We start from the raw sequence: 130,749 nt of genomic DNA, 5'->3' as shown, positions 1-130,749 counted from the left end.
TTTTTCTGCAAAAAGCTTTATTGTTTCCATTTAAAAAAAAGATTTTTATTTATTTATTTGAGAGAGGGAGAGCGGAAGTGCAGAAGTGGGGGTGCGGTGGGAGAAGGGCAGAAGGAGAGGAGAGGGAGCAGCAGACTCCCCGTTGAGTAGGGAACCCGATGCAGGGCTCGGTCTCAGGACCGGAGATGAAGGCAGATTAACGGACTGAACCACGCAGGTGCCCCTTTGTGACTGTAATCTTAAGCACATCCGCTATCAGAACTGCCCGGCAAAACCCACTCCTGGATTCCCAACTTCTGGAAACTGAGTTAGAAAATAAATGTTTGTTTAAGCTACTAAGTTTCCTTTTCAGACTGATTTGAAAGGTAAAAGGAGGGGGGCCTGGGTGGCTCAGTCAGTTAAGTCTTGGACTCCTTGATTTTGGCTCAGGTCATGATCTTAGGGTGGTGGGATGGAGCCCCGCATCAGAGTCGGCCTTCAGTGGGGGGAGTCTGTTTCTCTCCTTCTCTCTCTCCCTCTGCCCCTCCCCCCTCTTTTGTGCGCCCTCACTCTCTCTCTAAAATAAATAAATCTTAAAAAAAAAAAGGTAAAAGGAAACAAAGTAAAACTCATAGAAAGGGTAGAACTGAAGAAGCAAGAATAAAAGAAAGGAAACATAAATAGAAAGTAAAGTAAAGCAGGAATAACAATTAAGGGTGCCTGGGTGGCTCAATTGGTCAAGCATCTGCCTTCCGCTCAGGTCATGATCCCAGGGTCCTAGGATCGAGTCCCACATCAGGCTTCCTGCTCATCGGGGAGTCTGCTTCTCTCTCTCCCTCTGCTCCTCTCCCACCCCCTTCCATGCTCTCTCTCTTGCTCACTCTCTCAAATAAGTAAATAAATCTTTAAAAAAAAGAATAACAATTAAAATAATTCTAAAGAGTCAAAGTCCTGCTATCAGAAGGCAAAAAAGCATAAATTCTTTTAAAGTTAGATAATGTTATTAATACAGATACTTAGAAGCCAGGAGGCCTAGAAAGCCAAACCACAGGGAATGGGCAAAAATAAACAACTGATAAAAAGGAAAGCAACAATATTAATATCTGATGCAACAAAAGTTAGGGCAAAAAAGCACTTAAGGCAGGTGATTACTAAATATGATAAAAGGTAGTGAAGAGCGAAAATATAATAATACAGAATTTATATGGACCAACATGGCAGCTAAATACATCATGTCGATTAATAACCTTGTAACGAGAAAATGATAAAAACACAATTATAATGGAAGATTTTAATTCTTTAATATTGATGACAGATTAAGCATGCAATATATAAAGTTGTAAAGGATCTAAACATCATAATTCATAATGAAGAACATTATTGCAGACTTTCTTATTCTACACATATTCTACATATGTAGAAATTGAACATATCAGTTTAGAGACAAAAATCTCAATAAAAACAATAACGGAAAACATCTCATGGGCTATATTTTTTTTTATCAGCAATTAAACATTAACTACATAAATGTTTTCTTACAAAGAGTCCCCAATCATCTGTAAAATAAAGTTTCCACAAATAAGAATTTGGACAAAAAGCAAGAGAAAATGTAAAGAGAGGGCTTTGCAGGCTATAAATGTATATGGCAAATGTTAGCAATTATGATTAGTTATTTACTTTAAAAATAATACTGAAAATATCAGCCTATCTAAATCTTTGTGGTAAAGTCAAAGCAGGATTTGGAGGAAAATGTAAAATTTGAAATATATCATTATTATCTGTAAAGACTTTTTAAATTTATTTGACAAAGAGAGAGATCACGAGTAGGCAGAGAAACAGGCAGAGAGAGAGGAGGAAGCAGGCTCCCCTCCGAGCAGAGAGCCCGATGCAGGGCTCGATCCCAAGACCCTGAGATCAGGACCTGAGCTGAAGGCAGAGGCTTAACCCACGGGGCCACCCAGGCATCCCTGAAATATATTATTTTTTAAGAGAACAAAAATATTATATATAAAAGCAACAACAAAATCCCCAAAAGTAAATAGAAGAATGGGACCAATCAAGACCAGAACAAAATTAATTAGAAATAAAAACAATTTGATTTTGTAAACATTATAAAATAGACAAGTCTCTAGCAAATCTAATCAAGAACAAAAATAGACACAAATTATTAGAAACAAAGAGGTAAATAATATGTGGAAAAGCTAAAATTTCCCAATCCTAAAGTAAAAACCTTTCTTTTAGGGCACCTGGGTGGCTCAGTTGTTAAGGGTCTGCCTTCGGCTTGGGTCATGATCCCAGGGTCCTGGGATAGAGCCCCACATGGGGCTCCAGGTTCTGCAGGAGGTCTGCTTCTCCCTCTCCCCCTCCCCCGCTTGTGTTCACTCTCTGGCTGTGTCTCTCTCTCTCTGTCAAATAAAGAAATAAAATCTTTTAAAGAAAGAAAAAACCCTTTCTTTTACTACAGTTCTCTCTCTACATTTGAAAGAGCCTCTCAAATCCAATGATATTTTGGAAATAATGTATGTTTTCTTTCTTTTTTTTTTTTAAGATCTCTATTTATTTATTTGACAGACAGAGATCACAAGTAGGCAGAGAGGCAGGCAGAGAGGAGGAAGCAGACTCCCCGCCCAGCAGAGAGCTGACTCGGGGCTTGATCCCAGGACCCTGGGACCATGACCTGAGCTGAAGGCAGAGGCTTTAACCCACTGAGCCACCCAGGTGCCCCTAATGTATGTTTTCTGATGGTAAAAAGTAAAACGAGACTTACATTTCTGTTACTGTAGCAGACTAGACACAAGAGGACTGTACCACCTGCTAAAATCAACTAAAATTAGTGGACTTAAAAAAAATTGAAGTATAGTTGACACACAATGTTACATTAGCTTCTGGTATACAACATAGTGATTTAACAAGCCCATATATTATGCTATGCTAAGCACAAGTATAGCCACCATCTGTAAAATTACTGGATATTTAAAAAAAGTCTCAAATGTCCACAGAAGCTGTCAAGAAACTAAAGATTATTTAATGATGTTATATATATTCTAAGGCATTTTGGTTGAAAGAGATACCACTATTTTATTCACTACTAAAAAAGGGAAAAAATGTTGTCAAACTATAACATAATGCTTGCTTATAATTTAGAACTTTTATTTTGTACTTATTAAAGGAAATATTTTAGACTTAGTCATCTATTTTTAGTATCACTTCTCTTCGATATATGTAAATAATAAAATAAAACTGAAAAAATCATTTAAGGTATGCTTAAAACTTCCTCATATTTAACCTTTGTTGTTGTTGTTGTTATTATTATTATTATTATTATTATTATTATTTTAAAGATTTTATTTATTTGACACAGAGAGAGAGAACAGAAGCAGGGCAAATAGGAGTGGGAGAAGCAGGCTCACCGCTGAGCAGGGAGCCTGATACAGGACTCTATCCCAGAACCCCAGGATCATGACCTGAGCCGAAGGCAGACACTTAACAACTGGGACACCCAGGCACCCCTTTTATTATTTTTTTTAATCCTCACATTTGACCTTAGTCTTCCATACAATGTGCTGTGCCATCAAAAACCTTGGTGATTTATTATTTCATAAAATAATCCTTAAATAAATGAAAAATAATTGGCACTGGGCTCTTAGGCTTGACTTTGCAATTATGTAGTACCAACCAATTTTTGACCCATATTTCAGGAATCTGCATATGTCTGATTCAGTATAAGAACAGCTCCTTTCCATAGACACTTGACTCCTAGGGGTTAAAAGAATGCTCCATTATCAGCCTCAAGATTTTCTTCCAAGCCACTGATGTTCATTCTCCAAGTTTTGATGCTTCAATTTTGATACACATATGCACATAAAAATATACATCTATGTTGTGTCTGACCTTGGTTTACAGTCAATCCAGGGTGCTATCAGTTTAAGATCTTTACTGATTTCAGAGATGTTAAAATGTGAGGGGGGGAATATGAATTTTGGTTAACAAAATAAGATAAATTAAAATAGGTATAGAGATATGGAAGAAATCTACAAAAACTGGAAAGCTTAAGGTTCAATTCTGACATTTACGAAGCATGTGAGTTAAAAACAAAAGCCCAGGGCCACCAAAATTGGGAATCTAAAAGGAGATTCTCCTCCCACCTTGAGTGGGAGTGAGTCCCCAAAGGGTTAAACTGTCAGTGTGAAGCGAATCAGAATTCAGCTATTTTGTCACCACAACTATCACCACCAGGGGTCTACAACAAAAACTGCTCATCTCAAAACTTGGTGCTGAGGCAGGAAGAGGAGGAGATTATCTCCCCCAAGAATCTGTAACCACAAACTACTCCAATACAGGTTTACAGACCAAACACACTCAACCTAGATACTTGAAAAAGTCTTAAGGCAAGAATTAGGTTTAAAGTAGTCTTAGTACAATGATGCCCTCAGGTGCCCAAAAGAAGCAAAAGCAAATCCCCTTGAAGGAACTCATCTTCATCCTAGGCCTTAAATATTTCCCAAAGGAAAAAAAAAATTTAAATCAGTTCACAGTAAAACAACAACATCATGAAACAAAAACAAATCACAAAACACCAGGAAACAAAGCACCATGAGCAAGAGCCAGCAGAAATGATGGCAAAATCAGAACTGCAAAGACATCAGATGTTGGAATTACCAGGCACCAAGTAGGGGGAGAAAGTATATTTAATACATTTCTAAAAATAAGAGAGGGTTGAAAACATGATGAAAAGCCAACATATCTGAAAAGAAACCAAAAAGAACTAAAAAAAAGTAACAATTAAAATTTAAAATTTTCTGAATGGGTTTAATAGCTCTTTAGACATAGCCAAAAATAGCAGACTAGAAGACAGATCTGAAAAAAACTGTACAGAACAAAGGAAAACTGATGATAAATATGAAGAAGATAATGAAGGACATAGTACAAGGATCTAACAAATGACTATTCAAAATTCCTCAAGGAGGGAATTAATAAAATGGGGTGCAGAAAACAACTGAAGAAATAGTGGCTAACAATGTTTTAGAACTAAAAAAAGAATTCAATTAACAGATGCAAGAAATCCAATGAATTCCAAGTAAAATAAGTAAAAAAGAAAGTTACACCCAGAACTACAACAAGGAAACTGCAGAATAAAAGTAAAAAGCAAAATCAAATAAACAAAACTATGTTTGAGGCAGCCGTTAAAAAACATCAGCTTCCTGGGGTGCCTGGGTGGCTCAGTGGGTTAAGGCCTCTGCCTTTGGCTCAGGTCATGATCCCAGGGTCCTGGGATCGAGCCCCACATCGGACTCTCTGCTCGGCAGGGAGCCTGCTTCTCCTCTCTCTGCCTGCCTCTCTGCCTGCTTGTGATCTTTGTCTGTCAAATAAATAAATAAAATCTTAAAAAAAAAAAAATCAGCTTCCTGCGTCACAATGAGAATGACAGATGACTTATCAACAGTAACAATGGAAGCTAGAAGTTAATGAAGTATTATTTCTGACGTGTTTAATGCACTGAAAAAAGCAACTGTTACTGAAATTCTATGCCCTGTGGAAATATCTTTAAAAACAAAGGCTAAATAAAGACACTTTTCAGACAGAGTTTGCCACCACAGGTCTTCATTAAAGGAAATTCTAGAGTGCATCCGTTAGGCAGAAAGCAATCGCAGATGGTATAAGATGAAAGAAAGAAAATAATGGAAGAACAAAATGGCAAATACATAGGTTAATCCAAACAAACACTGCCACATGAAAATATAACAATACTGTAGGAAATTAAGAAAAACAAGATAGGGCCTTTAAGGAGGTAGGGTGGGATCATAAGGATGAGGCTCTAATCCAACAGAACTGAATCCTTATAAAAAAAGGATGAGACACCAGACATTTCTCTTTCCTTGTACACAGAAAAAAAGAGCATGTGAGGCCCTAAGAAGGCAGCCTCCTACAAGCCAGGAAGAGACTAGTACCAGAAATAGAAGCTGCTAGCACCTTGATCTGGGATGTCTAGCCTCTGGAACTGCAGGCCAGACAAATACTCTTACTTTCTCAGACATCCTTGTATCTAGGGGTGAACAATAACATGTGGTTATGGTTAACAATATATAAAGAAATCATTTGGTATGAACTCTGAAACTGCTTTTTTATAAAGGGCAGACCCTTAGGGGCACCTGGTTGGCTCAGTCTGTTGAATATCTGACTCTTGGTTCTTGCTCGGGTCATGATCTCAGGGTTGTGAGATTGAGCCCCACATCAGGCTCTGCACTCAGCATGGAATCTGCCTGAGATTCTCTCCCTCTGCCCCTACCTACTCCCACTTGTGCTCACTCGTGCTCTCTCTCAAATAAATATTGAAATCTTTAAAAAAAAAAATAGAATGTGCAGACCCAGAAAGCATGCTCCTTTAGGCTCCCTCCATTTTCCTAGTGAGGCAGCATTTCTTTTCTTTTGATCACAGTCATAAGGATAATGCCCTATGCGACAAAGAAAGCAGCAGGGAAGGATGAAAGTAGCCTGGGTACCTGATGGCATCATCAGATTACCATACAATACTGGTTAAGTGCTCTACATACAATGTCTAAAAACTAGATTGCTTATTTTAGATTCCTTTTACTTTTTTTTTTTTTTAAAGATTTTATTTATTTATCTGACAGAGATCACAAATAGGCAAAGAGGCAGGCAGAGAGAGAGAGAGGAGGAAGCAGGCTCCCCGCAGAGCAGAGAGCCCGATGTGGGGCTCGATCCCCAGCATGCTGGGATCATGACCTGAGCCGAAGGCAGAGGCCTTAACCCACTGAGCCACCCAGGCGCCCCAAGATTCCTTTTACTTTTTTTTTTTTTTTGATTCCTTTTACTTTTTTAAAAAATATTTTATTTATTTATTTGACAGAGAGAGACACACACAGTGAGAGAGGGAACACAAGCAGGGGGAGTGAGAGAGGGAGAAGCAGGCCTCCTGCCAAGCATGGAGGCTGATGTGGGGCTCGATCCCAGGATCCTGGGACCATGCCCTGAGCTGAAAGCAGACGCTTAACGACTGAGCTACCCAGGTGCCCCCTTATTCCAGATTTCTTATTGTGAGCTAAATAAATTTATATTTAAGCTACTGCTACTTGGCTTTTGTGTTATTTGTAAGTTTCCAGATAATATAATTCTCAAATGATAAACCCAAGGAGAAAAGATGGAATAAGTTATGAAGCATGTGACGTCACAGCACAACTGAATCATTGGCTTTACTCTGTTTCCTTCTCCTTCAAACAGAGGGCGTGGAAGGTAAGTTAAGTTTTTTTTGTTTTTGTTTTTGTTTTAAAGATTTTATTTATTTATTTGACAGACAGAGATCACAAGTAGGCAGAGAGAGAGGAGGAAGCGGGCTCCCCACGAAGCAGAGAGCCCGATGCGGGGCTTGATCCCAGGACCCTTAGATCATGACCTAAGCCGAAGGCAGAGGCTTTAACCCACTGAGCCACCCCGGCACCCCGGTAAGTTAAGTTTTTAAAAACATTGTTTATATGTTAAATATTGATGAAAATAAAAGGAATATAATATAAGCAAAATTCACATGAATTCTTAAAATATTTAAAGGGGTATCCAGCTGGCTCAGTTGATCTAGCATGTGACTCTTGATCTTGGGATTGTGTGTTCGAGCCCCATATTGGGCATGGAGACTACTTTAAAAAAAAAAAAAAAATTAACACTTAAAAAACCCCATGAAGATAAAGCTTAAGTTTCATGCCTTCTCACTCATATAGACCTTTGCAAGGCCCTAGGAGGGACCCTAGCAATCTTTACATGATCAAATATATTTTTAATTTGCAAAATCAAGGTATTTTAACCGTAATAGATGAAGACTATTGTCTCTTTCCACTTAGATTTCTCCTTTATCACATTTCCCCTTGAATTAGGGAATGTGACAGTGGCCACAGGTATTTTTTAATTCTGGCTAAGAAACTGAGCTGGGGATATATTTAATTCTAGTTAGGGGGAATATTTTATGCAGTTCAGTTACTCTATGCACAAATTATGGCCCTAACCCCCCCAAGACCCCTGCAGTGAGGGACCGGCATCCAGGAACACTTTTTTTTTTTTTTTTAAGTAGGCTCCAAACCCAGCATGGACCCCAACACCAGGCTTCAACTCATGACCTGATAAGGACCTGAGCTGAGATCAAGAGTTGGACACTTAATCAACTGATCACCAAGGCGCCCCAATCCAGGAACACTTCAAACATTTATTAAGCCAATGTACCTGGTATAGGCACAGGAAGGTACAAGTTAAAGGTCATGTAAAATTGTAAATAGAGAATTCCAGTTTCATAAAGATCTAATTAAAACCAAAGATATTCCTGTCAGAAACATATTGGTAATGTAACATACACATTTTAAATGTATCATGCATTTTCCCCCCTCTTTTCTGAAGGGAATGGCTTGTGGTATAAAGTTTAATACACTATTTCCACTGCAACTTGAGGATATATATATATTTTTAAAGATTTTATTTATTTGAGAGTGAGAGAATGAGAGAGAGAGAGAGAGCATGAGATAGGGGAGAGTCAGAGGGAGAAGCAGATTCCCCGCTGAGCTGGGAGCCTGACATGGGACTCCAGGATCATGACCTGAGCCAAAGGTAGTCACTCAAACAACTGAGCCACCCAGGCACCCCTTGAGAAGATATTTTTGAATGTTTTAATAAAGTGAGAAATGTTAGCCTCCTAATTTGGATTTGTATGAAAATGAATTTTGTCATATTTATATTTATTAAAGAACCGAAGGAAAATTCAGATTAGGAAACCAAAGCAATAGAGAAGAGCTATGAAATCAGCAAAATTATATTTTTTTAATTAAAAAGTGAATTATAGGGGCACCTGAATGGCTCAGCCGGTTAAGCATCTGCCTTTGGCTCAGGTCATGATCCCAGGGTCCTGGGATGGAGCCCCATGTCGGGCTCCCCACTGAGCAGAGAACCTGATTTTCCCTCTCTCTCTGTCCCCTCCCCAACAGTTTGTGCTCTCCCTGTCTCCCTCTCAAATAAACAAATCCTTTTTAAAAAGATTTTATTTATTTATTTGTCAGAGAGAGAGAGTGTACACAAGCAGGGGCAGTGGCAGGCAGAGGGAGAAGCAGGTTCCCAGCTGAGCAAGGAGCTTGATGTACTGCTCTATCCCAGGAACCTAACCTGAGCTGAAAGCAGATGCTTAATGACTGAGCCACCCAGGCGCCCCAAAACTTTTCTAAACAATCAAAATTAAGTTGTAAACAATCATGAAAGAGGTTTATGATTTATCTCTCTCTTTATTTAATAGAAAATATTACAGGGGTGACTGGGTGGCTCAGTCAGTTAAGCGTCTGTCTTTGGCTCAGGTCATAATCTCAGGGTCCTGGGACTGAGTCTCACATCAGGCTCCCTGCTAGGGAGTCTGCTTCTCCCTCTTCCTCCTCCACTTCACACACTCTCTCTAATTAATAAATAATATCTTAAAAAAAAAAAAAGAGAAACTATTACAAAATCTTGTTATATTAAGAAGCAATCAAAAAGTTACAGAAAGGGGTGCCTGGATGGCTCAGTGGGTTAAAGCCTCTGCCTTCAGCTCAGGTCATGATCCCAGGGTCCTCAAACAGAGAAACAAGATGCTTGGTTAAATTTAAATTTCAGATATATTTATACTGAAAAAAAATTGTTTATCTGAAATCAAAATAAATATGCTGCCCTTTATTTGGCAACCCCAATCTCTTCCACTAAAAATGACCCCAAGTGCTGTACGCACACAAATATATTCATATACAGACATACACCCATCTACACACATAACCTTTTTAACAACAACGAAGAGATGACAGGATAAAAAGGAATTAGGTGTGGTGGCTTTGTACTGTATCAATGAAGAGTATAATTTATTAAAGTAGTCAGAGATAAGATAATGTTACATATTTATATTATGAGAGGCAATGAATTTTCTCATACAGACACACAGACATACAGGAAGCTTCAGTTCTACAACTGCAGCTATGGGTAAAGTAAACACAGAACACAAAATATCAGCAATCCTGTTCTCAAAGAGGTATCTTCCAATGTACACTAAACATCTTCTTCATTGATTTGAACTCATTAATAGGAACACATTCAAAAAGACAAAAAGAGTAACAAATCATATTTTGTCATCTATTGGCTAACAAGAGTATAAACCGTCATCAAGCTGATATTGGTAACTAAAAGTTCAGGCCAAAAAGTCAGATCCCCACTGGTTGCTATCACCAACTGAGAATAATTTATCAACTATGTGTAAATCAGAACTAGAACCAACTTTGGCCAAGAACCAGAAACAAAAGTAAAAATACAGGGCCAGGAATAAAAACAGAGATCAAAAAATAAAGTTTTATTTCCTCTTGGGATTCACTCCAAGGGCATCTGTGGGCACACACATAGACACACACACACATATACACATGAAAAAGGAAAAAGGGAAAGAAAGGGGGAAAAAGGTATGTATGGGCTTAAATATTCCACAAGGTATACTTCTAGCAGTCTTCAGTTGGCTCTGGTAGAAGTGTTCACTTGGTCATCTCAGTGGAATCATACCATAGTAAAATATTCAAAAAGTTGAAAATACGGCTTTCATACAAATGTTAGAATAAAGCCATGTCGGGACACCTGGGTGGCCCTGTCCATTAAGCTTCTGACTCTTGATTTTGGCTCGGGGGTGATCTCAGGGTTGTAAGACCGAATCCCATGTTTGGCTCTACCCTCAGCATGGAGTCTGCTTGTCCCTCTGCCTATGCTTCTCTCCTGCTCCCTCTCTCTCTAACAAATAAAATCTTTGGGAGAAAAAAAGAATAAAGCCATGTCAGAAACATATTAACTTGTTAATGATGGAACCAAAGATACAAAGGTAATAAAGCTGGGTCCAAAAGTATTGGAGGAACTCTGCATTTATAGGTATATATATATATATATTTTTTTTTTTAAAGATTTTTATTTATTTATTTGACAGAGAGAGATCACAAGTAGACAGTGAGGCAGGCAGAGAGAGAGAGAGGGAAGCAGGCTCCCCGCTGAGCAGAGAGCCCGATGTGGGACTCGATCCCAGGACCCTGAGATCATGACCTGAGCCGAAGGCAGCGGCTTAACCCACTGAGCCACCCAGGCGCCCCTATATATATATTTTTTTTAAAAAGAATGCTAGATTAGATACAAAACTGGTAAATGAGTTTCAGGACAATAAAACTATAACCTTTTTCTACTGAACAGAAATCTACAAGTTAACGTGTAACTTCACAGAGTTTGGACTCTACAGATGATAAATTAGATACAGGAACAGTAATCCTAAAGAAGTTCTAAACCTTGGATGGGCCTGTTAAAACACTGCTCCAGGAAGACACTAAAAAGACAAGCTGTACTTTCTTTTGCTTATTTCCAAGTCTTAGAAGTTTTTTTCTTTTCTTTTCTTTAGATGCATATGCTTGGCTGAGGAAAACTGCCAACTTGAGGACTCTCTATGCATCTTTCTCCTAAAGGATACTTTACCCTGAGAAATCCAGTTGCCTTGGCCTGCCAGTAACCCAATTTCCCCTTTTTCTATTTTTTAAAAAAACTTTCATTTATTTGCCAGGAAGAGAGAGAGAGAGATCAAGTGCCCAAGCAGGGGGAGCAGTAGGCAGAAGGAGAAGCAGGCTCGCTGCTGAGCAGAGAGCCTGATGTGGGCCTCAATCCCAGGATCCTGGGATCATGACCTGAGCCGAAGGCAGATGCTTAACTGACTGAGTCACCAGGTGTCCCCAACTTCCTCTCTTTAATACAGGGAGACGTCTAGATCACACCTGGGTTCCGCCTTCCTACACTCTGGCAACCATATTCAGGCAGTAAGCAAGGCCAACTGTAGGGCTGTATTTGTGTTTCCTGTGAACCAAGCATTGCTATACTTAGTTGTCTGATGTCCAATGTCTTGAAAACCATTGTTTTATATATTTAGTCTTGTTTTTCAGTTACAGGTAGGAGGGAAAATCCATTTCCTATTACTCTATCTTGGCTGGTTATTTCTTTTTCTTGCCTCACTGTACTGGAAGAACATTCAGTATAATGTTGAACTTAGGTGAGAACAGAGTTGAGAATACGGCCTTCTTCCTGATGGTACAGGGCAAGTGCTGTCCTTCAACATTAAACATGTTTGGTGTAGGCTTTTCATAAACGACGTTTGCTAATTCATTGAGAGTTATTCAGGAATGGACATTACAATTTTGTCATTTGTGTGTATGTGTGCAAATACTGAGAAGATAATGCTTTTTCTTTTATAGTCTGTTAATGTGGAGAATTATACTAATTGGCTTCCTAGAGTAAGGGAGTGTTTCAATCTCTGGTTTTCTGCAGGACTTTGTAAGGAATTGGAATTTTTCCTTTCTTAAATATATGGTAGAAAGCACTAGAAATGCCATCTGAGCCTGGTATTTTCTTTGTGGGTTATCTAATTACAACTCCAAACTCTTTAACAGTTATAGAGATAATGAAGTTACCTATTTTTTCCTCTTTTTATCAATAAAACAAATTGAGATATAATTGATATAGGAGTACGACATGATTTGATATTTGTATATACTGGGAAATAATTACTGTAACAAGTAACCCATACTATATCTTCTTGAGTGAGTTTGGCAGGTTTCTCTATAAAGGTATTTGTCCATTTCATCTAAATTATTAAATTTATTCATAATAGTATCTTTTTAATATATATATATGTAGTTGTATCACCTGTCATTTCTGGTATTAATTTTTTTTTAAGATTTTATTTATTCATTTGACAGACAGAGATCACAAGTAGGCAGAGAGGCAGCCAGAGAGAGAGGAAGGGATCAATGCGGGGCTTGATCCCAGGACCCTGGGATCATGACCTGAGCCGAAGGCAGGGGCTTTAACCCACTGAGCCACCCAGGTACCCCTCTGGTATTAATTTTGCCAACTCTCTTTTTTTCCTATCAGTCCAGCTAGAGGTTTGGCAATTTCATTCATGTCCATGCTTCTCTATATTTCCTTTTTTTCTGTTTAAGTTTCATTTATTCTTTATTTTCTAGTTAAAGGTAGAAGTTCAGGTCATTGGCCTGAGAGCTTTCTTTTTTTCAAATACAGGCATTTACACTACAAATTGTTTCTTTTAGCTGTATCCTCCAAATTCAGATATATTGTTTTCACTTTTCATTTTAAAAATAAGTCCTAATTTCCCTTTTGGTTTCTTTGTTGATGAGCTATGTAGAAATGTGTTATTTAGTTCCCATTATTTGGAGATTTCCCAGAAACTGTTCTGTTAACAATTCCTTTTTTTTTTTTTTTTTTAAGATTTTGTTTATTTATTTGACAGAGATCCCAAGTAGGCAGAGAGGCAGGCAGAGAGAGAGAGGGGGAAGTAGGCTTCCTGGTGAGCAGAGAGCCTGATGTGGGGCTCAATCCCAGGACCCTGAGATCATGACCTGAGCTGAAGACAGAGGCTTATCCCACTGAGCCACCTAGGCACCCCTGTTAACAATTCCTAATTTAATTTGTTGTCAAAGAACATACTTTGTATGATTTTGAATCCTTTTAAATGTATTGATACTTGCCCTGTTGACCAAAATATGACCTATCTTGATAAAGGTCCCTTGTGCACTTGAAAAAATATTTTCTGCTGCTGTCAAGTACTATATAAATATCAATTACATTAAATTGGTTGATAGTGTAGCTCAAAATTTTTATTGCCTTTTAAAATAAGCTGAGATGTAATTGAAATATAACATATTAGTTTCAGGTGTATTAGTTTTCTACATTTTATCAATTATTGAGAGGTACTGATATTTCAACTACAATTGTGAAAATTACCAGTTTCTCCTCAGTTTTGTCAGTTTTTGCTTTATATATTTTGAACCTCTGTTAAACATATAAGAGTGTTATGACCTCTTTCTTTCTTAAGATTTTTATTTACTTGAGAGAGAGTGAGAGAGAGAGCGAGCATGAGAAGTCGGAGGGTCAGAGGGAGAAGCAGACTCCCTACTGAGCAGGGAGCCCAATGCAGGACTTGATCCCAGGACTCCAGGATCATGACCTGAGCCAAAGGCAGTCGCTTAACCAACTGAGGTCCCCAGGTGCCCTGTTATGACCTCTTATAGAATTTACCCTCTGGGGGTGCCTGGGTGGCTCAGTTGGTTAAGCATCTGACTCTAGATTTTAGGTCATGGCTTCAGGGTTGTGAGATCAAGTCCCATGTTTTAAATATTAAAATTTAAAAAAAAATGACCCTGTGATCTTCATGGAATGATCATCTTTTCCCTGGTAATGGCTTTGTTCTAAAATCAACCTTATTTATACAGCCTCTCCAGCCTTCTTTATAATAGAGGTAACAGGGCTTCTTTTTTCATCCTTTTACACTTAACCCATGTGGCTTTTATTAAAGTCGTTTTCTTGTAAGCAGCAGGTAGCTGGATCTTGCTTTTTTATCCACTCTGACATTAACTGGGCTGTTTGTACAATTTTCATGAAGTGTTAATTATTGATATGATTGGCTTTGAATGTACCATCTTGCTATGTCTTCAGTTCGTCTCAGCTCCTCTGTTACCTTCTTCCTCTTCTTTTAGACTCAGAATGTTTCATGATTCTATTATACCTTCTCTGTTGTCTTAGCAGTTTTTAAATTTTTGTAACTGCTTTAGGCCTTTCATATACACCAATCTTTAAATTACTACATTCTATATTCAACTAATATATAGAGAGTGAGAATCTTACACTAGTAAGACTCCCTTTACCTCCCTTCCTGGCCTTTGTCCTATTGTTGTTTTTAATTCTACATATATTAAAAACCTATTGCTTAATTTTATTAGTTTTTCCTTTAAGCAGTAACTATCTAATAAAGAAAACTTCTACTCTTCATTCCTTTGTATCGCTCCAGAATAATTCCATTTGCTGTCTTTCTCTTTATCCCTGAAGGGCCTTCTTTAACACTTCTTATAGCACGAGTCTACTGGTGAGGAATACTTTGAACTTTTCCATGTCTGAAATAGTCTTTGTTTCACCATTGTTTTTGAACGATATTTTTGCTGCATACAGAATTCGAGCTTTTTTTTTTTCCCTTTGGCACTTTATTTATTTTTTAAAGACTATTTACATGAGAGACAGAGAGTCAGTGAGCACAAGTGTGGTGAGAAGCAGAGGGATAGGGAGAAGCTGAATCACCACTGAGTGTGCAGCCGGATGTGGGGCTTGATCCCAGGATCTGAGCTCAAGTCAGATGCTTAACAGAACAAGCCACCCAGGTGCCTCTCTTTCACCCCTTTAAAGATGTATTCCGTAGTCCTCATATTTCCATAGTATCTGATGAGAAATATGCTGTCATCCTTATAGTTGTTTCTTTATATGTAATATATCTTTCTTTTCTTTTCTTTTTAAATAATATATCTTTTCATTGACTACTTTCAGTATTTTCTCTTAATCTCTTGCTTGAGGAAATTGAATAAATGTGCTTTGGTTTAGTGCCCTTCATGTTTTTTGTGTTTGGCACACATTGAGATTCTTGGATCTGTGGGCTTATAGTTATTATCAAATTTGGGAATTTTCAGTCATTTTTTCTTGACTTGAGTAGACTTCAAGTTTATACCTCAGGCTGATCCTTGACACAGAGACAGCCCATAACAATAAAAACCAAACCAACCAAAAAACTCCCAAACCACTCAAATAATTTCTAAAGACAGCAAACCCTGGGGAAGGAGAGAACTTGATTTCTCAAGATAACATTATTAGATTTAAATGTCATTTTCAAAAACAACAAAAAATCATGAGGCACACAAAGAAACAAGAAAGTATCACCCATTCAAAGGAAAAAACTAAGTCAATAGAAACAGTCCTAGAAAAAGACCTAACAACAGATCTACTAGCCAGATGTTAGAACAGTGTTCTTAATGCTCAAAGAACCAAAGGGAGATTTAACAAAGTCAAGAAAATGACGAAGTATGAACAAAGCAACAGGAAACCTAAAAAGAAGAAAAAAAAAAAAAAAGAATTTATGGAGCTAAAAGGTATACTTGAAAGGAAAAATTTGCCAGAGGGATTCAAAGGCAGATTTGAGTCAGCAGAAAACAAAACCAAACAAACAAACAAAAAAACTAGCTAATTTGAGGACAGGACAATGGAAATTACTGAGGAACAGCAAGAAAAAAGAATGAATAAAAGCAGAGCCTGACGGACCCATGGGACATACCAAGGGGACCAACATATAAACTGTGGGAGGAGATGAGAGAAAGGGGCAGAGATAATATCTGAAGAAATGATGGTTAGGACACCTGGGTGTGGCTCAGTCATTTAAGTATCTGCCTTCAGCTCGGGTCATGATCCTGGGGTCCTAGGGATCAAGCACCGAGTTGGCCTCCCTGCTCAGGGACCCTGCTTCTCCGTCTCTCTGGCTTGTGCTCACTTGTCCCCCTGCTTGTGCTCACTCTGTCTCTCTGGCAAATAAATATATACATTCTTTAAGAAAAATAAATAAATAAATAAAATTCTTTAAGGAAAAAAATAATGGCTGAAAGCTCATGAATTTGATGAAAGAAATGAAAATAAACATCTAAGAAACTCAACGATCTCCAATAAAGTTGAACTTATAGAGATCAACCCTGAGATGCATTATAATCAAATGTTTGAAAGCCAAACATAAAAAGAGAATCTTGAAAGGAACAAGAAGAAATTGACTTGTCATATAGAAATAAGAAAGGAGCAGATTTCTAAGGAACTTTGGAAGTCAGAAGGTAGTGGGCTGACATATTCAGTGTTCAAAGAAGAAAAAACTATCAGTGAAAATTCCTGTGTCTAACAAAACTATCCTTCAAGAGTGTGGGAGAAATTCAGACACTCCAATATAAAGAAAAGCTGAAAAAAAAAAAAAAAAGAAAAGAAGCTGAGAGAGTTCTTATACTAGGTTTGCTCTGAAAGATATGCTCAAGGTTCATATGAAAGGATACTAGGCAGTAACTGAAATCCATATGAAGAAATAAAGATCTCGACAAAAATTAATGCATGGAAAACTATGAAAGCTAGGATTGGGGTGCCTGGGTGGCTCAGTTGGTTAAATGTCAGACACTTTTTTTTTTAAGATTTTATTTATTTATTTGACAGAGAGAGACACAGCAAGAGAGGGAACACGAGCAGGGGGAGTGGGAGAAGGAGAAGCAGGCTTCCCACTGAGCAAGGGAGCCTGATATGGGGCTCAATCCCAGGACTCTGGGACCAGGACCTGAGCAGAAGGCAGATGTTTAATGACTGAGCCACCTAGATGCCCCCTTTTTTTTTCTTTAAAGATTTTACTTATTTGTTTGAGAGAGAGAGAGAGAGAGCATGAATGTGGGGAGTAGGGGTATTGGGAGATGGGGAAGTAGACTCCCCACTGAGCAGGGAGCCCCACATAGGACTTGATTCCAGGACCCCAAGATCATGATCTGAGTCAAAGGCAGATGCTTAAAAGACAGAGTCACCCAGGTACCCCTAAATGTTTGACTCTTGGTTTTGGCTCAGGTCATGATCTCAGGGTAGTGAGATTAAACCCCACTTTGGTCTCTGTGATCAGCAGGGAGTCTTCCCCCTACTCCTCCCCACCATGCACACTCTCTCTCAGGTAAATAAATCTTTTTAAAATTTTTATTTATCTGACAGAGAGCGAGAAACAGTGAGAGAGGGAACACAAGTAGGGGGAGTGGGAGAGGGAGAAGCAGGTGCCCCACTGAGCAGGGAGTCTGACATGGGGCTTGATCTGAGGACCCCTGGGATCATGACCTGAGCCAAAGGCAGAAGCTTACTGCCTGAGCCACCCTAGATGCCCCATAAATAAAGAAATCTTAAAAAACAAAAACAAAACCAAAAAACTAGTATTATCCTGACAAGTTTGTAACTCCACTTTTTGTTTTCTACATGATCTGAGACTAATATATTTTAAAAATTATTAGTCTAAACACTACTATTATTGTAACTTTGGCTTATAAATCCACATGTTGTTTTCTACATTAAAGAGACTAATACATTTAAAATATTAGGGGGCGCCTGGGTGGCTCAGTGGGTTAAGCCTCTGCCTTTGGCTCAGGTCATGATCTCAGGGTCCTGGGATTGAGCCCTGCATCAGGCTCCCCGCTCAGTGAGATATCTATGTCTCCCTCTCCCCCTGGCTCATGCTCTCCCCCCTCTGCCTCAAGTAAAGAAATAAAGTATCTTAAAAAAAAAAAAAAAAAGAGGGAAATTTACAGGTATAAAGGCTTACAATAAAAAAAAAAAAATCTCCAATCAGCAACTTAACTGTATAATTAAGGAACAAGAAAAGAAGAAACTAAACCCAGAGTTAGCAGAAGGAAGAAAATAATAAAGATTAGAGAAGAGATGAATGAAAAGAGAACAGAAAAACAGAGAAAAAAAATCAATAAAAACTGAAAGCTGTTTCCTTGAAAAAATATCAACAAAATTGATAAACCTTTAGTTAGATGGACTAAGAAAAAAAGAAAAGACTCAAATTACTAAAAAGAGAAATGGAGACATTACTACTGATTTAACAGAAATGAAAAGAATTATAATAGAGTACTATGAATCACTATATGACAACAAATTAGATAACCCAGATGAAATGGACACACTCTTAGAAACACAAAACCTACTAAGACTAAATCATAAAGAAATAGAAAATCTGAACAGAACTATAACTGGTAAAGAGATTGAATCAATAATCAAAACTCCCCCAACAAAGAAAACTCCTGGAACTGATGGTTTCATTGGTAAATTCTATAAGATATTTAGAAAACTAATACCAATCCTTCTCCCTCCAGCAAACATTCCCCTCCAGCAAAAATTAAACATTCCCCCTCCAGCAAAAATTAAAATATACATATAATATATTATAGAATATATATAAATAATATCTCTTATATCATTCTATGAGACCAGCATTATCCTGATACCAAAGCCTGACAAAGACACTAGAAAAAGACTACAGACCAATATCCCATATGAACACCAATGCAAAAATCCTAAACAAATACCAGCAAACCAAATTCAGCAGCATATTAAAAGCATTACTCACGACCACCAAGTGGGATTTAGTCCTGGAAAGCAAGGATGGTTCAATATACAAAAACTAATCAAGGTAATACATCACATTAACAAAATGAAGTGAAAAAACCCCATCCACATGATCATTTCAATTCATACTGAATAAGCATTTGACAAAATACAACACCCTTTCCTTATAACACTCAATCAGGAATAGAAGAAAACAACCTCAATGCAATAAAAGCCATATTTAAAAAAAAAAACCCACAGTGAACATCATATTCAACAGTGAAAGACTGAAAATTTTTTGTCTAATGTCAGGTACAAGGCAATGACATCCACCTTCTTCCCTTTTATTCTACATAGTATTAGGCTGTTCTTTTTGGGGGGTGAGGAGGGGCAGAGAGAGAAAGAATCTTAAGAAGGCTCTACACCCAGCATGGAGCTGATGGGGGGCTTGATTTAATAACCTTGAAATCCTACCTATGCCAAAATCAAGAATCAGACACTTAAAGATTTTTTTTTTTTAATTTATTTATTTAACAGAGAGAGAGAGATCACAAGTAGGCAGAGAGGCAGAGAGAAAGGGGAGGAGGGAAGCAGACTCCCTACTGAGCAGTGAGCCCAATGTGGGGTTTGATCCCAGGACCCTGAGATCATGGCCTGAGCTGAAGGCAGAGGCTTAACCCACTAAGCCACACAAGTGCCCCAAGAGTCAGACACTTAAACAACTGAGCCACTCAGACTCCCAGTGGGCAGTTCTAATTAGAGAAATTAGGCAAGAAAGGTATAAAAGGTATCCAAATTGAAAGAAGTAAAATTATCTCACTTTAGAGATGTATCTTTACAGATATATCATGTAGAAACCCCTAAAGAATCTACAAAAATTTTTTTACAAATACTTTAATTCAGCGAAGTAGCAGGATACACAGTAAACACACAAAAATCAGCTGTATTTCCATATACTAATAATAATGTGGGGAAGAAAATTTTAAGAAAAACTGCATTTACAACAGAATAAAAAAGTATAAAATACTAAAAAAAAAAGTATAAAATACTTAGAAATCAATCTAGCCAAGGAGGTGAAACACTTATGTACAATGAAAACTACAGGGGCGCCTGGGTGGCTCAGTGGGTTAAGCCTCTGCCTTCAGCTCAGGTCATGATCTCAGGGTTCTGGGATCGAGCCCTGCGTCGGGCTCTCTGCTGGGCAGGGAGCCTGCTTCCCCCCTCTCTCTGCCTGCCTCTCTGCCTACTTGTGATCTCTGTCTGTCAAATAAATAAATAAAATCTCTAAAAAAAAAAAAAAAAGAAAAGAAAAGAAAAAGAAAACTACAAATCATTGATTAAAGAAATTAAAGAAGGGCACCTGGATGGCTCAGTGGGTTAAGCCTCTGCCTTTGGCCTAGGTCATGATCTCAGGGTCCGGGATTGAGTCCTGCATTGGGCTCTCTGCTCAGCGGGGAGCCTGCTTCCCGCTCCCCCCTGCCTGCCTCTCTGCCTACTTGTGAACTCTCTCTCTGTCAAATAAATAAAATCTTTAAAAAAAAAAGAAATTAAAGAAGACATTAAATGAATGGAAACATATCCCATGTTCATTGACTGGAAGACAATATTGTTATGGTGTCAATACTATGCAAAGTGATCAGGGTACCTGGGTGGCTCAGTTGGTTAAGCGTCTGCCTCTGGCTCAGGTCATGATTCCAGGGTCATGGGATGGAGCTCCACATCAGGATCCTTGCTCAGCAGGGAGCCTGTTTCTCCCTCTCCCTCTGCCACTCCCCCTGCTTGTGCTCTCTCTCTCTCATTGTCAAATAAAAAACATCTTAAAAAAAAAAAAAACTATGCAAAGTCATCTACAGATTCAATGTAATTCCTGCAATAACCTGATTTTTTTTACAGAAATAGAAAAAAACCTATCCTAAAGTTCATATGGAATCTTAAAGGACTCTGAATGGCCAAAGAGTACTGAAAAGAAAAACAAAACTTGAAGACTCAATTTAATTCCTGAGCCAAAGGCAGACACTTAACCTGTGAGCCACCCAGGTGACCCTAAAACTATAAAATTCTTATTTATTTACTTATTTATTTATATATTTTATTTATTTGTCAGAGAGAGAGAGAGAGAGAGGATGCACAAGCAGGGGGAGTAGCAAGCAGAGCAGAGGGAGAAGCAGGCTCCCCGCTGAGGAAGGAGCCCGATTCGGGACTTGATCCCAGGACCCTGGGATCATGACCTGAGCTAAAGGCAGCTGCTTAACTGACTGAGCCACCCAGGTGTCCCTCTTTTATTTATTTTTAAAGATTTTGTTTATTTATTTGACACAGAGAAAGAGCGCAAGTAGGGGGAATAGCAGGCAGAAGGAGAGGGAGAAGCAGGCTCTCCACTGAATAGGGAGCCTGATGCTAGGGTCAATCTCAGGACCCTGGGACCATGCCTGGGCTGAAGGCAGACGCTTAACCCACTGAGCCACCCAGGTGCCCCAAACTATAAAACTCCTAAAAGAAAACATGGGACAAAAGCTGCGTACCATTGCATTTGGCAAAATTATCTTGGGTATGACACCAAAGGCATAGGCAAGAAAAGAAACTAATAGATAAACCTGACTTGATGAAAATTTTAAAATTTTAGGCATCGAAAGACACTATTTCACAGAATGGGAGAAAATATTTGCAAATTATGTATCTGGTAAGGGAATAATATCCAGAATATACATAGAACTCCTAGAAGTCAACAATAAAAACCAAACAACTTGATTAAAAAATGGGCAAAGGACCTGAACAGACATTTCTCTGAAGATACACAAATGACCAACAAGCACATGAAATGATGCTGGGAAACGCAAATCAAAACTACAAGGAGATACTACCTCACACCAATTAGGATGGCTACTACCAAAAAACCAAACTAATAGATATTGGTGAGGACATGGAAAAAGTGAAACCTTTGTACACTGTTTATAAGAATGTAAAATGGTACAGCTGCTGTGGAAAACAGTATGGTGGTTCCTCAAAAAATTAAAAATAGAGGGACACTTGGCTGGCTCAGTTGGAAGAGCATGTGACTTTTGATCTACACTTGATTTTAGCCAAAAGGCCGAAAAGCGATGTGTGACTCTTGATCTTAGCGTCAGGAGTTTGAGCACTGCATTGGGTATGGAGAGTACAAAAAAAAAAAAAACAAAAAACAAAACAAAAAAAACCTTAAAAAATCAAAAATAGAATTACATATGACCCAGCAATTCCACCTCTGGGTATATATTCAAAAGAACTGAATCTAGGGTCTTGAAGACATATTTGTACAATCATGTTCAGAATATTATTCAAAATCAGCTAAAACACCCAAGTGTCTCTTCTGAATAAGCAAAATGTGGTATATACATACAATATATTCAGCCACAAAAAGGAATTAAATTTTAACACAGGAGAACATGGACCAACCTTGAAGATGTTCTGCTAAGTGAAATAAGCCAGTCAGAAGACAACTGTTGTAGGATACCACTTATATGAGGTACTTAAACTAGCCAAAATCATACAGACAAAAAGCAGAACTGCCAGAGGTGGGGGTGGGGGTGGGAAGAGGATTGTGGGTGTTATTGCTTAATGGATATAGTTTTACTTTAATATGATGAAGAGTTATATATGATTAGGATGATTGTACATCGTGAATGCATTTAACATCATCAAACCATTCACTTAGAAATGGTTAATATGGGGGCACCTGGGTGGCTCAGTTGGTTGGGTGTGCGACTCTTGATTTTGGCTCAGGTCTTGATCTCGGGGTCGTTAAATGCAGTTCCATGCAGGGCTCCATGCTGGGCACAGAGCCTGCTTAATATTCTCTCTCTGGGGCACCAGGGTGGCTCCGCTGGTTAAGTGTTTGCCTTTGGTTCAGTTCATGATACCAGGGTTCTGAGATTGAGCCCTGCATAGGGCTCCCAGCTTAGCGGGAGCCTGCTTCCTCTCTTGCCACACCCCTGCTTGTGCTCTCACGCACTCTCTCTCAAATACATAAAAATCTTAAAAAAAAAAACAAACCTCTCCCTCTTCCTCTGACCCTGATTCCCCACCCTTGAGCTTGCGCATGCGCTTTCACTCTCTCTCAATTAGCTGGTCTCTCAACAAGTCTATAATCAATTTGACTCAACTTTTCCTTAGGTGAAGTTGTAAGTTCTTCCCCTAAGAATAGTATGTTCCAAATATATTCCTCTCTTACTTACTTTACTTACTTACTTTACTCTCTTACAAATATATTCCTACTCTTTCTTTTACAATATACAATGAGAACTATAAAAATGCTAATAGTTTTAATCCATAGAAGCCCACCCAGAAATATATTTTTATGAGAGACAGAAGAGATAAAGAAAGGTGTTCACTGTGGCATAACTTAAAACAGTAAAAAAGTTGAAACTATATAAGGAAATATTTCATAAATTACATTTATTAAATCAATGGAATATTATGTACAAAGCCTAAAGGACAGCAAGAAATGGCTACTATGGGAAGCAAGATTATGGGTGATATTTTAAAACCTCCAAATGTCATAATAAATGGTTTTTAAAATAGAATCTGGAAAAAAGGAACACCCTAGAATTGAATCAAGGTATAAAGACCACAGCAGAAAAGTTTTTCTTCTTTAGCTGTCTGAAGGAAATTAACAATAAGAGGAGAAAAGGAAATGCCCTTATTGACCTTCCCTCCAGCCTTTCCTGCTAATTCCCTGACATTGAACCCTAGCCAACAATTTAAAAGGCAGTCTATTACAGAAATGGAATCAGCACTCGGGTTTCCTCTAAGAGGACATAGGAAGGTTATGTATGGAATGATATTAAGTAAAAGTCAGGAAAGGCTCTATTCAGTAAAATAACTCACACCTCTTTCAAAAAGAATAACCCGAGAAATTATTTTTATTTTTTTATTTTTTTTTTTAAAGATTTTATTTATTTATTTGACAGAGAGAGATCACAAGTAGACAGAGAGGCAGGCAGAGAGAGAGAGAGAGAGGGAAGCAGGCTCCCTGCTGGGCAGAGAGCCCGATGCGGGACTCGATCCCAGGACCCTGAGATCATGACCTGAGCCGAAGGCAGCGGCTTAACCCACTGAGCTACCCAGGCGCCCCCGAGAAATTATTTTTAACCCCATAGTTTACATTAAATTTTAAAAAATTCCTGAGAGAGATTAAGATGGAACTTCCTAACAGTCATACAACGTGAGCCCTGGTAAGTGACATTTGACAATGTACTACAGGGGGGACGCCTGAGTGGCTCAGTTGGTTAAGCGTCTACCTTGGGCTCAGGTCCTGAGACAGAGTCCCTTGATGGGCTCCCTGCTCAGTGGAGAATCAGCTTCTTCCTCTCCCTCTGCCCTCCCTCTGCTCCTGCTCTCTCTCACAAAAATAAATAAAATCTTTAAAAACAAAAACAACAATGTTCTCAGTATTTATAACACATCTAAAAGTATGAAAAAAGTGCAAAGAGGGAGGAATTGGAGGTATAGGGTTTTTACATCATATGTGAAACAATAAAAGACTATTGATGATAAACTATAGTAAGTTAAAGATGTATATTGCAATCCCTAGGAAATAATGTAAAAAAATGTTTTAAGATTTATTTTATAGAGGGGGGGTGCCTGGGTAGCTCAAGTCATTAAGCATCTGCCTTCGGCTCAGGTCATGATCTCATGGTCCTGGGATGCAGCCCCACATCAGGCTCCCTGCTCAGCGGGAAGCCTGCTTCTCCCTCTCCCACTTCTCCTGCTTCTGTTCCTGCTCTTCCCGTCTCTCTGTGAAATAAATAAATAAATAAATAATTTTTTTTTTAAAAAAAAAGGAGATTTATTTTTTATAGCAAGAGAGAAAAAGAGAGTGCGCGCACATGCGTGCTCAAGTGGGAGGGGCAGAGGAAAAGGGTGAGAGAATCCCAAGCAGACTCTGTGCTGAGTGTGAAGCCAGATGGGGGGTTCAATCTCACAACCCTGAGATCACAATCTGAGCTGAAACAAGGAGATGGACACTTACACTGCACCACCCAGGTACCCCTATGTAAAATTTTTTAACGGGGTATGGCCAATATGCCAATAGTAGAAATAAAATGGAATCATAAAAATAATCCAAAAGATAGAAACATAGACAAAAAGAAAAGAGATAGGACAAACAAAAAACAAACAAGATAGATTTAAGAATTGTGAAGTATCTGAAATGTCACCCTACTTGCAAGCTAACAAGTTAGACTGACACAATGTCATGGATTTTGGTAGGACACAAAAGACACTGGAATCACAGAGGGCAGGTGAGCACTCACGGCAACAGCAGTATCCAGAATGCCAGCATTTTGCACCAATTCCCCAAACTGCAATTCCCAAAGAGCAATGCAGCTAGGGCCATATGATACTGACACATGTAGTGCGCTGTGTTACTGCAGAAAAACCTGGTATCTGGGGAAATAATTTTTTTTAATGTGGGCAATAAGCACGCCTGTTCCTTACTCTGGAGGGAGATATGATCTATCTTCCAAGGCAGTTTGCTAAATACACATCCGTGTCAAGATAGAAACAAAGGATAGTCGGTACCCTGCTTGCATCACATATAGAAATGCAAGACACTTAGGAAGAACTGTCTCTCATCTGATGGCAGATTTCAACCAACCATATGAATAATTATTATAAAGGTAAATGATTTAAACACCCAAATTAAAGAGCAGAGACTGTCAGATTGGACCTCAACTGTATGATATCTATAATAAACCTGCTTTGCTCAGTAATGGAGGGAATGACTAGACAGATAATTAATAATGACACCGAAGACGTGAACAATACTATTAACCAATATGGCCTAATATTTATAGAACATTTTCATTTTCCCCAACAGCAGTACACATACATTTTTTTTTTTTTTTTTTTTTTTTAGTGAGCTCTATGCCTAATATGGGGCTTGAACTCACAACCCTGAGATCAAGAGTGGCACACCCTACTGACTGTGCCAGCCAAGCACCCCAGCAATACACATTCTTTTTAAGTGTATGTGGAATAGTTACCAAGATAGATCATGTTGTGGGTTACCAAAGAAACCTAACTTTAGGGTAATTGAAATAAGATACAGTAAATTATCTAAACACAACAGAATTATACCAGAAAGCAGTAACAGGAGGACAGGTGAACAATCCTTAAATATTTGGAAATTAACACACTTCTAAATAATTCATATATGAAAGAGAAATTAAAAAGAAACTGAAAATAGTTTGAGCTAAATGAAAATACATTATTGAAATTTGTGAGACATGGTAAGATGCTTACATTAACAAATAAATGTTTTGTACCAATAATCTAAGCTTCTACCCTAAAAAACTATGAAGAGATCAAACTAAACTCAAAGCAAGCAGACAGAAGAAAATAATAAAGCAGAAATTGATGAAATTGAAAATAGTAAAACGAGAGATTAATGAAATAAAAGGCTGCTTCTTTGAGAAGTTCAATAAATATATTTCTAATCAGACTGATCAAGGAAAAAATAGAGAAGATGCGAATTACTAATATTAAGAATGAGAGAGAAGGCATCTCTGTGGATCCTATAGGCATTAGAAGAAAAAGGAAATATGTACAACTTTATGTCAACAAATTTGATAGCTTAGATGAAATGGAAAAATTCCTTAAAAAAAACCCCAGAACTCCCAAAGGTCAGTAAGTGTAGTTAACCTGAATAGTCCTTGATCTGTTTCAGTAATTGAATTAGGAGTTAGGAATAAAAACATTCTGCCACACAAACAAGCTATAGAGAGGTAGTTGGACGTAAGGGATGGAGAGCTAACTGTTTTGAATACAGAGAAGTATTCTTAGGAGGGAATCCTAGGAGGTTAAGTCTGGTCTAAAAAAAACACTGAAATGCTGAAGTCATCAACTTCTATCATACAATGTCTTTTTCACATTGTGCTCCAGTCACCCCCCTGCATTTTTTTAAAGGTAGACTCCATGCCCAGCATGGTGCCCAATGTGGGGTCCAAACTCATGACCCTGAGACTAAGATCTGGGATGACATCAAGAGTCAGATGCTCGACTGAGACACCCTGGCACTACTGCATTTTTTAAGTAAACTACTCCCAACATGGGGCTCAAAATCATGACCTGAGATCAAGAGTTGCATGTTCACTGACTGAGGCAGCCAAGTGCCCCACACCCTCTGCATTTTTTTATAACACTTATTCATTAGTATTTATATATGCCTATATTATTTTCTCTGTTGTATTTACTTGTAACACAGTGCCCTAACCAAGTCTGTAGATTCCTTAAGGTGGGTCATATGAAAAAGATTTCCAAACTGGCGGGGGAAAGTATAGGAACCTTCCAGATCAGATGGCTTCACAGTTGAAACATACTAAACATTTAAGGAGGGAACTACATCAATCCTATAAAACTCTTCTAGAAAATAAAAGATGTTGGAAGACTTCTCAACTCTTAGGAAACTACTACACTGATATTAAAACCAGACAAAAACACTGCAAGAAAACTACAGACCAACATCCCTAATGAATACATTAAACAAGTGAATTTAGCAATATAAAAAACAGATAATAAACTATGACTAAAGTGTTTATTTCAGAAATGCAATGTCAGTTTAGTAGAAGCAGTTAATGCAATTTATCTTATCAGACTTGAACAGGAAAATTGTATGATCATCTCAATAGAGAAAAAGGGGTAACAAAATTCAACATACACTCAAGATAAAAACTCAAAGCAAATTAGACTTGAAGGGAACTTAGTCCAGTAAAGATATATGTACAAAAACGTTATATCTATATCATACTTAATAGTATGTTTTCTCCCTAAGATCCCCCAATATCAGGAACAACAGACTGTCTCCCACCACTCATACTAGAGTGTTCTTAGCCACTAAAATAAGGCAAGAGGGGCGCCTGGGTGGCTCAGTGGGTTAAGCCGCTGCCTTCGGCTCAGGTCATGATCCCAGGGTCCTGGGATCGAGCCCTGCATCGGGCTCTCTGCTCGGCAGGGAGCCTGCTTCCTCCTCTCTCTCTGCCTGCCTCTCTGCCTGCTTGTGATCTCTGTCAAATAAATAAATTAAAAAAAAATTAAAAAAAAAATAAAATAAAATAAGGCAAGAAAAAGAAATAAAAGGCTTAGTCTGGAAAGGAAGAAATAAAACTATTTTCATTTGCATTTTAAAAATTTCTTGCTTCCTCACTTTTTTCAGACAAAATGACCAGCTATATAAAAGATTCCATGCAATCCACAAAACACACTACAAGAATAATTAAGTTTATTAGCAAGGTCACATGACAGAGGGTCAATTTATAAAACTCTGCTGTATTTCTATATACTAAATATAAACAACTGGAAATCAAATTAGAAAAAAAACAGTATCATTTACAATAGCATCAAAAAAAACATGACACACTCAGGGATAAATCTAACAAAATGTGTTAGAAATTATATGCTAAGAAAAACCGAAAACACTGATGAGAGAAGTAAAAGGAAAACTAATAACTGATGAACAGATATCCCATGTTCATCAATTGAAGACAAAGATGTCAGTTCTTCATACAATAAACAAGAGTCAAGCAAGCTCAACCAAAACCCCATCGTCTTTTTGGCAGAAGTTGACAAGCTGATCCTAAAATCTGTATGAAAATAAATAAATACAGGGGCACCTGGGTGGCTCAGTGGGTTGGGCCTCTGCCTTCGGCTCAGGTCAAGATCTCAGGGTCCTGGGATCAAGCCCCGTGTCAGGCTCTCTGCTCAGCGGGGAGCCTGCTTCCCCCTCACCCCCGTCTCTGCCTGCTGCTCTGCCTACTTGTGATCTCTGTCAAATAAATAAATAAATAAAATCTTAAAATAAATAAATAAATAAATAAATAGATAAATAAAAATCTTAGGAAAAAAAAATACAATCTATATGAAAAAACAAAGGCCCTAAAATATATAAACTAGTTTGAAAAGGAAGAATACAGCTTATTTCAAAGCTTACTATAAAGCTACAGTAACGGAGACAATGTGGTACTAGTGAAATGATAGACCTAATGAACAATGGAATAAAGTAGGATCCCAGAAAAAGCAACCCACACAGATGGTCAAGTGCTCAAACTATCTGGGAATACTGGTCATCCCTCAGCAAAAACAAAACCCCCCCTCAAAATCTGTATCTTACATCATACATAAAATTAACTCTGGATGTAATTATCTATGAATTCTAGAGGCATCAGAAAAAAAGCTTTGTGATCTTTGGTTTGACAAAGAATTCTTAAGACGCAAAAAGCATGAGTCATCAAAGAAAAATGTGATAAATGAGAACTTTTGAGGGGCGTCTGGGTGGTGCAGTCGGTTGGGCATCCAACTCTCGATTTTGGTTCAGGTCATGTTCTCAGGGTTGTAGGAGCTAGCCTCCAGGGATTGGGGCTCAGTACAGAGTCAGTTTGTCCCTCTCCCCTTCTGCACCTCTGCCACTCAAGTGTGCTCACTCTCTCTCTAATTTAAATAAATAAAATTTTTGAAAAATTTAAAAAAAACTTGAAAAAATGAAATTTTTGTTTAAAAACACTGTAGAGATTACATCCCCATGACTTACTTATTTTTAACTGGAAGTTTGTACCTCCTAATCCCCTTCTCCTACTTCAGCATCTTTTGGACTGGAAAATTTAAGCTCTTTACTGGCAGGAACTTAAATTTTTGCTCAACATCTGGCCCCACATAGCATGTCACAGGAATACAAGATTCGGGCGCCTGGGTGGCTCAGTGGGTTAAAGCCTCTGCCTTCGGCTCAGGTCATGATCCCAGGGTCCTGGGATCAAGCCCCGAGTTGGGCTCTCTGCTCAGCGGGGAGCCTGCTTCCCTTCCTCTCTCTGCCTGCCTGTGATCTGTCAAATAAATAAAATCTTAAAAAAAAAAACAAACCAAAAAAACAAGAATATAAGATTTTTGCAAAGCAAAAAAACCCAAAACCCAAAACCCAAAAAAAAAAAAAAAAAAAAAAAACCAATGTAGAGAAGTGAAAAAACCAATGTAGAGAAGGCATAGAGTGGTAGAAAATATTCACAAAACCCCTAATAAGGATTTTTTAAAAATGCAGAATACGAGCTCTCCCAAAAAAAGAAAAAGAAAAATGACAACTCAATTTTTAAAAATAGATTTTATTTATTTGAGAGGAAGAGGGAGAGCACAGAGAGGGCAAGGCAAACTCTTTGCTGAGCAGACAGCCTGATGTAAGGCTCGATCCTAGGACCCTGAGATCATGACCTGAGCCAAAGGCAGATACTCAATCAACTGAGCCACCCAGGTGCCCCGACAATCCCAATTTTTAAAATGGGCCTGCACATGAGCTTTATATTAGTGCATAAGTGACAAAAACTGGAAATAACCCAAAAGTCCATTAACTAGTTCACAGATAAACTGTGGTATATCCATACAATAGAATACTACTCAGTAATAAAAAAGAACAAAATACTGATACATGGAACATGAATCTCACTTTTTTTTTTTTCCTTTAAGAGAGAGCAAGACAAACAGCAGGGGGAAGGGAGAAAGAGAATCTTAGGTAGACTCAGCGTCCGACACAGGGCTCCATCTCACCACCATCATTCGAAAGCTAGACGCTTAGCCAACTGAGCCACCCAGGTGCCCCCAAAGCATCATATTACATGAAAAAAGTCAGGCACAAGTACGTACATATTGTAAGATTCCATTTACAGGACATTCTGAAAAAGGCTTAACTATAAGGTCAGAAATCAGATCAGCACTTGCCAGGAGGTAGGGTTAGTGAAGTGGATTGACTATGAAAGAGCCTGTGATGGAAATGTGGATTGAGTTTATGTTAGTGGCTATATGACTGTATATATTTGTCGGATGTCATCTAAGTATACAGGTGTAAAGTGTGAATTTTAATATCTGTAAATTATACCTCAATAAGCTTGACTAGAAAAGCGCAAAAGAGATTCCCCAAATTTGTAATGTTTTGCTTAATGTCAAACAAGTTTACTTCTTCTCCACATATTCCTTTTATTAAAAAAGGATTTTATTTATTTGAGAGAGAGTACGAGTGAGACAGCATGAGAGAGACATCATGAGCAGCAGGGAGCCTGATGCCAGACTCAATCCCAGGACTCCAGGATCATCATGTGAGCCGAATGCAGATGATTAACTAACTGGGCCACCCAGGCATCCCTCCACACATATTCCTAAACAGATCTTTTAAACTATAAATTATCCTCATTTGGAACTAGACAAATAATACTTCTTGTGCATTCCTGAGGCCTGAAACAGCACTTTTTATGTATTATCTCATTAAATCACTCCAACAACACTATGAAACTGAGGTTGAGAGGTTTGGTTAATTCTAAAGTTGGGATTTAAACCCAGGTATGTGGACTCTCAAGATCATCTTTCCTTCTATACTTCACTGCCTCCCCAAATCTCCAAAGACAAGGACTAAATTTTACATTCTTCACTGTTTAGCATATAACATTCAATAAACGCAGATACTTTTGGAAGGTAAGAAACAGAGTATCTTATCAGGCAGGATCTAAAGGCTGCTTTTTTGGGCAAAATACTCCCTCCCCCTCTCTATTCACACCATCTACCTTCTCTCTGGTTAAGCAACATAGTCCACCAGGAAGAGGCATTCATTTATTTTCCCCAAGTCTCCTTTGCAATTTCCTAGCCCAGCAAAACATCGCTAACTCAGGGTGGCCCTGGGGATGTGGCTAATCTGTTAACGCTCAAGAGACAGCAGTTTCTATGGACATGGAATGATGATCCAAGATCATCTTTCTCAGGAATTATTTTCATAACTAGGGAGGTAAAGATTACTGCTTTATAGAATAAAACCAGTCACATCACTTCATTTGTATTCCCCTATGTAGTCCAAGATCATCACTTCAGTTGCCAATTTTCTCAACCATGGCATTTAATAATTCTTCACTGGAACAACTGATCCCCTTCCAAAAACAGGTGGCCCTGTTCTGACATTCTACTCATTTATAATGGTTTTTTGTTTGTTTGTTTTAATGAACAGAAAACCAACCAGGAAATTTATTCTCTCACATAACAAGTCTGGTACTAGGCAAGTTCCAGGTGATTAATCCAGTGGCTCAAAAATCATCAAAGACCAATTTTTTTTCCATTTTCCTACTCTGACATCCTTAGGATGCTGGCAGTTATGACTTCATAGTAGTCTCATAGTAAGCTGGTGAGTCTCATTCAGACTGCTGCTTGATGGTTGGCTGGCATGAGGAAAACAATTTTCTCATATGTTACTATGGAGGGCACTTTAGAAGTACATATAGAATTACTTTTTTCCTATAGAATTATTTTTAATGTGCGTATCTTTTGATCCTGCACTTACACTTCTAAGAATTCAACTCATAGAAATATACGAGTGGACAAAAACAGGTATGAAGATGTTCTTACAAAATTCTTAATAACAGCAAAAATCTGGCAACAGCCTAAAATATCCACTAATACAGGTGATTTCTTAAATTGAGAGGCCCATCAATGTAATACATCACAGCTGTTTAACACAGAAATATGTCCAAGTTTTGTTGTAAGAGTCAAGCTTCAGGGAGTATACATACAAAAATAAGTAAAACTTACCTATGACACCAAAAGCACAGGCAACAAAAGTAAAAATAGATAAGCTAGGTTACATCAAAATTAAAAATGGATGTCCATCAAAACAATCAACAGAGCAAAAAAACAACCTACAGAATGGGAGAAGATATTTATGAATTGTTTATCTGATAAGGGGTTAATATCCAGACTATGTAAAGAACTCTTTCAGCTCAACAACCAAAAAGTAACCTGTTTAAAAATGGGCAAAGGACTTACAAAAGACATTTCTTCAAAGAAGATAAATGACCAATAAACACCGAGAGGCTAGCACCACCAGTCATTATGGAAATGCAAATTAAAACCACAATGAGGGATCACCTCACAACCACTGAGATAGCTATCAAAAGTAGAAAGTAAGTTTTGCCAAAGACATAGAGAAACTGGAAGCCTTGCGCACTACTGATGAGAATGTAAAATGGTGTAGCTGCTGTGCAAACTCAATGATGGTTCTTCAAAAAGACTTCGGGTATAGGCTCTCAAAAAAAAAAAAAAAAAAAAAGGTTAATAGTAACGCTAAGACCGTTCCTCAAGAAAAACCGTTTTGGGTCTGGTGCCTGGTGGCTCCAGTTAAGCGTCTGAGTTCTTTCTGCTCAGGTCGTGGTCTCAGGGGTGTGAGACTGAGCGCCATGTCTGGCTCCGCACTGGGCCTAGAACCTGCTTCAGATTCTCTTTCTCCCTCTACACATTCCCGACCTCTTCAAAACAAAACAAAACAAAACAAAACAAAACAAAAACCATTTGGGGATATACTCAAAAGAACCGCCAACAGGCTCTTCAAGTGTAGCATTACTCAGGACAGCCAAAAGGTGAAAGTAACCCAAATATTTACTAACAGTTCAATGCTAAAACAAAATGTGGTGTATAAACATATAATAAAATATTATTCGGCCTTAAAAAGAGAGGAAGGAAATTATAACACAGTCTACTACATGGATGGACCTCAAGAACATTATGCGAAGTGAAAACAGCCCATCACAAAGACAAATACTACCGACTCCATTTCTAGGAGGTATCTGGATCAGTCCAATTCACAGGAACAGAAAACAGAATATGTTTGCAAGGGGTTGGGGAGGGGCAGGGATGGAAGTTGTTGAATGGGTAGTTTCAATTTTGCAAGATAAAAAAGTGCAAGAGATACTAGTACAACAACGCGAATGTTTACACAACAATGTGAATGTACTTAACATTACTGAGCTGTACGATTTTACCAAAAACTGAAATTTTAAAAATTTTAAATAAAAATATCAAATTGATAAACAAACCAAATTATATGTACCTGTAAAGAGCTTAGAAATAACCACCTAACTCCTAATAGTAGTTATGTATGGAGAATACTAATGGGAAAGGGAAAGACTTTTTTTTTACTTCGTACCTTTCTGTCCTACTAGCATTTTAATTATAGATATGCTCTAAGCGGGGGCGCCTGGGTGGCTCAGTCAGTTAAGGCGTCTGACTCAAGATTTTGGCTCAGGTCAGGATCTCCCGGGTTGGCTCCACACTCAGTGGGGAGTCTGTTTGAGATTCTCTCTCCCTCCCCTCTCTTCCCATTTTTATTCTTTCTCTCAAATAAATCTTAAAAAAAAAAAAAAGGGAAAGAAAGCATACACCAAGCTAGGATTTTTTAAGTCAATTTTTAAAAAATTTAGTGGATAAAATTTAAATTAAACTCTAGGTACAATAGACTTAAGTCCTAATGCCACTTTAAAAAAAAGTTACCACCCATATCTCCTCACAAAAGCACACCATGAGTAGGTTATGATTAGTTCCAAAAGAGTAATTACGGAGAAACTCTTGGTGTCATGCAGTTAACAGGAGATGCTGCCATTAGGCTTACCCCAGGAACTGCCCATGACACACACTAGCCAATAATGCCTAAATCCAAATTAGACAAAGATCCACTCTCTAATCCTGGAACTGACAAACCTGATACAATGACAATAGCTAGTGCCTGCAAATACAAAAATCCCAGGGTTTTCAAACTATTTTTACCCTTCTTCTCCCCTACCTACTACTAATAAAACACAAGGCCTGCAACAGTACTTAACTTTTTCAGAGCCTTATTCTCCTTCCACCCCCACTTCAAGAATGTTACAAGAGTTAGTGGGTGGTTAGCAAGACCCCCTCAGAAACCAAGAGCCATTCCAGAAAAATAATTGCTCACATACCAAGGGCTGCCAACAAGAGCAGCTTCCCAGCAGCATGTTTTAATAACCTTAATGAAGCAGAGAGCAACGCCTCCTATAATACAAATTCTGGTTGGAAAAAAGATCTACAGATTGTGGAAAAGTACAACTTAAAAAGCAAACACCACAGGCTCCAGTAAGGCAGGAAAGCAAGCAGAGATTTCTAAATACAGAGCTCAATTGTAAGAGTTCAGTGGTACCTTATTTCTATCATCGTTTGCTCTGTCAAAAATAGAACCTTCCATGTCTTGATCCATTCAGAATAAGCCACAGCAGGCACAGCTTTGCTTACACAGGGCAACCAGGTCAGAAAGGCCACACAGGGAAATGGAAAAGCAGCCAGCAGGTTTTCTTAGGGATTATACTGCTCCAGCTTTTATCCTTCTTCCCAGCTATTTTGGTGCCAAGAAAACTGCAGGGAGGTCTTTGCTCTGAAAAATCTTTTACTAGAAAGACTAAAGCAGTCCCAGGGCTGCAACTCCCTCTGCTGCCCAAGGTTTTCTTTGCATGCTGTCGCAGGTTCAATGCATTTCAAACTCAACTATGTTAAAAGAGCTAAAGTAGCCCTTTATTTCAAAATGTGCCCAAAACAGCACAGGTTCAAATAGTAGAGGAACCGCTAGAATGCCAACTTCTGAGCTGCATGAATTTCTACACTTACCTACAAACCTGCTCTAGCTCTTGAAGGGTTTCTTTTACTTAGTTTAAATGGAAGTTCTCCATCTCCTTCACAGGCTCTTGGAAAAGCAGGAACTAGACTTCTTGTTCCCTCTTCACCCACCCTTAAGAATGCCCATCACTGGGACGCCTGGGTGGCTCAGTTGGTTAAGCCGCTGCCTTCGGCTCAGGTCATGATCCCAGCGTCCTGGGATTGAGTCCCGCATCAGGCTCCTTGCTCGGCAGGGAGCCTGCTTCTCCCTCTGCCTCTGCTGCCACTCTGCCTGCCTGTGCTCTCTCTGACAAATAAATAAATAAAATCTTTATTAAAAAAAAAAAAAAAAAAGAATGCCCATCACCAAAATCTAAGGCAGGCCTTATTCACCTTCCAAGTTCTAATTTAAATAGCACTTAGCACACGGAACTGAAGCTATTTGTTTGGCAGTCTGTTTCACTGCATTAGATTTGGTACCTGTGTAACAGCAGAAGCTCCATAATCACTTATCAGAATTCAAACTAGAAATCCCCTGAGATCTTTAAGTTTTTTTAAGTAATCCCTACACCCAACATGGGGCTCAAACTCATGACCCCACGATCAAGAGCCACACGTTCTACTGACTGAGCCAGGCAGGCACCCAAACTTGAACCATCCTAAGGTACTGGGGGAGTAAAAGATTTGTCCACGTAATTCAATTTGGACATAAGCAATTACCAGGGGGGAGGCACCAACATCTTTAGAGAGAAGAGTAAGAGGCAGGTGTTGCTCCAACTAACACACCATCATTCTGCCTCACAACTCAGCAGCACGGCTTGTGGTCTTTTTCAGGTTACTGATCTTGCCAGGTCTCTGTCCTGGTAACTGTTAACAGACTCATTTTACATGTACTTTTAGGGCACTTTATTCTTTTCTTATACCCAAACACTTCTCACATTGTGATCTTAGTGGTACAAGAAGTCACAGAGACCTCACAGAGTGACCATGAGAGTGCTACGCAGATACGGAAGCCATTCCAGCATGCCCAGCCTACTGTGGTCAGGAGCTCTTGTGTCCCAGCAGCCGGAATGAGGACTGTGATGTGATGAAGATACACATTAGCGCAGTAACCTCCTCTTCCCTACCACCCAGTGTCAGGAGCTTACCTGTCAGGTAGAACTCCCACTCTCTGCCTTAAGAATCTATACATCCAAGTTCTGGAAAAAAACAAATGCCCGGGGCAACGGCCACCCTCCAGAAAACTTAGCTCCCACTGAGTGAAAAGTCTCTATCACTGGACAGAAGAAAACAATGTAAATTTTTAAATAAAAACAATACCACAGCATTTATTGTCCTCTGGTAATAACATAAAGATAATCAAAACAATACGACAATGTTTTAGAAATACACCCCAACAAAGAACATCTCAAAAAACCCAAAACTACATGGCCTTCTCAAACATTTCTCACTTCATTGATCATTTCTAGTTGGAGACACTTTGGAGCAGGGTAATATTATCTCCTTTTAGCATGATCCGACCTGCAACACAAAATTAAAAAAAAAAAAAGAAAAAAAAAAAAGCTATTACTAGTGACTCAGCAAGCATGTAACCACCATCATTTAGCCTCAGAATTTTGGATCGTATTTAAACAATTTTGAAAATGCTTTCTCTCTTGAGCAGGTATGTGAAAAATGTCAAATATCCATATATTGAAAGGCTGTGCATATTAGAGCCTATGAACTTCTCTAGCAATAACCTAATGAAGGTAGAGAAATATTTTATGAAAAGTAGCACCATTTTTAGAGTTCTTAGTATATTCCTGCAATTAATAAACCTGCTTGAGCTTTACCCACCATTTCTTAATCTTACTTGACCAAAGAATAGTTTTTTCCTAAGAATGTCTATAAAAATTTTCAGGGAACATTGGTGTCGAGTAAAATCAGTCTGAAAAATGCTCATCAATCCCCAAGATTAAATGGTTTCACTTTCCAAAACTTCTGTAACAGGTAATACTAATATATTCTGTAGGATAAATACTACCATGGGAATTCAACTCTCCAATTAATTTATAAAGAATAGAATGTCAATAAGGCTAGTTTGCCCTTCGTGGCAAGACAAGTTTAATTGTGAAAATCCAGGCTGTCACAAAAATAGCCCAAGGAGAAAGAAGCATAGCAAAACACCATGCCACTTCTCAAGATTCTACTTTCCTCATATCTACTTTAGGATCAAGAGAACCCTCAGGGTTTGGGAAAAAGAGGCACCTGAAACCTACCACAGATATAAGGACTAGTAAGCTGTGAACTGGGGCATTAAACAATTAAAAACAAAGTATCCAAATAAACTCCAAATGAATAGGATTTTTAAAAGAAAGGACTCAGTTTGTCTTAAAGTCATGAATCCTAAAGATCTTTTGTTAACTGGGTTAAGAAATTGCTTTCATTATTTAAATATTTCTGAGTTTCTACTACATGGCAGGCACTGAATCAAGCAGTAGTCTTATTAGGGATCAAAAAAGATAGGACTTATAGAACATCTGGCCCAGTGACAGAGACATTAATAAAATAACCCGACTAATGAGTGTTCTACTACACATTCAGAGAGCACAACACATCTTGCCTCCCCCATCCCTACCCCAGTGAAACAAAACCAAACTCTTGATATTTGACATTTGACATCTAAAGACAGAGGCAACAGCACAGACAAAGATTTACAGTGGGGCAAATGTGCACATTCAGAGAAATGAAAGAACACAAGCTGGATGAAACTCAGAAAAATGAAGCGGAGTGATACAAAACGAGCAGGGGGCAAAAGGCCAGATCATGAAGAACCTTGCAGAACACATTAAAGATTTTCTTATCCTCCTAGCAACAGGAAGTCACTGAAGGATTTCAAGTAAAAGGACGACCAGGTCAGACTGGTGCTTTTAAAAGATAACTGCGGCTTGAAGAGCGAACTGGAGGGGGATGAGGTAGTTATAAAAAAATCAATCAGTGAAGTGAATGGCGGCTGGTACCATTCAGAAAGACAGGGAACACTAAAATAGCTCCAAGAGTGTGTTAAGGGGAGGGAAGTGAGTTTGAAATCTGACACGCTAACTTTGAGGAGTCTTTGAAACATTCAGGCAGAAATGTTGAATAGGCTCAGAGAGGTCTAGGGCTACAGAGGTAAATCTGAGGTCAATATATAGATGGTAATTGAAAATATAGTCTTGGGTAAGTAACACGGAATGACAAGAGGACCTACAACTAAGTCTTGAGCAACTCAAAACATTTAATGGCTGGGTCCCAGAGAACAAATATACACAAGTCTGAAAAGGAATAAACAGAAATGAAAAGTGAAAATTTGAGTACAGTACCACAGAAGCAAAGGAACAAAGTGTTTTAAGGTAGGAGTGGCCAACAGCGCCAAATGCTGTTCAGAGTTTGAGGAAGACTAATATTGACCGTTAGTAGATTTAACATCATTTGTCTTCGGTGACCTTGGTGAGAGCTAAGTGCAAAAACAAAAGCAGAAATGGGAGTGGGGTTAGCAGTAAGTGGCAGAGAATTTCAAGAGTGAACTACTCTCCCACACAGTAAATTTTCAAATGTAAACTTAATTTAAACATGGACTGAGTTGCAACTCATTCAATTCTGCAACTGAATAAAACTTTCCACAGTTCCCAAAGGCCATCTATACTCTTACCCAGTTGTTTTCTTGATTTTGTTTTAGAATGAATCTCTTCGGCATCATCTAATACGAGGTTCATGTACTCATCGAAACCCTAGAAAAATAAGCCAACTAAATGTCATTTTTCAAATAAAATCCTACCCAAACCACTCCAGATGAATACACCAACCTAGATACAGAAATGCCAACTAACTTCAGAAACTCATCTTCCAGGGGCGCCTGGGTGGCTCAGTGGGTTAAAGCCTCTACCTTCGGCTCAGGTCATGATCTTAGGGTCCTGGGATCGAGCCCTGCATCGGGCTCTCTGCTCAGCGGGGAGCCTGACTCCCCCTCCACCGCCTGCCTCTCTGCCTACTTGTGATTTCTGTCTGTCAAATAAATAAATAAAATCTTGGGGAAAAAAAAAAGAAACCCATCTTTCACCAATCTTTTAGCTAAAATACCATCTCCCTCCTAAAGCCTTTTTAAATAACAAGAAAGCCAAATGTACTCCAAATTACCTCTGGAGCCTTTTGGATTTAAGATCTGATTAGCTATGCCTAAGACCCACTGTCCCTATCTTTCATAACTTATCTAATACAGGGTATGTGTGTATACATGCGGATTAACTTCCACTGCCACCAGTCTTCCCATGCTCCTTACAAAACACTCTTGCTATTACCCATAACATGTTTTTTTCCCCATAAACAGGGGAGATTACTGATAGAACCTACAATATCTAAAGGTATCAAAGTATCCTAAAACTTTTCAGACATATTTTATTTTTCTTTAAAACATTATTTAGGGGCACCCAGGTGGCTCAGTCAGTTAAGTGTCTGCCTTTGGCTCAGGTCATGATCTCGGTGTCCTGGGATCAAGTCCTATATTAGGCTCCCTGCTCAGAGGAGAGTCTACCTCTTCCTTTCCCTCTGCGCCTCCTCCCACTTGCGCACTCGTGTTCTGTGGCTCTCTCAAAGTAGTATACAAAATCTTAAAAAAACAAAAACAAAAAAACCCAAAAAACAAAAAACATTATTTAGGGATGGGATTGTGGGAGGTGCAGTTGGTTGGCATCTGATTCTTGGTTTCAGCTCTGGTCATGATCTCATGGTCCGGGGATCAGGCCCAGAGCCTGGCTCTACACTCAGCAGGAAGTCTGCTTGAGATTCTCTGTACCTCTCTCTCTGCCCCTCCCCACCTCTCTCTCTAAAATAAATCACCCCCCACATTATTTAGGATATTCTGTTATCCTGAAACTCTTATTTAACTAACCCCACCCAGCTCTATTCAGGTATCACTTAATATAGAACTAATATACCATTAGTTTTCACCCGACTCTAATTTTCTTTTGTTCCCTCCTTAAAATACTAACATTGTTATTTAAATAATTTTAAAAAATTAATTTTCCCTCTTTTATGAATAACCCAACAGCCATCAAATAGAACAATGAGACAAGAATAGTGGCCCTGAAGAACTCTGCTTGGGTTGCATCTTTGACGTTTTGTACCCTGCTCTGGCTGGGCATTTTTTGTGAAATCATTTTCTGTGAACAAACTGCCCTGAGAGAAAACATCCTGGGTACTCACAATGATACAGCCCTCTATCCGCATGTTCACTTGCTCATAAAGCCACACCTGAATTCGAGATCTCTGAAAAAATGAAAATAGGTACGTTAAAAAAACAAGTACATAAAACCCAATCACTCCGGTCGAACAATAGAGAAATAGGACTCCTAAAGAAAACCTTAAAAAGTAAAAGTCAAGAATTTTAACTACTTGGTTCATATCCAAGAACTGATAACCAAGACTAGTTACTTGCCAAGAAACATTCTCAATAAATGCTATAGTAGGACTAAGTTAATAATTTTCCTGTCATCTTGGGACTCAGTCATACTTCTTACTGCTTCTCATCTCAATGCATTTAGAGTGCATATTGACAGTGTAGCACAACGCGGTAATTTCCAACAATCAAGGGCTTTCTTCTCTGCTTTAGCAAAATCCAGTTTCAAAACCGCTTTCTCTAGGTTCCTAGCTTCCCTCACATTTAACAACCTGGGGAAGGGCCCTCAGATCTGGTGTGATTAAACATAATGGCCTGGGGCAACTGGCTGGCTTGGTTGGTGAAGCCCGTGACTCTTGATCTTGGGGTTGTGGGTTGGAGCCCCATGTTGGGTGTAGAGATTACTTAAAAAAATACAAGAGCTTGAAATTAATCTGTTTCCAACTACGTTATCACATACTAAAATTTATCAAGAGTAACAGAAATTACATCTTGATATCCTCCAAGCCTATCCCTCCTCTCTTCCTTTTTTGGCATCTTTTCTATATTTAAGTATATACCATACCCCCCCCCCCAACCTTTCTATGTGGTTTAAAGTCCACAGGAATCTTCCAATATTCCATCCCAGGGGAAAGAAAGGGGAGAGGTTCCAGTGTTCTAGCCATAATGACTACCAACAACAGTACCCAAACACCAGTCATGTTTGCCAGTAACTACTTTTTGAAATTAGCGATTTTGGTCTTGCAAAGTAACGATGACACAATTCTTTCAACGCTTGGGCTGGCATTTCATTACATTAGAGCTTTCCCTGAGCCCCTTCCCCTCAAGCACCCCTCCAACCTCAAGTTTCACTTGATACTGATTTTTTAGAGTAATCTCTACACTCAACGTGGGGCTTGAACTCACGACTCCAAGATCACGAGTCGCGTGCTCTACCGACTGAGCCAGCCACGCTCCCCAGTTTCACCGATTTTTAACTCGAGAACACACTGAGCAAACAGGATGACACACACAGCCAAATAAATTCACCTTTTAAAGAGGTAATTACAAAACAACAAAGAACATATAACTTACGTACATTCTGCAAGTATCTGAAGATGAGGTTCTGCACCAGTGGTTAAGGAAAAAAACACACCCACAGAGCAGACGGTGCTCCCCGATACTGGTCGAGCCTACCCTCATCTCGCCTTTGTTTTCTGAACACGAGATCTGGTGCGCATGAAATGAACAGCGTCCAGCCGGGCACTGGTCACGGGTTCCCGAAAGGCTCTGAAGGAATTCCCGCCCACTCTCTTACTCCCCAGCCATTTCTTGGCGCCCGCATCTTCCTCGTTTCCGAGACCGCTGACTCCCACTTCACTCAGTTCCTAATTAAAGCTGCCTTCCTTTCGCTCGTCCGCGCCACTCCTGCACTTCCCACCACAGGAGTCGGCCCAAGCCCACCTCCCACCCGGTATTCAACTACCCGCGCTTTCTCCCGGTCACGGTCGCCCCGGGGGCTCATGGGATGTGGGCCGCACTCCGCTCCCCCAGGCCCGCTCTCGGTCTGCTCCTTCGCCCCCCGCTTTCTGGCCCGAACCTGCTAGTCCTGACATGCTGCGTAGGATACGATGGGCTGAACCATCACCTTCTGTACTTTTTGGCCCTGGCCACGGTACGCCATGGTGGAAGCCGACAAAGACCGCACGCTACCTCAGAAAGCAACTTCCGGAATAAAGAACCGGAAGCGGAAGTGCATGGCGCCCGCGAGGCGACCTGGGCGGTTCCTGGGAAATGCCTCTCTAGGCTTGGGTGTTGCTTTTCTCTGTGCTCTATATCCCCTGGGGCAAGCCAGAAGGGGGCTGTGCACTTTGGAACGTGAGTCAGTCCTACAGCGCCACCTGGAGGGAGCCGGGAGGAGGCTCCCGCGGCTCCGTTTCCCGTGTCGGCCTTAAGAGTTGTACTTCCTTGTGTGAGATGAGATGGGTTGGTCCAGTGCTTTTCCCAAGGCCGGTTTCCCTGGAATTTAGGCACAACGGGCCGCATCGCGGTCTAGAGGGTATGGCGGCGAGAAGCCCCAGCTCCGGGGGCCTCCACATCTGGTCCTCGCAGCCACAAACAATCCGAATTCAAAAGCCAGGTGCTGTGGTTCGCAGTGTAATCAATTCCCCTCTCGTCTCCTTTGTGGGGGCGTTACTGTAAGGTGGCGACAGGGCAAGGCTAGCGGGGAAGCCCTGAAGTCTGATGGCTGGGCCCGATCAAGATCAAGATCAAGATCGCTGACAGTGTGTGACCAAAGGGTAAGTTCCTCATCCTTGCTGTGTGTCGGCTTCGTTGTCACCAAGATGGAGATGACCCTGTCTTTCGTCGCGGAGCTGGAGAGTCGGTGGAATAGCGTGTGTGTGGACTCAGCAGGGCCTCCGTGTGGGAGCACATCGTTTCCAGGGTAACACAGCTGGAAGGGGAGGAGCCGAAATCTGTTAGGTTTTGTCAGTGACTTGTGGCCTGGCAGAAATGGTATTTGACCGGAAAACCCATTTTACAGATGGAGAAACTGACAATCAGAGTTGAAGGGATTTCTCCAAGGGGACCCCACGTAGGCAAGTGGCAGAATCCTAAGTTGCTTAACTGAGGTCTTCTGTTGAGGATGATACTAAGGCTGAGCTAGAAAACGCATGGGATAATTATTGGTTTAAAAAAAAAAAAAGCCCTCCCCCTCCCCCAATCCCAATAGAGGGTTATGTTGTCCAGAGAGTAAACAGGGCATTGGTTGAATTCAAACGTGGTATGACTGGAAGAAACTCTCAGACTTGTCTCATCTCAGATGCAGAGATGCTTAGCTACTCTTGCACTTTCCTGTCTCTGAAGTCACGATTCCTAAACTTTTGGGGATTGATCCCTATAAACCAGTCATCTGATTATACAACTCAGGAGATTTGTTTTATCCTTTATTTTTTAAAGATTTATTTATTTTAGAAAGAGAGAGGAGGAGGAGGGAGAGAGAGAATCTCAAGCAGAATCCCGGCTGAGCACAGAGACCGATGTAGGGGTCTGTCTCATGACCCTGAGATCATGACCTGAGCCGAGAACATGACCTGAGCAGAAATCAAGAGTGGGATGCTTAACTGGCTGAGCCACAGAGGCTCCCCTATTTTTTCTAAGTGATTTTGCTTTCTTACATTTAAATCTTTGATCCATCTAAAATGTTATCCCAGTTTATCCAAGAACTGATACAACTTTATAATATCTAGATGGCTACCCAGTTTTTCTTTTACCATTACAAAAAAATCTGTTGTTCCCCCATTTAATTTAAAATGCCACATTTATAATATACCAAGTGTATGTAAATATGTATAGTTTCTATTTTGCTCAATTGATCTTTGTGTGTATGGACCAGGGTCACTGTTACAAGTACTGTATAATATTTCCTTATTTGGCAGGACTAGAAGTCGATAGAACTTTCTTAGCTGTTCTTATTTATTTTTCTTACAAACTTTAAAATTATCTTATCTAATTAAAAGACTCCTTTTGGTATTTTTACTGCGATTACATTAAACTTGAGAACGACTTAGAATCAGTTTTTTTTAAACTAACTACCTGATGTCTATTTGTTCAAATTTTCCTTTGAGTCTTTGGGAATTTTTCAGTTTTCTTTAGTTTTCAGCTTCCTCTTGCAAGCTTATCTAGTTTAATCATAGATATTGCCTCTTTCTTCTTCTTAGTTATCTTGTCCTCAATTGCATGCTCTCTCAGGTTTTTAGAAGAGAAAGTGACAAATTCAATTATGTAAAAATCACATAAAGTTTTGGGTGACTAAAACACCACCACAGTAAGCAAAGTCAAAAGATCAGGGAGAAGTATGTTTGTACCACATCAAAGACAAATGGGTAATTTTACTAGTATATAAAGAGCGTTTTAAAAAACGCTTTTCTGGTTCTCTATTGCTGTGAAAGAAATAATTCAAAACTTGGTAGCTTAAAACAATAACTTTGTTATAATTTATGATTTTTGTGAGTCAAGAATTTGGGCAGCGCTTAGATGGACATTTTTTTTTTTTTTTTTTTCCTCCAGAAGGCCTATTTAAGGGTTTGGGGCGCGTGTATGGAAAGCTGGCCTCACTGGGGTCCATCTCCATGTCTGTGCAGCCCTAGGGCCTCACACCTCATCTCTCTTGCAGAGTAGGGTGGTTTCTTTTTTTGTTTTTGTTTTTAAAGATTTTATTTATTTATTTGACAGACATCTCAAGCAGGCAGAGAGAGAGGAGGAAGCAGGCTCCCCGCTGAGCAGAGAGCCCGATGTAGGGCTGGATCCCAGGACCCCAGGATCATGACCTGAGCTGAAGGCAGAGGCTTCAACCCACTGAGCCACCCAGGCGCCCTGGTTTCTTTTTTCGTTTTAAGAGAGAGCATGAGCACTTGCCTGTTGCGGGAGGGCCAGAGGTAAAGGGAGAGAGAATCTTAAGCAGGCTTCACACCCAGTATGGAGCCTCAATCTCATGACCTTGAGATCATGACCTGAGTAGAAATCAAGAGTTGAATGATTAAGCAACTGAGCCACCCAGGTGCCCCTAGAATACTTTCTTTTTTTTTAAGATTTTATTTATTTATTTCACAGAGGTAGGCAGAGAGGCAGGCAGAGAGAGAGGGAAGCAGGCTCCCTGCTGAGTAGAGAGCCCGATGCGGGGCTTGATCCCAGGACCTGGGATCATGACCTGAGCCGAAGGCAGAGGCTTTAACCCACTGAGCCACCCAGGCACCCCCCTAGAATACTTTCTTAAATGGTGGCCCAGGCCTCCAAAACCCAAGGCTGAAGCCAACAGTACCTTTTAAAGGCCAGGCTTGGAACTAGTATACAGTTCACACCTCAAGCCAGATTCAAGGGCCGGAAAAATAGAGCCCATCCCTGTTAAATATTAAAGCATTCGCAGTGACAAGCTGACACAAAGATCCAAAACAAAAATTGGCAATAGAGGTGAACATTCAGTTTATAGAAAAGGAAATACAGGGGCACCTGGGTGGCTCAGTCGTTAAGCCTCTGCCTTTGGCTCAGGTCATGATCCCAAGGTCCTGTGCTCCATGCTCAGCGGGGAGTCTGCTTCTCCCTCTGCCCCTCCCCCCTGCTCATGTTCTCTCTCACTCTCAAATAAATAAAATCTTAGAAAATCATAAGAGAAAATAAAATTTACAGTGTATTGTACATATATTCATTGAAAAAAAACTTGAGTATAGGCTGGCCAGGCCAGGAGTGGACAGGGTTGTGGCAGGCCTGGCCAGGGTATAGTGGTGGAGGCCTTGGTTTAGCAGGGCAGCCCCCAGGTTGGGCCTATGGGTTATGACAAGGGCCAGGATGTCCAGTACATCTGCCCCAGTGGCCTGGAGGGGTACCATAGGCCCGTGGCTATCGGCAGCTTCAGACACATGTGAGTTCACTGGCCTCTGGGAACTTTTGGGAAGAAAAGGCACGGAGCACTCAGGGATCAAGGCTCCCTAGGCAGTGCCATCTCTGCCCTTTGCACTTTTGCCTCAGCCCACCCTCTTGCCTGCCAGCTCTCTGCACTCAACTTGACCACCCCATAGGCACACGGGGCAACCTACTGCTCTGCCCGGTCCTGGGGCTTCCAGGGGCTGCTGATGGCCTCAGAGGCCTTCCGAGGGAACTTAGAGGGCGGCAGCCTTGACGCCTCCATCAGTTGCCTTCTGTTGGGTCCCATGAAGACTGGGGCGGGGATTGGAAATAAATGCCTTGTGGATCTTGCTGTCAATTCTTTAAAAAAAAAAAAAAAAAAAGAGTCCGTATATGAGTGGATCTGTGTAGTTCAAACCAGTGTTATTCAAGGTTCAAATGTACCATCATTTCCATAAATTCATTAGGTAGTGGAAGGTACTACGAAACCAGTTTCCTCCCTTTTAAATTACAACTAATCAGGGGTGCCTGGGTGGCTCAGTGGGTTAAAGCCTCTGCTTTCTGCTCAGGTCATGGTCTCAGTGTCCTGGGATTGACCCCCGCTTGGGGCTCTCTGCTCAGCGTGGAGCCGCTTCCTCCTCTCTCCCTGCTTGCCTCTCTACTTGTGATCTCTATCAAATAAATAAATAAAATCTTTTAAAAAAATTGCAACTGATCATAAAGTTCTTGCAAAATTTGAGATTTTCATGATATTCCCAAGGTGTCTGCAAAATAGGCTAAGAGTCACTGGTCCATCTCACGGCTTGCTGAATGGCTGTGATGGATACAACCCCAAAGAATGGGGTTGCAAATACAGGGGCAGTCGAGCAAAGATCAGCAGCCCCTGACATGGTTACGTGGGTCAAGAGCTTTTTCATTCATTCAGCAAAAGTTTATTGAATGCCTTTTGTTATGGGCTGAAGCTTGCTCTCTGAAACGTGTATGTTGAAGCTCTAACCCCCTAGCACGTCAGAATGTGACTGTAGTTGGAGACTGGCCCTTAAAGAGGTAATTAAGGTTAAATGAAGTCATATGGGTGGGCCCTAATCCAAGATGACTGGTGTCCTTATAGACACATTAAAACACAGACACGTGTGTGTAGAGGAAAGACTACGTGGAGACATAGTGAGAAGGTGGCACCTGCAAACCAGAGAGAGAAGCCTCAGAAAAAAAATTTTTTCAAACACCTTGATCTTGGACTTCTAGTCTCCAGAACTGTGAGGAAATAAATTTCTGTTGTTGAAACCATCCAGTCTGTGGTATTTTGTTATGATACTAGGTACTGAGAATATAAAGGTTAGTAAGAATCTCTGTCCCAAGTCTGCTGAGGAGGATGGACAGGTAAACAATTTTAAAACAGTGGAGGTAAGCAGTGTATGCCTGGTGGATGGCATCAAACCCCAGTTTGGGGAGAGGGAGAACCAGGTGTTGGGACAGTAGCCTAGAGGCTGTAGGATGTGTAGAGTTAGCCAAAAGAAGAGACTTTTAGGGAGAAAGACAGCACTAACAAAGGCAAAAGGCTGGAGAAAGATCAGGGTTCCAGGGAAGTGGAAAGCTTGTAGTTTTGCTGGAGTGGAGAGCATCATGGGTGAGGCAGGAGGTACCAGCCATGCTGAGGGACTGTAATTGTGGAGGGAGAGGGAAGGATTGGAAGACTTTTCAAAGCAGTGACTCAGATTTTCAGTTAAAATAATCTTTGTTAAGTTTACACTAAAGCCAGGAATGGTTGACAGCAAACAGCCAGAATAAGACAGAGCAGAGTCTGAGAAAGTACCAATGGGCTAGTCAGAGGTCCGTGAAAACAAACCTTGCCTGCTGTGTTGGCCTTCCTAGCAGCTCACAGCATCTCCTTTGCTGAGCAAGCCACGCAGAACTCCGGCTCTAACCCCTCAAGGAAGCCTTCCCTTACCAGTTTCGGACTGACTTGTCGTTGCCTCTGTAGCATCGTCTACTTACACTTGCGCCTGCTTCATTCCTGATGCCTTCTGACGTTCTTTTGCACTTCCCCGGCCGGTATTTCTTGGGCAGGGGTTCGCATTCTCCTGCTCTCCCTGGAAGCAGTAGTGCTAAGTGATGGTTAAAAGTTAGCTTCTATTTTGAGCCTCTTCAAGGGATGGGAGTCCAAAATATTCTGCGGGAGTTCTGCTGATGTATTAAATTCAAATTTCCTCAGTTTTCCTAAGCTCGGCCACCCTCCTTGAGATCCTGTCCCAAAGAAGGGACCTCCTTCACCATATGCACCTGTCAGGTAGAGGAATTCCTTCTATTCTGCTTCACCCTTCCCTTGAAATTTCTTTGTTTCGAGTGTTGTTGATCCAGCCAATTGCCTATTTCACTTATTTATTCAACAGACAAGAGGCTGTTTGAATATCTTTTCTTCTCTTTTTTCAGAGTCTGACTGGCTCTGCTTACCCTTACTCTTAACTCTACAGACTGTTGTCTTACTCCTGAGGACAAACCAGTCACGGAGTCAAGGACCGGAAAACCCAGGAAGAGACAATGCCAAGTTTGACTCCATGACTTCTTACTCACCACCATAGATTCAGCCTCTGTAACACCTAAATACAACCTAAGTACTTTCTCCTTAGGCTCCCAGGAAATCTTGTGACTCCTTAATTAACTTTTGCTGATTCCTTGCTCATTTTATTGTACGATGTTAAGAAAATGGTCAGGATCAAGTGTTTTCTTTATGCTCACGCCCTTAACGTCATTTTGCAAATTCAAATAAGTTGATGCACAGTTTGGAGAATAAGATATTAATGGGTTGTGGGAACTTGCAAAGATTTATCAAGCAGCTTCCTAAAATCAGATTTAAGAGATAAAGAGCTCTTGAAAGTCAGTGAGTCAAACCCAATTGCACATAGGAATATACCTTCCTATCGTGAAACCTGACCACACTGACACTATGGTGGGGAACAAAGCAGCGGTCTTCCAGGGCCGCAGAGCATGTTGTATCACAATGGTATGTGAATTAAGAGGTGTGTATTAAATACTCAGTAAATGTTAAGTTTTAAATATTAGCAACTGGGGGCACCTGGGTGGCTCAGTGGGTTAAGCCGCTGCCTTCGGCTCAGGTCATGATCTCAGGGTCCTGGGATCGAGCCCCGCATCGGGCTCTCTGCTCAGCAGGACGCCTGCTTCCTCCTCTCTCTCTCTGCCTGCTTGTTATCTCTGTCTGTCAAATAAATAAATAAAATCTTTAAATATTAGCAACTGGAGACCTCCCATTTCCTATTGCTAAACTAACAAATCGAAAGCAATCCGTTTTAAAGAATTGCAGAAATATTCCGGCAAAACGAGGCCACAGTTCTAAAAAAGTAACACTGTACTTTGATAAACATAGATCAAAGTTTTTTTTTGTTTGTTTTTAAAGATTTCATTTGACAGAGAAAGCGAGCACAAGCAAGGGCAGCAACTGAGGGAGAGGGAGAAGTAGACTCCCCATTGAGCAGGGAGCCCAATGTGGAGCTCGATCCCAGGACCCTGGGATCATGATCTGAGCCAAAGGCAGACGCTTAGTGACTGAGCCACCCATGTGCCCCTCAAACTTTATCTCTGAAATTGTATTATCAATCTTAGCTCTGTGGTGGTTTCAAAGATTGGAAAGGTGAAAATAAACTCTGTTCTGAGAGGACCTGTCAGAATTTGAAGTTAAGGTCAGAACTTTAGGGATCATTTTATCTTAAGACAAATATATGCGTCACAAACTATCTTGAGGCTTTTGGCTGGGGCCAGACTGCAACATTTGGCCTTTTCTCTCTTTTTTTTTTTTTTTTAAGATTATTTATTTTTCAGAGAGCAAGAAAGAAACCGGAGAGGGAGAAGCAGCCTCCCTGTTGAACAAGGAGCCGGATGTAGGACTTGATCCCAGGAATCTGGGATCATGACCTGAGCTGAAGGCAGATGTTTAACCAACTGAGCCACCCAGGCATCCCCATTTGGGCCCTCTTCTGTTAAAACTGAAAACCATCATTTAAAACCCAATATACTGGGGCACCTGGGTGGCTCAGTTGGTTAAACATCTGCCTTCGGCTCAGGTCATGATCCCAGGATTTTGGGATCCCAGGGTTCAGTCTCCCTGCTCAGTGGCGAGCCTGCTTCTCCCTCTTCCTCTGCCTGCTGCTCTGCCTACTTGTACTCTGTGTCAAATAAATTAAAAAAAAAAAACACCTTAAAAAAAATACATTTTTTTTAAAAAGATTATTTTAGAGAGGCTGTGCATGAAGGGGCTTAGGGTCAGAGGGAAAGAATCTCAAAGACTCCCTGCTAATGGGGAAGCCAGCCACCCAGGAACCACAGTCTGTTTGCTTTTGTTAAAAGTTGTACTTGTTCAGACTATTAGAAAAAAATCTGTGTCTTTGGTAGTTAAAAAATTTGTATTTCCTTAAAAAATTGGCACACTATTTAACACTTGGGACTTTTCTGAAATTTTTAAAAATATAACTTCATGCTTCAAAGCTCTTAATTGAATCCATCTTAGATCACTTCTAAATCCTCTCTCCTTTAAAAAAAAAAATTAATGGCATTGGAGTACTCGGGTGGCTCAATCATTAAATGTCCAATTCTTGATTTTGGCACAGGTCTTGATCTCAGGGTCGTGAGATGAAACCCTGCATCCGGGTCTGCTTGGGATTCTCTCTCTCCCTCTGCCCAACTCCCTGCTGGCGTGCACACGCCCTTGTTCTCTCTAAAATCTTTTTTTTTTTTTTTTTAAGATTTTATTTATTTGACAGAGAGATACAGCAAGAGAGGGAACACAAGCAGGGGCGTGGCAGAGGGAGAACAGGCTTCCTGGGGAGCAGCCCAATGCGGGGCTCGATCCCAGGACCCTGGGATCATGACCTGACCCGAAGGCAGACGCTTAACGACTGAGCCACCCAGGTGTCCCATAAATCTTTTAAAAAAATCAATGGCATTACCTGAGCTACAAGGATACTGATTCTGTATTAGTGCTGGGTAAAAAAATCCTCCCATTTAATAATATTCTTTCCTGAAGTATATGCAGCTAAAATAGCACATTCGTAAGTTTGGCAATACGTCCTTGTGAGAAGTTTCTAAAGCCACACAGTTATCTGTGAAATTCGAGCATTTATGCAAGAGACCAACAACATTCTGACTGGACCCCCATCGAGGCAGATCCTAGGCTTGAAGGGATGTATGACCATTTAACTCACAACGTCCAGACTTTCCTACACCAGTTTTATTTAAAACACAAATAAGTATTTCTCTTTCTTGTAATGGCAAATGGTTCAAATAATGCTGAACATGAATCACTGACTAATACAAGGACTTTAAATATGAAACAAAATTATTTTTAAAAAAGCAAAAGGATAAAGGTTATATACAAAAGGGACCTGGAATCTTTAAGTGGATTCCAAAAATGAAATGAGTAGAAAATCTGTGGTGAAACCAGAACATTCCACCCCTGCTTTGGAGAAGGGCTATTATACAACATTCAGTCAGCTGAAGATGGATTGGTGGAGAGGTGTCTATACATAAATTTCAAGTCATTTTTGCTTGTGCAGAATCATCCAGATCTTCCCAAGACTGAACAGGCAGTCCTGTGGCTTTCTTCCGTTTCCATGTTCCCAACAAGGCTACGTGAGGTGCAACTCTTGATGAGCCGCTTACAACAGCAGTTCCTTAGGAGCCAACGCGACAGGTGGACCAGATTTCCCTATGAGAAACAGAACTGGCCACCTACAGCAAAATTGCAAATCGGACAAGTCCTTCTTTCCTCTTCCTTCTGATTATGTACAATATGTCTCCTTTCAAGACTCTTATCCCCATCATACTTGTTCCTTCACAAGTCTAAACCTTGAGGTGGTATGAAGGAGACTGACATCAAGAAAAGAAAATTCAATTCAGAAATGAAGAAAACTGGAAGGTATACAATACACCCCCAGAGCATCTCAATCAGCCCTGCGACAGGACAATTCAGTGCACTGCTACAGTCCAGAGACAAATACTGGCGGCTTGGAGGAGTTCATGTTTTTTTCCCTCTGGTGGTTAACGGGCACCAAATAAGTACTGGGCAAGAGGAGTTTGCTGGGAGAGTTAGAATAAAAAATTAACCGATTTTAATCCCTGTGATAATTCAATGCCAGTAGGAGGCAAGTATTGAAGAAGAGAAGGGACAACTTTCATGCTAAAAAAAAAGAATTCCTCTCATCATTATGTCACCATCTCTTATTAAGGATCCAGGGAATCCCAGAAATAGAAAATTAGTTTCAGAAGACCCTTGAGGCACTTTGAAGCCTTAAAAAAATTACAGTAATAATAAATTAGCTATTGCTCTTCAGAGGCTTACAGAGCAGCTGAAGCATGGAAATCGGGTCAAAAAAGTTATGTCCAGATTATGAGCTTCCAGAGTTGCTCAGCCTTCTCTAAAGCTTAGTTGAATCTCCAAATACTTTTAAAATGACACACAATTTAATGCAGACGGAGTGGATCTTTTGTTTAGTGACTGAGTGAAATTTGGTCCTTACTGGCAGCAGCTGGTCTTCATCCTTTTCGAGCTCAGGTTACATTAATAAGTACATTAAGACAAGACATAAAAGAAATACTACAGCAAAAGGTGGGGGGGGGGAGCCCAAACTGACAGACACCTCAAGGAGTCACTAAGTTCTCTTGCACCCTGCGACTTGGATCTCCCTCTCAGTTTTTTGTGGAGAGGTGTAAGACAGAACATTTTTCTCACAGATGCTAAACCATGGCATCGAATGGACAAAATGGTTATCGAGGGACTTTAAAAATCTGACCCCAAGGAATCCAGGACACATACAGGTAATTCAGAGGTATACTTCTGATTTGGGGCAAATGCTAGACTAAAGAAATGATCATCTTGGGTAAATGTTATAATAGATGAAACTAAGTCCAGTTTTTTTTTTTTTTTTTTTTTTAAATGTTCTATCGCCTTCAGCTATCAATCATCTCGGACAGCTCAAGCAGAAGGTCGTCTTCATCTTTCCCAGGATCCAAGTCGATCTCAGCTTCTAATTTCCCTCCTGAAATCTCCCATATTAGTTTCTCAAAATCATCCTCCACAGAAAGCGGGGGCTTTCCTGTCGAGGTGGAACTGAGTCGGCGAGTTTTCGTAGCCATCTGAGAAGAAGAAGGGCCAGATACTTCTGGTGGGGAGGAATCTGAAGAGGACTGGGTTGGAGGCAACACAAGACTGCAAGGGAAAAAACCCAAAAGATTATTAGAAACCTGCCCTTTGTTGATGGTTTGACTGAATGGTCCTGCACAGTTAGCAAAGAGTCATCTCTGATAATAAAATACAGATACTGATGTGAGATAAGGCATTTTCAACCTTTTAAAGAACGATTCAAACAGATATTTAAAACATTGTAAAAATAATGCAGTCAATATATAAACAGCGGCACCGAAGGAGAACAGCAACCCTGCGTGCATGTTTTCTTGTAATTAATTGGAAGTTTAGCAGATTTATTTAAGTTGGCTATTAAGTGGGTGTGAGTGGCTAAGCTGGACATGTCTGAAGATGTACTTAAGCACTGTCATTCTCTAGAGCGCATCAATAGTGGCCTAAAGTTTGGTTAAGAAGAACTGCAAGGTATTACCTGTCTCTAGGTTTTTCCATTTCAGGCACAGTGACTGATTTGTCCTCCGAAAGGAGTGGGACAACTGCCTAAAAAGTAAAAGGAAGGTAATTCAGTGACAGTCAGGCTTTTTTTATTTGAGCATACCCATTTACTTTGCCACTTTCTTAGAATCACGGTTGTCATTCCGTAAGCTCGGAAATCCAAGAATAAGTCATCTAAAGGTTGAGTATAGAAATAAGCCAAGTATCTTGCCCCCCATAAGAATTAGTTAAAAAAAAAAAAATTCCCTTCTGCCACTCCACAAATGTCTGTGAATGTAAAATACAGCAGCAACCTAAATAACTAAGATGCTTTGGAAATGGCAGAAGTAGCACACGGGCAGAGAGCGCTAGCAGAGCGACTGCTCCCCGCTTTCCTACCACACTGTGCGAAACGCCACCCAGCCAGAGCTACTACTTACCACAGCTGCTTTTTTGGTGAGGCTTTCCTGCAGGGCGCTGCCGGAGCTGAGCGGCTTCACAGCTGCAATGACAGCAGGGTGCACCTCCACTGCCTTGCGTTTGGGGGCCAATTTGGGGGATGAGACAACTTTAACCACAGATGGCTTCACATTGACTTTGGGTTTAGCTGCAAGGGAGAGAAAATATCTGATTGATAGCTAGAATAAGTTCTCTTTTACACGGAGAATAACTTCAGAATATCTAAATTCCTTCGCAATACTAGAAATACCATACACACCCCCAAACTGAAAATAACTCATAAACAACGTGCACTACAATGTGGCCATAAAGTGTATACTCAAGTAATTCTTTTCACTGGCTCTTGACTTTGCTACTGTTCTTCTGTTCCCTGGTGTTTTTCTTCTTCAAAACCAGAGGAAAGATGCATCTCAGAGAGTTTTTATCCCCCCACTGAGGTATAATTGACATATAACATGGTATTAGTTTTGGGTATACAACATAATGATTTCGTATTTGTATATATCCTGACTACATGATTGCCACAGTGTCTAGTTAATTCATTACCATACAGTTACAATTTTTTTGTGTGAGCACTTTTAAGATCTACTCTCCTAGCAACTTTTGAATATGCAATACAGTATTGTTAACTATAGTCACCATGCTATGTTACATCCCCATGACTTTACTTAAAAATATGGAATGCTTCATGAATTTGTGTATCATTCTTGCAGAGGGGCCGTCCTAACCTTCTCTGGGACATTCCAATTTTAGTATATGTGCTGCCAAAGTGAGCTTTAAACAAAGCTTTTATTTATTTTTTTAAAGAAGATTTTATTTTTAGAGAGTGGGTGAGCAGGGGAAGAGGGGGGAGGGGGAAGGCACAGACTCCCCACTAAGCACAGAGCCCGATGCGGGACTCAATCACCGGACCTTGGGATCATGACATGAGCCCAAGGCTTAACTGACTAAGCCACCCAGGTGCCCTTAGACAAAGCTTTTTAAACAGCAATTTTAAATTCTGAGAAAGAAGATTTGTCCTTTTAAGTACAATTATCAGAAATACTACTTTTCACCTATGTGACAAGTATACAACACAAATGGAATTTAACTTGTTGCTAGCGAGTTACTAGAAACTTGGTAATTTTCAAATCCTAAAGCAAGACACACTAGAAAAACGACTTACCTTTACACCGTTTTTCCAAGCTCTGTGCTGCACACTTCACATTCAATATCGAGTCCCCACTGCCTGAGGTTTCCACCTCTGCCTTTGGGGACGACTTTGTGGAAGGCCGCTTTGCCAGGTGCCGTGTGAGGCCCGGCACAGGAGTGAGCACAGGCTTCTCTCCTATCTGAGTATTGCAAGAGTCTACGTCTCCCCGGAGAGGTGTCAGAACTGATTTCTCCTTCTGTGAGGGTCCCCTCTCCAGCTGTTTCTGCATGTGCTTCTCTCTCATGGTCTCACATCTCTTGACTTGAATTTTAGTAATGCCAACTCCTGTGGTCTCTTCTGAAACCTGAGCGTAAATTTAAATGAAAGATTTAAAATTCGATACCTCTAACAATCTGTATGATAATTATTATTTGTAAGTTACCAGGCTTTATAGCTCAATTAAAACAACAACCGAAAAAAAACTTGGGGTCCCTGGCTGACTCTGTAGAGCAAGTGACTCTTGATCTCGAGGCTGTGAGTTCGAGCGCCACGCTGGGTGTAGAGGTTACTTAAAAAATAAAATCTTAAAAACAAAACAAAACAAAAAAATTGTTTAAAAGAAAAATAAATATGTCAATTTTATCTCAATTAAGAAAATCTTGTTTATAATTTACTGGGCTGACATCCATGTCAAGCAAAGTTTAACATGATCTAAAACACAAGAGCTTTTGCTCTTTGATATTAAATAAAAAATACCTAGCTGAAGATGAAAGTTAAAGATGTATGAAACAATGAAAACCCCGATTTTGTAGGCATAGGCAATCATGACCCTAAGTCAGATAAAAATGCCTCCTAAATAATCAGACACTTGCACCAAGATTTATATATAATGATGTTCATATTACTTTGTGTAAAGCAAAATCTAAATGTCCAGAAGCAGACTATACTGACATAATAGAACATTATGTGGCCAGTAAAAATGAACATCCCAAAGAATTATGAATACAGCAAAAACAAAGCAGGCTGCTAAGTGTTACACTATGGAAGTATCAATTACTTTCTAAACATGAGTCAGATAATGAATAAGTTCACATACATATGTACATAAATGAAAGACTTGAGAAAAACACATGAAAAAAAAAAGCTAATGGTTGTTGTATCTGGGTTGCAGAATTATAGGGTTTTAATTCTTTTATTTATTTATTTTTAAATATTTTATTTATTTATTTGTCAGAGACAGAGGGAGAGAGAGTGAGCGAGCACAGGCAGACAGAGAGGCAGGCAGAGGCAGAGGGAGAAGCAGGCTCCCTGCCAAGCAAGGAGCCCGATGTGGGACTCAATCCCAGGACGCTGGGATCACGACCTGAGCTGAAGGCAGCTGCTTAACCAACTGAGCCACCCAGGCGTCCTGGTTTTAATTCTTTTAAAAGATAAAAGTCCCCAACTTTTGTACAGTGAGTGCCATTATGCTTAGTTAAAAACAACAACAACAACTTTAAGGGGCAGAGAACAAATAAAAACACAAGTACAAAAAATTCTCATAGAAAAGTATAAGCATAGGGTGCCTGGGTGGCTCAATCGTTGGGCATCTGCCTTTGGCCCAGGTCATGATCCTACGGTCCTGGGATCGAGCCCACACTGGGCTCCCTGCTCAGCAGGGAGCCTATTTCTCCCTCTCCCTCTGCCTGCTGTTCCCCCTACTTGTGCGTGCTCTCTGTCAAATAAATAAAATCTTAAAAAAAAAGATGAAATTTATATTAAAAAAAGTATAAGCATAACTGTTTACCTAATTTATTATTAAAGCATTAAAAAGAAATCTATTAGCTAAAACTAAAAGGCACATTTTATCATTCATCTGGCCTTTGCCCGCCACGAACAAAACCATGAAATGATCTTAAATAAACTCACCTCTTTAGCTTCTGTTCTATTAGCCCCGCTCTGGGAAGCAACTTCACTCCCTTCTTGTAGTTTCTTCTCTTCTTTTATACCTATATTCACATTAAACCCACCATTAATTTTTCATTTAAGCTGCAACTTCAGGAACAGATGAAAGCAAAAACTTTTCTTAATGAAAATAAAGGTAAGATAGGACAAATAAAATTGTAGATGAAGCCCATTTGTCCTCATAAAGTTTCAAAACACACCTTAAAATATCAAAGGTCTATATAATAGCGCTGCTGCAAAGAAAGAGCTTAATTGCATTTGACCCAGTGGTCTTCAAAGTTATCTGAGTAAAGTTCTCACAGAACTCCTAGGAAAATCCTGAGCAACACTGCCCTTTGAAATATGATCTGGGGAAATGGTACTACAGACCAACTGTGGTGTTACCTGTTTTTTTTGTGATTCGGAGAAGCCGCCTTGCCCCTGGGGTGCCCTCAGGCTGAGGCTGGGAGCTGGTGCTGCTCTCCGAGCTCTGCTGTACCCGCAGTGCCTTCTCCTGTTTAATTTCCTCCAGCGTCTTGATGTGCACCTCCTGCATAGACTTTGCTCTACCTGTGGGCTCCTCTGATTGTCCTTTGCTGGTAACTACAGGTGGCAAAACCACTGTTTTTTTAATTTCACTATCTGTCTTTAGCTTGATGCAAGTTACATCCTTTTTGCTTTTTTGTCTCTCTGCTTCCTGCTGCCGATGTTTCTTTTCAGCCAGGACCTCAGAGAAGGTTTTGATTCTGATGGTGGAGGGGCTTCTTGTTCCTAAAGTAGCATCATCAACTTTTGAAGGTCCTTCGGTCTTCAGTTTAGGTTGCAATTCTCCACGTTTCTGACTAGCTTTTTCAAGAAGAATTTCTTCTAATGTCTTCACATGGATTTCACCAACTTTAGTGGCTCGCTCTGTTTTCATGGGGAGGGAGAAACAAGTCACTGTATTTAGAGCTCACCGCTTAACAACTTATGCTCTGTCTATTCTTAGATCAGGGCAGAGTCCTAATAGAGCGCTATCTTGTAGACAGGTAATTAAAATGATCAAAGCATATTAGTTTCGATTTCAGTTTTAAAATACTGCATGTTTCAGGTAGTGGACCTCAAAGAAAACTCTTAGGTGGCAAAAGTTTGTTGGGGTTCTAGTCAAAAGCTTATCCCTGAAGAAATCTCAAAGCCATTTATTAGCTGGAGACGGCTATCATTGTAAATCTTAACAAAATGGCAACACATTAGTTCTTCCATTCACTAAAAACATGGGCTGGACACTGTGCTAGAAATATAATGATAAGACGTAGTCTCTGACCACATGTAGTTTACAACAGGGTAATAGTAACTTTGTGGGTTTTTTTTTAAAGTAAGCTCTAAGCCCAATGGGGCTTGAACTCATGATCCTGACATCAAGACCTGCACTGCATGCCCTACGGCCTGAGCCGGCCAGGAACCCCAATAATGACAACTTTCATACAGGAAGTAGAATACTATAAAGGAGCAAAACCCCAGCCTTTGTCTAAGAATTGGTTGAGGCAATCTTTTCAGAGGAAGTAATGTTTAAGTGACATTTGAAGGATGAATAGAAGTAAAACAGGTAACAAGACAGAAGAAAAATGGGGAAGGCCCAGAGACTGGCATGCTACTGAAGAGCTATTTTTAATGATATGTTAGTCATTCTACATCTGTTTGAAGAGCAACTTTCACACTTGACAGATATGCTCATCTTTACTGAGGGCTAAAAGAAATAATGAAGTGATGTGGGAAAAACCAGAAAAATATGGAGATTGTACACACGCATTTGTTAACTAAAGGACAGCTTTTTTTTTAAGATTTTATTTTTTTTTTATTTTTGAAAGAGAGAGAGGGAGAGAGCACTGAGGAGGGGAAAGGGGCAGAGGGAGAGGGAGAAGCAAACTCCCTACTTAGCAGGGAGCCTGCCCCAGGGCTTGATCCCAGGACCATGAGATCGTGACCTGAGCTGAAAGGCAGACTTAACCAACTGAGCCACCCAGGCGCCCCTGATTAACAGCTTTTAATGAAAGATCCAAAACAAAAAATATCCTTTACCAACCTTAAACACATCATGTTTGGTTTCACCTTCTGATCTTTTGAACATGCTGGGCCTTCTACAGAGAATGTGCCCTATTGGTCTCATTCTCTTGCTGTCTAGTTTTAACTAAGTTCGATTTAGAACCCAACACCCACCAATCTAGTTTATTCCTGATCACAGTACTGCTCCCAAGGAAGTGCAATGTCCTGCATTTCCAGCCATACTAGATACTTCATGAAAACTGACTAAATGTAATTATCGGAAATATTTCAATATATAACGATACATAGGAAACACTCAAACAGATACTGAATTACTTCCTTAGGCTTTAAAAAAATTTTTTTTCCACTTAAAGATGGTGGATTGATCTCAAAATTACCACTCCAAGAAATTGTGTGAATGGTTGAAGATCTTATTTCCCCACTCTACCAAAATTTTATCAAAACTATAGAGAAGACATTAAAAGTAGAATAAATCCACAATAGCAGCGGAAAATAAGCTGCCATTGACAGAGCATAAATCTTGAGGGATTTCTGAGAGAACACAGCAGCTATATGAATGTACAGAAAAAGAGAAAAAGAACAAATGAAACTGCAGGATTGAGATCTGTTCTTCCCAGGAGCCAAAGAAAACTGCCTAACTAGTAAGAAAAGCAACCGTGGGTAGAAATATAAGGGTGCCATATAGCATAGGTGGACCAGTCATGACCACCTCCTGGGAACTGCTCCCCGAAAAGAGGAGAATCTGCTGGGAAGCAGAGCAAGTTAGAGGAGGTTGGGGCTGAAGGGAGAAGATGAACAAATGCCAAGCAGAAAAACAACAGGGAGGAAGAGGAAAAAGGAAAGCAAGGGAAGGAAAGGATCTTTCTTACTGTGGCAATGGTATGGGCCCCCTGACTTCTAGCCTGCAACCCACACAAGCTGCCTTTTATTTATTTTTATTTTTTTTAAGATTTTATTTATTTGACAGACATAGCACAAGTAGGCAGAGAGGCAGGCAGAGGGAGAGGTAGAAGCAGACTCCCCACTGAGCAGAGAGCCTGATGCGGGCCTCCCTCCCAGAACTCTGGGATCATGACCTGAGCCGAAGGCAGACACTTAACCGAATGGGCCACCCAGGTGCCTCCGCAAGCTGCCTTTTAGCATGCCCTCCCCAACGCAGGCAGTCCTCACTTGTGCCTCCCAGTCAGGAGAGAGGACACTTGGGAGTAAGACCTTTAGAACCGCCACAGGAAACCCAAGTGCTATGAAACAACAACATTAAAAGTGGATCAAAACAAACAAGTGATGAAGATGACAAAATAATACACACACTTTTTTTCCCTCTTTTTAAATGATTCCAAGTAGAAACTCTAGGGGAGCCCGAAATCAGGCTATAAAACTGGGAGAAAACAGAGACAAGAAAAAAAAAGGTCTTTGGAAGATAAACGCACAGGTGCACTTGCGGTACCTGGGTGGCTCGGTTGTTAAGCGTCTGCCTTTGGCTCAGGTCATGATCCCAGGGTCCTGGGATCAATACTGGCATCGGGCTCCCTGCTCAGGAGGGAGCCTGCTCCTCCCTCTCTCGCTCCCCCTGCTTGTGTTTCCTCTCGCTGTCTGTCAAATAAATAAGTCTTCAAAAACAAACAAACAAGACACAGATGCACAAATAAACCCTACCAAAGGAACTGGAAAGCATCAAAAAGACAAGGCTGGTCAAAAATCAGCCATCTAGAAGAGGCCTGGCAGACTACAGCAGATGGGCCACAGCTTCTATTGTGTAAATACAGCTTGATTAGGACACAGCCGCGCAGACACACGGATGGACAGACGCACTGCACAGGACTGCTTCTGCATGACGATGGCACAGTGCAGTAGCTGTGAGGAGACTGCAGCGCCAAAACCGAAAACATTTGCTATCTGACCTTCCATAGAAAACGTCTGTCAATTCCTGACCTAAATAATAAAGCCAAGCAAAGAACAGAGAAGGTGAGGCAAAAATCAAAACCAAACAAAGAGACAAACAAAAAGCCAAGGAGTGGAGAGCAGGACGTCAAGGTTAAAAGAGACGTGAAGCCTATGTCCTGCCATTTCAGCTTCTGTCTGGTAAGAATGCACGGAGAAGGGGCGCCTGGGTGGCTCAGTGGGTTAAGCCGCTGCCTTCGGCTCAGGTCATGATCTCAGGGTCCTGGGATCGAGTCCCGCATCGGGCTCTCTGCTCAGCGGGGAGCCTGCTTCCCTCTCTCTCTCTCTGCCTGCCTCTCTGTCTACTTGTGATCTCTCTCTGTCAAATAAATAAATAAAAAATCTTTAAAAAAAAAAAAAAAAGAATGCACAGAGAAACCAAAGGAAGTGTGGGAAGACATACTCAGAAATGAGAGCAATGTTTTCTAGAACTAAGTCCTCAGATTTGAAGGGCCCACTGAACACTGGGCTGAATAAACCAAAAGTGCCACGTTTAGACCTACTGTACTAAAATTCCAACACAGTAGGGAGGAATACAGAGGAAATTCTAAAAGTTTCTGAAGAATAAACCCAGGTTCTTTACAAAAGGGTAGGAATGTCTGACATCAGACTCTCCTTTTATGATGCTGGTAAAAATCTTAATATACAAACCAGATAAGGACAGGATGAAAAAACAAAAACATAGGCTAACACCATTCATAAACATAGACATAAAAATTAAAAAGCAGCAAACTGAGGGGCGCCAGCCTGGCTCAATCAGAAGAGTGAGGTACAAAAGAACAGGACGGCTGGGGTACAGGTTCATTTTACTGTTCTTTAAACTATATACATATAAACACTAAGTGGTTAGATCTTACAATTTAAAAGCGTTAAAAATCAGAGTACAGGAAGAGTGTAGAACATAGGAAGAAAATTATTTTGGTGTATTTTTTGCATTGTTTTCCCCAGGCATGTATTTTTATCTTTACAAAACTGGAATCATCTCATACATAAGGATGTTATTTCTGAGAATGAGTTTTTACAATAAGAAAATAAGCTTCATCACCCCCACAAAATAAGATTCTTACCCTAAATCCAAAGGTCAAAAGCAGTATGTGTTTTTTTGTAACCTTTCTTCATTCAATACGAGGTGAGAAGTTTTTCAAGTCATTATTCTTCAAAATATGACTCGTGACAATAATTATTTTTGTACATAGCACCTTAGTTGAATTTTTGTTGGATGTTTAGGTGGTTTCTAGTTTCTAGCTACTAATGTGGTAAAGTCATCATTTCGCCATCTTTTTTTTTTTTTTTAAGATTTATTTATTTATTTGACAGACAGAGATCACAAGTAGGCAGAGAGGCAGGCACAGAGAGAGGGGGAAGCAGGCTCCCTGCTGAGCAGAGAGCCCTACGTGGGGCTTGATCCCAGGACCCTGGGCTCATGACCCGAGCCGAAGGCAGAGGCTTTAACCCACTGAGCCACCCAGGCGCCCCATTTCACCATCTTTTAAGAAGAGGATTCATGGGGCACCTCGGTGGCTCAGTCGAACATCTGCCTTTGGTGCAGGTCCTGATTTCCAGATCCAGGGATTGAGTCCCTGGGCAGACTTCCTGCTCGGCAGGGAGTCTGCTTCTCTCTCTCTCTCCCTCCCCACCCCCTGCCCCTCACCACTACTCATTCTCTCTCTCTCTCTCTCGCTAATAAATAAGATCTTAAAAAAAGAATTCATACTAGTGAGTTGTCAATTACTTAAAAAAAAAAATATAAAACCACAAAAACCACAAGCCCTAACCTAACCACAAGTCCTAACCTAACAAGAAAATAAATTGGAGAAAAATTAAAGATTGTTACAGGAAGGAAAAAAATACCAGAAGCTGGTCTTAGGGTTTACTTACCTGCTGCCTCCTCACTGTTGGGAGCAGCTGAGATGCCTAATCGCTCCTTCAGAGACTTGGAAACGTGAACTGTAAAAAAATGTATTTAAAAAAACCAAAAGTTGAACAGAGACCTTTTTTTCAAAGTTCACAAATTGGGTTTATGTTTGTCTTCTAATGCAAATACTTAAAAAAAATCTCTTAAGGTCTTAAAATTTTTCTTTTCCACAGAACAAGACCTCTGTGAATCATGGATTCCCTAGAGCACTTGGGAAGGCTTAAAAAAATATAATCTTTTTTTAGATCTGAAAAGCAAAAACTATTGAATTCAGGGAAATAATTTTTTTTTTTTAAGATTTTACTTATTTATTTGACAGAGACAGACACAGCGAGAGAGGGAACACAAGCAGGGGAAGTGGGAGGGGGAGAAGCAGGCTCCCCGCTGAGCAGAAAGCCTAATGCCGGGGCTCAATCCCAGGATCCTGGGATCATGACCTGAGCAGAAGGCAGATGCTTAAGGACTGAGCCACCCAGGCACCCCGCAGGGAAATAATTTTTTTATTACTATATGAACTTTTATACTCTTAATGGCATCAAAAGGCTCCCCCAATCTATTTAAAATGTAATTTTTAGTTATGAAAATTTTTAGTATAATCAATAGGCAAGGAGAAAAAGGTTATGACTGCAAAGAAAAAGTAAGTTGTTTGCTCTGAGAATCCAAAGAAAGACCCTAGATGAAAACGTACTCATCAAAGCCTCTTGGGCTACAGGAACAGTGGAAAAAAGTTTCTCATCTTCAAGAGAAGTTAAAACTAAACACAATAAAAGGGAAAAACACCACCTATTCTTTTAGTAATTAACACCAATGTTTCACTGCCAAGTCATAAAAGGAAAACAAATTCCAACCTTGACTTCTTTCTATAAATAGAACTTCAACCACATAATCATTCTAACTCCCAAATATCTCTCAATTTAGTCCACATCTCTCCATACCAACTTTTAAGAACACTAAATCTATGCCACTAACTCCTCTTGTCTAGATTATTTTATAACAGGCTGCTAACTCATATCCTGGATAGCACTTTTGTCCTTCTAACCTTTCTCCATATTTTAGGCAGGTTGATGGTTCTAAAAGGCAAATCTGAGCTTCTGATTTTGTTCATAACCTTCCCATGGTTTGCTACTAAGCCCAAACTCTCTACTATGGTTTAAAAGGCTCCAAATGATCTACGTCCTTCCTCCTCTCCAGTCAACATGCTCTTTACCCCAATTCTATGTTTCAACCACACTCCTGAGTACAACCTGCTTTCTTAGCTCTGTGCCTTTGCATATATTTTTCTCTCTGCCTCGGCATAGCCTCTGGTCCTTCAACATTACCTGCCTATCCCTAACTCATGTTTCTGGTCTAAATTCCAATATAATTTGCCCTGGGGACCCTTTCCTGACAGATGTTAAGAGGTGCCCTTCCTGTGTGCTCCCATAACACTGTGTACTTTTTCCATCATGGAATTTATCACAACATATATATAAATATTCCTATCTGCCATTATACTATAAGTTCCTGAGGACTGTGATGGTATTTATTCTATCCAGTGGCATCTCCCTAGAATCCAGGAGAGTAAATACTCAAATATTTGTAGAATAATGCAGACACAAGATAATCTAATTTACCTGAACAAAAAAGAATGATGAACAATGCCTGTTAACATTACAAGGGACAAGTGTCATGATCACACACACACAGTGTATTAGAACAAAGGTACCTTTCTTTGGTGCTTTGTCAGTGTTCGTTTCTGTAGCTTCCACTTTCTTCCCTAACCTCTGCGCAAGGCTACGCTTTAACGGAGGATCGCTGTCACCCCCTACAAACGGAGAGAACTTAGTTCAAATCAATCTTCAACAAGGTCAAGAAATACAAGCAAAAGAGACAATGCAGAATAAGTCTATCAGTTTTCTGCATTTATATGGTGTGTTCATTCACTAGTGTGCTCAGAGAACTCAATGTTAGAGAATAAAAATGTCCTAGAAAGAAGAAATGACGAAAGGGACAGAGAGTATAATGCACAAATCAACATCTATCAAATAATGGACCAAAACTACAAATGGAGAACGATAAGCCCTGATTAAGGCCAAAATTCAGCATTAGTAATATGCGAGAAAAACTTCACATACAAAAAACATCTTAAATGGCCACTTGGCTCAATTCCAGACGTATCTGTGCTTAAATGCACCTGGGATGTTCCTGGTAGACAGCAAAGGAATCTTTGTATTTTTCCGTGACATGAAAAATGGGAAGACCAAATAGCCCCCATTCTTCAATTATAGATAAGACGTCTAAGGTTATGAAAAACTCTATCTTTCTCAAGTCACCAATTAGTGACAGAGCCAAGACCTTACCAAGTTTCCTGACTCGTGGTTTATTATATTATACTGTTCAATACGAGTTGATTAAATGTCACAAGTTAAAAATTGTTTTTTGCACTGCTCAACTAAAGATAATCTTTGCAGTATCCCATTAAAAATTCGAAAGACCCTACACAGGGTACGATTTTCTATTTATAATTTAAATGTGAGACCAAAAAATAACAAAGTTTACATGTATGTGGAATTTAAAAAGCTGTTATTTTTTACCTAAAACTTCTCAGGCAGTGAAAATGGTATCAAAGATAACACAAAATATGTAATATTTCATATTTGTAACCATACTTTAAGGAAAATATGAAGAAATAGCTGAAATCAGACAAATTTTTCAAAATTCTTTTGAGACAGATACATTAGGGTATATACATAACAATTCAATAATATGATAAAACACTTCCCTAAACATAAAATAGCATCAATAAACTCAGGGACCAAATTATATTAACCGGACACTTTTTTCCCCTCTAAAAAACTCAAATTTCCATTTGTCCAAAGAGACAAAGAGGTATCTTCTTTACTGTTTTTTCAACAGAGTACCTTCTAAAAAGCTGGTTATAATCTACTTAAATTCTAACACTCTAAATTTCTGTAAATCAGTAACAGGTATAATGCACATGTGAAAAACAAAAAAATTTTCTAAGTTCTTTCAGCCAAGCATTCAGAGGAACCAGCAAATAAATTAATATCGACAGGACATTGTATAAAGGCAGTTAGGGGGAACATTATCATGTTAATACATGAACAGAAGAAAACAAAGGATCTGCACAAAATTCATCTCACCAACTGAAAATTTTCGTTTTCCCAGTCTCTCGGTGAGGCTCAATCTTACCAAGGGTTCTTCTCCTGAAATGGCAAAAAACAGAGTTTCTCTAAATTAGCCAATTTTTCTGTATTCAGTAATAATAATGGGTACAAAATATGTTCTGATGTCATAAGCCCACCCAGAAAGTCTCTTAAAAGTCAGATCTCAGTATTAAGACTGTCATATGGGGTTAAAAAAAGATTTAATCTATTAAATAGTAATTTAAATAGCCAAATGCACAGCCCAAAGGGAATCGGTAATACAGTCCTAATTATTAACAGTAGCCAAGTATATGAAAACAGGTGTGTTATAATCAATTGCTTACAAAACCCAAGCTATACTTTTGCTTGTGCACTTCAATATGCTAAAATGAAATCACACTACTCTCTCGCTAACTCTAATGTAGAACTTTGATAACCAGGAAAAAGTGAGCTCTCTTTCCTCTAATTCTTTGTTGTTTGAACAGCATATTTAAATATATCTGTATACTACAATTACTTGTGTCATATTTCTTACCAGGTTTAAAACTATTAAGGGAAAAGTCCTACATTTTTCTAGAACTTATAAAGGTTACTACAGTTCTTTACCCATAACGGGCAGTCAATAAATTTGCTGAACGGATACAGATAAAGAGTAAATTTAAGATTAAAGATACCTAAATGTGAGAGCTGCTTGAGCAAGAATTTCAACCTTTAAAGAGTCAAATGCACTGATTTTTCTTTTCATCCTTCTATCTGACCAACACAACTAAGGTCTTCCTGCAAACCCATCAAAGGCACACTACACTCAAGGACTTTGCTCGCTCAATTAAAAAGTGGCAGCCTGACAACTCTCAACCTAGACCTACCTATACCTCACCTTGTTTGCTGGAAAGAGTTACTGTCCTCACTACAGTCCGGACATTCTCTTTTTCAGGACCTGGAATGGGCTGAGGTTGGAGTAAAAGACTGGGAACTCCGGAAGAACCTTCTGAATAAAGCAAGTCAAAGAACAGCAAATAATTTATGGAAAATAAAGCTATTATAAGCCAAGAAATTTTGCTTCTGTGATCAGTTAAGTTCAATACCGACCACTGGATGACTATAAGCCAGTTTTTCTGCTCCTATTTGCCTAGAGTGAGTTGGGGTAGGGTGGGGGAGAGGAGATAATCCCTATCTCTTATCTACTTTGGGCACAAGGTAAAAATAAAATACAAAATTTTCAGTGACTTAGGTCCTCAATCTACTTTTATTTACCGAAAAGGCTAACATTCTAAGGTTAACCTGAGCACACCGCCACCAAGCCAATTTAACCTTTTAAAATCTATATTCAATCACCTGCAAAACACAACTCCAAGGTTCCTACAGAACAAGCTTTGGCAAGCAAATACTTAAAACCAACCATGTGATCCTTTATAATTGCTACATTTCACACTATATCTGTAATTTTTAGGGTTGGAAATATAGACTGACCAGGCTAAGTCAACCTTAGTAAATTCTAGCAGCTCCTAAGAAGAATTAATCTACTACAAAATAAAGGTTTTCCTCTCAATATGATTTTTATATGTAGTTCTTTGGAGTTGTATTTCTGAATATAAAGCAGTTCCTTCAAGTACTAAAAAAAAAAAAAGCAGCCCTGATTTAAATGTCTGTGTTTTACCTCAAACAAGCCACAGAAGTCAAAATCTATGTGATCATTTTGGCTGCTGCCAGTGTCCTTTTTATCAGAAGTCTCCTTGTTACTCTTCTCCAGCAAAATTCAACTGTCTGTGTCATAACTGATGACTTACCACCTTGCTTCTTGGATTTTTCCTTCATTTTCTTTAACTTAATCTCCTCAAGAGTTTTTATTCCAAAATTCAAACATTCACCTGAGAAACCCAAACAGAAATCACATGAGGAACTAACATCTCATGCCCTTTGCATTTTATTTGTGCACAAGCAAATGTTTTCTGAATGAGTAAGAGAAAGCAAGTGTCAGTATGGGTGTGTGTATTGTGGAGTCAGGGACAGAGAGGTGGTAGTGATCATGATCTAAAATTTTTTTTTTTTTTAAGATTTTATTTATTTATTTGACAGAGAGAAAGAGCACACAAGCAGGAGAACAGCAGAGGGAGGAGAAGAAGCAGGCCCTCCATCGAGCAGCGAGCCCCATGCAGGGCTTGATCCCAGAACTCTGGGATCATGACCTGAGCTGAAGGCAGCAGCTTAATCGACTAAGCCAGGCAGGTGCCCCCGTGATCTAAATTTCAAATGTATTTAAAGTAGTTTGGGCACATTCAACAGTGCTTTTAGATTTATGAGCAGGAAGCAGATCAATGCAGCCTCTTCTTACCTTGCTTCAAATTGACTCCAGGTTTCCGGGCAGAGGCTGTCCGTAATCCATTATGAGCTTCAGGAGGCGGCTGCAGGATGGGTGTTTTGGTTTCATCACCTTCCTCGGAAAACTGATCTATGTATCGATATGTGAGGCAAATTTACAATTAACAGAGGGCCTCAAGTTTTAATCTTGATTCCAATTCACTGAGTGACCCTGATCAGTTATTTGCCTTAAAGAAAGAGCTAACACTTACCATCATCATCTTCGTCATCATCAGCAGCATTGATTACAACTGGTGGATGGGTGGGGCTAGGAACGTTTTCTGAACTTTCTACTTTCATAACACTTCGCAGCTGAGGGGAGGGATTAGACTGGACAGACAATTTGTTCTGTTGAACTGTGAGCTGGTTAGCCTTCACTTCCTCTTCGGGTGACTCAGGCACAGTAGGCAACACAGCTGAACATACAACATCAGTCATAAATTAAATAGAAGATAAAGTCCCAATTCATTAAAAATCTCCAAACACATATGCTAAGTTTGGTGCTTTTCCCTCCACCACTTAGGTCTTTTTACCTGATTTCTCCATTCTCACAATTAGGTTCTCAACTCCCAGGGAGGGAAAAAATGGCTTTTAGCTAGTAACTCTTCACTGTACACAACGTTCAAAGTATGTGTTCAAAAGACAGAATAATCTGGACACCAGGTGCATAAAACTTTACAAATTCTAGACATTTAATTTTAATATTGAAATTCGAAGCTTTCTGCTCAGCAAAAAAGGAGCTGTTAAAAGACATGGTAGGTAACACTTCTAAACTAAACCAGAGAAAAGCAAGCCCACTTTTTTCTCTTAAATAGAGGGGACAACATGTAGCCATCAAATTTTAATCACGTAAGATGTGGCTTTTAAATGTCTGTTCATTCCAGCAGGAAATGTTAAAGGAGATATGGCAAATAAAAATTAGTTTTGGGGGGAATATAAATTTTATTTTAGATTATAGCCTAGAGTTGGGCTGGCAAACTTTTCCTGTGAAGAGCTAGATATTAAGTATTTTAGGCTTTGTAGACCTCTGTGTCTCAACTCTGTGGAGAAGGAGCACAAAATCTGGCCATAGAAAATATGTGAATGAACAGGCATGGCTTCCTTCTAATAAACCTTTATTTTATAAAACGGGTGAAGGACCAGATTTGCCAAACCCCGGCCTGGAGAATCCGGTTTCTTTTGGAAAACTCACTGGGTCTTATAAGAAAATGGGAAATGAAGGTATAGTAACCTAAACTGTCATGCCAAGAAACATTTGGGAGGCAGCATGACTTTTGGCAATGAAGTTTTAATCCTAACTGTGATACTTAATTTGTTTATGACTATGACTATATACAAGTCATTTAACCTCAATTAAAAGTTCAGTTCCTTCATCTGTAAAGTGGAAATAAAACCGCTCTCTCCCAAGACTATAAGGCAATGTTGTAAAATACTCTGTCCAATGTACACAGCAGGTGTTCATTAAATAGTAACTATTCTTTTAAAAATTAAAAACCCATCTTACTTTTGCTTGGAGGTAGGAAAAGGCCATCAACATAACGTCCTCTGTTGTGATGGAAAGCGCAGTTTAGTTTCTGACATCCCATTGGCTGATTTTCCCAGTAACAAGGAATCTCACTACGTTTTTTCTATAGGAAGAAAAATACATTGTTTTCAAATAAAAAATGAGGTGTATGGTCATTTGTTTTCTGAATAAAGTTCATTCAGGCTTCAAAACTCTGAGGCATGTGAACAGATTGTGAGCAGGAAGAAGGGTTGCTGAAAGGGGCCTTCCATGCTCGAGGGACAGATGAAGGGAGTAGGAAAGTAGCTCATGTCCTGTTGGTGGAACCCCTAGGTGCCTACGTTTAATTTAGAGAAGCGGGACAATATATTAGTTAAGATTATGGAACCAAAGATAACATTATGCTACATACTGGCCATGTGATGTTGGACAAATAATTTAATGCCTCTCAGCCTTAGTTTCCTCAGCCATAAAAATGGCAGTAAACAGGAGCTATCTACTTATGAGGATAAAATGAAATAATGTATATGAAACACTTAGCACACAGAAAGGACTCAATACACTGGAGTTTATTTAAAACTGAGAGCTCACAGCTTTGAGGAAAATTTTCACTTTTGTGACTTCTCAAAGTAAGGCACAAATAACACACTAAGGATGGTACTTTTCCTTCCTAAGTTACCTCACTCTTATGAAGGGGAATGAGGAAAAAGACACCTTCATACCTAGAATAAACTGCTGGATCACAGGGCGTATGTCCAGCCAAAATATATACATTAGTTCTCAGATATACAATAGATGTGTACAAAGGGGGGTGCCTGGGTGGCTCAGTGGGTTAAGCCTCTGCCTTCGGCTCAGGTCATGATCCCAGGGTTCTGGGATCGAGCCCCACATCAGGCTCTCTGCTCAGTGGGGAGTCTGCTTCCCCCTCTCTCTGCCTGCCTCTCTGCCTACTTGTGATCTATCTCTCTCTCTCAAATAAATAAATAAATGAATAATCTTAAAAAAAAAAAAGATATGTATAAAGAATGGTTCAAAATAATACTATTTATCATAGCTCCAAAATGGAAACTCAAATGTACATTATTATCAGCACAGATAAATACACTGTAGTTTATTCGCACAATAGCATGCTATCCAGTACTGAGAAGGAATAAACCATCCCTACACTTAACAGGACAGTGCAGAAGGAAGAAGCCTGGTGCAACAGTGCACACTGTGTCATTCCACTGATGGGGATATCAAAGCAGGCAAAATTTCTCTATGGTAGAGTACTCAGGATAGTGATAAGCTTAGAGGGAGTGGTTAGGGACAAAGGACGAAGACAGATTTGGATCTGTTGGATTATGATGGAGCTCTCATCATAAGCAAGCTACGGTTTAAAATTCTAGGAAAGCACAGCAGCATTACTTCAGAAGCTGAAGAGAGAGAAATATAACGAGAGAAACAGAAATAATGACCATCACAAAAAGATCCTCAAATGTACCAGCAAAGAGCAAAGATGAAAATCTATTATAGGGAGAGACTGAAAATTTGACAGCACACCACGTCAGCGGGGATGCAGAACCACACAGTCCAACGGTACTGGCTGATACAAACATAACTTAGCTCAACATCTCTGAAATGCAGTTTGGTAAAAAAAAGTATTCATAAGATTTATGTCCTAAGTTAATGCCACATGTATGGATTGCCCATTTTTAAAAAGTACAGCAAATTCCTTTACCTTTCAAAAATTTGGATAGGATTTATCATTCTCCTGACACACCCAGAAAGTTAAATACAACAGCTACCACTGTTTTTTAAATAGAAATAACAATTACTCAATTACTCCATCCTCAGGGCAGAACCTAATGCCAATCTTTCTTGCTCCTGGGTCTGTCTTTGCTTAAGTTTTTCTTTCCTGGAAGCAGTTTTCCAATTACTGAAGGACTTCTGTAATATACCCTCTGTATACAGGAGTCACCTGACATTTATTGTCAGTGTCGTATTTCAGCTGACAAAATCTCCTAATCCTTCCATATCAATAAAGTTTCCCTTTTAAAAATGTACTTACTGGATTTTGTTTCTAAATGAAAAATAACATACAAATAATGAAAACCACTTGGAAAATAGTTAGTAAATGCCTGCCATGCTATTACCCAAAGAGAACCACTTGAGTATAGAATTCTCAGACGTAAAAAAGAAATTATAGGTGCGCCTGGCTGGCTCGACTGGCAGAGCATGTGACTCTTGATCTCAGGGTCATGAGTTCAAGCTTCACATTGGGCATAGAGCTTACTATTGAAAGAGAAAGAGAGAGAGAGAGAGAGAAAAAGGAAAGAAGGAAAGAAAGAAGACTGATTTAAATGTTTACATGTACACTTAAAAGAATATTTATTTATCTATCTCAGCCGGCAGTGTGAAAGTCAGGCGACTCCAATTTCTCAGTGCTCTGTACATGTTTGCAGATGGCCCATGAAAGCACAGCAAGTACTGATTTGGGGGTTTACAAGTAAATTTTAGCAAGTAGGCAAATTTGCAAACATGGAACTCATGAATAATGAAAATCAACTGCATATGGACGGGTTACAGTAAAAAAGCTCTTTTCCATTCCTGTCCCCACTCCCTGACAGCTACTGTTGTCAAGTTTCTCCTTTATGCTCCCAGAGATTTAAAAATACACATGTGAATCAAAAACACATTCTTCTCCCTTTTTTACACAAATGACAGCATATTATGCACCTTATTCTGCCCCTCACTTTTTCACTGACAATATATCCTTATCTTTCCATACCAATTAAGTTTCCCTTTAAAAAATGTTTAATATAAGGGGTGCCTGGGTGGCTCAGTGGGTTAAAGCCTCTGCCTTCGGCTCGGGTCATGGTCCCAGGGTCCTGGGATCGAGCCCCCGCATCGGGCTCCCTGCTCGGCGGGGATCCTGCTTCCTCCTCTCACTGCCTCTCTGCCTACTTGTGATTTCTGCCTTTCAAATAAATAAATAAATAAAAAATCTTAAAAAATGTTTAATAGCTGCCCAGCACGTCCCTTATGAATGTAGTAAATTTGTTTTAAATGAACGTATTTCGCATATTTTATTATTACAAATTATGCTCTAATGAGTAATTCTGTATATATCTCCTTCTGCACACAGGAACGGAGATGAGACAAAGGTAGGGAAAGCATACAGTATTTTGAAAAATGTAGCCAAGTAAGTCTGTGCAAAAAAGAATGAACCCAGCAGCCCTAAGACTGCTCTCTTAGATACCTTGCTTGCAAAGTTGACCCTTAAGATGTTCCTAGTCAGTCAGCTGATTACAGTGCATAGACTGTGCAAAGAAGATGTCTTGTGCTGAACACCTGCCTTCCTTCTGCGAGTCTAGTTTCAGTATGTGGTAGGTAGAGGGTGCTTACGTGACAAGCCCCATTAAAAACCTTGGATGTCTGAGTCTCTACTGGGCTTCCTTAGGCAGAAACATCCCACACATAGTGCTGCATTTTCATCCCTGGGGGAAGTGTATGTGCTCTGTGTGAACCCTCGTGGGAGGGAGATCACAAAAGCAATGTATACATGGATTCCTTCAGACTCTACGTCTTTTTCTCTCTTATGATCAGTGTTATCTCCCCATCACTGTAATAAAATTTTTGAAGACTTATTTATTTTAGAGAGAGGGAGAGAGAGAGCACAAGTGGGAGAGGGAGAGAGAATCTTAAGCAGACTCCCTACTGAGCCAGACATGGGGCTCAATCTTATGACCCTGAGATCACGACATGACCCAAAATCAAGAGTCAGATGCTCAACCAACTGTGCCACCCAGGCGCCCCTCACTGTAATAAAGCTTAGCCATGAATGTAACTATATGCTGAGTCCCAGGAGATTCCAAAGAATCTCTCAATGTGGATGTTCTCAAAGACCCTGACATACCCTTTAGGGAGCTATGTTTAGATTTTGCCAGCAATATAACAGTGTGCATTTTCAAAAGCTGCATAGTATTTCTCTGAATTTATTCAGTGAATTCCCTGCTCTTTGGAAGACAGGCAGCACAGAATGCAGCTAAAAGGCCATAAATCTGGAGCCCACATGGAGGAGCTCTATGAGCCCAGGCCTAAAACTGCAGAGTCAGTCTCTTCCTTCCTTCCCTGCCTTCCTCAATTTAGTCCGAGGGCATTAGGTGAGGCTGAGAATGAGAGGTGGGCTCTTGCTGGGAGAGGGAAGGGCACATGGCCCAGACCAGAGTGTTAGAGCCTGACTGAATGAGGAAGGCACCATGTGACAAGGTTGAAGTGACCTAGAGCATCAGAATTAAGGAGGGCCTGGCAGGGCATCTGCGTAGGAGCGTGCTGGAGCCTGAGCAGGGTGAGGAATGCTTCTGTGCAGAAGAAATCCCCGTGTAGGATGAGGAGAGTATATTTATGGAGGGTGAGCTTAGAATGGACAACAATGACTAAGTGGCGTTAAGGCAGGCAGGGTCTTCCCAAGTGGGGACCTGGCACAGAGCTGGAACATAAGCAGGGTGAGAAAAGTAAGCATCTCACGTGGGAGGGCTGCCACACACACAGTAGCGGCGTCCAAAGGTGTGAAAAGGGCCATTCATGTGGAGAGGAGTCAAGAGTAGGATGTTGGTCCTCGCATGGTGAGGACGAGTACTTATGGTGGAGCAAGGAGAGAGGCCTGGTACAGGGTCACTGGAACCAAAACAAGGTGAGAAAGATGTCCCTGTAGGAGAGCAGCCTCGTGTGTGATGTCAGAGCCTGAGGGGAAGGAAGAGGCTGGGAATGGTACTGGCTTACCCAACAAGGGGACTGATAAAACCAATGTTCTTAAGGACAAGTTTCTCAATTTTGGAGAAGAAAGTTACAAGTATGGAAAAAAGAGAAGCTTAGACTGAAACCTGCAGTGCCATCTATATGAACTCATGACTTTCAACACACAGACATAAAGAATAAATGATGATGGAAATATGTGTATGTAAATGCATTTATACATTCTTGTTCTGTCCACCGCAGGCCTGGAAGCAGTGAGACTCCAGGAGCTGCCCAAATCTTATTTCTATATGTATCATTCTTTACTAAAAGGATACAGGGCTCCTTAGAGAAATGACTAATTCCAGGATAGGAGGAAGAAAAATATAGGATGAGCCTGAAAAATCTTGTCAGGCCAGAACACACTAAGGTGTTCAAGAAATGAAGAAAACATCAGAAGGACAAAAAATCAGCTTGAACAGCTGTCACTGGGCAAATGTGGGTCAATCTGAGGATTAAAAATGATAGTAATGGAGTACAACACACTGAATAAAAGAGGAAACCATGAGTTCACAAACAAAAATAAGTGGGAAAAAACTGAAAATTTGGTGAGAAATGGGAGAGCAGGGTCTCAAAGTACCTCTCCACAAAATGCATATTAGTTACAAAGAAAAAACCTTTACAGTCAACTAATTTGGTACAAACCACCTTAAAAAAGTGATCCAAGTTACCACTACCAGTAATGGGATAATGAAAATCGTATGTCTGTGCAACCTAATAGTGTGCACTGAGAGGAATTATGATATTCCTGCCAGTGGTACATAACTTGAACTTAGTAATGAGGAAATACCAGATAAACCCAAATTGAAGGATGTCCTACAAAATAACTAGCCTAGAACTACCAGCAGTGTTAAGGCGAATGAAAAGTAAAGAAACATTGAGCAACTGTTTAAGAATTAAGAATTAATTAAGAATGTTTAAGAATGAGAGAGCAATGCCAACTATATTCGACACTCCATTCCGGACTTGCTCCATCTGCAATAAAGGACGTAACTGGTACAGTGGCAAAACTTGAACGGGTTCTGAGGTTTACATGAAGGTAAACTCTCCGTGTTAACTTCCTAATTTTGATGGCTATATTACAGTTATCCAGGAGAATGTCCTTGCTTGTAGGAAATATTCATGAACATATTTGGGAGTGATAGGGAATGTCAGTTTACTCTCAAGTGGCTTAGAAAAATGTTTTATAATGTACTTGAGGGTTTTCTCTAAGTCTGAGACCGTTTAAAATAAATGGAAAGGGGTGTCTGGGTGGCTCAGTGGTTTAAAGCCTCTGCCTTTGGCTCAGGTCATGATCCCAGGGTCCTGGGATTAAGCCCTGTATCGGGCTCTCTGCTCAGCAGGAAGCCTGCTTCCCCCTCTCTCTCTGCCTGCCTCTCTGCCTACTTGTGATCTCTGTCATATAAACAAATAAAATCTTAAAAAAAATAAAATAAAATAAATGGAGAAATAGAAATATTCCCCAAAGACACATATATCATTTTTACACTTCAGATACATTACCGAACTGGCTCCCAGAATGATACCAACTCATACTCCAAAATATCAAGATATTAAGTGAGCATTATAACAGAAATTTCATTACATCATTAAAAAATTTTTAATCTGTACATTATATATGAGGTGTCATTTCTTAAGCATGCTCCATGCCCAGTGTAGAGCACGACATGGGGATCGATCTCAGAACCCTGAGATCATGACCTAAGCCAAAATCAAGAGTCAGATCTTAACCAACTGAGCCACCCAGGTGCCCCTTTCTCCCTATATTTTTTATTGGCCCATCACAACACCAGGCTGCTTATTATAACACAAACTGAAAACTTACGTCAATCTCCATGTGCCGGAACCTGCACACCTGTCGAAAACAGCGCCCCTCTTGCCATAATGTGCAAACAGTTTCATTTCCTAGCGCAGCTTCACAGTGACGGAAGGGACAGCTGTCACCCTGTAAATGAAAAGAATACAGAAAAGAACTGTGGTACCAAAACAGATCCTAGGTAAAGTGTGCACCGTAACAGTGTCCTGGAATCCAGACAAATAAAAAGGAGTAAGGAAAGACAGGCAAGGTAGAAAACAGAGATGGAAGACAAGAACAATCGGAGGTCAACAAATTTATAATTTCCTATGACCTACTCCTTGACAGTTTCCTTCATTTGATTTCAAAACATAAAGTGACATGAGCGGAAACAGGGCTGAAAAAGATAAGTGGGAGTATTTTAAGTGGCACTCTTTAAAAAAATGTATTTATAGTTCAAAACCATTTCATGCATCTTGACTTGTGTAACTAGCTTTTGATGGAAAATCACAAAGAGATGAGGCTTTAAGAATAATTCCATGCTTCATTATGTACTTCTACAACAGCAGTATCTGAAACACAATGCTGTATATGCTCAGAGCTTTGCTCAAAACTGATCATTTTAAATACAGCCCAGAGATATTTCAGAAATTTTTCTAACACTATATACACCTGTAGAATTAGTCACAAAGGTACAGAAGAGTGGACAGATCTGAATGGAGCTGCAAAAGAATCAAGCAGAAAAACAGGAAGTTTTGACAGAAAAAGCAAAAATGCTACAAAAGCATATTTAGAAGAATGGCTTCATTATTCAGCAGGAAATCTGAAGAAAAAAGTCAAATTCAACCCACGACAGTTTCTAGAAGTACAATACAACCCACCCATTCATTTGGTACAAGTAAATAAAGCCAAAGTTTACAAGCCAGGCCAAAGTACTCCTAATTCAAATCAAATGCACCCTGAACAGGGGTAATTATTAATAGGTAATTATTAATTATGAACAGATGATTATTACCAGTAGGAGAACAGTGAATGATGACTATATGCTGTGGACTTTCTCACTTTTGTAGAACATGAAGAACATAAATGAAGAGGAAAAAAAGATGAATAATGAATTCTCCTAAGAGTACTATTCTCTACTAAGAAAACTGTAGCAGATAACAAATGGCTGAACAAAACAAAACATGAACAGTTAGTATACTGGGACAATCTTATCAGATCTTATTAGAGAAATTACAGAAAGAACTGATTTTAAAGGTGCCAATTCTTACTTTGGTACATGTAGAATAGAAAAAAAAATAGCAGTCTTCTCCTTGATTAGGCATGCTGAGTAGATCCTTATATCAGAAATGGCTTCTTGAAAGCAAGCCACTGCTTCCTCAAGGCGAGGACCAGCTCCAAGTCCTCTTGAAATGGGTTTAGTCTTCCAAAAGACAACTCAATCAGAGAAATCGTCTTTAAAATGCAATCCTAAAATGAGGAGACACGAATTAAAGTATTTCAGATAAATTCTTTCAACTTCTTCCTCTAAATCATCTCAACTTAGAACACATTGTTAAAACCAAATTTTAATTGTATTATGCTTGCCTATTTAGAGCTTTATGAACCCTGATTAACATTTTATTCTTATGTGAACATTATACATTCTCCTTTATAATGTGAAACTTTTGTTAAGGACACCTATGCCCTTCTTTTGTATTCTATATGGAGCTTGTTACATTGCTTCAGCAGAAGATTAAATAAGCCCTAACTCCATAAACGATCTACATTTTAGGTCATGAATGGGACTTAAACGTTATTTTACAAAGGGTATTTGCTAAATCTACAATCCTCACAAACTAGATATTTTTCATCTGACAGAAGTCCCAATATTTTCACAAGCATTTTTATTCCAAAAGTATGTAATTATAAGTAGGTAGGAAAAACTGCCTCACTAGAATAACTGAAACAATTACCCTAGAATCAGCCTATGTAATGAAGATGGCCAAGGAATGTAATTGCACACCAATCACAACAAGGAGAAGTGGTCACTGGATTCTTTCAGTAAGGCAGTGCTTACAAAAAACCCAACTGACCCCACCCTCAGCCCTTGCCACACCCAGGCCCCACACCGAAGTGTTCCAGAAAGCTTCTACGAGAGTAAAAACACACACGATAAGAGCACATATCAGAATGTGGAAAGGGTTTCTGCAGACTCATACATCAGAAGACCAGGTTTCAGAAACACTGATCTACAACTTGAAATCAATTAAATCAAAGTCAATCATATCTCCCATGAATTAATAATCCGAATCCAAGAAAAGGCAGCCACAATAAAAACCAGCCTGGAAGTCAGCAACCTAGGTTAGGAATTAAGAGTCTGCCACTAAACATATACTACAACCTTTAAAATCTACAATACCCTCTGACTTATAATTTCATTTCTAGAACTTATTTTGAGGTAAATACTCAACCAATATGCAAGGTAGTAATACACAAAAAGTTCATTACCACTTTGCTTCTAATAATGAAAGCACATCTAGACATCTAAATGTTCAGAAACTGGGGTCTGTTTTAAAAAATTATGGTACACCCAAGCGATGTGATAATATGCAGCGTATTACAAATTTTGGTACCAGGAAATGAGGTGTGGCTGAAAAAAAAAAATCAAAAAATGTGGAAGCAGCTTTGAAATCAGGTCACCAGTAGAGGCTAGAAGACTTTTGAGGCATTCAACAGAAAAAGCCTAGAAGAAACTATTACCAGAAAATCTGACACTAAAGGAGCTTCTGGTAAGGTTTCTGTGGAAGCATTATTAAGAGAATTAAAAGACAAGTCACAGACTGGGAGAAAATCTTTGCAAAATACATAACTCATAAAGGACTGGTATCCAAAATATACAAAGAACACTTAAAACTCAACAAGAAAACAGCTCAATTAAAGAACAGGCAGAAGATATACATAGACACCTCATCTAAGACGACACACAGATGGTAAATGAACATATGAAAGGACACTCAACATCCTGTCATTAGGGAACTGCAAATTCCTTTTAGAATAGCCAAAATCCTGACCACTGGCACCACTAAATGCTCGTAAAAATGAAGCAAGAGGGTTTGGAAGAATAAGACCAAAATGTTAGCATCAGTTACTACTTGAGTGGTTGGTAAGATTGTAGGTGGCTATTTATTATTTTGTTTTATGCTCAGCTAAGCATTTGATTTTCTAATACAAGGCAACATATATATAATAAAGAATTTAAGTCTGCCTTAACTGGCTTGCCAGTCACTGATCCACTACAGAGTGGGACAAGGACTGGACCTTTAATAGCACCCCACTGATCCACTAATAGGATTTCTCTGACCCTAAACACAAGGAATGTGTTCTGTAATGGAGGGTACACCAAAAGGTAATTAAATAAACTGCCTCAAAAAAAAAAAAAAAAAAAAGACCCAAAATGCCCCCTCAAACATAAAAACTGCCTCAAGTCTCTAAAGGATATTCAAATAATTACAATGACACATACACAAAAAGTAAAGGTATTATTGAGAGGAGAATGAAAAAGTTTTACAATAGAAAAATATTTTAGAAAAGACCAAAAAAAAAAGGTTAAAGATCAATTTCTTTTATTTATTTATTTATTTATTTGCCAGAGAGCAAGCAGGAGCAGCAGAGGGAGAGGGAGAAGCAGGCCCCCTGCTAGCGGGGAGCCCCATGTAGGGCTTGATCCCAGGATCCCGGAATCAAGACTGGGCCCAAGGCAGTTGCATAACCAATTGAGCCGCTCAGGTGGCCTGATCAATTTCAATCTTGAAAACAATATCCCAAAGAATATCAAACCAGTGCTGTTTCAGGAACCCCCAACCTACTAATCAAAATGTTACTTATGAAACAGTAATAAAACAGTATGAATGGCATATTAGGGTTTGTTGTTGTTTTGCCTTAAAAAAAAAAATTAGGCTCTGCAAAAATCCCTCCGAAGTAGAGCATGAAGACTGAATGCTGAGCAGATGGACACGGCCTTACTAATGTTTCAACAGAAGTTACTTCATGTATCTGTTTTAAACACTGAACTTCTGTTATCTTTCTTTTGGGGTGGGGGAGAGAATGTAACTGCTATTCAAGAAAATGGCCAAAATACCTTTCCCCAGAAATTAAAAAAAAAAAAAAAAAGTTGACAGTAATCACTACTACCTTAAGTTTGCAAAGACTCAAAACCTAGATGCATACTGATAAATGTTTTTTAAAGGGCTTTATTTGAGACAGAGAGAGAGGGAGGAGAAGAGGGAGAAGCGGGATTGCAGCTGAGCAGGGAGCCCAATGCAGAGCTTGATCCCAGGACCCCAAGATCACAGTCTGAGCCAATGGCAGCTAGCTGTTTAACTGACTGAGCTAGGAGCCCCCATTCTGATAAATTTCTTAAGCTTTAAAAGTTAAAACAAGGGGCGCCTGGGTGGCTCAGTGGGTTAAGCCGCTGCCTTCGGCTCAGGTCATGATCTCAGGGTCCTGGGATCGAGTCCCGCATCGGGCTCTCTGCTCAGCAGGGAGCCTGCTTCCCTCTCTCTCTCTCTCTCTGCCTGCCTCTCTGTCTACTTGTGATCTCTGTCAAATAAATAAATAAAATCTTTAAAAAAAATAATAAAATAAAATAAAAGTTAAAACAAAAGTATTCATGATGCCAAGAAAATATGAATACTTTTCAATAGCAAAAGTAGGGAAGCCAAGATGAATGACTGGCCCTCTCCAATCCTACCCCTAAATTAATGTAGGAAAAAGGAGAAATTCCTTTAAAACTGTCATGTTCTCAGTAAGCTTTAAAGGATACAGCTTGAGGGGATCCTGAGTGGTTCATCTGGTTAAGCCTATGACTCGGTTTCAGTTCAGGTCAGGATCTCAGGGTTGTGAGATCAAGCCCGATATTGGGTACCACACTGGGTGATACAAAGGAATATATCATTACAAAAAAGAGTGGAAATAAAAGTTCAAAAAATAAGAAAACTCAAATTTCTTGCTTCCCCCAAGAGACTTTTTTTTTTAAAAATTACTTGAGAGATAGAGCATGCGTGTGTGTGCAGTGGGAGGGGCAGAGGAAGATGGGGAGAGAGAAAAGCAGATGCCTTACTGGGCGGTAAGCCCAACGCAAGGCTGGATCCCAGGATTCTGAGATCATGACCCGAGCTGAAATCAAGAGCTGAAATCAAGAGTCAGTTGCTTAACTGACTAAGCCGCCCAAGAGAGATTTCAATACAAGTAAGAGCACAATAAACTGATGGAAAACACTAAAACTGAATTTTAAGATACTGTCAGGATATCTCTCAGAATGCTGAAAGATATCAACACAAGAGAAAAGGTATAGAAGATGGAAATTATTCCAGGAGACTTAATTTCTATACAATGGAAATTCTAAAAGGGATGAAATTGATAGAGCTAATAATAAAATAACAGAATTTCCCTAAACTGAATAAACTTTAGTCATTAAATTAAAAGGGGGTTCATCAGGGACGCTTGGGTGGCTCAGTGGGTTAAGCACCTGCCTTCGACTTGGGTCATGATCTCAGAGTCCTGGGACTGAGTCCTGCATCCGGCTCCTTGATCAGCAGGGAGCCTCTTTCTCCCTCTGCCTGTTGTCTCAGACAAATAAATAAAATCTTAAAAAACAAAACAAAACAAAACAAAAAAAACCAAAAAGGAGTTCATTAAATGCCAGGCAGGAAATTTCTTGAAAGACGTCTCTACTGGGGTGCCTGGCTGGCTTAGTCAGTGGAACATGCAACTCGTGATTTCAGGGTTGTCAGTTCAAGTCCCATGTTGGGTGTACAGATTGCTTTAAAAAAAAAAAAAATCATAAACACATCTTTACTATACCAGAGGTATGCTGAGAATTTTGAATTCCAATGCATAAAGATAGAATCATACAGATTTCTAGGAAAAAGTAGACTAATAACAGAAAATCGGATTTGACCTCTAACATCACCTGACTCTCTACATGCCAAAAGACAAAATGCTACATACCAGAATTTAAAGGGAAGATTATGCCCTTAGATTTGGCCTTTCAAATTACATTTCAGTATCTCAGGATTTGGAAAAAGTTTTAGACATAAAAGTCTCAAAAAGTATATCATCTATATATTCCACATATTGATTACTTAAAGCAGTATTACTTAAAGCAGTATTCTAGGTTGAGAAAAAGAACTTCACTTCCACTATTTTACTGTTTTTTAAAAAGTTTTAAAACAACTGCTTTGGATATCTTATTTGGGACACAGCTGATAAATCCGAAATAAAGCAAATCAAACCACACTATATTAAAAAAAATTAGATCACATAATCAAAAAACATTTATTCCAGGAGTAAGAGTGACTTAACATTTAAAAAAATTCATTATTCATAAATGTAATGAGTAAAGGGGGATAAAAAGAAAAACTCTGGTATCTTAAAATTTCTTTTTTTTTTTTTTTAAGATTTTATTTATGTGATAGAGACAGAGACAGCAAGCATGAGCAGTGGGAGGGGTACAGGGAGAGGGAGAAACAGACTCCACGTTAAACATGACATGGGGCTCCATCCCAGGACCTCAAGATCATGACCTAAGTCTAAGGCAGATGTTAACCAACTAAGCAACCAAGATTCCCCAGATATCTTAAAGTTCCAAAAAAGAAAACATGGTTTTACAAGACCAGTGCTCTCACCCCTGAGCTATGGAGCCAAGAAGACATGGTTTTAAAAAAGGATTTAAAAATAATATTTAAAAAAGGTAAAAATGCAGCATATAGTTCTGATAAAAAACTCAGTAAATTACAAGTGACCTCTTTGGCATACATGCACTCAGTCATCAGAAAACATGAGCACAAGCAATATGGCAAACAACGGAAGTGACCTCACTCTGGACGAAAAAGGAGCCCTTGTCGTCTCCATTATCCAACATTCAGAGTCTAGTACATGAGTTAAGGAAATGTATGAAGACTAGAAAGGCGGTGGCAAAAAAAAAAAATTTAGTACCTGCAGATTATATGCTTGCAAACTAGCAAATCCAGCAATCAACTAAAACATAATTAAAATAAGGTATTTTGTGGGTGCCTGGGTGGCTCCGTGGGTTAAAAACCTCTGCCTTCGGCTCAGGTCATGGTCCCGGGTCCTGGGATTGAGCTCTGCATCGGGCTCTCTGCTCCGTGGGGAGCCTGCTTCCTTCTCTCTCTCTCTGCCTGCCTCTCTGCCTACTTGTGATCTCTGTCTGTCAAGTAAATAAATAAAATCTTAAAATAAAATAAAATAAGGTATTTTTAAAAATTGGTAAATTTCCTATGTGCTAGCTTGGTAACAAAGTCCCATTCACAATAAAGCTATAAAATATATAGGAAGAAAATGAAGTATACAAAACCTACACTAAAAAAAACTGAAAAACTATGACACTACTAAGGCACTGAAGATCTGGATAATGAAGAATGAATGGAGTAGAGGCTTAAAGCAGTTTACGTCTCCAAATAATCACATCAGGTGATAACAGTTTATTATTGGAACCTGATGGACTGTAAAATCATCTTGAATAACCAAGAGAGATAAGGAAAAATTTTAGAAGTGGGGCACCTGGATGGCTCAGTGTGTTAAGCCTCTGCCTTCAGCTCAGGTCATGGTCTCAGGGTCCTGGGATCGAGCCCCACATCGGGCTCTCTGCTCAGCAGGGAGCCTGCTTCCCCCCTCCTGGCCCTCCACCTAACTTTCTGCCTATTTGTGATCTGTCAAATAAATAAACAAAATCTTAAAAAAAAAAAGAAAAATTTTAGAAGGACCTCACTCTCCTTGATATTATAAGGGATGTGAAATATATCATTTAAGTGTAGTATTTTCAAATGAGTGTAAGAGCCACAGAATTTGAGCAAGCCCACAAATGTGATTTGTGAAAAAAGTAGCATTTGAAATTAACAACAAAAAAACTGGCCTCCCATTTGAAAAAAAAAAAAATGTCTACTTCATACAAAGAGGTTCCAAGGGAATAAAAGCAAAGATGGCAAAGAGGCTTTTTAGCTCACTAACCAAAGCACTATACTAAGATTCTGGGAGTGCATAAGGTGGCTCAGCTGGTTAAGCGTCTGCCTTCATCTCAGGTCATGATCCCAGGGTTCTAGAATCAAGTCCTGCACTGGGCTTCCTGCTCAGCGGAGAATCTGCTTCTCTCTCCCCTCCACCCCACTCATGTTCTCTCTCTCAATCTCTCTTTCTCACAAAAAAAAAAAAAAAAAAAAAGAAAAAAAAAAAGATTCTGAATAACTGTGCTCAGCAAAAAGGAAAGCAGTATTTGACACCTTTATTGACCATACTCATGGGAAGGAGAGGCAATGCCATATAACTACAATACCTAGATTACATTTTAAAGTTTTTATTTAAATTCCAGTTAGTTAACAAACAGTTTAGTATTAAGTTTCAGGTGTACAAGAGTGATTCCACACTTCCATACCACACCCAGTGATCAACACAAGTGCACTCCCACACTCCTTAATCCCCATCACCTATTTCATTCATCATCCCACCCACCTCCCCTCTGGTAACCATCAGCTTGTTCTCTATAGTTGAGTCTGTTTCTTGGTTTGCTTCTCTCTCTCTCTCTCTCTCTCTCTCTCGTTATCCCCTTTGCTTGTTCTGCTTCTTAAATTCCACGTTATGAATGAAATAATATGGTATCTTTCTCTGACTCTTTGCTTAGCATTATACTCTAGCTCCATCCATGTCATTGCAAATGGCAAGATTTAATTCTTTCTTATAGGTAATTGCATACTGTTTGTGTGTGTGTGTGTGTGTGTGTGTGTGTGTGTGTGTGTGTGTGTATATATATCCCACATCTTCTTTAATCCATTCATCAATTGATGGGACACTTGGGCTGCTTCCATAATTTGGCTATTGTAGATAATACTGCAATGAACATCGGGTGCCCGTAACCCTTTGAATTAGTATTTGTGTGTTCTTTGGATAGTAGCGTGAACGCTGGATCACGCTAGACTGCATTTTTAATATAAAAAATATAACCATCCAAGTACTGCAAAAAACATTATATAGGTTTTTTTTAATAAGCTCAGATTGAAAAAAAACTTTTCCTAGCATGAAACCATAGTTAAGAATCATAATAAAAATGATAGATTTTGACATAAAATGAAAAAGTTATATAGCAAAGGATTAGCAACATGACCAAATATTAATATTTTTACTAAAAAGGATATATCGAGGGCGTCTCCAAATCAAAAAAGACATCATCAATTAGTAAACTGGTATACCTCTTTACAGAATTGTAATTCTACAAATTTACATCTGAGAACTGGTTCTAGGGAAACAGCTCACAGAGGGCTGTTACTGGATATGTGCTATTTTTATTTTTAATGGCAAAACCCCAAATGTCTATCAATGAGAAATATATTAAACTATAGCACTTCCACACAAAGCAGTAACATCTTGTCATTAGAAACAACAAATGAGGCATAACTCTGCACGGATATGGAACTATGTCATGACACTGACATTGCTTTCCTAGGAAGAAATGCAATCACAGGGAGACTCCACCTTAGTATACTGCTTTTCCCTTTTTTGTGCATGTACTATCCAAAAAAAGGGGGAGGGGAAGGAAATGTTTCCATCCCTAAACCAAAAGCTTGTAAGTAATTACAAGAAAAAAAGAGCCTGACAATGATTTCTTTCCTTGATTCAGGAAAATTATGCCTTAAAATTACAAAAATATTCACTCCTTTAATGAGAAAAACCCATTCCCACACTTACATTAGCTGGTTGCTCTCAACAGGAACCTCTGTGTCTTCACTGAGTTCCAATCTATTACGCCTGTAGGTCGAACCAACACTCAATCCATGAATTAATAATAATGGGGCAGAAAGAATTTTCCTCCTCACATTGCCAAGGAAACCTCTCAGCCACAATTCAAACACAGGAGGTGTTTTTAAAACATCTCCCAACTACTGGGAGATTAAGTCCATTCGAATAACCTTTGTCAGACTGGAGACAGCTAGGCTTAGTTATCTCCTCAAAAACAAAAACAAAAATAAAAACCAACAAAAACAGAGTTCATTTAAAGATGAACTTCAGAGTCAAAGGATTATTGGGAAAAAAGAAAAAAAATCCATCTTCCACAGCCGAACAATAGAATTTAAAAAGAAAGAAGAAAAAGAAAAAAGAAAAAGAACACCAAAATTCAATAAGATCCAATTTCTGGTCTTCAAGATTTCTTCACCTATTAAGAAAAAAACAGAAACCTTCCCCCATCTTTATTATCTGTATAATAAAAGCATACTTGTATGAAAAAATATAGTGTTTTATGTATATAATATACATATACATATATACTAACTGGCTTATACACACACACACACATATACACAAATGTGTAGAAATAAAACATCTGGGTAAGTTTTCCCTTTTAAAACACACTACAAAAGCCTTCAGATTTGGGTTCATTATAAAAATAGTGAACTTACTCTTATACCAAAGTATCATGACGTGTATCGGTATGTTACACTAAATTTTGCCCAGCCCACAGAATAAACATGAAGGGAAAGCCTTACACATGAATCAATGTGTATAATACGGATGTACGTACATCATTATCATATTTATCAGCTTCAGGGAGTGTTTAACCAAAAAAGATAGAAACGTATAGTTATGGAGTAACTACAGAGTGGTGCAGCAAGCTGTAGAAGGCAGAGCAGCATTACAGCCATCCTGAACTGGCGCTGTCAAAATACAGAAAGCTTCTGTCTAAGGGAAGACTTTTTCTTCCAGTGTCACTGGCATGACATTCAATATTGGCCCTGCTAAGGCTTGCTCATGCAGCCTAGTTTCTTTTTTTTTTTTTCCCCCACGAGTGATGGCTCAACTAAAGACTTTGTAATTATTCAATTACTCCAGTTAGTAAAAGGGTAAACTTTTGGAGTTGAAATTTCATTTCACAATGGTACATTTACCATTTAAGAATTAAAAAAAAAAAAAAAAAACCAAAAAAAAAAAACCCAAAAACCAAAAACAAAAAACGATTTTGATACATAGAAATGAGTTCTAAATTTTGAAACCAGCCCCGTAACAAAGCAATTTTGATTCTCATGTAATAAATACTACATAATTTCTAGGCTAAATCTTGCCAAATACTATCCAAGACAAAACTAAAATCGAAACTTAAAAAAAAGTGGACACCTTTTACTCACACTTAATACTAGTCAATTTTCCAGGAAATTTTTGGGCAGGGAATATCCCCAAATCTAAAATGAAAAAAAGGAAAAATTGGGATCTCACATTAGTTATTCAGTCTGAAACTTGTAATAGACTTTTACTAAAAGTCATCATTTTCTGGCCTCCCACTCAACCACAGAAACATACTTTAAAGAGTGGAAAGGGACTTTAAAGATCATGGAGATCAATTCTCTCATTTTACCAGTGAGGTAATGATTCCTAAAATCTGAAAATATTGAGTGCTTATGTTTAGCTAAGATTAAAAGCCAAAAAACAATCTCACAGTTAAGAATACAGCATTATGGATCATTCAGCATATATATTTAAAGACATTTAAAATCACTTAAAATTAGAGAAACATTCTTTGGGAAATGGACACGGTATTTGTCAAAAGTATGCTCCTGGGGCTTTTACTCCAATTTCAATTCTTGTAAACTTTTTAATGTCATTTGCCCATACATTTGTAAAAAGTTCCCATACAATCTTTTGTTGTTTTTACACTATTTTCTAAAAGTTAAAAAAGGCAATTCAAAAACTAAAAGTAATTTTTTTTATTGTTTTCTAATGTTTTCCTTTTGCACAGATCCAATCCTAAATATAAAGGGTAACTCTATCACACTCAGTAAGTTGAAATGATAAAGCTGACCAGTATGAGGAGGCAATCAGAAATTTCCAAATTTCACTTTGTTTTTGCCAAGCTGTAAGTATGGATCAGGGATTTTAAAGAAACAGAAAAATGGGAGCAAGGGGGAGGAATAAACAGCTTAGGATACTTTTTTCCCTCAATTTCATTGGTTTTAGAGCAATCAAACTTCTCATGATGGGAGAAATTTTTACTTAAAACCAATTACAAATTTAATCTACCAGCCAGAAATAGCCTAAAGCCTTTCAATGCTGCACTATATTTTTTAGGTCAAAAAATATCTTTTCTCTCTTAATTGGTATAAACAAAATTTCAAAAGACAGATACACTGAGTTACTACTGTGGAATTTTTAATCTTCACTTTGTCAGCATTACTATTACCACTGAGGAATTTTCAGCACGTTTTGTGTTTTCAGGTTTCCCCAGATTTGTGTATGAAGAATAATTAGTATAACTATATATAACAACTATAGCGATTCAGATACAGTAACATAGGAACAAGTTGCCCATTTCAAATGGAAAAAGGAAAAAGAAATTAAGGTAATATTTCTTTTTCATTGCTTTGAATAACTTCATTCCCAGGATCCCAGCTCAGAACCAATGTAGAATAATCATAGTTAACATTTTTCAAGTTCATTTTCAAAAACATCAGCTGTTCTATATTGTCAAAGTCCAGGCTCATGATCTGTTTTGGATGAAACTGGCTATTTGCAGTAAAGATACATTCGGACTGCCAACTACACATGGGGCAGCTTAGATACTGAATGGCAACTTGGGTCAAAGCTGGCCATATGCTCACCTTCCTCTGCCAGTAAATCAAAGGGTCACCACCTCCTGAGATATCTGAATACTTCTCTTTGAAGTATTCATCCACTACTGCTATGGCGGAAGGAAACATGAAGCTTTTGCTTCCAATGGCAACATTATCTACAGCTGAGCTATCAAAAGACCCTGAACTGGAGGTGCCTTCTCTTAGAGATGAGGTAAACGAATCAGCTCCTACAATGGCTGGGGGACCAGAAGCATCTGACGTTGCAATATGGCACACCTCTGAAGATTCCATGTAATGGCAAACTTCTTCTGCAAGGATCTGCTTATAAGTTTCTAAATCAGCACCTTGAGGGAAAAAGTCTTCCAAACTGTTTTTAAAGCAAGGGTCTAACAAAGCAGCCAAGATACAGGGCTTGGATTTAAGCATGGCACTCAGCAGGGTATCAGTTTCAAGTTTCAGAGATAAACTGTCCACCAGATTGAGTGCCTGGGTAATACCTCTTATTTGAAAATCTTCTCTGAGTTTCTGCAGAGAAAGGAGCAGATGATGGATTAGGGGGAGCACCTGGTTCAATCCTGTGGTCTTGACACTCACTTTCTGGGTGGCTTCCTCAAATGGTTTAAGGATATCACAAACATAAGTCATTAAAGTCCACTGAAGTGAGGTGAGCACAACCCCACTAGCTCTACCCAGACTATGGTGAACTGAGTAGCAATGCTCCAAGAGCCATTTTAACATATAAAAGGTAGAAATCCAATGGCCAGTTTCATCCTGCTTCAAATTCTTCCACGGAAGCTGGTGATCATTTTGAAACTCCTGCAGAATCTGACGGGCCTTGACTGAATGACTAAAATGATGACAGGTTTTCCTGGCAGCTACTAACATATTCTCAATGCTTTTGTGCTCACAAAAAAAGTCCTGAATGACTATATTTAAACAATGCAGGAAGCATGGCACATGGGTAAAACCTCCATCTTTGATTGCATGTACCACGTTAGAGGAATTATCGGAAACAATAAAGCTAGGAATGAGGAAATTAGGAGAAAGCCACAAACCAATCTGGTCATTTAGTTCTTGTAAAATGTTGGTTATCAAGCAGTCTTTGGCCAACCCTGTTACACAAAGTACTGCCCACTTTCTGAAATTAGGGATCCTGCCATTACTGGAAGGTGCAGTTTCCAAAGAGACCCAGTGCACAGTCACGATGAAATAGTCAGTGGATGGGTCATGGGTCCATATGTCAACAGTCAGGTGGATCTTTTGGCTTTGAACATTCTCCAAAGTTAAGAAAATTTTTTCTCTGACCCAATCGTATAATTGAGGTACAGCCTTTGTGAAAAAGTAAGTCTCAGATGGTAACCTATAGTCAGGGGCCACAATCTGCATGAACCTCTGAAAGGCTGGGGTTGAGAAGTAGTTGTAAGGATGCATATCCTCCACGATCATCTGAATAATTGCCTGACTTATTTGACTTGAGACTGAATTTTCAGAATATGTTGTTTCTCTCTCCTGTGCATGTGTCAGAGTATCTTGCTCTGCAACAGGAATAGGACTCTCAGATCTTCTACTATTTTCAACCTCTAACACAGGAGGTTCATCTGAATCTGAGTCACTAAGGTCCTCAGCTGTTAAATCGTGGCTGCCTGTAGACTTCTCTCCATGCAGGGGATCCCTTAAGAGATCATTTCTCTCAGTCTCTCCCTCATCTAATCCATTTCCAACCGCACCACTGTCTTTGTTGGCAACAGCCCAATGGATGGGATGTGTGGCCTGCAGGTGACGTTGAAGTGTTGAAGTTCCTAAGTGAGAACCTGGCCTACCCCGGCTCACACTTCTTTTACATATATTACACACAGCTCTTGAGATGTGCTGAGGATCAGTATAAAAAAAATTCCAAACTGCAGATGTCTTGGCTCTTGTTCCAGGAATTAAGGCATGCTTGACAATGTTACTTTTGATAAGAAATCTCCCTCTTTCTGCCCTCAGGGCATCAGACACTGATTTATCACGTTTCTTACCCATTCTGTTTTCATCTAATGGATCAGTAGACATATATTCGAAGCTTCCATTGCTTCCAGCAGAAGAGGGAGATAAAGGCACATCCAAAGTAAAATCCTCTTCCCCACTAGTGACTCCATATTTGTTGGCCCTGGTCCAGTGAGGTGAATGCCTTGCCTGCAAATGTCGCTGTAGCGTAGATGTCCCCAGATGGCTGCCTGGTTTACCCCTGCTAACACTTTTTTCACAGAGGTTACAAATAGCCCTCCAGGTATACTGGGGGTCGACATGAAAGAAGTGCCATACAATGGAGGTCTTGGCTCTGGTACTAGGTAGATAGATCTGTTTTTCTATATTGCTCTCAAAAAGACTTTCTTCATCCTGCTCATGGGCACTGGAAGTTAATAAAGCAGGGGCATCTGCAACAGGCCTCCCAGATCCCAAATCTTTACTGAACTTTTTCGCAAGGATCAGTTTTTTTCTTCGCCTTTTCCCCTTAATCCGTAAGCCCTTCTTTCTTTTCTTTTTAGCAGGCAATTTTGCCTCTTTATCCATTCCTTCTGCCACCATCTTTCCCTCTACCACATCTTCTTCATCTGTATTAGAATTAATAGGAACACATCCCAGAATCCCAGCACCACTAAAAGTGCTGCATCGTCTTCCAGAAGAGAGTGAGGAAACTGGTACACTTAAGGTACATACACTCATTCTCTTTGTGTCTCCAAAATTCGTACCAGAATCTGTTAGTGGGTTTATTACTCAAGTAGAAATACAGCTGTTCCTCTCTAATTGCATTACCTTGTCTCCAATTTCTATGGGGAATCAAATTCCCTTTGGAACAATGACTTCCAAGCCAGGTTATTTTTGGAGGAAAAGTGACAGCAATGGAGAACATTCCCAAACTCTTTTCTTAGAGGGCTTTATGATCCCTTCCAACTTCTGAGTTCTGAATCTGATTTCAAATAGTCCAATCTCTTCATGTTATAGAAAACAAGAACTTGAGGTGCACTTTCCCAGAGTCAGAATTAGTAGCAGCTAGAAGCCAGGTCTTCCAAATCCCAGGCCCATGTTCTTTCTGCTTCATCAAGAACTACATCTCCTTGAAATGCCTTCAGCTTTAAAAATATATATTTTAATGATGCGTCATGGTAGCGACATCAATTTCCCTTAATTCTGAAATTATTCTCAGGAAATTTCACTTAAACAAAAACATAGTGCATCATTCAACATTCATCATTTAGGACTGTGATTTGACAATACAACCCAAAAAGTCAATTCTGGGAATATAAAGCAGACTCCACATACTGGTCATTAACAGCAAATGCTAGTTGAGCCCTTTCAGCTCTAAAGAAAAATAACACAATTTTTAAAAATGTAGATGGCTAAAAAAAAAAGTGTTTTGAGAATAAAAATTTGGGTCACAAGCTGCGTTTTCAATTTACTGTTTGTATCAAGAGTTAATCCAAATTTAGTTTTCAGACATTTTTAGACTGGAGAAGCTTTACTGCCTGTAAATGAGTAACTCAGGAGTTGAACTCTATATGAACAGCAAAAACTGAAATGTGAGCTTTAAATCACTTTCATTCCTTTTCGGTTGATCCCTCCCCTTCCCCCAATACCTACATACATTTACCCTAAAAAGCATCGCTATCACTAGTTCCACAGCCTCCTTCTCAAGGTCCAGAACCAAGGCCTGCAAGATGTCAACAACATGGGCCTTCCCCATAGGAATCCGCACCGATTATGGGACTTTAGGGGGTGTTCTTCATTACGATTTCATCAATCCTACAAGGAGAACGGAAGTGTCCCTGTTGTTCTTGACTCCGATGCGGAGGGCTGGGGTGGGAGTTAATTAAGGTAGGGAAGGGGTGTAGGATACCGGATTTAGGTCGGTGGCTTTCAGTATGTGGAGTTTGAGAGTATCTCCCAAGTAGTGGGACCCTGGAGAGGAATGAGAGTAGGTAAATTCAGCTCCTGGCACTCAGTTTGATTTAGGCAGTGGGGGTCCGCTAAACTAGGGAAAGTGTCGCGAAGAAAGCAATCTAGTGTCAGTTCTCTCTCGGGGAGACGGGGAACAAGTAGGCTTTCCGGGGCTGCTCCCGGCTCCTACGGTTTCGCCAACACCGGATGTGGGGGAGGGGAAGAAGGTTGTTGGGAAAGGAGCAGGCGCCGTGGGGGTGGGGTGCAGGGGGTGGGGGTGGGGTGGATGGAACTGGGAGCGGGAGCCCCGGGCTCCCAGCTCGCTCCGGCGAGGGCGGCGGGCGGGGGGTGGGGGAGGAGGGTCGTTACCGCTGGGCCTAAGGACCCGCTCAGACTTCCCGGGCTAGGCCGCAACCCAGGGGCGAGGGGAGGCCGCGGCCACTCCCCTCGCCCTCTCCCCCACCTCCCTTGCCCCGAGCCACCGGGAATCAAAAAACGGGTCTAGTTACCAGAGAACAGAAACTTTACCGAACCGCCGACACTGTCCCCGACTCCCGCTTGCTGCCACGTCTTTCTTCTTTCTTAGCCGCTGCCGCCCGCCGTCCTCACAGCAGCAACACCAGCAGAAATCCAAGACTGCCAGCGTCAAAGATGGCGCCTGGCTACGGGCTCAGCTCTAAGACCCGGCCAGTAAAAGTGCCAGCACGACGCAATGCGAGAGGATTCTGGGAGTTGTAGTTTCCTCTATGAGGCGATGCTTAAGATGGCTTCCCTGGGTCGTAGGGTCACGTGAGAGGGGAGGCGTTACGACGTCGGGTGTCTTCGTTTTGGGGAGAACACGTTTTTAGAAATTTACGGGTTTCTTGTAACTGTCTTTGATTTAAAAAGCTTTTTAATCAAATGAGGCGATAAGCAAGAAAGCCGCGGGAACAGTGTCTACCAGACAGTAGGCCCCTGTAGAATTTGGTTCATGAATAAATCACCTGAACCATGTATAATTTTCATTTAGAGATAAACTGCTTTTCTCATGCAATGTTGAAGGATTTGTGCCTTTATTTTTTATTTGAAGAGGCAAAATTGGGCTTGGGGGAATTTCTTTTATTTCTTAAAACAAATTTTTGTATTGAAAAAATAATTCATGCTCATTACAAGTTTCGTGGGTGTTGGAGTAGGAAGAGGGAAAAAACCAGTGGTCGCCTGGCTCCTTCATTATTAACACTGTTCTGTACTTTACAATTTGAATGTGTTTACCTTTTTTTCCTCTGCTTATAAAAGTAATACATATAAGTGTTTTTTAAATTTTTTAATACGCAACCGTAGAACATTTAACTCTCCATTGATTTCATTCCTGCAAAATGATCTCTCAATAATTTAGCATATATTCTTTCTAACGTTTTTGTATGCAAATATGCCTAAATCTACTACTCTGATCGAGTAGGAGCCTAAGATCCCTGCTGGGTTAGTGGCTCAAAAAAACTTGCTTGTGTGACAACATCGTACCCAACTTGGATAAAGGATACAGTTCTATCACTAAGAAAGCATACATTTGACAGTAAAGCAGATGGGACTCCAGGCACCTTTTATTTCCTCCCAAGGCTTGTTCTGCCAGATACCAGCTTGGTGTGGGAGCCTCAGCCAGTACCACTCAGAGCAGTCTGGGGTGTCCTCACACGTGGGCTTTTAACTCCTTTCAAAGTGAGAGGACACAACATTAGAATCCTAGCCCCAGTCCCTGCCTTACAGGACAATACTCTGTGATTGCCATGTCAACCAGGCCTAACAAACAGGTTCCTGATAACCAGTTTCTGTCTGTGCCACAACACCTAGGGTTTTTCAGTTTAGCAGAAGGCTAGCCAAACAGCTGAAGGGTTTTTCAGCTCACGGCCTTGGGAGCTGCAGTTCTGTTCTGATTGACATACTATATATAGTTCATCATATTTCATCAAATCTAAAGCAGTAAGACACATCTTATTTTATAGAACTCTAAGACCAAACAAAAACAAAAACAAACAACACCCCCAGCCAATTAAACTCTGATGGGCCATTCATTAATCAGAGATGTTAAAAGTTGAAAGGTTACATGTTTTAGAATGAAAGAAATACAGTATTTTTAAGATATGAACAAGCTAAACTATCCATACTATCCATATTGTTTTGCAGTTTGCTTTTTTCCCCACTGTACAGTGTATCTTGAATATCTTTTAGTGGTCATCAGGGGTTAGGGGCCTACCTTATTCTTTTTAACAGTTCTCATTCCACTGTAAGGCTGTTTTGAGTTTGTTTCAGCAGGGTATGAATAATGTGAGGCAGCGATCACTGGGGCCTATCTTGGATGCTTGCTACCATAGCGGGTATTAGTGATAACTGAATCTTCCACTGACAATTTTATAAGTGCGATGATTGAAAGAATTTTCCACAGACTAGCTTCTGCCTCCATACATTTCAAACCTTGTCTCTCCTCCATAATCTACATGCCCTTACATCAAGATCTGACCTCTGGCCCTATGACTTTGGGTCATAATGCCAGATGAGTCCACACAGTGGATAATAGGAGTATTCTTGAAAGCCAGTTCTACACCTACATGTCTCCAACTCAGTGTAGATTACCAGTATCCATCATTCCTCCTCTTTTCCTTCCTGCCTTTGGGGCTCGGCTGTCTGTCATGAGGGAGAAAATAGAGACCAACAGAGCCTTCTAGCAAGAAACCTTAAACACATACATTTCAGCATCTTGCTCTAGCTACAAGACCAGAACTGGTTTCACCGAAATCAACCTTTCTAGGACTGCCTTCCCCTCTTCACCCCCAGTGTGTTCTTAGGTGATTTTATTTACTTATATGGAACTTTTTTTCCTTGGTGTTTAATTTTGGAATGGGGTAACTGGTTTTACTGGGTGATGGGTTATTTAAGAGAAGACAGACCGTATTCATCCTCATCATCCTCAATTTCCTTACACTAACTATACTCCTATGTTTAGGTTGCTGTGGTAGGCTTTGTGGGGGATCCCGAATGGGCCTAAGGTGTGGAAATGTCCATCTGGAAGTTTCTGGAAGATGTGATAAATATAAAGCTAAATAACCACCAAGTAGCACACACCAAGCATCCAGCCATGGTTTAGACTTGGCGTTGTAAACTCAAATACTTAGACGAGCCAGGCACATGTGTATATGGGTATGGTGAGCAGCTGCAAGGATAAAACTTGGAGTCTGTGCCCTAGCCAAAGGGCCAGCTGTTACCATGAACTACAGCCCATTCTTGCCAGGGGGGGATGCAGACTCACTGTCACCACATCTTCATACTTTTAAAGAGAAACTGGGAATTCAGAGTTTTATGTGAAAATTTCTGATTCTTCAACTTGGGACCTAATCCAAACAAAACAGCAACAACAGAAATCACTTTGTGGGCTGGTCTGAGAAAGGAGAAGGTGGCCATGGAAAAGTGCAGTGTTTCAGGACATGCTTTCTGGAGGGAGTAAGACTTGAGTTGCCCGAACATAGACCAGAAGTGAGAGGTAGGTGAAGACAAGGAAAGAAGCTATGTAAGGAAACCCCTTGAATAGTGAGGAAAGAAATTCAACTGGAGGGGCACCTGGGTGGCTCAGTGGGTTAAAGCCTCTGCCTTCGGCTCAGGTCATGATCCCAGAGTCCTGGGATCAAGCTCTGCATCAGGCTCTCTGCTCCACAGGCAGCCTGCTTCCCTTCCTCTCTCTCTGCCTGCCTTTCTGCCTACTTGTGATCTCTGTTTGTCAAATAAATAAATAAAATCTTAAAAAAAAAAAGAAATTCAACTGGAGGAGTCCCCAGGTTAGAGAAAGACAGAACGTTGTAAAAGTAGGTGGGAGCAAGAATATGGAAGACCTTGAATGTTGGGAAGGCATTTGAATAATATTGTTTAGACAATAGGGGTTCCTCAAAGGTTTGGAACAGGAACAAAATGGTAGAAAGTTTGTAGAAAGGTAGAAAGTGTGCAAAGTTGTGTCTCAGGAAGACTGAAATAGTGGTGATGTTCAGTCCCTTGTATTTTAAACTTTCTCTATAATTGTTCCCCAAAGCCTAGAAACATACAAGACTCCCCCTTCTACTTAAAAGGAAAAATTGGGGGCACCTAGGTGGCTCAGTGGGTTAAGCCTCTGCCTTTGGTTCTGGTCATGATCTCAGGGTCCTGGGATCGAGCCCCACATCGGGCTCTCTGCTCATCAGTGAGCCTTCTTCCCCCCCTCTCTCTGCCTGCTTGTGATCTCTCTCTCTCTCTCTCTCTGTCAAATGAATGAATAAATAATATGTTTAAAAAATAAGTAAATAAAAAGAGAAATTGGATGGTGAGGAAGTCTCATGCTCAATTCCTTATATTTCACTGGCACACCTAATTTCTCATCATATCTTTTTTTTTAAAGATTTTATTTATTTATTTGACAGAGAGAGAGAGATCACAAGTAGGCAAAGAGGAGGCAGAGAGGGGATGGGGGGAAGCAGGCTCCCCGCCGAGCAGAGAGCCCGACGCAGGGCTCGATCCCAGGACCCCGAGATCACGACCCGAGCCAAAGGCAGAGGCCCAACCCACTGAGCCACCCAGGCACCCCCTCATCTTATCTTAATTGCCAATGTCCTTGGCTACTTTTTCACCTCCACATACACTATTCAGTGTATTTCATTTAGATTTACATTCTCATGGCTTCTCTGAAATTACTACAGTGGGGTCAAGTTTTATATTGAATGGCTCCTTCTCAGGGCCTATTTTTCTTCTTCTTCTTAGTAACCAGCTTATACTGACAGTTTATCATGTGTCAGACCCTACGCTCACAGTTTCTTTATATACATCATTCAATTGAGTCCTCAAAATTACTGTTAGTTGACTACTATTATCTATTACTATTAGATAAGTAATTATCATTAACCTTCTTTTACAAACACAAAGTTCTAGCGATGACTCCAAGGGTCGTTGCTAGTGAATAGCAAAGTCAGGCTTCACACCCACGTCTGTCCAACTCCAAATCATTATACAATCATTTGACACTCATTCAGCATTTTTCTTTTCTTTTTTTTTTTTAGACAGAGAGAGAGTGTACGCATGCTCATGCCAGGAGGTCAGGGTCGGGGAAGAGGGAGAGAATCCCAAGCACACTGATAGTGGAAATGATCTCAAGACCCTGAGATCATGACCTGAGCCAAAATCAGGAGTCGGATGCTTAATGGACTGTGCCACCCAGGCACCGCCCTTTTTTCTTTCTTTAAACTCCCCCTCCCATAGTTTAAAGAACAAAATTGGACCTTGGTTTCCTTCCAGATTCTCTGGCTGCCTGTTCTCTAGTCTTTTTGCATGTTCCTCTTTCTCTGTCTCTCACTTAATCATTAGTGTTTTCCAGGATTCAGTCCTCAGCCCTCGTCTTTTCTCACACTGCATTCTGTCTCTGGGTTATCCACCCCTTTCCTTGGTTTCAACTATGAATTAATTTTATGTGGTGACTCAGACCTGTATCTCTGACCCAGATCGCCGTCCAGCTGCCTACAGGAATCTTCATTTGCATGTTTCAGAGTCATTTTAAATTCAGCTTACCAAAACGAAATCATCACCTCATGTCTCCCACATCTCCTCCTCTTCCTGACGTCTTTGTCTTAGTGGAGGGCACCACCCACCATCCACCCAGTTACTGAGGTTAGAAATCTGGGAGTGAACGAGAACGCCTCTCTTTTCCTCACCTCCCCTGTCCAAATGCTTAAGAACCTTATGGACTTGGCCTCCTAAATATCTCTTGAATCTGCATTTTTCTTTTCCATCCCCATTGCTTCTGCTTGTAGAATGATAAAATTCTTTGCTCATTTTTCGGGATTGCTTCCATACTTCTTCATTGGTTTTGCTGCTTCTCCACCTTGCCCTGTCTCATCTTGCAAAGAACCACAGAATTTCTCTTCCAAAATGCAAGTACAAGGGTGCCTGGTGGGCTCAGTTGGAAGAGCACGCAACTCTTGATCTTGGACTTGAGTTCAAGGCCCACACTGGGTGTAGCGATTTCTTCAAATAAATAAAATTCAAAAAATAAAAAATAAAATGCAGGTATAATCTAAACATCACACACTCACACTCACTCACACACCCACACGCTTGTGCAAGGAATACTTTCTGGAGAATCTATTAAAAGTGATGAACGGAGGAAAGTGGAGTTGGGTATGGGAGGTAGAAAGGAAACTTCTCACTGTACTTTTTGGTACTGGTTTGAATCTTGTTTTACTATATATATGTTACTTTTGTTATTAAAACTAGTAAAAAAAATGGACATCTCTATACTTTGACCCAGCAATTCTACATCTAGAAGTTTGTCCTGTACTTGTACTCACACACGAGCAGAAATGACATACGTACATGGCTGTGACTTAACCTATAAATATGGTAATGACTAGATTCAAAGTAGTGCAGCTGCACAATGAAGTTCTATGCTGTCATGAAAAGCAAGGATGAGCTTTGCGCTGTGCACCTGTATTAATGTGTATAAACATGCAAAGGACCATTATAAATTTTTACCATTTGTGTATTATAGAATGATCTTCAGAAGAATTTACAAGAGTAGTTGCCTCTGGGGAAGGTCAAGGGGGCGAAGAACCTGCTAGGTGGCATGGGGAGAAGCTTACTTTTCACTGGCTTTTGGTGTTTGAGTTTTACACAGTGTTTATGTATTAATCTACTCACATTTTTTCAATGCATATAATTTGAATAGGTAATCTAATCCATCCCATGAGAGGAGGCAGAGTTCCTTGTATTGTCCTACACTAATTGGAAGCTGCTTCTTCAAACTTGCCTATCACTGTGATGAATAAATTAATACTGATTCTTGGCAGATACACAGTATTATGCAAAATGAAGGGCGATTATGCCAGTTATGACTAATTTTGCATTCCCTGATGGACTGCCTAATTACTGTTTTTATAGGACAGACTCTGATTCATGCGGTATAATCAAAACTATACTGGTCACTCCTCTTAGCTTTCCTTCCATGTTCACAAATACCAATCTCTCTGTATTGTAAGATCCTAAAAACAATTTTATTTTAGTTTTTTAAAAGTTTTATTTACTTATTTGAAAGAGAGAGCGAGCGAGAGAAAGGACAAGCAGAGGGAGCATCGGAGGGAAAGGGAAAAGTAGACTCCCACCTGGACAGGGAGCCCCACCTGGGACTCAATCCCAGGATCTGGGTATCATGACCTGAGCCAAAGGCAGACGCTTAACTGATGACGGAGCCACCCAGGCCCCCCCCAAAACACATTTTAAACATGTCCCTTAATTTGGACTTGTCCATGAATCAGAGCAATTTCAAACCTGTATAGTAGGATTAAAATTTACTTCCCTACTGAAAATCCTTCAGCTATGGCCCATTATCCTTAGGATCAATCCTAAGCTTCTGTGGATATCTACTAATATGCAAAATCTTACTCCTGCCTACTTCTTCATTCCCCCAAATTGTCGGACCATTCTCCTCTAGCTCTTTGCTCCCTCATGTTGAATGACCTGGAGTGACCTCAGTGTGTTCTTCTCCTCAGGCCCCCATGCTTTTGCACATCTGCTTTCTTCTGCCTCAAATGCCTCTTCTCCCCCCTCAATCAACCTGTTGACTGGGATCCAGCAGCCTAGGCTTTCTTACTTCTTAGGAGTTGGCTTATTGCTCATTTGCTTCCTTCTGTACACAGTGAGCTCACTGAGAGCAGCAACATCTTGTTCATCTTTGTAGTCCCAGTGCCTGAAGGCATTTGATGTGTGTTTGGATGGATTTGGGGGAAGACACGCTAAGATTGGAGAGATAAGGAAGCAGCGTTGGAAGGCCAGGGAGAGGAGTTTGGATGATTACAAATAGGGACCTGTTGTTTTTTGTTTAAGGGAAGGGTAGGACAAAATGGACTTGGGGAGAGAGATGCTGGAGGGACAGAGATTAGGTAATCAAGCGCTAGGCACAAGTTGGGTGGGAAGAAAAGAGAGTGGAGATTAGGGTTGTGGCCCTGGGATGGGCAGGAAACCCCAAGGAGAAACTGGGTTGGGGAGAAGAATGCATCTGTAGGGCAGAAACAGGCAATAATAGTAATGGCTATCACTTCTTGAACAACTGTACCATGTATATGTTAATGCTTTACTGGCCCCGGGCGGACCTTGTGTTCTTGTGGAGAGGAGTTTGACAATGACTTTCCTCCAGTGTATCTGCTTGCTTTGGTGATTTGTTTGCCTTCATCAGTGAATCGTGGTGAAATCCCTTGTATCTTTCTGCAGCCACAAGTTTATTCAGAAACGAACCCATCCCACAAAACAGAGGCACCAGGAACTCTGACCGCCCCCCGCCAACCCCACCACCGAGATTCGAGGCTGCAAAGACATGACTGGTAGGTGGGGAAGACCCCCTGAAGTTGGACTTCAGGAAAGGAGGGGCAGTTTCTCAAGAGAAAAATCCCTATGAGGGAAAATAGATCTGGGGCCAATGACCCAGACTCAACTTAATGTCCTACAGGGCTGCCCCTTTAATGGTGTGTCGTGTGTGCACCAGAGGTGAGTTCCGGTGGAGGTGGTGGGAGGCAACGCTAGAGTAGTGTATGTGTGTGAACTGAGTGAGCTCACCTCTGGGAAAGCGGGGCAGCCTTTGCTGTGGTGTGGCCCTGACTGGGTTTAGTAGGGTTGGAGCATGTTCCTTCCCACCACACTGAAGTTTTACCGTCTGGGGAACTGTAGGGATGCCTACATTAAGGCCTATAGAAGTCAGGAAACTAGAGTTCGATTCCTTCAGGACTTCTGGGATTTAAGCCAAGAAACTGACACCAGTGACATTAACAGGTTTCTAGTTCTACTGAGTGGTGGATCTGTGATTCCATTATTAGCAGCCACAGCAGGTGCTTGGCTGCCCGGAGCTGGGCAGAGGCCAGCAGTCATGGGTGACTTGGTCAGAGTGGCATCTGTTAGGGGCTGTTAGAGACCGGGAATTGCAGAGCCTAGCTCCCAGGGTTTTCTGGTCTCCTTCTCACCAGGGTGCTGAAGTAGCAAACAGTGACCCAGACTATTCACAGACACAGAGGCACCATGGGGATTCTCAAAAAAGAGCAGAAGGTAACCCTTGGAAAAGACTGTAACTTCCTATTTGTCAAACAGGATGAGGTTCAGCAACATCTGGAATGTTGTTAGGAATGCAGTGTCAGGGAATGCCTGGGTGGCTCAGTCATTAAGCCTCTGCCTTCAGCTCAGGTCATGATCCCAGGGTCCTGGGATCGAGCCCCACATTCGGCTCCCTGCTCCGCTGGAAGCCTGCTTCTCCCTTTCCCATTCCCCCTGCTTGTGTTCCCTCTCTCACTGTCTTCTCTCTCTCTCCCCGTCTCTGTCAAATAAATAAATAAATAAACAAATAAATAAATAAATAAAATCTTAAAAAAAAAAAAGGAATGCAAAGTGTCAATCCTAATGAATCAGAAAAGCTGTAGTTTAATAAGCTTTCCGGGTGATTCTAATAAACACTGAGGTTTGAGAATGACTGATAGACTATCACTGCAGAAGTAAAGTCATTTGAACTCAGACTGATGATGTCTTGGATACAGACTCTTCATAAGCCATACTCCTCAGAACAACACACTTTAGTAATGGCAGAAGTGAAGTCACCAACTCCTCCAAGTGGGCTAATCCAGATTCCTTGTCTGTGCCCCTTGTCACTCAGCTCCTCAGCCTCACTGGCCACAGGGACCAATCATTCTTGGAAACACTCTCTCCACATGGCTTCTGTGACCAGAGACTCTCCCGGTCTTCTTCCTGGGGCGTATGGGAGAACGGTGAGAAAGGGGGTTGGAGACAGGGCCAGGTCACACGGCACCTCTGAGACCACAAAAGGACATCTGGGTTTATTCTAGTTGCCAAAGGAAGCCATGTAAGGGCTTTATGCAAAGTGATGTGATTTCTGCTGTAGAATGTGCTATACAGAGGGAAAGACTCTCTGTACAAAGGCTGGAGGAAGTGGGTAAAGCAGTCAGGGCGCTTTTGCTGCCATCTAGGAGAGACATGACAGCGGAGGTAATGGCTGTGGGCAGAAGCAGAGAGCGGGCAGCTTGGAGACAGAAACAAGCCTTACACGATGTCAGGGATGACTCCTGGGTTTGGGGCCCAAGCAAGTAGATGCCGAGGAGATGGTAGGCAATTTATTAGGATGTGGAAGACGGCGGAGAACCAGATCCAGACATGGGGAATTAAAATCTTTGATTTATTTAATTATTTTTAAAGATTTTATTCATTCACCTGTCAGAGAGAATGAGAACACGAGCAGGCAGAGTGGCAGGCAGAGACAGAAGGAGAAGCAGACTCCCCGCTGAGCAAGGAGTCTGATGTGGAACTCGATCCCAAGGCCCCAGGATCACGATCTGAGCCGAAGGCAGTGGCTTAACCAACTGAGCCACCCAGGCATCCCAAGATCTTTGCTTTAGATATATGACTCTTGAGATACTATCCAGGAGCTGGGTAGAGATGTCCAGTAGGTAATTAGATGGGATATGTGGAATTTAGGGAAGTCATAAACCCACACACAGACCATTCCTGCCATGGAAGGAGAAGTGGTCACCTAGGGATAGAATCAGGCCAGAGGAAAGAGATGCAGGTCCCAGCCATGGAGTGCCAACACGTGAAAGCTGGAGAGACGAAGAGTCAGGAAAAGGAACCGAGTGGTTGATGAATTGCTTGGTGGCCCTAGGCACACAGACAATGCAACCTAATAGGTCTTAACACACAGAAAACAGGGGATAGCAGAATTTTATGATTTTCTAGTTAACTAAGAGGCTAAGCCTGCTGAGAATAGCATTAAAAAGAAATCTACCCTGGTCCAATGAGGTAGCCAGCTGAATGTGTTTCTGCTGACCCCTGGTTACAGAGTGGCCAGAACTTAAACTATAGCTTGTCAGATCGGTGGTTCCTGACCTTTCTATGGAACATCCCAACTATCACCTTTCCAAGAATATTATCCAAACTGCTTTCATTCTGGGAGAAATTATGTCTGATGGAAGATACAAGAGTTTCCAAAATGGACTGCATGGGACTGAATGAGCCAACCATTTTCATTTTCATCAAATAATTTCACATAAAAATAATAGAAGTAAGGCTTTTGGTTCTGTCCAAGATGGAATAAGCCCACTACAGCCACTGTGTTGTACGGATTACAACTAAAAACTCTGGACACATCATAAAAAGCAAGTATATGAGAGGGCACCCGGGTAGCTCGGTTAAGCGCCTGACTCTTGATTTCGGCTCAAGTTGTGATCTCTGGATGGTGGGACTGAGCCCTGTGTTGGGCTCCGTGCTCTGTGGGGAGCCTGGTTGAGATGCTTTTCATCTCTGCCTGACCCTCCTCCTGTTCTCTCTCAAATAAATAAATAAATCTAAAAAAAAAAAGTAAGCATACAAGGATCTTGAAAATCAACAAAAGGAGATGAATTGTGGAGAGAAGTGAGCTACAGAAAAGAATCTTGTGTTTTCAAATTTTTCCTTTTTTCTCATAGTTTTGGCCTGAGGGCAGGTACTAGTTGCAAAAATGAACGTGTGTTGAGGGAAGGGGAGAGAAGAGTCGAAGCCTATGGTGGAAACTGCATCTTTCTGGAAAGAAGAACCAGGAAGAGGAGACTGAAGAGAATGTATGTATATAATCCTTATTTTTTTTCCCCTCTCTCAGCTTTTCCCTGAAGATGGGCCCTTCCTGTGGAGCTGTGCTTTGGTGGCAGGTCAGGCCATTAAAATTCCAGTTGATATCCTATGTGACCAGAGGCACCAGAAAGGTGGCTCCGAGGGCCTGGGATCCAGGAGAACTCATGAGGAGAAGAGAAGGAGCAGAGGGCCACCTAATTTTGTATAGGAAAACGTCCACACCATGGGATCACACTCAACCTGTGCTTGAATGGATCAGACCCAAACCAGCATAGAAAAGTTTTTGAGAACTGAACCAATAGTGACACCACTGCCCATAGAACATGAAGCATCACTAGCAGTGTGAACTTAACTGGGTTGATTATCTGCTGTAACGGAACAAATAATTCTTCAGAGGACTTTAATTGTACCCAGAGTTTATACAACAAATATTAAAAATATCTAGGATTGGGGTTCCTGGCTGGCTCAGTCCCTGGAGCATGGGACTCTTGATCTCAGGATCATGATTTCAAGCCCCACATTGGGTGTAGAGTTTAGTTAAAAATGAATAAACAAAATCTTTAAAAAAAAATCTAGGATACAATATAAAATTACTTAACATAAAAAGAATAAGAAAGTGTGACTAGTTCTCCAGAAATAACTAACAAATGCCAACCCGAGATGACCTTGAACTTGGAATTGCCATGCAGACTTTAAAGTAGGGAAGCAACTGTGCTTCATGAACTAAGGGTAAACATGCCTGAAATGAATGGAAAGATAGACATTCTTGGTAGAGAAATAGAAACTATAAATAACCAAACAGAACAATTTTAGATCTGAAAAAATGCAATATGTGAAATTAAAAAATTCATTTGATGGGCTAACAGCAGAATAGAGATGATAAAAGAGAGAGTCAATGAACCCGAAAATAGATCAATAGAACATATCCAATCTAAAGAACAAAGAGAAAAACAATCGGGAAGAAAAAAGAATAGAATCCCAGGGATCTGCGGAACAGTACCAAAAGTTCTAAATATTGAGGTGCCTGGCAGGCCTGGTCTGTAGAGCATGCAACTCTTGATCTCAGGGTTGTAAGTTCGAGTCCCACATTAGGTGCGGAGATTACATAAAAAACAAAATCTTTAAAAACACAAAAGTTCTAATATTTATGCCATTGGATTTCCAAAGAAGAGAAGAGACAGACTGATGCAGAAAAACATTAGAAGAAATAATAGGTCACAAAAGACAAGGCAATAGGGAGGAATTGCCATGGATTGGAGGAGAAGAAGTTGTGTAAGTACATGTTCTGTGGGATCCTGGAATGGATCCTGGAACAGAGAAAGGACATCGGTGAAAAGGTGATAAAATCCTGGAAAAGTGTGTAAGTTGGTTAATTATACTGTACCAATTTTAGTCACTCTGTTTTCATCATCATATCAAAGTTATGCAAGGTGTTAACATTTGAGAACGTTCGCTGAAATGTATGTGGGAAATCTCTACATTATTTTTGGAACTTTTCTGTAAGTCTAAAATTATTTCAAAATAAAAAGGTTTTAAAATTTTTAAGTGAAAGGAAGGAAGGGAGGAAGGGGTCATGGTTACATTAATGTCAGATGAAGTACACTCCAGAACAAAGAAGATGGCCAGCGATAAAGAGGGCCATCATCTGATGATGGAAGTCAATTCACCAAGAAGACCTAACCATCCTAAACGTGCATGCAAATAACAACAGAATGTCAAAATACGTGCAGACAAAAGGAGTAAAGCTGAATGGGTAAATAGAAAAATCAACAATTACATTTGAAGACTTCAACACTTCTCTCTGAGTAATTGCTAGAACCCACGGAAGGAAAATCAGTAAGGGTGTCGATGACCTGAAAAGCACTACCGATCAACTTGACCTAACTGGCGTTTGCAGAGTACTCCACTGAACAACATCTGAACACATATTCTTTTCATGTGAGATTCTGCAGAATTAGAATACCCCGCAAGAATTATGTCTTGACTTGGGATCATCGAGAATGGATTTCCTGGGGCACCTGGGTGGCTCAGTGGGTTAAAGCCTCTGCCTTCGGCTCAGGTCATGATCCCAGGGTCCTGGGATCAAGCCCCGCATTGGGCTCTCTGCTAGGCAGGGAGCCTGCTTCCTCCCCTCTCTCTGCCTGCTTCTCTACCTACTTGTGATCTGTGTCTGTCAAATAAATAAATAAAATCTTAAAAAAAAAAAAAAAGAAAAAGAATGGATTTCCCCTCTTAGAGATCTCCAGGACACCTGGCACAAACCCGAGTTTCCGTCAGAGGTTCTCGGCATCTGAGTGCCAGTGGAGACCTTCTCTGAGGTGTCTGCCTGCTATCTCTCGGGCGGAGCATTGGTGGTTTTCTGTGGCTGCCTTCTGCTTTGATGTTTGCTGTGACTTCCAGGAAAGGAAGTACTTCCTCTAAATTAATGCTGTATCTGGTACCTAATCTAAATCAGTTCGTCAGGAGATCAGCAAGTGCACCGGCTTAACAGCGTTCTTCTTACTTTCTCATCTTTTAAAACCCAGGATGTGTGAGTGTGTGTGTGTGTGTGTGTGTGTGTGTGTGCATGCACATCTTTGAGTCTTATAACTCGTTTCAGATATTATCATGTTCGTGTGTCATCAGATACTGATCTGCTGTGCAGTCGTGGGGGACAAAATGTGTTCACATCTTAATCCCTGGAACCTGTGAATATGTGACCTTACATAGTAAGAAGGACTTTACAGTGTGATTAAGTTAAGAACTTTGAGATGAGATTATCCTGGGTTATCTGAGTGGGCCCCACGTAATGACAAGGATCCTTATAAGAGGGAAACAGGAGATGATGAGTCAGAATCGTTAATTCCACTTCTTGATACGCCCACATTCTACCAACAGTCTCCACCGTTAACTTAACTGATGAGAAAGGGAAGACTGAAAGGAAAAACAAAACAAAACAAAACAAAACAAACTATGGGTTGCCTTATTTTTCCCTTTCTTGCCATTGCCATTTTTGACATAAGTGGTTAAAACTAACATAAAGAAGAAAGGGAAGTGAGAAAGGATATGGTAGGTCATCCGTGCTAGAACACTATTGCCTTCTTTCTGTAATCCCTGCTTATCAATTGCTTTAAGAGTCAGAGTTTCTGGAAGTATTCTCATGTCACTACAGGCCCTCAGCCCACAGGGAAACCGGAAGTGATAACAAAGCACCATGACGCTAAGAGAGTGCCCAGGGAGGAGGCTGCTCACCTCTGTCTTCTGCTCACCATTAAAGCATGAATTATAAAGAGGAAGGAGACTTAGCAAACTGTATTTCGTACTAAACAGTGTTCTGAATGAGGTCCAAACAAAATAATACAAACTCGAATAATTGATTTATTATATTTAAATAATTAAGGAATCATAACGGATTTGTTATGTTCCTACTTCCTCATCCTTATCTTGAAAAAATTACCTCCTCCTTCGCCTTGTCCAGCTCAGGAGAGGAGCCAGTTACCGCACTCGGGCATTCAATTTAACTCAAAATTTCCTGGCAACTAATGTGAGAAGAATGAAACTATAGAGGGAAAGCACGAATTATAATGTCCTACACAGTTTTTCATTCACTTGTTTGTAAAAAAGCTCAGAACAAGAAATAAACAGGAAGGTTACTATTTCATACAGTTTAGTACTCATTCTTAATTTGGGAGAACGTACATTAAGTACAACTGGCTTCTTGGGGTATAGACATAAGCTGGCTTTATTTTTTCCAAGGCCTGCCCCCTGAAGGTGGTTGGTTGAACTTCCCTTTCTTACTGGGCGGTAGCCCTCTTTGCAAAGTCTCATTTTGATCGCTTCATTTTTCATTCTCCTCCTGGCTGTGAGAATTCTGTCAAGCCATTATGTAAGATTCAGTTCTGCTCAAGTCTTCATTCTCCCCTCTGACCCTCCCGTCTCCCTACTTGACCAGGTTGGGTTTCGCTCCTCTCTGGGCTTGTCCTTGCTTCCCTGCAGTGCCCCGACTGGCCAGTAGCCCAGACATGGTGCATCCTGTGAGGCAGGAATGTCAACGCTGGTTACTTGTGAGGTGAACCGACAGCCCTGAAGGAATCTGCCCACGATACTGTCACCAGGTGTGGGAGAGTTAGATCCTGGAACCATCTGCCTTTATCCCATTGTTTGAGTCTATTCAGGCTGCTCTAACAAAAACCATAGACTGCGTGGCATAAACAACATTTATTTCTCAACATTCTGGAGGCTGGGAAGTCCGAGATCAAGATGCCAGCGGATATGGTGTCTGGTGAGGCCTGCTTCCCAGTTCACAGATGGCTGTCTTCTCCACGTGTCCTCCTCACGTGGCAGAAGGGACAGACAGAGTATCTTTCTGGGGTCTTATAAAAGCACTAGCTCCTTGGGGCGCCTGGGTGGCTCAGTGGGTTAAAGCCTCTGCCTTCGGCTCAGGTCATGATCCCAGAGTCCTGGGATCAAGCTCTGCATCAGGCTTTCTGCTCCACAGGCAGCCTGCTTCCCTTCCTCTCTCTCTGCCTGCCTTTCTGCCTACTTGTGATCTCTCTCTCTGTCAAATAAATAAAATGTTTTTTAAAAAAAGCACTAATCCCATTCCTGAGAGCTCCACCCTCTTATCTAATCACCTCCCAAAGGCCCCCACTTCCTACTACCATCACATGGGGGTTTCAACATATGAATTTTGGGGGGCACACACGTGTTCGGTCTACAGTACCCACCCAAGTGCTTGTAAGGCCACCTCAGATGGTCTACACCTAACAGAGGCATCTTAGAGGCCCCTTACCTGGCACCCTGTTGAGTAGCCCAGGCCCAGTCACCTTCCTCTGGTGATACTTTTATTGCAGTTCTGCCCAACAGTGGGTGACTGGCTGCTTCACAGAACCCCCCCCCACCCGTTCTGACAACACTGTCTTCTTCCTTTCCCAAGGGTGCAAGGCGCTCTGCAGAAGAAGGTGGTTACTGGCCCAGGGATGGGGACAGGGAAGGAGGAAAGAACCTCTCTTCCTGACCAGAAAACTCCTCAAAGGCTGGCCTCCAACCCCTCGGCCATGGAGCAGCGACATGGGGTGGTGGAGGCAGTGTTTGGTAGGATTTATTTTCCTGTTCTCAGTAAACCCTAGGCTGATGCCTAACAGCTCATGGCATGCTAAATTCAGAATGTGGGGTGTTTTATACCCAGCTTTAGGCCTTAGCCTGGATTCCTGAACAACAGGGAAAAAACCTCCCTCAACATTTTATGGCCTAAGTACATGTGCTGAAAACGTATCATCAATCATCAATTATCGATAACCGGCCTCCACCTTGGGCCTTGGGCTAAGATATACGGTGGATACAAAGGACTTAAATATATTTTCCTGTGGGCAAAGTGATACAGATTAATAGGGAGACTGATCAAATATGTTAACAAAACAATGCAGAAAATCAAAATACCCAGAACAATTATACTAGCATATGCTTTAATGTTATACCCATTTTGCAGAAGAAGAGACAAGGCATATTTCTTTAAGTGGGTTGTAACTAGATGTCTTCACTTTATCCATGCTTTAAAATTATTTTTTTAAATTTGGGAATAATTTACAGAAGAGTCACAAAAATAGGAGAGAATTTCTCTATATCCCTCATCGAGCTTCCCCCACTGCTAACATCTTCCATAACCATGATACAATGATCAAAACTAAGAAACTAACATCAGTGTAATACTATTTACTAAAATGTGGACTTTTGAGTGCTATCATTTTTTTTCCCACTAATGTCCTTTTTCTGTACCAGGATCCAATCCAAGTTACCATTATTCTATATTTAGTCATCAGGCCTCTTTGGTGTCCTCTACCCTGTGACAGTTTCTTAGTGTTTCCTTGTCTTTCGTGACTTTTACCATGGTTAAGAGTTCAGGTCAGGTATTTGTAGAAGGTTAGGCAATCTAGATTTTCTGACTTTTTTCTCATGATAAGAATGGGGTTTTGGGGGCGCCTGGGTGGCTCAGTGGGTTAAAGCCTCTGCCTTCGGCTCAGGTCATGATCCCAGGGTCCTGGGATGGAGCCCCGCCTTGGGCTCTCTGCTCAGCAGGGAGCCTGCTTCCTCCTCTCTCTCTGCCTGCCTCTCTGTCTACTTGTGATCTCTGTCTGCCAAACAAATAAATAAAATCTTTAAAAAAAAGAAAAAGAATGGGGTTTTGTGGAATTGGGGGAAGAATACTACAGAAGTGAAGTACCCTTCTCCTTGATCATAAAACAACCTGACTTATTACCATCGAGTTAATCTTGATCACATGGTTAATGTGGTGTCTGCCAAGTTTTTCTGGTCTAAATTTGCCCCCCCTCCACCCCCACCGGCCTTTCCATAGTCTATTTGTTGGAAAAGGGTCACTAAATCCAGCCCACACTCCACACCAAAGGGAAGGGGAATTAACTTCTGGGGGAAGTATTGACTATTTTGTGGACAGACGTGTTAGAGTCATCATAGTAATGTATAAATATTTGGGGGGAGATCTTTGAAGCTATGCAACTATCTTATTTCTCTTTAAAGTGTCATCCACTAATTTTAGCATTCATGAGCATTCAGCAATTATTCTGTGGGGTCTTCTTTTTATTATTAAGTTTTTATTTTAATTCCAGTATAGTTAACATACAGTTCTGTGGTGTCTTAGCAGTGTTTTTCTTCTTTCTTCTATATTTATTATTCAGAATTGATCAGGAAGGAAGAGTTCTCCCTTTCTTCCATTTTATTCACTTGTTGGTATGGACTCAAGAATATTTACTTTGTTCTTTGACATACAAATTTATATCATAATTATTTATTTTTATGCTGAAATTGTTCTAACTTTGCCCCTGGGAACTCTTTTAGATGGCTCCTTTTGATGTACCTTCATTTTATCTTGTGTTTTCTTCCCCTGACACCCTCCTCTCTTTTTCTTTCTTTTTTTTTTTTAAAGACCAACTACAAGATGGTCAAGCTCCCTGTCCCTGTGTTTTCCCTACCCCATCCCAGAACTGGCCATTTCTCCAAGGAGCTCTGGTTCCTTCTACTGACAATGAGATTTAGAAACCAAGACCTGGGTGCTGAGTGTGTTCATTGCTTCTAGGGTATCAATTCTTCTAGACCCTCCAGTGGACAGAACTAAGAAATATATGTCTGCTAGCCTATGTATACACATATCTATATTTCTGTATCTATTCGTATATTAAACAAGAGTTCAAACTATAGTTCCAACTCTAATTCAGTACCACAGAATTCATTGTAGCCTTTTTAAAAAAATGTTTTATTTATTTATTTATTTGACAGACAGAGATCACAAGTAGGTGGAGAGGCAGGCAGAGAAAGAGGAGGAAACAGGCTCCCTGCTGAGCAGAAAGCCCAATGCGGAGCTTGATCCCAGGACCCCGGGATTATGACCTGAGCCGAAGGCAGAGGCTTAACCCACTGAGCCACCCAGGCGCCCCCATTGTAGCCTTTCTAATAGTGAGAAACCTGCCCCTCCTTATCTATATTTACTTATTTGTTCAATCTTAGTATACATTTAAAGTAGTTTCAAGATTCCTAACCTATATACCTGAGATATGAATTTACCAACTAGAGTACAGTGTTTGTGTAGTTTTTTGTGTGTCTCTATCTTACAGTTTCAAGTGAAAACATGATTTCCCAAAGTTAATTAGACCAGCTCCTTTTCCCTCCCACCCCATTCATCTGTAATATAGTTAGCTTTATTTGTCTTAATCTGCATTCCATCATGGCTTCCCCTGACAGCGTGGTTAACTAAAAAAATTTACATACAGTAAAAGCCACTTGTGGTGCTATATAGTTTGTGTTTTGACAAATGCACCGAGTCCTGTATCCATCACCACAATACAATACGGAAGAACTCCACCAACCTAAAAATTCCTCTGGAGTGAACTTCCCTTTCCCTAAACCTGGCAACCACTGATCTGTTTTCCATCCCTATAGTTTTGCCTTTTCCAGAATGTCATATGAGTGGAATCATACAATGGGTAGATTTTTAGGTCTAGCTTCTTTCACTTAGCAAAATGTATTTAAGATTTGTCCATGTTGTTGCACAAACCAATAGTTCATTCCTTTTTCCTGCTGAGTATAGATAACTTTATTACATGGATTACATGGATATGCCGCAGTTCATTTTTCCATTTACCTGTTGAAGGACATCTGGGTTATTTCTAGTTTTGGCAATTGTGAATAAAGCTGCTATAAATAGTCATATATGGGCTTCTGTATGAACACAAGTTTTCAGTTCTCTTGGTAAACACCCAGGAGTGGAATGGGTTGGCTGTATAGTCATTGCAGGTTTAAAAGAAACTGCCAAACAGTTGCAATGAATGACCCTCTGGTGTCCACATCTTCTCTAGCATTTTGTTGTCCACACTCTTTTTCAACGGGAAACAGCCACCCCACCCCAGCTCTGACTTCTTCCTTCTTTTTGGCCTCTGCCAGGATTACAAACTAATCCATATTCTTGCTTTGTGTCCTGCTGGTATTTGCCAAGGTAACAATTTTGGACACCTCATGTTTCTACTGTGCATGAAAGTACTCTCATTTTAAATCTAGTAACCATCCTATAAGGCAGTTTCAGCAAACATTCTTAGGTTGGTATGAGAGTTACCAGCACCCTGCTTGAGAAGAATTCCTTTCTGGCTTTCCCAGATTTTGGCTTTTGTGAGTCCCTTAACTTCTGTGTATCTAAGCCTCTTTGTAGTCTACCTGAAAGAACCCTGAAATACAAGGATGGTCAGTGGTCTACACCAGCCCCTGTAGTGGCTATGGATCCAGCAGGATAGACTACTCCATGGAACTCTTCAGCTGGGTGCCTGGGTCCTAATTCGTCAGGAAGGAGCTATGTGTGTGGCCCGTGCTTGGAGTCCCTGTCTCCTGACTCGGCAGGTAGCACATTCTCATAGTCACTAGAAGTGTCATTTGACATTTCTTCTCCATGTTCTATCTGACTAGTCTCACTCTGTGAAGATGGCTGATGGGCCACAGGTTCCCCTAGAGCCAGAACCCTCCCTGATTGCATGACAAATTGGATGTGGGTATCTGGACTCTCCGTCCTGCCTTCTACGTGGTCTGTGTTTGAGGGGATCACTTCTTCTTCCACCTGCTGCTGGTTTCCATTGGTAAGTGCTGATGGGACATTTTCATAATCTCTATAGCATTGGAAAGCCATCTGGGGCTGCTTCCCCTGGAGGGTCTCAAGATTCAACCCTGCCATGTTGACATAGTCATTCGAGGTCACAGATGAGCCTTCCTCATCACTGAGTGGATCATCACTCTTGGATCTTGGAGACCAAAAACTGGCATGGTCACTGCCATTCCCATAGCCCTTGTCTTTTTCCTCAATAAGCTCCAGCTCCAGCTCCTGGGCACTTGGGAGGGCGAAGAGGTTCTCAGGGGTGCTGTTGGTAGAAGCTAGAGCCTTAGCAGTCTCCTCTGCTGTGGGGACATTGATGTAATCTCTTGAATCCTCTGAAGAAATGCTCTGGCAGTCTCTGGCTGTTCTGATATTGACATAGTTTGCCGAGGGAGTGAGGTCCCCACACATCTGGAGCCATGTGGCATTGTCATAGATGCCCACTGCATAGCCGTTGGCAGGAGCATGGTCTCCGTGCAGCCAGAGGCCATTGCCTGCTTGGGAGGGCTATAAACAAGAAGAGAAAGCCAGCGACAGGATGGAAGCAGAAATACTGGCGAAGCCTTTCTCCTTCCCCATCCAGTACCGCTATCTGATAACTCCTTCGCTTGGTTTTCCACCTTGGAGAAAATGTCTAAGTTGAGGGTCTGCAAATGCAAAGCCTTAGATCCTAGGCAGGTATGAACAAAGTGGGTGAAGCTTAAGGAAAGCAACAGTGTTAATGTGATCATAAATTCCTACTGGATTCTGGCCACAGTGTGGGTGTTCTACAGAGAGTCTCTAGGGGGGGAGTATTAGAAACTGGAGAGAGCGGACTGCCTCAGAGCCCATCACGAGGCAGTATAGCCTAGTGTCCAAAGGTAGCGACTCAGCCTTAGACTCGGGGTGAGAATCCCGCCTTACTACTCTGTATGGGCAAGTTACCTAATCCCTTCATGCCTTTCTTCCCTAGCATATAAAATGGGGACAATCATAATACTACCATAATATGGGTTCTGTGAGGTGTTAGTGTATGACTACATGTGAAGTGTATGGAAGGTTTCCCGCCCATGGAAAGCACTAACACTCTTGGCATTATTAGTAAAGGGGCAGCCTACATAGAGACTCAGCCCCTCACGGCCATTTAGGGACGCCAGTCTGCTGTTTCCAGAACTTCTGACTTTTCAAGAAAAGCTGGACATCCAGACTTTAATGTGAAATCTTTTCAATTTTTAGATGTTGGCAACTGGCTCAAAGTATCGTTCACACGCTACAGAGTCCAAGCCAGATGTGTTGTGGCCTTAAACGGGGTTGGGACTGAGCGCCGGAACTCCCTTTGGCAGCGGAATTTCCTCTTCCCTGCATGTTATCAGCCAGGAGGACCTGCAACCTCAGGAAGTCTTGGAGATGGGAACAGAGCCCAAGCGTGGGACACGTGGGGGCGGGACCAGGAGGTGGCCGCATGGTAATGAACCCAGAGCTCTGGCTAATGAGAGGCTGGGGAGCATCGGGAGCAGCAGCCGTGTTTAGACTGTGTTTTCTTGAAACGACCGCAAATCGAAGGGACCGATTCTTCGAGGAGCAAGAGAGAACTTATCTATGGGATGAGCCCCTGAGCTTCAAAGGCCTCCTTTTACTCTCTCTGGGGTCTCTGCTCCACAGTGTTACAGGACTCCTGCCTGGCGGCTGCCTCCAGATCATACAACACATACATACGGTCGCGGTCATTCACCGTAGCACTCCCCTGGTAACCTCGGAAATCCCCCGTTTGATCACTTTCTACACCAGCTACAGTCCTCAACGACTTACAAAGATACCTGCCCTTGAGGAGAACTGAAGCAATTTGCCCCAGACCCCAGGAGGAATTCCCCAAGGAGGGTTTTAAAGATGTTTTGAGCACAAGCTGCATTGTTGGAATATTTGTGTACCCTCCTGAGGTGATTACTTGGAAATGGACAATACTCTATGGGATAAGCCGTTACACGTCTTTCTTAGAACAATCCACTTCTGTTCTGACATCATGTCCTTGAATACATGTGCTCTGATGCCATCCCCCAAATCCCAAACAATTGTTTCCACCTTTCTTAATTTTTCTCCCTGGGCTACAGGGAGGTCCTGAGCTCATCTTCCTAATATATTAATAGGGTCACAGGGCACCTGCCAGGAGACATGCTGTTTGTCAGGAAAGGAGATCTGTGACCTGAACTCGTTTACCTCAGTTCTGTCAGAGATATGCCATTTCTCCCAAGGGGCTCGTCCCTTCACTTGACTCTTACCACAGACTCTGAAGGAGGGCTATTGGAATTTCTGGACAGGAGGCTCTCAGTACTAAAAATACGGTTACTTCTTGACTGACGTCTCCCTGAAAGAACAGAGAATGAGTCCTGAAGTTAGCAGGCCAGTCCCTGAATGCTTCAGCCTAAAAAGTCCCCGCAGAGAGGGTGAAGTGGGTTCTTGTGGTGTCTGGTATTTGGGGCTTGGTGTTCTGTGGCAAGAGGGTCAGAGCTGGGGGAATGATGTGCTCTGAGGCCTGGAACTGTCCTTGGTTTCTAGCAAGGACCAGAGGGCACTAACTAGCACAGTTGTTCGTGGCTCCTGAGGCAAAACTTATCCACCTGTAATCCCGGAGGCCATATTCTCCTTCTGTATGTCTCCCCCATCCCTAGACACACCCATCTGTCTTTGGCCAACTTCATACCAAGATAAAACAACCCCTCCCCTAACCCAGACGACCCCCAGCTCCCTTTTCAGAGCTCTCTAGGCCCCTAGTGGAGTTACATCCTATTTCTGTCTAGCTCATCCTCCTCCATGCTCCTTGAAGGGCAGAAGGGTTGAGTGTTTAAAGAAAGCTGCCTCTGGGTGGTGAGAGGACATTCTGCGGGCAGAAGGTCAGTGACACCCGTGCTCCATAGATAAGAAAAAAAAACCTACCCAGCTCTTCTCGCCTCTGGGGTAAGGAGTCATAAATATTTTTAGCTCCTTGTCTGGGTCGAGACAGAGACAGTAAGGGCATGACGGTAACTCGAAAGTAAGGAGCTTGTCCTGCAAGACAATGAGAGACCAGTGTTACAAAATGTGGGGGCCTCTGGGGATGAGATGGTCCCTGAAAATGTTCCCCACTCTCACTATGTATCATAAAAAGTACATTTTCACACTTGCCCAAGTCGCTTTGAGCTAGAAGACTTGGTACACAGAAGCAGGAGGAAGAAATGGGGGCGTTGGGCATGAGCATCCCAGGGCAACAACTTTCAAAATGGAACTCCAGTCAGCATGGAGCCTTTTGGAGCCACAGCTTAGACCCTCAAGTGAGACAGTGACCAGTGTGTCAGGGAAGAATGGAGGATTTCCCAGTGCAAGAGCTTATCCAGGAAGAATAAATGGGGCTTTGAATGCCAGGCTGTGTGATTGATGCCTGTATGTTTCAACCTGGGACAATCAAGGGACTCACGGTACTTCTTCCATTTACTCCAGTTCCACAGGCTGTAGAAAATCACAGTGGTCAGGAGGATGGCAAGGAATCCTGCAAACCCAGAAAAGATGGCGCTGCTCTGGTCTTTGTCTCTGTGAGGAAAAATAAGTGCCATGTCTAGCTGTAGGAGGTTGAGGAGGTCGGAGAAGAGGCTTCCTGCAGGAACTGGAGCCTGAGGACTTGGAATGGGAGCCTGAGATGGGTGGGCTGTGTAGCTGGAGAGAGGGAGACTGGACACAGGAGAAGGGCACTGTCCCTTTGGAATGCCTGCTGGGTGCCTCGGGTTTGTGTGTGTGTGAAACTCGTTTGATCTTTACAACAGTCTCATCTCTCCTTGGGGCCAGAAACCTGAGATTCAGACTCAGCAAGGCAGAGTAATATATCAAAGATCACACAGTAGGGAGGAGCCGAGATGGAAAGTGAGTCTAGGTCTGTTGGGGCCCAAAGACCATGCTCCTTCTACTGCATCCCCCTGTCCTCCAAAGTTACCAAATCAGGTTCATCCGCCCTTACTCGCCCTCATTCCCTCCTCCTGGGCGTCCTGTCTTGTGTGGAAGGAGGGGTTACCCGCCGTGCAGGGAGGGAGCTGCTCCGTGACAGAGTCTGCCCTGTGGGCATTTGTTCAACCCCCGTTTACCAACTTGTGGAGCTGGTCTCCAAGCAACATTTGCTGTTTTGTGGAACGTAACCAGTGCACATGCAGGGGTGAGTTCCTGCTGCTTGTGATTCCCTGACAGGGCTGGGGTTACTGCCTTCCTTTGCCTACTGTAACGAGAAGTCGCCGGGGGGTGGTGTGTGACAGCAGGAGTCTCTAGCAGACCTAAATATTAGAAACCAGATCAGCTACCAGGGAAGACTTTTGTGCTCCTGAGTCCTAGGCTTGTTTACCCAACCTATACCAGACCTTTCCTCTAGGCTGCCCAACGGACATCTCAAACCAGATACATCTGAAACAGAATGCCCGTTCTTCTCCCAGAAGCCTGCTTCTCCTCTGGTGTTGCCCATCAGCTAGCGGGTAGGTCAGAAACCTTGGAGCCATTCTTGACTGCTCCTTTGCTTTCACACCTCACTTCCAGTCAATGAGCAGATTCCATCTGCTCAACCCTGGATGTCTTTCCCAAACCCAGTCACCTGTCACCCCTCCACTGCCACAACCACTCCACCCCTACCCCCAACCCACTGTGTGCTCTGCATGGACCTTTGCAGTAACCTCCCTAAGCGTTGTCTTGCTTTCACTCTTGACCCCAACATCCTATCTTCACAGGAGCCAGTGTGATCTTCTTAACATTAAGTCAGATCATGTCTCCTCTCTTCTTGTGACCCATGTGACTTTGATCACACTTGGGATAACAGCCACAGTCCCTACCCAGTGAGGACGTCACTGCACCTTATGTTCTGGCCTCTGCCTACCTTCTTTTTCCTCTTTTTAAAAAAAAAAGATTTATTTAATTAATTTATTAGAGAGAGAAAAAGAGAGAGGGCATGCGCGCGCACATGGGGGAGGGGCAGAGGACGAGAGTATCTCAAGCAGACCCTGGGTTGAGTGCAGAACTGACGTGGGGTTCGATTCCACGACCCTGAGGTCATGACCTGAGCCCAAATCAAGAGCCAGATGCTAAACTGCCTGAGCCACCCAGACACCCCTATGCCTACCATCTGACCTCATTTCCTATCACTTCCCTTCTGACTGCGGCAGCCAGTCCTGGCCTGTCCTTGGCCACGAACGGCACATTCCTGCCTCTGACCAGCAGCTCCCTCTCCCAGGTGTCTGGGTATGTAGCTCAGTCCCTCATTTCCCTTGGTCTCTTCTGAAATGTCACCGGCTCAGACAAGCCTATTACTCTCAGGCCCCTTAAGTCTGTTCTGTGTTTTCCTCATACACTTTAGACTAATGGACATTATATTATACATCTCTTTGTTTATCTGTTTATATCTGACTTTCCCATTTGACTGTCAGCTCCAGGAAGCCATGGACTTGTCGATCCTGTTGATCTGGTGACTGGAACAGTGCCTGGCACTTAGCAAGGGCGGGATAGATATTTGTCGAATGAATGAGAGAATTAACAAACATGAATGGACACAGAAGTGAATATTTTGGGGGCACTTCAGGGTTCGGACAGCTTTGGAATTCAGTCCCCATCAGCGCTCCTGTCCACTGGCAGGGGACACATCTTTGTCATGGTAATCGCATTTATTTCCCTAAACGACAGCGATTTTAAATTGCTGAGTTACCTGTTATCACAGAGCTGAGATTCATAGCTAACAGCTGTTGCCGAAGCTCCAACTGCTGTTGGACTTTTTATTTTTGTTAGTATGATCCTGAAACTTTGAGCAGTAAAATTTATAGCCACGATTAGTTCTGTGAGATTTTATATCCTAAAGATGTATCTTGATCACATCTATGATTATGTTTCCCACTCATGGAAAGTTTTTAGAACCTCGAAACACATTGTTGAAAAAAAACGGGCCTTTTGTTTCCATCATGGTGGGACCTAGTTTCTTTTGGAGGGTTGGGGAGAGTGGTTGTTGGGACCTGAGACAGGAAAAATTGAGGACAGTAATTGGGGCCTCTGCAAGGTGAGAAATCCAGCCAGGCCAGGCAATGAGGTCTTAGGAAATCCTGTGTTAACACGGCTTTCCCTTTCCCCCTGCGACTCCCATTTCTCTTTTAAACCTATTCCTTTCCTCCCAGCAGTCCTGAGCAAGCTTCTCTAAGCCTAGAGTTTGGTGGTCTCAGTGGACCTGAGCATGGTTATGAGGGCAAGGAGCACTGCTGGGGTAGGAGCCCCCAGGGTTGCCCAGGACTATCTGTCTAAATCAGGGGAAGGTGGAGCTCATCACCCCGAGTCACTTACCTGTCCAGGCTGCCCTCAGTCACCTGAAGAGTCCTGGCCTCCAAGGTCCTCCCTCCGATTTCGGAAAGAGTCGGGGTGATCATATCCGCTGTCACGGCAACCTCTCTGGCTTCAGCTTCTCCTCCTAAGCCTTTTCTTAATTGTCAACAGCTAACACATGTTGCCACTTCTCCTGGCTCTTCCTAAGTTGCCATCCCCCAGGAGAAAAGGCAAAATTGGTTTTACATACCATCGTAAACGCTTTTTTAAGTAGACAAGACTGATAGAAATCCTCCTCGTCTCCATGTTTTCCAATTTTTCTAGAACTTTCTTTCCCCCCCAAACTTGCATCTCCCTGGCCTCTCCCCCTGAAAGTTAGGCTGTGTGGACCCCAAACACAAAAATGACGACAGGTTTGGTTCTACCTGGATGTGGCTACAGTGCCCACTGCGGGAGGTGAGCGCTCAGCCAGGTGCGGGGCTCCCCGAGAGAGGTGGCTCAGGGAGACGGCATGCTCTCAACCCTCTGGTGCAAGTGTGAGGGGCACAGAGGGAAACTGCCAAGAGGCTCGAGAGAGACTCCGTGAGAAACTCATCCTCCCCCAACCCCCAAAGCAGAGAGAAAAGAGCAAACATTTGCCAGAATGGAAACAGAGAGTCGTCACAGGAAACGACACCACCAACGTGCTTATGAAGCACGGGCCACAGGAAATGCTGCTCAGCTATAATAAGAGAAGAAAACATGTCTGCAGCCCCTGTTCCCCAGGTTGGCCGGGAGCGCTGTGGACTTGTAGGTGTAGGGAGTGTGACTAAAGACGGGGCAAGGTGGTGGGGGATTTGTGACTATTTCTCTGGGCTTCTACAGGGGGACAGGCGGTTTTCATCAACACTTCCCGGGTGATTTTGACAAAGCTGGTCTGTGTTTCACATTTGGAGACTCTCTGGAGATGATGCTCAGAATGGAGCCCGTGCTGGGGCAGCTGGGGCCCTGAAGGCCATTCCTTTTTGAAGCCCTGCCCTCCCTGGCCCCTGGCCGCCTTACTCTCGCAGGGCTCTTCTGGAGATCTATCCCAGTCCTCCTTGCTGTGCACCCGATTCAGAGGCCGGACCCCTCATTCCCCGTGTCAACCCAAAGTGTCCCAAACTTAGACAGTTGTTCAAAATTTGTTTCTAGCTGCCTTCTCTTTTCCTTACCCATCTCCTGAAACTCTTTGCAGCTTGGGGGAGTCCAAAGAGAAGGGGTCACTGAGACTTTCAGGAGGCTGTGCAGGGCCTCTGACCAGGCTTTCCACAAGGAAATGGACTCCCAGAGGGCTGGCACGGAAGACAGCCAGTGCCTCAGCACCATGGCCCTCCCCCATTTCTTCCCAGTGGACAGCAAGGCCCCCGGTTTCCAGGGGCTGTCTACCCCTGCCCTGCGCATCCAGGCTCTCACAGGCCCCCAGAGGGGCTGCGGCTGGGAGAGTGGGTCCTGCCTGGCTCTCCCGGGAACACTGCCTTCCAAGCCCTTTCTGCCCTCCTTCCACATGGCCTTACCTGGCAGGAAGCAGAGGCGATTCCAGAGGCAGCTGATTCTGAGAGCTGGAATCTGGGTCTCTGCTCGCTTGTCCTCCAGAATGGGTCTGAGTAGAACTAGAACTCCTCAGGAGAAAAAGATCCCTCGCTCCCTGGCCCCTGTGGCCGGGACTAGTGGCGAGACAGCGAGGCTCCCCAGACCTATCCCGAGCCACTGGTACCAGCAGAACGCTGTGTGTGAACCGGGAGCTTGGAAGGCGGTACGAAGAGAAGGGCCAACAGGACCAAGCCTCAGAACCCTGACCGCTACTTTAAAAAAAAAAAAATTTTTTTTTTAAAGATATTCTCCTCCTGCATGATCATCTTAAGACTTCGCTCTTATCTACCCAGAGCGCTTGAGTCAGACTAATCTTCCCTCCGGTCTCCTGACTCCCTCCTCCCCCCACACTTGAGGGAAGCAACCTTCTGAACGGAGGCTGTGCGGCGGTTTCCAGACCGGGTTGAGTCCTGCCACCTGCTCTCCTTTCCCGCCAGCCTTGCCACGACCAACCAACACAAACCTGCTGTGTGAAATCATTCATCATGATAATGGCAGAAAACTACTCATTCCTGGGCAACAGGGCACATGTTTTAAACCTGATTACTCTGGGGACGCCTGGGTGATTCAGTTGGTTGGACGACTGCCTTCGGCTCAGGTCATGATCCCGGAGTTCCGGGATCGAGTCCCACATCGGCCTCCCAGCTCCACGGGGAGTCTGCTTCTCCTTCTGACCTTCTCCTCGCTCATGATCTCTCTCACTGCCTCTCTTTCAATAAATAAATAAAAATCTTAAAAAAGAAAAAAACCTGATTGCTCTGGCGCTTCGCTTTAGCCACTTTTAATGATTTCAGGGTTCAACGTGACGTACGATCCTAAAGTATTATGATTAGGGGCGCCTGGGTGGCTCAGTTGGTTGCGCATCCGACTCTCAACATCGGCTCGGATGTTGATCTCAGGGTCATGAGTTCAAGCCTGGCATGGAGCCTACTTGAAAAAAAAAGTATCAAGATTGGTTTTAAACGACAGAACTTGTGCCTCCAAGTCAGCAAAACCCCTTGAAGGGGAGGGGTTTGCCCCAACTCAGCGATGTTACTAATACTAAAAACCTTTCAGAATCCTCTGGAAAGACAGAAGTGCTGTGTTAAGAGCATCCACACAAGTTCGGACCCTACGTGATGGCTAGGGCTATCTGGGACAGGTCCTCTAATCTTTCTGGGTGTTTCCTTGGGTGTAAAATAGCAGTACAACTACTTAGGCACTGCTGTTGTGAAAATTAATTGGGCTAACAATGAAAATGCTCGGCTGAGGACTTGGCATATGCAAGCTCATTAGGTGGGGGATGTTGTTAATCTGACTATCTCATTAGGCTCTGGGCTCGGATCTTTACACTTTAAGGATTGCCCCCTTCGGCCTTTCTCTCTTCCTCTCTTGATGCTCAGCCTGCCTTCCTGCCACATAATCCCTTTATACCTTCGGTGCGGATTTACGGGAAGTGTCCCACCATCTGGCATTGGACATCCCGACTTTGCCCATTTGCAGTGCGTTCAGGCCCGCAGGCCGTGCTAAGCCTCGGTGAGCGCACCTCGCTCTTGTCACTTCCGTGCTCTGGGCTTTTGCACGGGTTCCTTCACTGTGACTGCAGTTCCTCTGTCTCATAAAATTCCAATAAAATCCATCTAAAGAGTTTACACTGATTATCTCCAGGTTGTGGGGCTTGAGGTATTTTGCTACTTTCTTCTTTGGACTTTTATTGCTGAATTATTATAAAGATCAGGTGTCATTTAAAAAAATTTTTGATTAAAAAAAATAACATCGTAAGTGTCACCACCTCTGCGAAGACTTCCCCCTCCGGAATTGGGTTTTGCCCTTCTGGGTCCCCACGGCCACCAGGCTCGATACCTCCAGATTGTTGGGATTAGTTCTTTAAATGCCTGTCTCCTCAAGTAGCCTTTGAACCCCTCTGGGACAGGGACTTTGATTTATTGAATTTCTATGGATGCCTGGGGGGATCAGTCAGTTAGGCATCTGCCTTCCGCTTAGGTCATGATCTCGGGGTCCCGGGATCAGGTCCCACATTGGGCTCTTTACTCGGTGGGGAGTCTGCGTCTCCCTCTCCCTCTCACTCTGTGCGCGTGCTCTCTCTCTCAAATAAAAAAATAAAATGAAATCTTTATTTATTGCGTCTCTGGCATCTGGCCCAGTGCCTGACTGTCAGAACAGTGGTGGTATCTTAGGGGCCTACTGCTGCTGGGAATTTATGACCCTGAGTGTGTAGCAGGGGGAGCTACTGAGAAAGAAATGGCCGTCTGGTATTTTGTCCTGTGTGCTCAGCTGTGAAGGAAAGAGACAAGCCTTGCATGGCCCCTGCTGCCCCTTGTAGGAAGGGCAACGTGGCTCCTGTGTTGGGTCTCCTTTGCCCCAGGAAGAGGTGAATGGTGACTTTTGTATTTCTGGGCCCCCAAATACTGAAGTTGCCCTGTGTGAAAGACAGCCCCAGCCAGGCTTTGCTCTCGAAGGTTTGGGGGCTGAGACAACCCTAGCCCGTGACAGCTGCAGCCTTAAGGGTGGCCGTCCTCTACCTCCTTGCTCACTTGCTTCTGGGCTGGAGGCCTGCTCCAGTCCGGGCAAGTCTGAAACCGAGAACAAAGGCAGCAAATACTTCCCTTTTAAGTTAAAGTTGAGAGAGAGCAGGGTTAGGACAAAAAGATTTGGAAAGTATGAAGGATTTCTCTGCTCCCCGCCCTCACTCTGCCCGAGGCCCTTGAGGAGCAAGGGGAGAATTTGAAAGCAAGGAGTGTGAGCGGTCTCAGGGATCGTTTGAACTCACTTAGGCTGGGCCTTGGTGGAGGAGGTGGGCTGGCATTGCTCACAGGCAAGAGAACCCTTTCCTTAAGGCTGGCGTCCTGAAAGTGGGGCAGACCTCTGCCCCTGGGTCCTTCTGGAGTCTGTGCTTGGCAGCCCCCTCCCTTCCCCCGAGCCCTGGCAGTGGCAGAGCTGCGGAGCTGAGCGAGCTGTGAGGCATGTCCCAATGAGCAGCTATCTTGCTGAGAGCCCCAAGTCTCCCCTTAGCCCCAGGGCTGCGGGCACGCTGCTTCCCCTCAGCCAGCCCACACACGCGGGGAGGCTCTGACCCTGGGGCTCTGAGCAGGAAGGGGGCCTCTCCTCAGCAGCACAGGGGTGGGTGGGCAGTCACAGCAGGGATCAGATGAGGCCCAGCCTACCTCAGAGGAGGCCTGAGGGCAGAGGCCCCAAGCAGGGACGAGCCAACCAGTGTGGCAATAGGAGTGGGAGGCTGGAACAGGAAGAGCACAGGTGGAGAGGGTTTTCTTTGTTCCCTTCTTGCGTGAGTGAGTAGAACGTCATTTCCATCACTTCATTAACCCGGGCATTCCTGAACTCTGGTGACGAGTCATAGATGTGAATTTTCTTGGAACAAGCATTTTCTTTTCACTCTTCTGTGTGTCATAGGACACCAGCGTGACAGGGGGCTCGGATTTACCTGTGTCCTTCAGTATTAAGTTGGGCCCACACGTGTATGGCACTTGGCACTAGTCAAATCTACATTGTCCTTCCGTTTCCCGCAGCCAGCAGCCACACGACAGTCCCTTCAGCCAGAGGGCAGATCACTGCAGTCCGTAGGTTAACACCTTCCAGCTCTTTCCTAATTCATGAAAGCCAACCTTACCGTGGCTTCCAGGCTTGGCCAGGCTCCCAGCTCCCTGCCTGCCCTTCCCTGCTCAGTCACTCCATTCCGACTCCTGTCTCCCCTGTATGTCCTCAAACACATCACGGTCTCCTGCGGCAGGACCTTTGCCCTTGCTGGGCCCTTTGTCTGGAATCTCTTTATTTATCTAGCTCACGTATTTATCTAGCTCACTCTCTGGCTCCCTTCACGTATTTTCACGAATATCTGTTCATCAGAGAGGTCTTCTTTACAGAAGAGCATCTCTTGGGGCACTGGGGGGGCTCAGTCAGTTGAGTGTCTGACTCTTGGTTTCGGCTCAGGTCAGGATCTCCTGGGTTGTGAGATCAAACCCCCTTTCAAGCTCCGCGCTCTGGGACGTCTGCTTGAGATTCTCCCTCTCCCTCTGCCTCTTTCTCTTTCTCTTTAGCACAAATAAAATCATCAAAAGGGCCACCCTCATGCCCCATTCACCCTTTCCCCTTACACTTTCCCTTTCTCCCTGGTCCTTGTCATCATTTGACATGCTACGTGTATACTTCTTTGTCTCTCCTCCATGAGACCAAATTCAAAGAGGGCATGGGCTTTGTTTCGTTCCCTGTTGCATCCCTGGGGCCTACAACAGCGCCTGGCACAGCACATGCTTGTTGAGCGACGAGAGGACCACTATCCAAGGGGAGGAGGTGAGACCATAAATAAACCGACAAGACAGACCCTCCTGCAGATGTTGGTGAGTCGCTAGCTAGTTTGGTGCTAGAGTTTATTGGCTTTAGAGAAGAAGCGGATTTCTTGTGCTTTAAGGACTGTGGAGCAATTTGTCTTCGTTGCAGTTGTAAGTGGCCGACCTGCCTACACATGTCCTGGCATGTGCTTGTGTCCAGGGCACACGTGGTGATGCCACATTCCAGGGGAGATAAAGCAACGAGAGCACAGTGTCACTCAGGAATTCTCCCGTGATTACTGACAGCAATTTGAGACACTAGACTGAGAATGGTAAGAGTGTCCAAGTTGGGGAGACCCTTGGGTCAGGGTCAGGGTTATAACCTAGGTCTTCCAATTGCCAGGCTGGTGCACACCACCATAGCTTAAGGGAGCCGCCTTGCTTCTCCTCTGTGATTCTGTGCCATTCCACTGCATGAGATCTCTGCATCTCCGGACCACTGCTCTCTTTCCATCAAATTCCGAAGGTGAATCAGCTAGATGGCCATCTTAGCAGGATGGATGGACGCCAATCACTAAGTTTGACTCTACTGTGTTCATGCTTACATGGGTGATTATAATGGGAAACCATCAAGACAGGATCCAAATAAGGATTGCTCGTGTATCTAATCCCACAAGTCTTGCTGTTATGGTGTCACCCGCGTTTGGATCATTTCGGAGCCGGTGGGGACCTCAGAGAAGACCCGTTCACAGTAACTTTAAGGCATTTTTTTTTTCAACGCTATCGCTGACCTATAGGCTAAATATGATTTTTAAATTTTATTTATTTTTTTAAAGATTTTATCTATTTATTTGACAGACAGAGATCACAAGTAGGCAGAGAGGCAGGCAGAGAGAGAGGAGGAAGCAGGCTCCCCACCGAGCAGAGAGCCCGATGCGGGGCTCGATCCCAGGACCCTGGGATCATGACCTGAGCCAAAGGCAGAGGCTTTAACCCACTGAGCCACCCAGGCGCCCCTAAATATGATTTTTTTAAAGCTATTTTTGTTGAACACCTGTGGGCTCTGAATCATCTCTAAAGAATGTCTTTCGGATCTTCAAAGTGTAATCTGAAAATCACTGATGTGCTTCACCTGTCTCCTTGTCCAGATGGAAAATCAAGCCACTCAAGAGGCACAGTTGGGGATGCGGGTCTCCTGCCCCCTGGGCATCTTACTCTACCTTCCAGACTTCTCTGTTTCAGAACCTCTGCCACGGGGTGAGCAGCAAAGATTCGAACCCCTTCTCTCTCCTACTCGATCAGCAGCAGTTTCAGTTCCTAAGGTTAGGTAGGGAAGATGCGGGGATTCTTGACTCACACGAAAGTTTCTGGATTACCACAGGAGTATTTGTTCTCCCTCTTAAGGGAGCTGAAGGCCATTGCTAGGCTCTGACCCTGACGTCCTCAGCTTCACTTCCTCTTTCCAGTAAGCTCTCATGTGTACTTACTTTCAGGAAGGCCAACCCATGGGCATCTGGAGTTCTAAAACACGCCTCACAGTCCTTCAACATGGGGTTACTGGGCCCGGTATGATGCCAAAAACCCCTATAAGCTGACCGACAGTGCTGTGTCTGGAGGGTGCTCCCTGAGGCCTCTTATTACAGGAGACACAGGAGAAACTGAGTTTGGATGAGCCTGAACGCAGGGGCCAGGTCTATCCAAGGGCAGAGGTGGAGGCACCCACCTTGGAGTGTGACGCCTCCAGTGACTCAGATGGTTCTGGTCACTCCCCTGGCTCAGACGTCCTGAGCAGAAGCCAAGCTTCCAATGGTCGTTTGGCTTTTCTAGGAGGCGGGTCGCATTGTCAGGGTGAAGCGGCATTCTTGTTTTGCCACTAGCCTCTGAGGGGATGGCGGAGGGAGGTCATTCCAAAGGGACTGCTCCCTTCTATGTGTGCGGCTTCTGAGGACAGGAAAGTATTCTCTGACACAAGTTTGGGAGAGGTGAAGATGTAGGATTCGTTCCGCGTCAGGATATGGCCAAGCCCAGAAGGCACGCCCTCTCAAAGCTAAAAGAGAGCAGTCTAGGGATCCAGCAGCCTGTTATCTCTCATGGCTTGGGTTCATGTTGGGGACAACTGAGTGTTCATGACACCACCAACATGGCAACATGTTTACAGGTTTTATTTATAACAGGGTTTCCCAAGTATTTGCTGGTAGAGGCTGTGCCATTTCTACCTTCCTTCCTGCTTAGTGACATGAAGGCTATGCCCTAACAGACCCAGGTTGGGGGCTGATCACCAGCTCGTCGGTATCCAATGACCTTTGGATGGGCCACCGAGTAAGTCAGCAGGGAGTTGCCTGGTTGTGTGAACACTTGGGAGGGAATCAGTGAGTCTTGGTGGAGAGCTTCAGACAAACCCAGTGACCGCAGGGAGAGGATATGGTGGCTCAGGAAGGTTTGCAAACCGTTATTACAGATGGAGGGCAGGGCAATTATGCTTTTCTAGAATTGGGGGTGGGGAAAGAGACAGAAGAAAAGAGCATGTGCTATTCTGGGCCATCGCTCAGGCCAAGGAACTGAGCTGGCTCTAGATGCCATTAAAATAATACCTGACGATCCACTGGTCTTGGCCAGGGAGCTACTCTGAAGCTTTCTCCACGTCTCACCATGCACTGGGGTTAGGAGGCATAGACATTTAAGATTCAGTTTGGTCTCTTAGAGAGGCACAGATCCTAGGTCCAACCAAGACAGGGTGAGAGCAAGGGGCAATCCAGGCCCAAGCTTTAGAAAGGACTCTAGCTCTGTGTGTGTGTGTGTGTGTGTGTGTGTGTGTGTGAGAGAGAGAGAGAGAGAGAGAGTGTGTGTCTGCCTGCCTGTGTGCTTTGCACCCCTTTCTTCTAGCAAGGGTAATTGAGAGGGAAACTATAATGGGAAAAAGAGACTAGTTCTGTTTTGTGAATGACTTCTGTTATCAAACAAGACCTATCCCCCTGTTGTGTATTATTCATTTTTTCTCCCCTGGCCTGTTTTAAAGAAAGGAAGTAGGCAGTGTGCCTGTGCCCCTGGAGTGCGAGCTGGGGCAGGCAGGAGATGTGGGGATGAGAATTCATACTCCAGAAGCTTTTCCCTCCAGGGCTGGCTCCGCCTTCAGAAGCAGCCTGTTCAAACAGCCAGCAGAGTTTGGGCTGTCTTTCTCTGTCATACTTTTCCTAGCAGACCATGGGGAGCCCACAAAGTCCTTTCCTCCCTTTGATGTGTTCAGAGAGGGCAGGGAACTTGATGGAGCGCTGGGATGAAAGGTACAGGGGAGTTCTGAGTTCTGAGATACGAAAGTTCAGAACCCAAATGACCTGCCAGGAAGCTGTTTTGGCCTGAACCTGGGGCCTCATGGGTCGGTGAATGGAACAATTAACAGAATGGGACAGAACAAAAACTTGGGCGAAAAGAGGGACAGGAGAGCCCCAGAGGCAAGATAGGAAAAAACGGTGCTAGTATCAGAGGAATGAATTGGTCCAGAATGTATTTCATTAACAAAACCCAAACAAACAAAAAAAAGGGCAAAGAGGATAAGAAAGGACTGTCATCCTTCCAGGTTCACCCTTCTCAAAAGCTCCAGCTTCAGGTGCCCCAACTATGGATTCCGCCCAAAGCAAGCTGAGCCAAGCTTGTCCTGCCAGTGCGTAGCCCTGGCAAGCGGGACCACAAGGGGCCAGAGGGCCGTGTTGGCGGGGGAAGCGTGGAAGGGGCCAGTGACAAGCTGAGTGCCGGGCTTGCATGGTCAGGGGTCTCGATGCGGCTGTGGCGGGTCCCTTCTCAAACTCCAACAGACCCCCCCAGTGACATCACCCACGAGTGGAGACACACTGAGGACAGCACAGGTACTGGTGGGCACAGGTTTTTATTCTCGGTGCACAGCAGTACTGGTTTCTGCTCATCAGCAACAAGCTTTATTGGTTCCAAAAAAAAAAAAAAAAGATTATCCCTTTTTATCCCGTCTTTTCAAACTCCTCTTCTTCCCGTCTCAGTGGACAACATATTTAAATTTCAGATTTGCCAGTTTACAGCATTTCCCCCCCACTAAGAACCATATAAATACATGCAAAACATTGTACAGAGAGCTTAAATAATAACCGAATGCAAACACCGTTAAGCCAAAGGCAGATCATGGCAACACACGCTGGGGTACACATTGCTTGGATGTCACTGTGTTTGCTTTATGTCATGCAGACCACAACCGTCAATCTTTTGTTTTCCTTTTTTGTACAAAAATACCAGTGCTTGTTATACTCGTTACTGGGGGATAAAAAGAAGAAGAAGAAACTCGAAATTCCTATCTGCGTGCTGATTTGAAAAGCACAACGTAGATAGATTTTGTTGGCACGTACGTCCGGCATATTCACATATGGCATATATACAGATGGGGAGCAAACACGAACCAAAGGCCAATTCGGTCACTGGGGGCTCCCTTC

The 130,749-nt window shown here is 41.6% G+C and overlaps 4 protein-coding genes across 11 annotated transcripts; all 4 read right to left on the bottom strand.

The window, feature by feature from the left end:
* Positions 1 to 36,717: 36,717 nt before the first annotated feature.
* On the bottom strand, positions 36,718 to 42,547 carry LOC111151029 (small nuclear ribonucleoprotein polypeptide E). Of its 3 annotated transcripts, XM_022508738.1 has the most exons (5): positions 42,444 to 42,547; positions 41,913 to 41,939; positions 40,642 to 40,704; positions 39,092 to 39,170; positions 36,718 to 36,942 (listed from the first exon to the last, which is right to left on the bottom strand). In XM_022508738.1, exons 1-5 carry the CDS (start codon positions 42,495 to 42,497, stop codon positions 36,887 to 36,889), a joined length of 279 nt encoding a protein of 92 aa, XP_022364446.1. In that variant the 5' UTR covers positions 42,498 to 42,547; the 3' UTR covers positions 36,718 to 36,886. The 3 variants fall into 3 exon arrangements, with proteins under 3 accessions (XP_022364446.1, XP_022364447.1, XP_022364445.1); XM_022508739.1 differs by lacking the exon at positions 41,913 to 41,939 and having other exon boundaries at positions 42,462 to 42,547; XM_022508737.1 differs by lacking the exon at positions 36,718 to 36,942 and having other exon boundaries at positions 37,442 to 39,170.
* Positions 42,548 to 51,437: 8,890 nt separating this feature from the next.
* LOC111150933 (zinc finger CCCH-type containing 11A) lies at positions 51,438 to 93,131 on the bottom strand. Of its 2 annotated transcripts, XM_022508623.1 has the most exons (19): positions 93,075 to 93,131; positions 88,004 to 88,057; positions 86,571 to 86,630; positions 78,104 to 78,302; positions 76,863 to 76,982; positions 70,262 to 70,385; positions 68,970 to 69,173; positions 68,732 to 68,848; positions 68,187 to 68,267; positions 67,277 to 67,387; positions 66,397 to 66,459; positions 64,959 to 65,057; positions 63,217 to 63,285; positions 57,760 to 58,263; positions 57,340 to 57,419; positions 55,465 to 55,795; positions 54,281 to 54,447; positions 53,839 to 53,906; positions 51,438 to 53,432 (listed from the first exon to the last, which is right to left on the bottom strand). In XM_022508623.1, exons 4-19 carry the CDS (start codon positions 78,155 to 78,157, stop codon positions 53,174 to 53,176), a joined length of 2,451 nt encoding a protein of 816 aa, XP_022364331.1. In that variant the 5' UTR covers positions 78,158 to 78,302; positions 86,571 to 86,630; positions 88,004 to 88,057; positions 93,075 to 93,131; the 3' UTR covers positions 51,438 to 53,173. The 2 variants fall into 2 exon arrangements, with proteins under 2 accessions (XP_022364331.1, XP_022364332.1); XM_022508624.1 differs by lacking the exons at positions 67,277 to 67,387; positions 88,004 to 88,057; positions 93,075 to 93,131 and having other exon boundaries at positions 86,571 to 87,771.
* Positions 88,607 to 93,075, bottom strand: LOC111150932 (zinc finger BED-type containing 6). The gene has a single exon (XM_022508622.1). It carries the CDS (start codon positions 92,147 to 92,149, stop codon positions 89,207 to 89,209), a length of 2,943 nt encoding a protein of 980 aa, XP_022364330.1. The 5' UTR covers positions 92,150 to 93,075; the 3' UTR covers positions 88,607 to 89,206.
* Positions 93,132 to 113,016: 19,885 nt separating the features above from the next.
* On the bottom strand, positions 113,017 to 120,999 carry LOC111151031 (lymphocyte transmembrane adaptor 1). Of its 5 annotated transcripts, XM_022508741.1 has the most exons (6): positions 120,827 to 120,999; positions 120,423 to 120,604; positions 117,547 to 117,659; positions 117,030 to 117,140; positions 116,375 to 116,460; positions 113,017 to 114,626 (listed from the first exon to the last, which is right to left on the bottom strand). In XM_022508741.1, exons 2-6 carry the CDS (start codon positions 120,503 to 120,505, stop codon positions 113,826 to 113,828), a joined length of 1,194 nt encoding a protein of 397 aa, XP_022364449.1. In that variant the 5' UTR covers positions 120,506 to 120,604; positions 120,827 to 120,999; the 3' UTR covers positions 113,017 to 113,825. The 5 variants fall into 5 exon arrangements, with proteins under 5 accessions (XP_022364449.1, XP_022364448.1, XP_022364451.1 ...); XM_022508740.1 differs by lacking the exon at positions 120,827 to 120,999 and having other exon boundaries at positions 120,423 to 120,756; XM_022508743.1 differs by lacking the exon at positions 120,827 to 120,999 and having other exon boundaries at positions 117,547 to 117,618; positions 120,423 to 120,467.
* Between the last annotated feature and the right edge of the window lie 9,750 nt (positions 121,000 to 130,749).

The sequence above is a fragment of the Enhydra lutris genome, unplaced genomic scaffold (genome assembly GCF_002288905.1).
Source record: "Enhydra lutris kenyoni isolate GAN:26980312 unplaced genomic scaffold, ASM228890v2 scaffoldscaffold25, whole genome shotgun sequence".
Taxonomy (NCBI): domain Eukaryota; kingdom Metazoa; phylum Chordata; class Mammalia; order Carnivora; family Mustelidae; genus Enhydra; species Enhydra lutris.
Note: the sequence above shows the minus strand (reverse complement) of the source record. Positions and strands in the feature narration are given on the sequence as shown.

Coding starts and splice junctions, on each gene's coding strand:
- LOC111151029 (XM_022508737.1), bottom strand. CDS start 42,497: ATGGCGTACCGTGGCCAGGGCCAAAAAGTACAGAAGGTGATGGTTCAG. Junction 41,940..42,443: donor AGGTGATGGTTCAGCCCATC/GTATCCTACGCA, acceptor CCACTGGTGCAG/AACCTCATCTTCAGATACTT. Junction 39,171..40,641: donor GGATAGAGGGCTGTATCATT/GTGAGTACCCAG, acceptor TTATTTTTCTAG/GGTTTCGATGAGTACATGAA.
- LOC111150933 (XM_022508623.1), bottom strand. CDS start 78,157: ATGCCTAATCAAGGAGAAGACTGCTATTTTTTTTTCTATTCTACATGT. Junction 67,388..68,186: donor AAAATCCAAGAAGCAAGGTG/GTAAGTCATCAG, acceptor TGCTTTATTCAG/AAGGTTCTTCCGGAGTTCCC. Junction 66,460..67,276: donor AACTCTTTCCAGCAAACAAG/GTGAGGTATAGG, acceptor TTGCCATTTCAG/GAGAAGAACCCTTGGTAAGA.
- LOC111150932 (XM_022508622.1), bottom strand. CDS start 92,149: ATGAGTGTATGTACCTTAAGTGTACCAGTTTCCTCACTCTCTTCTGGA.
- LOC111151031 (XM_022508741.1), bottom strand. CDS start 120,505: ATGATCACCCCGACTCTTTCCGAAATCGGAGGGAGGACCTTGGAGGCC. Junction 117,660..120,422: donor ACTGAGGGCAGCCTGGACAG/GTAAGTGACTCG, acceptor TTTTCCTCACAG/AGACAAAGACCAGAGCAGCG. Junction 117,141..117,546: donor GAGTAAATGGAAGAAGTACC/GTGAGTCCCTTG, acceptor ATTGTCTTGCAG/GACAAGCTCCTTACTTTCGA.